Source organism: Heterodontus francisci, chromosome 27 (assembly GCF_036365525.1).
Source record: "Heterodontus francisci isolate sHetFra1 chromosome 27, sHetFra1.hap1, whole genome shotgun sequence".
Lineage (NCBI taxonomy): Eukaryota > Metazoa > Chordata > Chondrichthyes > Heterodontiformes > Heterodontidae > Heterodontus > Heterodontus francisci.
The window spans coordinates 28,879,908-28,993,090 of NC_090397.1; the positions used below are offsets into that span (position 1 = coordinate 28,879,908).

A 113,183-nucleotide genomic window follows, 5' to 3' on the forward strand; every position below is an offset into this window, starting at 1 on the left:
TCTGTCACTCTAGAATTGGCCTTTATAGCCACTCCAGGCGCTGCTCCACAAACCACTGACCACCTCCAGGCGCTTACCCATTGTCTCTCGAGACAAGGAGGCCAAAGAGAAGAGAATATAGTTACAGAAGAGTTTCCACTTCCAGCCCACTGACATGCAACTACTTCAGAGGGCTCCCATAAAGTTTCAAATGCATTGGTAAAAATCATGACACACAGATACTGAAATATGTTGATATCAACACAAGTAGATCAAAAGGATCACAGACTTCACTGGGAATTTTCTAAATTGGTAAAAGATAAGCTGTAATTGAGCAATTACTTGTGTCTGGGAATGCTTAATTCGCTAAAGCTTCTAAATGGGGTGAAGTTTCAGCAATGGGGTAGAGTAAAGTAGTAGGGGATAAAAACAGCTCAATACCTCTTGGGATAGCAAAGGAATAAATAGATTTTATGGGAAAGCAACCTGAAAGTTAAGGTTATATGGGTGCAGTGGAGAGGAAGTAAGGTGAAAGAGAAAACAGTATGAAGTAGATGATGAGGGGAACTAGCCTAAGAAAACAACTAAATCATCAGAGGGAAGAAAAAAGTGATACAAAGTACCAAATTAAAAGGGACATCAGACAAGTAAAATCAAAAGGGAACACCTGGGGTAAAAACAAAGTTAAACCAAAAGCTGGCAACAGGGGAAATGTAACAAGAAAGAGAAACAGCTGAAACAGGGAAATTTAAATTGGAGACCATGAGGTTTGTTTATTGTGGGATCTTTGCTAATGAGAAAGAAATATAACAGAGGAGCTAAGAGATGCAAAAAACTGCTTTTAAGCTTAAAAAAAATTCTGGCATTATATAGCTCGGTACAGGAACTACAAGGGCAGACAGAAGTGAAGGGATTTTTGAGGGTGAATAGATCTTATTTCAGTTAATAAGTAATATAATTCCAGGTAAGTAATATGCTGAAATTAACGGCAAGCCTTGAGAATGAACATTCAGGGATTGGAGATTCTTACAATCAGTTTATATGACCAAGGCATGCCTGCTGAAAGAAGCCATGATAGTGGAGATATTGGATAGATTAAGACTGGTGAAAGGTGGGAAACCCTGTGTTGCGATCCAAACAAATTACACTCATGAACAGATAGCAGGTACTGTCCAACATTGCAAAACCAAACATTGTCCTAGAAGTAAAATAGATTAACAAAAGAATACAGCCTGGACAAAGATGCACTTTCCAGTTCAGAGAGATTGTAGGCATAGGCAATTCTTTGCTCATGAAAGTGTATCGCCATGTGTGATGCAAGGACAATACCTACATGATGGTGAGCTGATTTCTCAAAGCTAGTTTAGTATAAAAGAAAGAAGAGATACTGAAGGAGACAATTAGGAATCCAGTAGCAGTAGTACACATCGGGTTAAATGACACAAGGAAAGCTAATATATAAGCTCTAAAAGCCACAAATGAGGATTGGCTCAAAACTTAAAGGGGATACTAATTGATATGCTTCCAGTATTTGGGAAATGAGGGGAGTTCACACAAAATATTGAGAAGTTAAATGAATGGCTGTGAACCTGGTATTAACACAGCAACGCCACCTTCATAAAGAGCTGGGAATCCTTCCCCAGAAGAAAAAAGACTGCCACAGGACAGATGAGGTGCATTTAATCAAGTAGGGAAGATGCAATTTGCAAGGAACATTGAGCTAGCAATAGAAAATCATTCAATGTCGACAGGGTGGAGGAGGACAGGAAGTGTACAGCATCTCAGAATAGGGTAAAAGGCAGTCAACATGTATGTATGGACACACATACCCAGGAAGACATACATAAACGAAAAGAAAAATACTGCGGATGCTAGAAATCTGAAATTAAAAACAGAAAATGCTGGAAATACTCAGCAGAGCAGGCAGCGTCTGTGGAGAGAGAAACAGAGTTAACATTTCAGGTTGATGATCTTTCATCGGAACCCCATTCTGATGAAAAGTAAGAGGTGGTATTGTCCTATATGTCACGGATTACTGGGAGAGAACTTAAGTTGCAGAAAGTTATTTGCCAGTTTTGATGAAAAGTTATAGACCTGAAACATTACCTCTTTTCTCATTGTAGAAAGCTACAACGGAACTACTCTAAGTAGACATTACTAATAATAAAAAAAATCCAAGCTAACTTTAGGTGTATGCTATTGACCATCAAGTCAACATAGTTAGGAGAGCAAGTTTCTCTAAAGAGATTGAAAGAATATGTGAGAACAGGAAGGGTATTTTAATGACAGACTTCAATTAGCCAAATATAAACCGGGAAAAGCCAAGTTTAAAGTCAAAGTTGGTAGATATAATGCATGATAGTTGCTTTGATGTATTGGATCAGGAAGCAATGACAGATAATGCTCATCTTTAAACTGGTGATAATAAATAACCCAGAAAATCTATAAGAAATGGAAGTCTTATCAGCTCTGGGAACAGCGACCAGAGATAAAGTTTAACATGATCTGGAAGCAGAAACACCTAAAATCAAGAACCAGATGCATAACTTAAAATGACTAATTTCAAGAAAATGAGGGAACAATTAAAGGAACTAAATTGGGGAGAGTTATTCTGCAATTCAGTAGAGGTCATATGGAATGTCATTAATGCAAGATATTCCCCAAACCAACAAGTTCAGACGAAACAAATATGTTTCAAAATCATAGAATCTTACAGCCCAGAAGTCAACCATTCTGTTCATCATGCCAGTGTCTGCTCGCAAACGCCCCACTTTCCACATAGCCCTGCAATTTTTTCCCTTTCAAATATAAAATGAATTAAAAATCAAAAGTGAGATAAAACAAAAAATAGCCTGTATGAATTTTGCAAAAGTGATACAAGAAAACGCAGAAACACATTGAAAAGGTGATCAAAAGGGTGACGCGAAACCTGGAAAAGAGAATAGCAGCTGACTTTGGTACTTGCATCCCATAATAATCTTATCAATGTGTTCAGAAAACCATGGGTCATTTGCATCTGAATTAAGAGTATGGGCGAAACTCGACACTTGTAGTGTGGACTTGTAAAATTATCTCTGCTCATGGGATATGAGAAGATATAGTCATACAGGATACCAGAAGCACAATGCCACTTAATTGCCATAACCTGTAATTATTGTTATGAAAGTGCTTCCATTTTGAAATATTTTTTGAGGACTCTTGTTTTAGAATTGTGGAGATAGATTCATTGGAGGACTGAAGTGATTCCATAGATGCTGGACTTTTTTTTAAAAGGGTCACTGGAAGGACTCTGTTTCAAAACATTTACTGGATGTCACATGTATTCAGCTAAGTAAAAAACAGGTGCCTTTTGACTATGGGAGTTGTTTACAAGAGAAGTGACATGTCAAGATTTATGGTGCTCAAGAGTGGGTTTCATTTTTGAATACTGGTTTGGAGGTCAACCTGCTAAAAGACGAGACCAGTTCATCTTTTCTCCACCTCTTTGAGAAACCCTGAGACTCAAGTGTAAGAAATAGAGAAACCGAAGCAGCATTTCTCCTGAGGAGCTTCTGGAAGACTTCTTCTCGACATCTCTTGAACGACCTGCTTCTGAAAAGATCCCAGTGACCCATCTACGTGTACTCGGATGCCAGACTGTATGCCATCTTAGACATAACATATCTTATCCTTTTCTTCAAGAATTAACAAGTACTTTGGCCAAAGCATCTTTATTTTTCCTTTAACTGGTGTGTGTATGTTGGGTATTTAGAAGAGAATATATATATATTTACTGTCATATTTCAAACTGTGTGTGAAAGCTTTGGATCTTTATTGACTAAGTCTTGTTTTATAATAAATTAATACTATGAAAGAAATCTGGTCTGTGGATTTTATTCTGAAACTAAAATAGAGTATATAATTAACCACATCAGTAATTGGGTACACATTTAAATATGTGTTGCGACCTGTGGAGAAGTGGAACTAGAGAAAGACAGTGCACTCCTCCCGCCTTGGTCATAACATTATGCTGTCATTTAAACCTGTTTACATAAGGAATTTCCATTATAACTGATTATAATGGCAGATTTTATTTATTTATTTAGAGATACAGCACTGAAACAGGCCCTTCGGCCCACCGAGTCTGTACCGACCAACAAACACCCATTTTATACTAACCCTACAATAATCCCATATTCCCTACCTACACTAGGGGCAATTTATAATGGCCAATTTACCTATCACCTGCAAGTCTTTTGGCTGTGGGAGGAAACCAGAGCACCCGGCAAAAACCCACACAGACACAGGGAAAACTTGCAAACTCCATGTAGGCAGTACCCAGAATCGAACCCAGATCCCTGGAGCTGTGAGGCTGCAGTGCTAACCACTGCACCACTGTGCCACCCATGTTGACATTGATATGAAAAGAATGGCCAAAATTCATGGTAAAAGCAAGTGAAATTTATGGACAGCAAATGTATGTATTCACAAGATTTTTTTATACACCATGGTTTGTACTGTGGTGGTTTTATTGCAAATACATATTCATATCATGGCAAAACAAATAAATCTTGATCCTTAGCAATGAATTTTACGAGATATGATGATTTTTTTTTTTAGTACTGATGCCGCTCAGGTTTGAATATTTTACTGTTATGTTTTCTGCTCCATACCAAACAATAATCCATTTTTCTGTGATTTATTTAGGCATTAAAGTTTTTCTTGCAGTACATCAACCATTTGCACTGTTACTAAAGTCCACACAGAATATAAGCGATAAAGCTTCATACATCACTTCACCTACATTAGTATTAGTTATCTGGAACTTCCACCCTTCTCTGCAAATGTTTCAGTCCAACGATTGGCATCACTTGCTGATCCAGAATTCATGAAATGTAATTTGGGCTCAAATTTCTCAGGGCTAGATTTACCAGGAAAATACTGGGGAGCCACATCGGAACGGCTTCCCGATACATACCCGCCTCTGAGGGACTTGCCCGGGGTGAACTGGGAACCAGGTCAGCTGCCTGCTCCATGGAGTTGGGCAGCCAAGTGGGGCCATTTTGCATATTTTACTGACATTGGAATGGCCCCCTGCCGTGTGCTGCGGCCACCAGCTCAATCGAGGCAGCTTCCCAACGTGAGATCGGGTGGCCATAGCCACGGGATGAAAGGCCACAGCCAGATCTGTCAATAGTCCATGTTGAGGTGCCCTCGTGCTTGCCTGCCTGCCTGCCTTGGCAACACAAGAACACAAGAAATAGGAGCAGGAGTAGACCATATGGCCCATCGAGCCTGCTCCACCATTCAAAACAATCACGGCTGATCTTAGGATTCAACTCCATTTTCCTCAATTCCCTGAGAAGTCAAAAATCTGTCTATCCCAGCCCTAAATGTACAAGGATGGAGCATCAACAACTGTCTGGGGTAGAGAATTCCAAAGATACACAATCCTTTGAATGAAATAATTTCTCATCATCTCAGTCCTAAATGATCGGCCCCTTATCCTGAGACTTTGCCCCCGTGTTTTAGATTCCCTGACCAGTGAAAATAATCTCTCATTGTCTACCCTATCAAGCCACTTTAAAATTTATATGTTTCAACGAGATCACCTCTCATTCTCCTCAACTCCGGAGAATACAAGCCCAATTTACTTAGTCTCTCATCATAGGCCAATCCCCTCATCCCAGGGACCAATCTAGCGAACCTTTGCTGCACTGCCTCCAATGCAAGTATATCCTTTCTTAAATATGGAGACCAAAACTGCACACAGTATTCCAGATATGGTCTCACCAAAATCTTGTACAAGTTTAGCATTACATCCTTATTCCTGTACTCCAATCCCCCTACAATAAAGGCCAACATGCCATTTGACTTCCTGATTGCTTGCTGTACCTGCATGTTAATTTTCTGCGTTCCTTGTACAAGCACACCCACGTCTCTTTGAACATCGACACTTACAAGTTTCACACCTTTTAAAAAATATTCTGCTTTTCTATTCTTACGACCAAAGCGTATAACTTTACACTTCCCTACATTATACTTAATTGGCCATCTTGTTGCCCACTCATTTAACCTGGCTATATCTGTTTGTGCCCTCTCTACAGCTTACCTTTCCACCTACCTTTGTATCATCAGCAAACTTAGATACTTTATTCTCTGTCTCTTCATCTAAGTCATTAATATAGATTCTAAATAGCTGAGGCCCCAGCACTGATCCTTGCAGCACTCCAATATTTACTGCCTGTCAACTTGAAATGCCCCATTTATGCCCACTCGTTGCTTCCTATCTGTTAACCAATCATCTATCCATACAAATATATTACCCCCAACTCCATGAGCCCTTATTGTGCCAATTAACTTGTTGTGTGGCACCTTATCGAATGCCTTTTGGAAATCCAGGCATACTACATCTACTGGTTCCCCTATATCTATTCTACTAGTTACATCCTCAAAAAACTCTTAATAAATTTGTCAAACAGGATTTCCCTTTAGTAAAATCATGTTGACTTGTTCTAATCATACTGTGCTTTTCAAAGAAGAAGATTTTCAAAGTAAGAATGAGTTCAGCCAGGCAGAGGAGGGTGGTGGTTGATGAGGACTGGTGGGGCCTCCATTTAAGGAAGAAATGAAGGGCCTGCAGGCCATCTGGGTGCAGGATGGAGGTGTTGAGGGACTGGACATCCATGGTGAAAAGGAGACAGTGAGGGCCAGGAAACTGAAAACTGTTAAAGTGGCCGAGGGTGTGAGAAGGGTCCTGGATAGTCAGAAGAGACTGAATAAGGAGAGAAAATATAGAGTCGAGCTTGGAAGACATAAGTTCTGTGTTGAACAGGCTGAAACAATTTTAAAAAAATTTGTTTATAGGATGTGAGAGTTGCTGGCAAGACCAATATTTATTGCCCATCCTTAATTTCCCTTGAGAATGTGATGGTGAGCTACCTTTTTGAACTGCTGTAGTCCATGTGGTGTAGGTACACCCACAGTGTTGTTAGGGAGAGAGTTCCATGATTTTGACCCAATGACAGTGAAGGAGTGACGATATATTTCCAAGTCAGGATGGTGTGTGACTTGGAGAAGAACTTGGATGGTGGTGTTCCTATGTGTCTGTTGCTCTTATTCTTCTAGGTGACAGAAATCATGGGTTTGGAAGGGGCTATTGAAGGAGCCTTGACAGTTTTCTCCAGGGCAGCTTGTAGATGGTACACACTGCTGCCATGATGTGCCGATGATAGAGGGAATGTTTAAGGTGGTGGATGGGGTGCCTATCAAGCAGGCTGCTTTGTCCTGGATGATGTTGAGCTTCTTGAGTGTTGTTGGAGCTGCACTCATCCAGGCAAGTGGAGCGTATTCCATCACACTCCTGACTTGTGCCTTGTACATGGTGGACTCGGGAGTCAGGAGGTGAGTTACTCGCCACAGTACACAGTGTCTGACCTGCTCTTGTAGCCAAAGTATTTATGTGGCTGGTCCAGTTAAGTTTCTGGTTAATGGTAACACCACCCCCCCCCACCCCCCCACCCTCCCAGGATGCTGACAGTGGAGGATTCTGTGATGGTAATGCCGTTGAATGTCAAGGGGAGATGATCAGATTCTTTCTTGTTTGAGATGGCCATTGCCTGGCATGTGTGTGGCATGAATGTTACTTGCCACTTATCAGCCCAAGCCTGAATGTTGTCCAGGTCTTCCTGCATGTGGGCACGGACAGCTTCAGTATCTGAGGAGTCTTGAATGGTGCTGAACACTCTGCAATCATCAGTGAACATCCCCACCTCTGACCTCATACTGGAGGGAAGGTGATTGATGAAGCAGCTGAAGATGGTTGGGCCTGGGACCGTGTCCTGAGGAACTCCTGCAGCAATGTCCTGGGACTGAGATGATTGGGCTCCAACAACCACAGTCATCTTCCTTTGCGCTAGGTATGAATCCAACCCTGGAGAGTTTTCCCCCCTATTCCCACTAACTTCAATTTTGCTAGGGCTCCTTGATACCACACTCGATCAATGCTGACTTGATGCCAAGGGCAGTCACTCTCACCTCACCTCTGGAATTCAGCTCTTTCATCCATGTTTGGACCAAGGTTGTAATGTGGTCTGGAGCCAAGTGGCCCTGGCGGAATCCAAACTGAGCATCAATGAGGAGGTTAGAGCTGAGTAAGTGCCATTTGATGGCACTGTTGATGATACCTTCCATCACTTTGCTGCTGATCGAGAGCAGACTGATGGGGTGGTAATGGCCAGATTGAATTTGATCTGCGTTTTGTGGACAGGACATATCTGGGCAATTATCCACATTCTTGGATGGATGCCAGTGTTTTAGCTATACTGGAACAGCCTGGCTTGGGGTGCAGCTAGTTCTGGAGCACAAGCCTTCATTACTACAGCTGGGATGTTGTCGGGGCAGATAACCTTTGCTGTATCCAGTGCATTCTACTGTTCCTTGATACTATGTGGAGTGAATCGAATTGGCCAAAAACTGCCATCTGAGATGCTGAGGACCTCAGGAGGAGGCTCAGATGAATCATCCACTTGGCACTTCTGGCTGAAGATGGTTGCAGATACCTCAGCCTTGTCTTTTGCACTGATGTGATGGGCTTAGTTTAGAGATACTGGGCTCTTACATCAGTGAGGATAGGGATATTTGTGGAGGCTTCTCCTCCTGTTAGTAGTTTAATTGTTCACCACCATTCATGCCTGGATGTGGCAGAACTGCAGGGCTTTGTTCTGATACATAGGTTTTGGATTACTTAGCTCTGTCTATTGCATGCTGATTCCACTGTCCTGCATGCATGTAGTTCTGTGTTGGAGCTTCAGCCTTTTGGCACCTTCACTCCTCATTGAACCAGGGTTGATCCCTGGCATGAATGGTAGAGTGAGAGATATGCCAGGCCATAAAGTTACAAATTGTGGTTGAATACAATCCTGCTGCTGCTGATGGTCCATAGTATCTCGCAGATGCCCAGTTATGAGCTGCTAGATCTGTTCTGAATCTATCCCATGTAGCATGATGGTAGTGCTACACAATACAATGAAGCGTGTCCTCAGTGTGAAGGCTGGACTTTGTTTCCACAAGGACTGTGCGGTGGTCTCTCCTAACAATACTGTCATGGACAGATGCATCTGCGAATTGATGAGTACGAGATCAAGTAGGTTTTTCCCTCTGTCAGGTCAGTCCAGTTTGTGGATCTTGAGGGGGAAGTCAAAGCAGGCAATGTGGGGTTGGAGGCCATAGGAGATGATCTCCAGGGGAGTTGGGGTCAGGTCCTCCCTGGCTTGCTGCTGAAGGGGAGGGGCTGTTGGTGAGTATGTGCGCATGCGTGTGGGGAAGTCCCGTTTGAATTGCGCCAAATTAAAGGTTGCCTTTCGCAAAAATGTAAGGATCAGTATGAAACCAGGAATTAAAAATGACACGATGGATATTTTCCAATGTAATATTTGACGGGGTTCAGTCTACGGCGCTCGACCAACGACTATGCTGCGAATGATTAACAGCCCGGCGCGCTGTGTACGGCCGTCGCCTAGCAACCGGGCGGTTCTCTCACAGGGATCCCTCCGCCGTACTGCGGAGAATTGGGGGCGGAGGCGGAGGGAGACTGGTGAACAAAGCGGAGGTGAAGAGTTCCTGTTCCACTGCCAGAGGTGAAGGATGAGGAAGAAGCGTCTACTTGCAGTTTGGATCATGGCTTAGCATTGAGAGCCAAGCCAGTGTGTTTCATCCACACCAGCTGAATCCTCAGGTGATGGGCCATTTCTTACCTTTATGTTGAGTTGCATGTGGCTGTAAGGATGGATGATAAGCAAGATGCTCCACAGTTAGTGTGTGATGATGTCCACATTACACAGTAACATAATAAATGGGGAACATTTGTGTTCACATTACAATTTTGGTTAAAAAAGTTTAATTTGGTTACTTGAAATGAACAGTTTGAGCATATTGTCACTGATGTTTGCAGTGATTTCTGTATTTTACCAGTACTGTGCTTGGAAATATATAAAGGATACTTTAAATAAATGTACTGTTTGAGTCCAAACTATGAATGGATTCCCACAGTGTCAGGCTATGGTTGTTGAGCAGATCTGACTTTGCACTTCCTAGAATTCCAGAAACATACTTTACGCATCTATGCTTTGCAAAATAAACACTGATTTTGAAAAGCTGCTAATAATAAAGCAACTAACAACCAGCCTCGTGGCACAGAACATTGTTGGATAGTATCTTTCATGGCTTGTTTTGCAGGTTCTTGAGCTCATTTTGTAGGAAAAATTGGAGGGATAGTTGTCACAAATAATATGTTTGTATATTTTACTGATCAGCTAGGTTGACATTGCAGAGGAAGAGGAGCAGGTAGATTAACCAGGGATTACACTCCTACTGATGTATGATTGTGGTTTGAAAAAACAAGGTGGAAAGTGTCCAATAATTTCCAATTTTTCCTGACTCCCAACTATATCAGCCTGCATTTATATAGCACTTTTGATGTAGTAAATATGAAAAGGCACTTCACAGAAGTGGAAACAGACACTGAGCAGCAGTAGAAGATTTAGTGGTGATTGAAGGCTGAGGAGGTAGGTTTTAAGGAGAGGGGAGAATAGTAGCAAGACTGAGGGATTTAGGAACTAAGTTTCATAGGTTAGGAAGTGTGGTTCCAATAGCTGAAGACTCTGCCACCAGAGCTAGAATGGGGGCAGGGATTCTACAAAGGAAGCCAGAGTTGTAAAAATGGAGGGCATGATCTGGAAGAGGTTGGAGAGATAGTGTGGGGCAAAGCCACAGAGGGATTTGTAAATGGGAAGAAATATTTAAAATTTAATACATTGGGGCTAGGAGTTGACAAGGAGAGGAGTGATAAATGAGTAGGACTTTATTTTCAATAGGATGCAGGCAGTTGGGTTTTGAAAGAGAGAGTGTTTCTGGTGGATCATGAGAGGCTGCTGCAGTAAATGTTATAGAAGTTGAAACTGGAGGTGATGAAGGATAAGGGTTTTAGCAGTAGTGAAAATAAGTTAAGAGCACAAGTGGAAGTGGAAAGGGGCAGTTTTTGTAATGAATAGGACATAGGATTTAAACCTGAACTCAGGAACATTCCAAGATTGCACACCAATGTATTCAACCCGACTAAGCAGTCAGGGTGGGGTAATGGAATTGGAGCTACAATACAGAGCTTTTGGTGGGAGCTGAAAGAAAGAAAGAACTTGCATTTATATAGTACCTTAATGTAGAAAACATCCCAAAGTGCTGCACAGAGGCATAATCGGACAAAATTGAATGCTTTTTTAAAAAATTCATTCATGGGCTGTGGATGTTGCTGGCTGGGCCAGCATTTATTGCCCATTCCTAATTGCCCTTGACCTGAGTGGCCTGCTAGGCCATTTCAGAGGACATTTTTAAGAGTCAACCACATTGCTGTGGGTCTGGAGTCACATGTAGGCCAGACCAGGTAATGACAGCAGATTTCCTTTCCTTTAGGACATTAGTGAACCAGATGGGTTTTTACAACAATCGACAATGGTTTCATGGTCACCATTAGATGAATTTTTCAGTTCCAGATATATTAATTGAATTCAAATTTCACCATTTGCTGTGGTGAGATTCAAGCCCACGTCCCCAAAGCATTAGCCTGGGCTTTAGATTATTAGTCCAATGACATTGCCACTATGCCACTGCCTTCTCAAGGGCAACTGGGGGTTGGCAACAAATGCTGGCCTTGCAAGCGTTTGCATCCCAGGAAAGAATTTTTAAAAAATTAGGAGGTGACTAAAAGCTTGGCCAAAGAGGTGGGTTTTAAAGAGGGTCTTAAAAGGGAAGGAGGGGGAGAGGTTTAGGACCTCATGATGTCTCAAAACATTTTAAAATGTAATCACTGTTCTTTTGTAGGCAAGCACAGCAACTAGTTTGAACACAGCAAGGTCCCACAGGCAGCAATGAGATAAATGAGCAGCTAATCTGTTTTGATTGTGTAGGTTGAGAAATAGATGTTGGCCATTGCACTGGCAGATGTCCCTTGCCCTTCTGAAGTAGTGTCATGGGATTTATTGTATCCACATGAGCAGGAAGATGGCTCTCAACTTAATGTCTCTTCCAAACAACAGCATCTCAGACATTGCACCGTGCTGTCAGTGCTGCACTAAAGTGTCAACCTAAAGTATGTACTCAAGCCCTGAAATAGGGCTTGCAGTATTAGTCTTGCTCATGTTAAGTTGGGTAAAGTTCAGACAATAGTCCAACAGTGCAGTTGAACTTGAGGATGGTGAAGCTAGAGCTGAGTGTCGCCAATATACATGTGGAAGCTGACCTGACCCTTACAAATGGTGTTAACAAGAGGCAGGATATAAATGAGGAATCAGAGGAGTTTCAGAATGGAATTTTGGGGAACACCTAAGATGATTGTGGAGAGGTGGGAGGAGAACTATTACAGGGGCTGTGCTGGCTCCAATGGGAAAGGTAGAGTGAAGCCATGAGTTGGAGTATAGATAGTTGGTGGAAGAGGCTAGAATCGTTGGCTATGTCAAGCAAAGTAAAGAGGGTCAAGGAGAACAAAGAGGAGTAGCATGCCATGGTTGCACACAAAAGATGGCATTGCTGACTTTGACCAGAATGATGTAGGTGGAATGAAAAAGCTGACTAAAGGAATTCAAATAGTGGTTGATGGGAGGCAAAGCATGCTTGAGGACTTTAGAATGGAAAAGAAATTAAAGATGGCAGTTGAAGGTTAGCTTTATTAAGGAGGGGTCAGATGATTTGAGTAAATATGCACAGTATTTAGGAATGTAATTTGTAATGTTGAGCTTTTAGTAACTTTATGGTTTTGGGTACAACAAGACCTTTAAGGAACCAATTTGTCAGAGAGTGAGCCTCAGGGCAAACCGTGCGAGAGGACAACAGGTAAAAGTGGGAGAAACTGAGCCAGAGAGTCAGTGAGAATGATCAGTCAGATTCAGAGCAGAAGCTGAATGTGGAAATCTGAGATCAAATTGGTGAAGGGAATGGATTGGTGGGTCACAGGCAAATGTTTTTTTTCATTAAATTGTTAGTTTTCACTGTTGAATTCAGTATATGGTAGTTTCCATTGTGTTTTAGATTGATAGACATCATCTCCAGTGTTTTTAGTTAGCTTCTTACTATTTCAGTATCTCAGTCTTTCAGAGGATAGCTTCTTAGTGTTTTATAGGTTAGTGTCTGAGTGCCTTAGATGCCAGTGTCTTAGATTTTTAGAGTTCAGTGTCAAGTGTTTTAGTGCTCAGGGTTTCAGTGATTTAGAAATCAGTGGATTGACTACCATGGCAGGCTAGAGGGGACCCCATTGCATGGGCATCCTGTTCTGTGCACGTCATGCGTCCGGAATAACCATGAGTGCATTAAGTGCTGCCAGTTGCTCAAGTTCAAGCTCTGAGTTTAGGAGCAGCTGGACTCACTGCAGTGCACCTGGGACTCTGAATTTTATTGAATGTATGTTCCATGAGGTGGTCACCCCACTGCTATAGAAGGTACAGGAGGTGATGAAATGGGTGACTGCTGGGCAAGGTAGGAGGAAGACACAGGTAGTGCAGGAATTCCTCAAGTCAGTGGCACTTGCTAATGGTTTTCAGTTTTGAATACTGGGGAGGGTGACAACTCTGGAAGAATACAGTAAGTATCAAACCCCTGTCACCAAAGGAGATTTGACTGCACACATGGGGAAAAAGGAAGAATAGAAATGCCGTAGTCATATGTTATACGATAGTTAGGGGCATTGACATCCGTTTCTGTAACCACAAATATGATTCCCAAATGGTATGTTGTTTCCCTGGAGCCAAGGTAAAGGATATCACCGAACAGATGCAGGATATTCTGCAAGGAGGACGGGAACAGCCAGAAGTGATGTTCCATATTTGAATTATTGACATACATAGATGGTGTTGAGTTAACTCAGGTAGAGTTTCAGGAGCTAGAAAAAAGATTGCAAAAAAGGACTTCTAAAGTAGTAATCTCAGATTACTCACAGTGCCACATGCCAGTGAGTATAGAAACAGGAACATAGTACCAGTGAATGCATGGCTGGAGAAGTAATACAAGAGGGAGGATTTCCAATTCTTGGGGCATTGGAACTGGCTCTGGGAGATGGGCGCACCTCTACAAGGTGGACAGGTTGCACCTGAACAAAGCTGCGATCAATATTCTCGCTGAGAGTTTAACTAGTACTTTTGGGGATAGTTTAAACTAAATTGGCAGTTGGCAGGACCCAGAAAGGAGTAGAAGAAATGAGATCAAAGGACAGATATAAACAGCAGTAAATTTAGAAATATCCCCAAAATTACAGGGACCAGATTGAGGAGAATAAGCAAAAGTGATGAAGGAGGTATTAAGTTATATGTACGTTAGTGTCAGTGGTATAACTAATAAGGTTGGTGAGCTGCAGGCACAAATTGCTACGTGGGATTATGATGTGATTGCATTAACAGAGACATGGCTCAAATAAATATTCCCAGTTACCAAGTTTTCAGAAATGATTGAGATGGAACGAGGAGGGGGCATGGCAGTATTTGATAATGTTACAGTTCTAAATAGGATATACTAGATGACCCTAGGACTGAATCTATTGGCTTGATTTGAAAAACAGAGGGAGAGCTGTTACATTGCTGGCAGATTTTTTTAATAGGATTCCAAACAGTCAGAAGGTGATAGATGGAAGGATATGCCATTTAGATAATCTAGCTAACAGTGACCACAGCATAATTCAGGTTAATGTAACTATGCAGAGAGAAGAGAAATTATGAAAGATACATTGTTCAACTGGGGAAGAGTTTGTTTCAATGATTTAAGAAGGGACCTCGCACAGGTAGATTGGAAAAGACATTTGCGGGGTAAAGCAGTAACAGAGCAAAGGAAGGTCACCTGGTCCAAATAGAATGCTTCCTAAGTTGCGGGAAGAAGCAAAGGTAAAAATAGCTGAAGCATTGGTCGCAATCTTTCATTTGTCATTGGATATAAGAGTAACACTGAAGGACTAGAGGGTAGCTAATATTATACCACTATTCAAGAAATTAGAGAGAGAAACCAGCAAACTGCAGGCCAGTCAGCCTAAAATCAATGCTGGGAAGTTAGTGGAAACCATTATCAGGGACAAAATAAACTTTCAATCAAGTTAATAAGGAAAGCCAGTCTGGATTTGTTGAAGTCAAATCATGTCTAACTAACTTGATTGAATTCTTTGATGGATAAGAGAGAAGGTTGATCAAGGTAGTGCAGTAGATGTATATATGGACTTTTGGAAGGCATTCAACAAAATGTCACACAGGAGGCTTATTAAGAAGATGGAAATCCATGATATTAAGGGGAAAGGGCAGTAAAGTACAAAATTGGTTCAGTGACAGAAAGATAGGGGTGGTTCGATGTTTCAGGACTGAGAGGTGTTTTGCAGTAGTGTTCCCCAAGGGTCAATTTTGGATACATTACTCTTTACAGTTTTTATTCATGACCTATACTCGGGTGCAGGGAGCAGCATTATAAAGTTTGCATATTACATGAAACTTGGCTAATAATAGTAGATCATGAGGAGGATAGTTATAGACTTTCGGATGACTTAGACAGGATGGTGAAATCAGCACATGCATGGCAGATGGAGTTCAATGCAAAGAGGTGTACAGTGATGCACTTTGGGAGGACTAATATGGAAAGCCAGTATACAATAAATGGCATGATTTTGAAAATTGTACATGAGCAGAGTGACCTTGGTGTCCACATATTGTTACAACCACAGCGGGAGCAACACACTGACAATTCAGTCCCATCACTCCACAGGTCGCAGCATATTATTAAGCTTTTACACCCAAACGGAAATCTTAAACACTACTAAGATAAACCTATGTCTAAAGACCTAATAATTTCTTATTTCAACCTAGCTCCCACATTCACACTAATACACTCAAAAACTAACAGTTAACTGGTTTTAAAAATTGAATTTTTAAAGCATTAACTGTCTCTTCAGAATAAATAATACAAGAACGTCTTTGCAGGTTACGTTCCTGATGGATGAGGAATTCCAATGTGGAAATAATCAAAGGCCACTTGAAGTCTTCATGTCGATCTGATGAAAATAGTCCTTCAGTAGATAGGCATTCAACTCTTTGGCTGCAGCAAGCATTAAATAGTTCTTTGAATGATGAGCATGGCAATACAAACAGTTTCTTGAAAAAAAGGCTTTTCTTCTTTACTCGGAATTAACTTGGCTTGCAGCTCATTGTAGAATTTTTGCTGAGAGAGAATAAAACAGCTCCTTTTTTCTTCAGTACGTCTCGCTGGAAAGTTCCTCAAAACTAACGAGTTTCAGCTGGTTTCTGCCAGTTCCCCATACAGCCAAGTGGAAACCTGTTGACCAGGGTAACAAAAATGCAGCTGCTGCACACCGTGTCTCAGGAATTCCAGAACCTTTTCTCCCTTAAAGGTGCACTGTTTTTAACAGAGACTTAAAGATACACACACTGTTTTTAATCAGAGGAGAAAAATAATTACAGATCTGTGACACTTCCGCCCTTGGTGAAATGAAACGCCATTCCTGAAATGCGTTTCATTTACAGTGCAAATAAAAAATACAAACTGGGAAAAAACAATAAAATTTTCCACATTCACACCATTTACCCTACTAATAATTTACAGTATTTTCTTTATATCTTGGCCATCCTTATAACTTAACAAGGTTATATTTGTGACAAAGTGTTGGCAATAACATTATTTTCCCCGAAATATGTACAATTTTTAGATCATAAGGTTGTAACAACAAACTCCATCTAAATATTCTAACATTTCAGTTTTAAAATTTTTCCACATACATTAATGGTTTATGGTCAGTGTATATTAGTATTTCTTTATAGTCCTGGCAGACATATACTTCAAAATGTTTGAGAGCCAGCAAAAGTCCTAATGTTTCTTTTTCTACAATGGAATACTTTTTTTGATGGCAATTTAGTTTTGTTGAAAAGTACCCTACTGGCCTCTCTATGCTTGATTCATCATCCTACAATAGGACTGCACTAACCCCCAGGTCGCTAGCATCAATTGCTATTTTAAAGGGTTTAGCAAAATTTGGAGCAGCCAATACTGGTTCATTAGTTAAGATTGCCTTTAGCTTTTCAGAAGCATCCTGGCATTCATCGGACCATACCACTTTGTTTTTCTTTTTTTGTAGCAAATTGCTTAATGGAGCAGCCACAGTACTAAAATTCCGTACTGATATCCTGTAAAAATCGCACATTGCTAAAAACCTCATTATTTCCCGTTTAGATTTAGGGATAGGGAACTCTACTAAGAGTTGTACCTTTGTCGTTTTTGGCAATATGTGTCCGAGGTAAGTTACTCTTGCTTTTTCGAATTCGCTTTTTGCCAAATTTATCACTAAGTCCACGGCTTGTAACTTTTTAAACAGAATTTTTAGCTGGTTTAAGTGTTCTTGCCAAGTGTTACTGTATATTAGCACATCATCAAGATACACTACACAGTTGGGAACACTGGATACCACCTGATTCATTAATCTTTGAAAAATGGCTGGGGCATTTTTTAGCCTGAATGGCATCTCCCAGCACTGATAAAGACCGTCAGGTGTTACAAAAGCTGATATCTCTTTGGCTCAAGGAGTCAAAGGAACTTGCCAGTATCCTTGAACAAGTCGATCTTGGTAAGAAACCTAGCACTGCCCACTCTGTAGATAGTCTTCCAAACACTGAATTGGGTAGGAGTCTGCCTTTGTTACAGCATTGACTTTTCCATAGCCTATACAAAACCGGGTTGACCCATCAGGTTTAGGTACTAGAACTATCAGTGAACTCCAGCTACTTTGACTAGATTCGATCAAACTGTTTTCCAGCATGTACTGGATTTCTGCTTTCACTTGGGCCTGTTTGTCCAGTCTCAAGCGGTAAGGATGTTTTAAAGGTTCGGTTCCCCCCTATATTTTGCATTCTTGTCTGCCCATTTTTTCAAATTGGCTTGGGATGCTTAACCATGTGTGGCTAAGGTTGCACATCCCAGATTAACCCTACAAACTCCTTTTAATGTTGTGAAAAGCCTGGTTAGGTTTTCACATTGTTTTGCCTCTCGATGCAAAAGCATGTTGTCCAATATTCCTAGCCATTCTGTATTCGCTAATCTGTTAGTTGGAGGTTCAATCTGAGAATTTTCTAGACCTCCTTCTGCCTCATCCTCATGATCCTTTTCCTTCTCAACTGTCCCGACTACCTGACGTGCCTGTACTGGCTTATTCTCCTCCCTGTGATAATATTGCTTTAACATATTGATGTGACACAACTGACTCTTCCAGTGATCAGGGGTGTCAATCAAGTAATCTACCTTACCCACTCTTTTGATCACTCTATATGGGCCACTGAACCGCACTTTTAATGGTTCTCCCTGTGACGGTAACAACACCAGTACTTCATCCCCCTCTGTTGAAAATCGCAGGCTTTTGCATTCTTGTCTGCCCATTTTTTCATATTGGCTTGGGATGCTTTAAGGTGTTCCTGAGCCACACTGCCAGCTTTCATGAGCCTTTCCTGGAACACAGATACATAGTCCAGTATCGAAGATTCATTCTTTTGTTCCAAGAATCTGTCTTTTATGAGTTTTAGAGGACCTCTTACTTCATGTCTGTAAGCCAATACAAAAGGACTGAAGCCTGTAGACTCATTCAGTGAGTCTCTGGTGGCAAATAAAAGAAAGTCTAGTCCTTTATCATGCGGATATTCGTGGCAGTATGTTCTAATCATTGTTTTGAGAGTTTGGTGGTATCTTTGTAAAGCTCCCTATGACTGTGGGTGATATCCTGAAGATTTCAACTGTCTAATCCCCAAATTGCCCATGATTTCTTGAAATATCTTAGACATGAAATTAGAACCTTGATCCGACTGAACTTCAAGTGGTAATCTATATCTAGTAAAGAATTTGGTTAACTTTTCTACTACTATTTTACAAGTAATTGTCCTCAAAGGAATGGCCTCTGTAAATTGAATAGCCATATCCATGATTGTAAGTATGTATTGATATCCCACTTTTGGTTTTGGCAAGGATCCTACACAGTCTACCAATACCCTGCAAAATGGTTCCTCAATCACTGAATGGAGATTAAGATGTTGAGAGGTTTTGATAGAGTAAATAGGGAAAAAAACTATTCCCTCTGGTGAGTGGGTCAATAACCTGAGGTCATAAATTTAAAATCATTAGCAAGAAATTTAGAGGGGAGATGAGAAGAAATTTCTTCACTCAGAGTTGTCAGAATTTGGAATGGTCTAACCGAAAAGGTGGTGGATGCTAATTCCATAAATAATTTTGAAAGGGAGTTGGACAGGTACTTGAGGATGAGGAACTTACAGAATTTCAGACAAAAATCAGGGATGTATTACTAAGTATGACTGCTCTTTTAAAGAGCCAGCACAGGCACAACAGGCTGAATGGTCTCCTTATGTGTTGCAATTTCCTATGATTTTATGATTCTCTGCCAACAGATCTCTGTACTCAGCATGCATAAAAATAAGACAGCACCTGCCCATTCTAATATTTTTGATTATGTCAGTTATTCCATTTTTTTAAGAGCCCAGATATATTTTTGTGCAAACTATTTCCTCTGTGTCTGCTTCTGCCATTTCAAAATGCAGAGCTTTTGATTAGGTTTCAAACTGCAAGTAGCTTACTTTCCTATTTTAAGGGTCACTGTTTTGCCCTCTTTTCCTTTTCTTGCCTGTAGTAGAAAGGAATAAAAAGTGGAAAAACATGATTTAGACAGCAACTTAAATTCATTCACCGTACTGCAGTTTCTATGATCTATTGGTTAGTTCTTAGCAATCTGAATTTATTTGAACTGTTACTTAATTTTTAAAGAAACATTTTACTTTTTTTTTTGAAATTTGGACTATATGTAAAATATATTTTGGTTATTTTTCCTTTCTACAGTGATTTCCTATGATGAAAACTGAAGGTCTTGGTGTAACAGTTATGGAAAATAAAAGCAATAAACTACCGAATAGAAATGGTTTAGATTATATGGTGCGAAGCACAGCTACAGCTAAGGAACTGCACCAGCGGTACAAAGACATACTGGAACCTCTAAGTCTGTTCACATCTAGCACTACTGAAGGCATAAAACCTCCAGGTACTCCTACATGATATCACAGCTCAATGGATGTTATTTTCTGCAAGTGCTTGATTAAAATACATCAAGCAAATTGTTTAAAATTATGTTCATGATGGAAATATATTTTGGCAGTAAGAGAAATATCTCTCCCTTCCCTTTTCTCCTGGAATGTACTGTGGAAGAGAGGGTGAGGTTAGAGACAAGCAAAGAATAAACTTGTATTTATAAAGCACCTTTCATGAACTCAGGATGTTCCAAAGCACTTTACAGCTAATGAAGTATGGATGAAGTGCAGTCACCAACGCTCCCTCTAAGTTGTGTGTGTATGAGGCTGTGCAGCAGTCCAGAACTTACCGTGCAGGGGACAAACAGACAGCGCACAAGTAACGGTCCTTTTAAGATGTGCGCATGTGCGACCACACGGCAATCTATAAGGGACTGTGTAGTGCAACAAATGGGCCGCATACAACAAAGGAAAATTAGAGCGAACATTGGTAGTCAGTGTTGTAATGTTGGAAACGTGCAGCCAATTTGCACATAGCAATGTCCCTTAAAGAGAAATGAGATAATGACCAGATCATCCATTTTAATGAAGCTGTTTGAGGGATAAATATTGGGCAGAACATTTCAGATAACTCCCCAGTCCTTAAGTCCCCATTACTTGTACCATGCACGTTTGTATGAAAGCAATTTGCATGCTTTGCCTGATGGCCAGTATAATGCAGTTGTGTGAAAAGATGTAAAAAACATTTGTTAGTTGCCCTTGAGTGGCTGCTGAGCAGAATTTATAATTTAGGACTAAGACTAAAGTGTTCTGGGAATATAATCCACCTACTACCAGGCAGCTTCAGGACTGGAGTTATACTGGAGTGCAGTATGCATTTAGCAGACTATCCTTGAATGCATGCACAGAACTCTATTCCCCAGAAAATATTTATTCATTTCATGTTATAAAAGCACAGACCAAGTCTGCTTTCTTACAGCATTCAGTAATACCAGTACAATTTTATTAAAAAATAGTGTACCCATAACTGTCATAGAAGAAAACTGCATTGTTCAGTGCTCAGCAAGATATTAACTAGAGAATCACTACAATCATGATTGGAAAGGTTATTCAATTGTGGAAGACACCACAGCCGAGCCCAATCCTGAGCTCGCCTGACAATTCAGACAGTATAGGGTTCACTATTATGAATAGAAGCGGGAAATCTGGATGATTATTTTGTTGATTGCTTTAACATTTGGTCATTTGCAACACCTCTTACTGCTGCTAAGATCAGCTAACTCAGCACAGGACGAGAATTGAGGCTAATACCTTCCCAGGATATTTTACCTCTGAACCATCAAGACCACTCCTTTCCCTTTCTAAATACTAAATCAAGCAACACTGACTAAATGAATCAATTATATCAACAAATAAATACCATCTTTTGAAATGGATCAGGTCATTGAAAGTGTAAATCTAAAAATGCCCACTAGAATGAAAGTTGTCTGGAGTTGTGTAAGGATGTTTTTAATTAAGTCATCTCTTTTTTTTACTCTTAATTATTTAGGATGCTTTTGAGAGCAGTTCATTAGCTCACCAAATATTAGGACCAAAAGTGTGAGTTTTCAGATTACAGTCTTTGTCAACAGAATCACTGTAAACTTAGCAACTAGAATGTATTATGAAACATGATGGTAGGTGAATTATGGTACTTAAACTCCTATTAACAAATTTGTACAATAAATTCCTACGACTACTCGGGGTCGAGGCCTAATGGTGTTTGACACTGAAATGCAGCAACCATAGAGATACTGAGAATAGATCTAACTAGCTTGGGAAAACTGGTAACATATTACTCCAGAACAAAAGATGCTTCACTTAAAAAATTAAGACTTAGGGCTGAGATTTACGCCGCCGCAGTGGGTCAGTTGGTGGCATGGGGGCGGTGTGAAATTGAGCGGGAGGCTCCAGGAGGCCTACCTGCCCCGCTCCCGTCTCCAGTTGACTTTACGGGGGGGGGGGGGGGTTGGTGTGTGTGGTGGGAAACAACCCGCCCGTCCGAGCCCAATCAAGGCTCTTGAGTGGCCACTTAATGACCAATTAAAGGCCCTCGTCCACCTCCACTGGTATTTTACCCATGGCAAGTGGGTGTGCTGGGGATTTGAAAGGCTGCCTAGCTGCCGGCCTTTCCGTGCCCCGGGGGGGGGGGCATGGGAGTCGGGCACAGGGTGCCCGATTGAGGGCCGCCCCCGCCTCCCAACCTACCCCTGGGACCCAAGACGCTCCCCTCCCCGCCCCCCCCCCCCCCCCAACCCCAAACGACCACCCTAGCCTCACCAGGGCACGACCGATCCCCCGATGCGGCATGCCCAATTTTCCTACTCTCTCGGGTCCATGGCATTGGCTGGGCTGCAGTCCCAGCAGTGGCCACCGCTACTGGTGGCGCTGCTGGGACTAAGAGCTGCCCGCCCACTGATTGGCCGGCAGCTCACTGAGGTGGGACCTCCTCCCCCAAACTGGTGGAAGTCCCGCCTCGAGACAATTAAAGCCTGGGGACCCATAAAATACGGGATGGATCCCCAGGCTAGGCAGAAGTGGGTTCACCACCAACTTTCACATCGGTAATGAATTCCCGTCCGCCTAAGGTAAAATCCGGCCCTTACATTTATATAGTGCCCTCAGGACATCCCAAAGCACTTTACAACCAATGAACTTACCAATCAGTAATGAAGAGTGTATTCACTTTGCAATTGGCATGGGAAGGCGGTGCACCATGAGGATGACCAATGGCAAAAGCGTTGGGCGTGCATGGGTTAAAGGCAGGAGGTCAGGTGATGAAACCTCCAGGAATATGTCCAACCAGAGTTAGCAACCCCAGAAGAGTATTTAAATAGAGCATTAATAAGAATCCTAAAAGCTGCAGGCCAAGTATACTGAAGATTTTGCATCAATTTGAAAAGAATTTTGCATCATATTGATGTATAAGCTGTTTGTTCAAGGCAGCTGATTTATCAAAAGTGGTGTGAGACCACCACCTGCGACCAGTGTGAATCAGATCCTCCTTTAATGTTTTGAATGTTAGTCAAGAGAGAAACAGTACATCATAAACTTAATCTGCATTCTCACATGTGAGCCATGTTCTGTGTATGCGTGCAGAGACCTCCACTTTGCTTTAGCACAGAACAATGCATGTTATTGTCTAAAACCACTCTCAAAACAGGTACCAATATCAAACTAGTACTCATGATACAAATGCAGCATTCGGATATCTTAAAAGCAGTATCTCTGTAGAACTTAGGCAGTGTGATTTGGTGTATTGGTTGTATGCATTTTTGATTATGTCCTTGAAGTGTTTCAGCTAAAACGTCCAGTAACTCCTATTGATCAAAGTGTGAAGTGGACCCCGGCCACCCTCGCTGATCTCTGTCAATTGATTCAAAGAAGGATTGCTGCAAAATCAGATGTTATATCTGTCTCTATAGCAACCCAACAGGCATTGGTAGGTAGATCATTTTAAAGAGATGCTTTATATAATATGTGGAGAGATCAGACATCAACACCAGTTGATGTTTTGGGCTGCTAGCTTCCATTATAACCCTGATAAAGGTTGTGAGCCTGAAATGTTAACTGTCTGATCTCCCTACCGGTGCTGATTTTCTGTTTTATGTTTTTGTTTTAGATTTCCAGCTTTTGCAGAATTTTGCACTTTTCATACTTTTTTAATGTTTGATATTGTCTGTTAAATTTCTTTATCAGTGGATTTTTTTTTTAGCTCCTTTATTCAGCCCCTCTCCTCCTCTGAACAAAAGTAGTACTGGTAGCCCATCTACAGCCACCTAACCCGGCATTTGTGAACCAGGATTGCGAGTGCTGGTAGACTGTTGGACTATGAGTGCCATCACAGCTGAGCCTGTCTTTGTCTACCCTTAATTTCTGGTGAGATTGCTGGATAGTGATTAGGAGAGGAAACCCTAGCTGTCCCTGTGCCAACAATGCAGTGACTCTGAAGCCAGTCATGTAGCCTCTGCTATTGTGCATGGCTGAGATCTGCATATACATTACAAACCAAGGATCGAATATTGGATCTTCTTGGCTTATCCGTCAGCATATCACACCAGAGGTTGCATTTATTCACTAAGTAAACATAATTTGAGAGAGGAATAAATTTTAATATCACCCACTGAAGATACTCGAATTTGAGTTATAACTTTCCATGATGTGTGGCAGCTTAAAATATACTTGCTATTTATGAACTATAGAGGATAGAAGCAAACAAATAAGGAAGAATCAAGAAGTGCAGGGAAGAAAAAAACATTACTGTAATTCACAAAGTATGCAACTTACCTTGATGAGTAAGACATGTTTTATATAATATAAAAACAAGAAATGCTGAAAATACTCAGCAGGTCTGGCAGCATCTGTGGAGAGAGAAGCAGGGCTAATGTTTCAGGTCAGTGACCCTTCTTCAGAACTCCAGCATCTGCAGTATTTTTCTTTTATTAAAGAAATGTTTTATCTTTGGTCTTGGAACATGGGTGATGGTTGCATTAATTGCTTAACCCTATTTGTTCTCCTTCAACCAGTTCTGACGATGATGGTGCTTCCCCTAATGATGCTTTTGCTGTACAACTGAATAGCAAGGCTTCTTCAGAGAGTGTTAAATGTCAATTAGATAGTGTAGGACTGGCATCACTTGTAGGTCAGACCAGGTAGGGGCAGCAGCATTCATTCCCTGAAAGACATTAATAAACCGATTGGATTTTTGCACCAATCTAGCAACTTTGATTACCTTTCCTGGTGCTACTTCCAAATATTACCGTGTGTATTGAATTCAATTTCACAGTTTATTATGGTGGGTTTTGAACTTCTATCTCTGGATTGGTAATCCAGTAACAAGTACCTCTTTTGAACTGATTATGCTATACGATTTTTGGAAAGATACTGTGTTTCTGAACATATTAATTTCAAGCTGGCATTGCTATTCTTAGGGAGGAATGATTATAGAAGACGTAAAGCTGCTTTGGGAGGAGTTTGTGCACTGTTCTCATGACATTACTCTGACAAACATGGAAAACAAAGAACTCAGCCGACGAATTACTACACATATCATTACAGTATGTGAACAACTCTTCCTTCACTATCTTCATATGGTGGACGTAGTGAGACGGCGCTCTGTATTCACTGATGAGGCTAACCTTAGTAGGCTAAAGGCTCAGCTGACTCTTGACTGCATTAAGTTGTAAGTTTGTCAACATAAATGATCATGGCTTTACTGTTTTAATGTACCTTTGTGTATTCATTCCTGTTGTTTAATTTTATTACACAAAATCAGTCTATATAAAATAATTTGTGAACACATAATGCAATAAATGTTTACATAACTACTTGATTTGTAGTAAGTATGGAAATTGAAAAACATTTTTTCCACTACATTTAAAATATTTGGTTGTCAGTAATTATTTACATTCAGTTTGCTACAAATCAAAAAGAAGTTGAGCCAGCGTTACAATTTATGGAAGAAGACCATCATTTGGCTCATCTTAATTCATCCATCTCCCTTGCTGCTGCATCTAGTTGTTTCTTGAATGATTCCAGTGTTATTAGCTTGATGACCCTCTCTGAATTTCCATTCCAAGTGCTGATATTTTTTGTGTGAAGAACTTCCTGATATCAGTGCTAAATTTACCATTTACTAGTCTGAATTTGTGTTCCCTTCTGCTCTATTCACAATTTAAGTATTATTTGGGATTTACCTTTTACATTTCTTTAATTATCTTAAATACATCTATCATCCCTCAGGTGCTTCCTCACCAAGAAGAGAAGCCCAAGTTTCTCGAGCCTTTCCTCATAACTTAATTTGTTGTCACTAGGGATCAGTCTTGTGGCTCTTCTCAACACTAGCCTCCAAGTGCATAAATATCTCCCTTGGTTCTTGGTGACCAGAATGTGTTTAAAGAAATTAATTTAATTCAGAACTTATTTGCAGATCCTGTTGGTTAGCTGCTTATTATTAATATAAAGCATTTTCCCATTTATTCCTTTATCTTTTTGCAAGTAATGGAGCCACATGTAAGGTAAATATGCACAAGGTTTCTGTGTGTTATTTCACTGTGTTACTAGTGAGAAGCTAACTTTCCTGAAAGTGGATAAGATAAAAATATTGCTCATTTGTCTTCCTTCCCTTGCCTCCTCCCCTCCATTTTTGAATTCATATCTGCATGGCAGCTGTGTGGTAACTGTGTAGCCTTTGGCATTACCCACTGAAGATACTAGAATGCACAGTTTGAGTTATAACTTTGCATGATGTATGGCAGCTTAAAATATACTTGCTATTTATGAACTATCGAGGATAGAAGCAAACAAATAGGGAAGAATCACGAAGTGCAGGGAAGAAAAAACATTGCTATAATTCACAAAGTATGCAACTTACCTTGATGAGTAAGAAGTGTTTTATCTTTGGTCTTGGAACATGGGTGATGGTTGCATTACTTGCTTAACCCTATTTGTTCTCCTTCAACCAGTTCTGATGATGGTGGTGCTTCCCCCAATGATGTTTTTGCTGCACAACTGAATAGCTTGCAAAGCTACTTCAGAGAGTGTTAAGAGTCAATTAGATTGTGTAGGACTGGCATCACTTGTAGGACAGACCAGGTAGGGGCAGCAGCATTCATTCCCTGAAAGACATTCATAAACCGATTGGATTTTTGCACCAATCTAGCAAGTTTGATTACCTTTCCTGGTGCAACTTCCATATAATACTGTGTGTATTGAATTCAATTTCACAGCATATTATGGTGGGTTTTGTACTTATATCTCTGGATTGGTATTCCATTAACATGACTACTATCCCAATTGGTAGAGCTTTCCAGCATTCTGAATACCTTAGCGATCTATATATGAAGTATGCAATCTGTAGTCAATTTTTAAATATACTCATTGTTACTCAAAATAATACTGTAGGCAGAGTAAATCCCAGGGGTGATGGAATTACAGAAGTATTCTCTCAGAAATTACAAGGAATTTCAAGTTGTTTTATGCCATTCGCCCACGTGGATTAGCTGTTGTACTAAGTCAGAAGGTATGGACACATGGACCCATATTTCTAGGACCTGAGGAATGAGAAAAAGCAATTAACTGGAGAAAAGAATGAATATAACATAATAAAAGGAATGAATTAATTATTGGAGTTTAGTTCTGTATTCAGCTGTATTTTTCTGATATTTTTTAAAAGTTTGAATATACCATCTATAAAACGTCGGATTTCTAGAGAAATCAAGGCTTTGCGCAAATCATCAGATGATGAAGAAGCTTTGGACATGGAATATTTTGGCAACTATAAACATATGGTCAGCAAATCAATGTCTCCTGAAGCCCACTTTACATTAAATCACCTCTTCAACCTCAGCCGACCCAAGAAAGCACGAGAACCAAAACAACAAACAATAGAAACAGATCTTCAAGAGGTTAGTCAGATATTAGAATATAAACTGTACATTTTTGTTGAAAAATGCTGGGTGAATTAACTATTTTCTTCATGCAATTGGGCAATATTTCTTTACAGATCAATGAAAATATGCCACATTTGGACCTAGCGCAAGTCTATAATGTGTTATCTCATAAAGGTGAATCAGCTGGAGATCACAGACAAATGGAAAGTAAGTATTTAACAATGGCCTGTATTTTGTTCTGGTAATAATGGTGAAATCTGACATCATTACTTCACTGAAACTGACTACAACTGCAGGTGTCTGCACATGCACAGAATAATGCAGAAATCTAGAAGTTGCTGTCAGTGAATCTGCAGTTCTCCAGAGGGTGCATTGCTGAGGTCCCCCAAGACTGTAATCTCTGTTGCAATTATGATTGAAAGAAAGTTTCCACTCTAAGGCTGACAGTCTCACTATAAAAAACCTAGAAAAAGTTAAACCTTGTTTGAATGAGGTGTAACTTGGTTTTAAATGGCATAGTAACTTCAAAATTACTACTAAACATTATAATGGCCCTGAAAAACTAATTTTATATTTGTGGATTTTCAAATTGCTCCATAATAAAATTCTTCTGTTTTTAAATGTTTTTTTTAAAAGTTTGTTTATTTTAGCACCTATCTTAGTCCAAACATAATTCTATATTTCACTGAAAATTTAAATTATAAGTGAAGTAAATTAAGTGCTTTTAACTTACTGATTTGTTGTGTGTGAATACTTCAATGTGATTGGTTCCTTACCTGCTTGCTGTCATCACTGCTGCTGTATGCCACGACATCCCCTTGACTTGGCACCAAATTTAAACTGCTGTTGAGAAAGGGTAAAATCACACCACAAAGATCGCTAAATTTTTGCAGCCAGCTCTCTTCGAGGTCAGCAGCAAGCACCCTTGCTTCAACAATGAATGCAAAATCTGGACCATTGCTTTATCTAAACATTTTATAAATTATAAATTACATGCTGTATTCTGCTTCTGCTCTAACAGCTATACTATGGATCAGTAGCATAATGATTGTACACAGAGTGGGTTCTCAATATTGAGCATGCCATCAAGGGAAACTGCCAAGTGGAGAAGGTGTAATTTTTCATAGAAATTGGAGGAAAGTTTTAAGGTTTGTCACCCTGGGAAGTTTGTGTGTGCTACCTAGTGGCTGCCTCAAGTGTAACACGTCAAGTCTTAGAAACTGATGTCGTTCCCACAATCTCGGCTGTGGCATGGCAGAAAGCTCAGGGAAACGTAGAAAAGGGGAAATGGGAAGAAAATGCATTACAGAAAAACCTGTAAAATGACATAAACACAGTTTAGCAAACTCATTCGTACAAGGAGAACATACAGGTTTCAAAGTGGGGTAGAGGGTGGTGTTAATGCATGACAATTCTTACCACTTTAAAATATGTATTAGTTAGGAGCTCCTGATATTTGAATTTGAGCTGGAGACTCCAATTGTAGAAAATGAATTTGAAAGATCCAAGTTATGGGAGATGAAGTAAAGCCTGGAGGGATTAAGAATAACTTTGTTCAGTAAACTGGGCAAATCTGTTAATGGGTAAAACGTCAGAAGATCAATGGGAGGTGTTCGAAAAAGAATTTAATGAGATATGAAATCAGTTAATCCCCCTAAGAGGCACGAGTTCTACTTGCCAAAAAAACAGTCATAGGCAACTAAAGAGTTAAGAGACAACATAAAGTGAAAAGAAAAAGCATACAAACATGCAAAAGATAGCACAGATCATAGTGAATGGGTGAAATACGAAAAAAAATAAGGAGGGACAAAACAGAGTTACGAAAAGGGAGTTCAAAATCAACAGAAACTTTTTTTTACAATTATATTCGAGAAAAGAGGATTGTCTGGAGCAATGTGAGCCTGTTGAAAACTGATAATGATGATATTGTCAGTGAAAATAAGGAAATGGCAGACATGTCAAATAATTACTTTGTATCAGAATTTACAGTAGAGGAAGAGAATAGGATGTTGGACATCCTAAGGAAACTAATATTGAATCAGGGCAGGGATGTCGGCAAAATAACAGTAATGAAGAAAATAATGGCACTAAAGAGTGACAAATCCCCAGGACCAAGTGGTTTCCATCCCAGGGTTTTAAAGGAAGTAGGTGAGAACATCCTGCGACTGTGTCCCCGTGTTCTAGATTCCCGAGAAAGGGGAAACAACCTCTCAATATCTACCCTGTCAAGTCCCTTCAGAATCTTGTATGTTTCAATGAGATCACCTCTCATTCCTCTAAACTCCAGAGAATATAGGCCGCATATATTCAGCCTCTCTTCATAGGACAGCCCTCTCATCCCAGGAACCTTTGCTGTACCGCCTCAAATTTCTTTGATATGGAGACCAAAACTGCACACAGTACTCCAGATGTGGTCTCAACAAAGCCCTGTACAACTGTAGCAAGACTTCCTTATTCTTGTACTCCGATCCCCTTGCAATAAAGGTCAACATGCCATTTACCTTCCTAATTGCTTGCTGTACTGCAAGCTAACTTTCTGTATTCCTTATACGAACACAACCAAGTCTCTCTGAGCATCAACCTTTACAAGTTTTACGCCTTTTAAAAATATCCTGCTTTTCTGTGTGAGGTTATTCACTTTGGTAGTAAGAACAAGGTGGCAGATGGAGTATAATCACATATTAGTCTTTTGTGTGGCACAGTGGCGCAGTGGTTAGCACTGCAGCCTCACAGCTCCAGCGACCTGGGTTCAATTCTGGGTACTGCCTGTGTGGAGTTTGCAAGTTCTCCCTGTGTCTGCGTGGGTTTCCTCCGGGTGCTTCGGTTTCCTCCCACAGCCAAAAGACTTGCAGGTTGATAGGTAAATTGGCCATTAGCAATTGCCCCTAGTATAGGTAGGTGGTAGGGAAATATAGGGACAGGTGGGGATGTGGTAGGAATATGGAATTAGTGTAGGATTAGTATAAATAGGTGGTTGATGGTCGGCACAGACTCGGTGGGCCGAAGGGCCTGTTTCAGTGCTGTATCTCTAAACTAAACTTATCGAAATCTTTGGAAATCCAAGTATACTACATCTACTGGTTCCCCTTTAGCTATCCTACTCATTACATCCTCAAAAAACTAATAAATTTGTCAAACACAATTTCCCTTTTGTAAAACCATGTTAACTTTGTCTGATCATACTCCGATTTACTAAGTGCATTGTTAAAACTTCCTTAATGATAGATTCCAGCATTTTCCTAATGACTGATGTCAGACTAACTCATCTGTAATTCCCTATTTTCTCTCTCCCTCCTTTCTTGTATAGCGGTGTTATATTTCTTCCAATTCACTGATTGTTCTAGAATCTAGGGAATTTTGGAAAATCATAAACAGTGGATCCACTATCTCTGCAGGTACCTCTTTTAGAACCCTAGGATGTAGGCCATTAGATCCTGGGGAGTTGTCGGTTTTTGGTTCTTTAAGTTTCTCCAGCACTTTTTCTTTGCTGATATTAATTACCTTAAGTTCCTCACTCTTATTAGTCCCTTGGTTACCCTCTATTTCTGGTATGTAATTTGTGTCTTTTACTGTGAAGACAGATAATGAATATTTGTTCAATGTCTCCTCGTTCCCCATGATAATTTCTCCTGTCTCTGCCTCTAAAAAGAAAAGAAAGACTTGCATTTATATAGCGCCTTTCATGACCACCAGGTGTCTCAGAATGCTTTACAGCCAATGAAGTACTTTTTGAAGTGTACTCACTGTTGTAATGCTGGAAACACGGCAGTTCGTATGCGCACAGCAAACCCCCACAAACAGCAATGTGATAATGACCAGATAATTTGTTTTTTTGTGATGTTGGTTGAGGGATAAATATTGGCCAGGGCACCAGAGATAAGTCCCATGGGATCTTTTACACCCACTCAAGAAAGAAGATGGGGCCTCTGTTTAGCATCTCACTCGAAAATTGGCGTCTCTGACCGAGCAGTGCTCCCTCAGTACTGCATTGGAGTGTTAGCCTTGTGACTCAAGAGGTGAGAGTGCTGCCCAACTGAGCCACAGCTGACACATTCGCTAAGGGCTCGATGTTTACTTTAGCTACTCTCTGTTATATATACTTGTAAAAGCTCTTGCAATCTGTTATATTCCTGGCTAGTTTACTCCTATATTCCATTTAGTTTTCCTTTTTATCAACTTTTTGGTGGTCCTTTTGTGGTTCCTAAAACATTTCCAATCCTCAGGCTTACCTCAGTTCTTTGCAACATTATAAGCCTCTTTTCGTCATCATCATCATTTTAGGCTGTGTTCACTCACTGTAGGATGTAGCCCTCCTCATGCCTTTCCATTGCATGAGGGATTTCTGCTGTATACTGATGTGCTAGCAAGGCGTATTGTGACCAGAGATTTTCTGTTGGGGTTGCCTCACCCTTAATGCTGCACTGGAGTGTCATCCTTGATTTTTGTGCTCCAGCCCTCGCATGAGACTTGAACACAGGACCTTGTGATTCAAAGGCAAAAGTGCTACCAATGGCACCACTCTCTCCCACCTAGTAAGCTACAAATGGATCTTTCTTTCTGAGTTTTATTTTAATGGAATATATTTTTGTTAAAGATTTTGAATTGTTTCTTTAAATGTTTCGTACTGTTTATTTACTGCCATACCTTTTAGTTTATTTACCCAATCAACTTTAGCCAGCTCTCCCCTCATACCTATGTAATTAGCTTTGTTTAAGTTCAAGATTCTTCTTTGGGACTGGAGTATGTTGCTTTCAAACTTAATATGGAATTCAATTGTGTTTTACTATGAGATTACTAATTAAACCTACCTCATTGCACAATAAGACAAAAGCTAAATACAACGGATGCTGGAAATCTAAAATTAAAACAAAATATGCTGGAAACACTCAGCAGGTCTGGCTGCGTCTGTGGAGCGTGAAACAGGGTTAATGTTTTAGGTTGATCACCCTTCATCAGAACTGGGAAAAGTTAGAAATGTAATAGGTAATTCAGACACTTGAAGGGTTTAAAATTGATAAGGAAGAGGTATTGGATAAGTTGCCTATGCTTGAAGTTGATAAGGTACCAGGACCAGATGAGATGCATCTAAGAATACTGAGGGAAGTGAGAGTGGAAATTGCGGAGGCACTGGCCATAACTTTCCAGTCTTCTTTAAATTCAGGGTGGTGCCAGAGGACTGGAGAACTGCAATTGTTACACCCTTGTTCAAAAAAGGTGTAAAGATAAGCCCAGCAACTACAGGCCAGTCAGTTTAACCCCAGTGGTGGGGAAGCTTCTTGAAACGATAATTCGGAGCAAAATTAATAGTCACTTGGGCAAATGTGGGTTAATTAAGGATAGCCAGCATGGATTTGTTAAGGGCGAATTGTGTTTAACTAACTTGCTGGAGTTTTTTTGATGAGGTAACAGAGGGTTGATGAGGGTGATGCTGTTGACGTAGTGTATGTGGACTTGCAAAAGGCATTTGATAAAGTGCCACACAACAGACTTGTGAGCAAAGTTATAACTCATGGAATAAAAGGGAAAGTAGCAACATACGAAATTGACTTAGTGACGGGAAATAGAGAGTATTGGTTAATGGATGTTTTTCAGACTGGAGGAAGGTTTGTAATGGAGTTCCCTCGGGATCAGTGTTGGGGCCTTTGCTCTTCCTGACATATTAATGACCTAGACCTTGGTGTACAGGGCACAATTGGTGGATGTTACAAAACTTAGAAGCATTGTGAACACTGAGAAGGATAGTTAAGAACGACAAAAGGACATAGACAGGTTGGTGGAATGGGTAGACAAGTGGCAGATGAAATTTAATGCAGAGAAATGATTCAATTTGGTAGGAAGAATGCAGAGAGACAATATAAAATAAAGGGTACAGTTCTAAAGGGGGTGCAGGAGCAGAGGGACATGGGTGTATATGTCCATTAGTCATTGAAGGTGGCAGGACAGGTTGAAAGAGTGCTTAATAAAGCATACAGCATCCCAGGTTTTATTAATAGGGGCATAGAGTACAAAAGCAAGCAACTTATGTTAAACCTGTATAGAACACTGGTTGGGCCTCAACTGGAGTATGTTAAAGAAATTTCCAAGCCTGTTTGTAAAGAAGACACTGAGATTAGGATGCTTTGGTGGAGATTGTTGATTGCTTGCCACAGAGCTTACTTCTGCACTCCTAACAACACCCACACCAGTTCTGGCTGGCTCTTCCTTATATAGACACACTTGAATACAATTAACTAATTGACACCCAACACCTGTTCACCCTATTGTCTTGAACTACCAGGTATTTATCATTCATTAACAGAACTTCAGACCCCAACAGAGTATTGGATTCAGTTCTGGCAGCCACACTTTAGGAAAGATGTGAAAGCATTACAGGGAGTGCAGATAAGATTCATGAGAGTAATTTCAGGGATGAGGAACTTCAGTTACGTGGATAGATTGGAGAAGTTGGGACTGTTTTCCTTGGACAAGAGAAGATTGAGAGAAGATTTGATGGAGGTATTCAAAATCATGAAGGGTCTAGACAAAGTAGAAAGGGAATAACTGTTCCCATTGGTGACAGGATCGAGAACAAAAGGGCACAGATTTAGGGCAGATGAAATTTAAGGCAGAGAAGTGTGAAATGATTCAATTTGGTAGGAAGAATGCAGAGAGACAATATAAAATAAAGGGTACAGTTCTAAAGGGGATGCAGGAGCAAATGAAGATCGTTTCAGAAGGAGTCTGCTCTGGAGATGTCGAGAATTATTCTAGTAAGCTTTCTAGGAGAAATGTGGCATCAAGGTTTTTCTGCCAGCACACGCTTGAATCGCAAGATTTTATTTACAGCTCCTCAGGAGCTATGTGGCACCAGGGACTTTTTTTCCCTCCCTGGATCTTGGCAGGATTTCTTTAAAAAGGTGGAGAAGGAGATGAGTTGGGTGATTTCTTTTTTCCCTGGCAGGAAAACACCAGCTGTCTTCAAACAGTTCACACCACAACTATCTGAAAAACAACGTTCAAACCCCAAACTGAGAATCGACCTCCTGACCTCCACAAACCTTGACATGTGGCTTCTCTGTAACCATTTTTTCCTCAGGTCACCAAGGGTTCTGTTATTACTGAGCCCAAATCACAGATGGTTTCCAGCACAGGTGGCTTTCAAACAACATCTTGTCCTGTCGGTGAATTTGGTTAAAAAAAAAACACATCCATGAAATATTTTCAGTTTTAACACAACTCCTTAAAAAAAATTAAGAAAAATGGAAGCATTTTCGTAACAATATCTAGAGGACCAGAATACAAGGTGTAAAGGTTATGCTCCAGCTATACAAAGCCCTGGTTAGACCACACCTGGAGTACTGTGAGCAGCTAAGGGCAAACCTTAGGAAGGATCTATAGACCTTGGAGGAAATACAACATAGATTTACCAGAATGATAACTGGACTCCAAGGGTTAAATTACAAGGAGAGATTATGCAAAGTAGGGTTTTATTAACTGGAATTTAGAAGGTTTTAAGGGATGATTTGATTGAAGTTTTCAAGGTACTAAGGGGAACAGATAGGATAGATAGAGAGAAAACATTTCTATAATAAAAGCAAAATACTGCGGAAGCTGGAAATCTGAAACAAAAACAAGAAATGCTGGATTCACTCAGCAGGTCTGGCAGCATCTGTGGAAAGAGAAGCAGAGTTAACGTTTCGGGTCAGTGACCCTTCTTCGGAACTGACAAATATTATAAAAGTCACAGATTATAAACAAGTGAGGTGGGGGTTGGGCAAGAGATAACAAAGGAGAAGGTGCAGATTGGACCAGGCCACATAGCTGACCAAAAGGTCACAGAGCAAAGGCAAACAATATGTTAATGGTGTGTTGAAAGACAAAGCATTAGTACAGATTAGGTGTGAATATACTGAATATTGAACATCAGCAAGTGCAAACCTGAAGAAAAACAACCTGAAAAAAACAGTGGGTAAGCAAACTGAACAAACTAAGATGAAATGAAATAAATGCAAAAAAAGATTGTAAAAAATGTAAAAAGGAATGCAAAAAAAAGGGAAGAAAAAATAACTAAAAATGACTAAAAATGAAAGTAAAGTGGGGGGCTGTCATGCTCTGAAATTATTGAACTCAATGTTCAGTCCGGCAGGCTGTAGTGTGCCTAATCGGTAGATGAGATGCTGTTCCTCGAGCTTGCGTTGATGTTCACTGGAACACTGCAGCAATCCCAGGACAGAGATGTGAGCATGAGAGCAGGGGGGAGTGTTGAAATGGCAAGCAACCGGAAGCTCAGGGTCCTGCTTGCGGACTGAGCGGAGATGTTCCGCAAAGCGGTCACCCAGTCTGCGCTTGGTCTCCCCAATGTAGAGGAGACCACACTGTGAGCAGCGAATACAGTATACTACATTGAAAGAAGTACAAGTAAATCGCTGCTTCACCTGAAAGGAGTGTTTGGGGCCTGGGATAGTGAGGAGAGAGGAGGTAAATGGGCAGGTATTACACCTCCTGCGATTGCAAGGGAAGGTGCCCTGGGACGGGGACGAGGTGGTGGGGGTAATGGAGGAGTGGACCAGGGTGTCGCGGAGGGAACGATCCCTTCGGAATGCTGACGGGAAGGGAGGGGAAGATGCGACTGGTAGTGGCATCACGCTGGAGGTGGCGAAAATGGCGGAGGATGATCCTTTGGATATGGAGGCTGGTGGGATGAAAAGTGAGGACAAGGGGAACCCTGTCACGGTTCTGGGAGGGAGGGGAAGGGGTGAGGGTAGAGGTGCGGGGAATGGGTCGGACACGGTTGAGGGCCCTGTCAACCACAGTGGGGGGAAATCCTCGGTTGAGGAAAAAGGTCATATCAGAAGCACCGTCATGGAAGGTAGCATCATCAGAGCAGATGCGTCGGAGACGGAGAAATTGGGAGAATGGAATGGAGTCCTTACAGGAGGTAGGGTGTGAAGAAGTGTAGTCGAGGTAGCTGTGGGAGTCAGTGGGCTTATAATGGATATTGGTAGACAACCTATCCCCAGAGATGGAGACAGAGAAGTCGAGGAAGGGAAGGGAAGTGTCAGAGATGGACCATGTAAAGGTGAGAGAAGGGTGGAAATTGGAAGCAAAGTTGATAAAGTTTTCTAGTTCGGGGCGGGAGCAGGAAACGGCACCGATACAGTCATCAATGTACCGGAAAAAGAGTTGGGGGAGGGGGCCTGAGTAGGACTGGAACAAAGAATGCTCGACATATCCCACAAAAAGACAGGCATAACTAGGACCCATGCGGGTACCCATAGCGACACCTTTTACTTGAAGGAAATGCATGGAGTTGAAGGAGAAGTTGTTCAATGTGAGAACAAGTTCAGCCAGGCGGAGGAGGGTGTTGGTGGATGGGGACTGGTTGGGCCTCTGTTCCAGGAAGAAGCGGAGAGCCCTCAAACCATCCTGGTGGGGGATGGAGGTGTAGAGCGATTGGACGTCCATAGTGAAGAGGAGGCGGTTGGGACCAGGAAACTGGAAATTGTCAAAATGACGTAGGGCGTCAGAAGAGTCACGGATGTAGGTGGGAAGAGACTGGACCAGTGGAGAAAACATTTCTGTTGGCTGGGGACTCTAGGATGAGGGGACATAATCTAAAAATTAGAGGCAGACCTTTCGGGAGTTAATTTAAGAAACACCTCTTCACAGAAAGGGTGGTCGAAGTTTGGAATTCTCCTCCGCAAACAGCAATTGTGAGATCAGTTGTAAATTTTCAATCTGAGATTGATGGATTTTTGTTAACTAAAGGCATTAAGTGATATGGGGCAAAGATGGATACATGGAATTAGGTTGCAGATTAGTCATGATCTCATTGAATGGTATAACAGGCTCGAGGGGTTAAGTAGCCTATTCCTGTTTCTATGCTCCTGTGAAAGTAGATATACCATTACTCAGTGCCTGGCTAATCTAACTTCAGACTGAATGTTTAATATTTTTCAAGCCAAATCTTTACAAATGTTTAACCAAGTTTAACATTGTCTCTTCTGTTTACAGTTGTTGCTGTACGAGCTGCTATTTTTCCAAAAGAACAAAATGAAGAACAACTTTTAACCAAAAATATGCAGCCACAGCACCATACAATATATCGAATGGTAATATTAATAATGGGTAACTCTATTTAAAACCATATTCACAGCCCTTTTTAGTTCTGGATTTATTACCTCTAGATGAGATGAGACATTAGAGGGGCTTAAGGCTGAAACACAATTGACTTGTTTTTACTTGTTGAGCATTTTAATGCGCTGACACGGAACACAAAAGTCCGAGTGTATCAAGCCTGTGTCCTCAGTACCTTGCTCTACGGCAGCGAGGCCTGGACAACGTATGTCAGCCAAGAGCGACGTCTCAATTCATTCCATCTTCGCTGCCTCCGGAGAATTCTTGGTATCAGGTGGCAGGGCTGCATCTCCAACACAGAAGTCCTCGAGGCAGCCAACATCCCCAGCTTATACACACTACTGAGTCAGCGGCACTTAAGATGGCTTGGCCATGTGAGCCGCATGGAAGATGGCAGGATCCCCAAAGACACATTAAACAGTGAGCTTGCCACTGGTATCAGACCCACTGGCCGTCCATGTCTCCGCTTTAAAGACGTCTGCAAACGCGACATGAAGTCCTGGAACAAGTCGTGGGAGTCAGTTGCCAGTGATCGCCAGAGCTGGCGGGCAGCCATAAAGGCGGGGCTAAAGTGTGGCGAGTCGAAGAGACTTCGCAGTTGGCAGGAAAAAAGAAAAAAGAAGCGCAAGGGGAGAGCCAACTGTGTAACAGCCCCGACAACCAATTTTTTCTGCAGCACCTGTGGAAGAGTCTGTCACTCTAGTATTGGCCTTTTATAGCCACTCCAGGCGCTGCTCCACAAACCACTGACCACCTCCAGGCGCTTACCCATTGTTTCCCGAGACAAGGAGGCCAAAGAAGAAAGATTTTAATGAAGCGCTTTGAGTGTTGTTGCTGCTGGGACTTGGAAGTTATGATTTAGCAGTGTAAATATGTCTAATTAGTGTCTCATAGTGAGATGTTCATCACTTTTGTTAATTTGAACATACACAGTAAGAAAATGTAAGTAAATGGGAAAAATTAGGATTAGAATGTTTAACTGCGTACTCTCTATTTTCATTTCAGAATTTTCAATCCAATCCAAACCTGAGTGTACGAAAAGCTTTTTCAAAGGAAATGGGTATTTTTAGCTATACTTCAGGTTCCCAAAACGCAATCTTGCAGAGTTTCTACAAAGAGGCAAAAGCTCAAGGAAATGATCAAAAATGTTTGTCAGTTGCTGATGATCTCCAGAAGTAAGCACCACAATATTGACTGAATTAAGCTATAGCATATTGATATCACAACCTTTCTGATTTATCATTTTAAAAGAATTCCTAAAAATTTAAATTTGTATAGATGAATCATGTTTTTGTAATTTGGTGTTTAGATATTAACCTTCTTTGCTGACATTTAACCAGTAGGCTAGAGGATATATTGAGGTTGCTGCAGTTGTCTGGGGAAGACATAAAGAAAACCCTGCCTATAATGCAGTTCAGCGTTGAATACCCTGACATTTGTTTACTCTCCTGCATGAAGAATTGTCACTTAGATGAGATACTTACTTGAACGGCTTCTGGCACTCAAGAAATTGTAGGCAGGGCCTATTCACTGCCTTTGGGGAGAAGTGTAACTTGGCAAAAACAAACTGCATATATCAAAATGTTATTTTTCTTTTATGCATACTAAGAATTGGGGACGGAATTTGCACTGCCCGGCAGGAAGCCAGTAGGATACACCAGCTCTTCACCCACCCCCACCCCGGCACGCCTCCTATTCGTCCCTCACCTACTCCTCACTCTCCTATCCCCCTCCCCCCCCGCCCCCCCCCAGGGCCTCCATGGAAGGCCTGGCTGTGATTGACTTTATTTACATCCTGCTGGCCTGCTGCCCATCCAAAATGAGCATCAAGAGGAGGACGACTGGTTGCTGGCAGACAAAGATCAGAGGCTAAGAAAAACAGAAAATACTTGAAATACACAGCAAGTTTGTGGAGAGAGAAACAGAGTTAACATTTCAGGTCAATGACATTTCATCAGAACCTCCTCCGATCTAATGAAATGTCATTGACCTGAAACGCTTACACTGTTTCACACTCCACAGATGCTGCCACGCCTGCTGAGTATTTCCAGCATTTTATGTTTTAATTTCAGATTTCCAGCATCTGCAGTATTTTGCTTTTGGATTAAAGATCAGAAGCTGCCTGGAGGCTGCATGCCAGCGTATGGAAAAGTTCGGGGGTAGCTGGATGTGGGACTCCAGTATCGAGTTGTGCCTGGAAGAGCACAGGACCAGAATTTCCCCTTTGAGTTGCGAGTATTACTCTCCTGCTCTTCTTGTCCCACAAAGATTAGTTTAAAATTTAACTTTTAGAGCCTGTAGTTCTTCCATAGCAGGTTTTACCCTGCTCAGCAGGTCATTAAGATCACATTAGGGCTGAATTTTGTGATCACACAGCCAGGAGCAGCAGCGGGTGCGCAAAATGGCGGCGTTCCCACTTGTCCTGTGATTGGTTGCGCCGCCGCGATTACGTGGCAGGCAGTCATTTTGCGTAATGGAGGTGGTTGACCCTCCCACAATCCCATGTCATGGGTGGAAATGGAGACGTCATTCACGGCGTCACCTGATGTAGGACCAGGTGCTGGTGCCATCTTTAAAAGCCTGCCAGCCCTGTATTCGCTGTCTCCCTGCATTCCATGGAAGCTCACTGAAGCAACATTTCTTTGCTGTTCCAAAAAGTTAAAACGCAGCAAGCCACCCCACTGGGCATCCTTCTGTTCATGTGACAGGTCTGAGCAAGGTTTGCCCCACAGTTCAATGATGCCTCTCTGCTTATGCTCCTGCAGTCTGCAAGGGAACGGCGGGAGGACCTTTTCCCCAGCAATGGTAAGAAGAGGCCCTCCCGCCTGACTAAGCAAGCCTGAATGGAGATCGCAGAGGAGGTTAGCAGCTGTGGGGTCACCCGACGAAACTGGGTCCAGTGTAGAAAGAGGGTCAATGACCTCCTGCATTCAGGGGAGGTGGTGGCGTAGTGGTATTATCACTAGAATAGTAAACCAGAGACATGGGTTCGAATCCCACCAGAGCAGAAGGTGGAATTTAAATTTAATTAATAAATCTGGAATTAAAAAGCTAGTCTGATGATGGCCATGAAACCATTGTCAATTGTTGTAAAAACCCATCTGGTTCACTAATGTCCTTTAGGGAAGGAAATCTGCTGTCCTTACCTGGTCTGGCCTACATGTGACTCCAGACCCACAGCAATGTGGTTAACTCTTACATGCCCTCTGAAATGGCCGAGCAAGCCACTCAGTTGTACCTAACCGCTACGAAGTCAATAAAAAGGAATGAAACCGGACGCACCACCCGGCATCGACCGAGGCACCAGAAACGACAACAGCAAACCCAGCCCTCTTGACCCTGCAAAGTCCTACTTACTAACATCTGGGGGCTTGTGCCAAAGTTGGGAGAGCTGTCCCACAGACTAGTCAAGCAACAGCCTGACATAGTCATACTCACAGAATCATACCTGACAAACAATGGCCCAAACACTGGAATCACTATCCCTGGGTATGTCCTGTCCCACTGGCAGGACAGACCCAGCAGAGGTGGTGGAACAGTGGTCTACAGTAGGGAGGGAGTTGCGTTTGGAGTCCTCAACATCGATTCTGGACCCCATGAAGTCTCATGGCATCAGGTCAAACATGGGCAAGATAACTTCCTACTGATTACCACCTACCACCCTCCCTCAGCTGATGAGTCAGTACTCCTCCATGTTAAACACCACTTGGAGGAAGCACTGAGGGTGGCAAGGGCACAAAATGTACTCTGGGTGGGGGACTTCAATGTCCTTCATCAAGAGTGGCTCGGTAGCACCACTACTGACCGAGCTGGTCAGGTTTTAAAGGACATAGCTGCTAGACTGGGTCTGCGGCAGGTGGTGAGAGAACCAACAAGAGGGAAAAACATACTTGACCTCATTCTCACCAATCTGCCTGCCGCAGATGCTTCTGTCCGTGACTGTATTGGTAGGAGTGACCGCTGCACAGTCCTTGTGGAGACGAAGTCCCACCTTCTTATTGAGGGTACTGTCCATCGTGTTGTGTGGCACTACCACCGTGCTAAACGGGATAGATTTCGAACAGGTCTAGCAATGCAAAACTGGGCATTCATGAGGCGCTGTGGGCCATCAGCAGCAGCAGAATTGTACTCAACCACAATCTGTAACCTCATGGCCTGACATATCCCCCACTCGACCATTACAATCAAGCCAGGAGACCAACCCTGGTACAATGAATAGTGCAGGAGAGCATGCCAGGAGCAGCAGCTGGCATTCCTCAAAATGAGGTGTCAACCTGGTGAAGCTGCAACCCAGGACTACTTGCATGCCAAACTGCATAAGCAGCATGCAATAGACAGAGCTAAGCGATCCCGTAACCAACGGATCAGATCTAAGCTCTGCAGTCCTGCCACATCCACCCATGAATGATGGTGGACAATTAAATAACTAACTGGAGGAGGTGGCTCCACAAATATCCCCATCCTCAATGATGGGGGAGTCCAGCACATCAGTGCGAAAGATAAGGCTGAAGCATTTGCAACAATCTTCAGCCACAAGTGCCGAGTTGATGATCCATCTCGGCCCCCTCCTGAAGTCCCCAGCATTACAGATGCCAGACTTCAGCCAATTCGATTCGCTCCGCGTGATATCAAGAAACGACCAAAGGCACTGGATATGGCAAAGGCTATGGGTCCTGACAATATTCCAGCAATAGTACTGAAGACCTGTGCTCCAGAACTTGCCACTCCCCTAGCCAAGCTGTTCCAGTATAGCTACAGCACTGGCATCTACCCGGCAATGTGGAAAATTGATCAGGTATGTCCTGTACACAAAAAGCAGGACAGGTCCAACCTGGCCAATTACTGCCCCATCAGTCTACTCTCAATCATCAGCAAAGTGATGGAAGGTGTCATCAACAGTGCCATGAAGCAGCACTTGCTTAGCAATAATCTGCTCAGTGATACCCAGTTTGGGTTCCGACAGGGCCACTCAGCACCTGACCTCATTACAGCCTTGGTTCAAACATGGACAAAAGAGCTGAACTCAAGAGGTGAGGTGAGAGTGACTGCCCTTGACATCAAGGCAGCATTTGACCGAGTATGGCATCAAGGATATGGGATTAGTGTAGGATTAGTATAAATGGGAGGTTGATGGTCGGCACAGACTCGGTGGGCCGAAGGGCCTGTTTCAGTGCTGTATCTCTAAATAAATAAATAAAGGAACCCTAGCAAAATTGGAGTCAATGGGAATCAGGGGGAAAACTCTCTGCTGGTTAGAGTCATACCTAGCGCAAAGAAAGATGGTTGTGGTTGTTGGGGTCAATCATCTGAGCTCCAGGACATCACTGCAGGAGTTTCTCAGGGTAGTGTCCCAGGCCCAACCATCTTCAGCTGCTTCATCAATGACCTTCCTTCAGTTTAAAGGTCAGAAGTGGGGATGTTCGCTGATGATTGCACAGTGTTCAGCACCATTCGCGACTCCTCAAATACTGAAGCAGTCTGTGTAGAAATGCAACAAGACCTGGACAATATCCAGGCTTGGGCTGATAAGTGGAAAGTGCCATTTGCGCCAGACAAGTGCCAGGGAATGACCATCTCCAACAAGAGAGAATCTAACCATCTCCCCTTGACATTCAATGGCATTACCATCGCTGAATCCCCCACTATCAACATCCTAGGGGCTACCATTGACCAGAAACTGAACTGGAGTAGCCATATAAATACCGTGGCTACAAGAGCAGGTCAGAGGCTAGGAATCCTGCGGCGAGTAACTCACCACCTGACTCCCCAAACCCTGTCCACCATCTACAAGGCACAAGTCAGGAGTGTGATGGAATACCCTCCACTTGCCTGGATGGGTGCAGCTCCAACAACACTCAAGAAGCTTGACACCATCCAGGACAAAGCAGCCCGCTTGATTGGTACCCCATCTACAAACATTCATTCCCTCCACCACTGACGCACATTGGCAGCAGTGTGTACCATCTACAAGATGCACTGCAGCAACTCACCAAGGCTCCTTAGACAGCACCTTCCAAACCCGCGACCTCTACCACCTCGAAGGACAAGAGCAGCAGATGCATGGGAACATGACCACCTGCAAGTTCCCATCCAAGTCACACACTATCCTGACTTGGAACTATATCGTTGTTCCTTCATTCTCGCTGGGCCAAAATCCTGGAACTCCCTTCCTAACAGCACCGTGGGTGTACCAACCTCACATGGACTGCAGCGGTTCAAGAAGGCAGCTCATCACCACCTTCTCAAGGGTAATTAGGGATGGGCAATAAATGCTGACATAGCCAGCAACGCCCACATCCCTTGAATGAATAAAAAAAAAAAAAATTGCTTGGTGTGATCTGGTTGTCACTACATGATATGCCACATGGGTGCCACTGCCATTTCAAAGACAGGGAGGCCATAGCAGATTGCTGGCAGATGACTGGCTGCATAAGTGAATTAAGTCTCCCTCGTTTATACCTCGGAACAAGTTTGACCCATGACAGGTTGAGTCAGTATGCCAGACAAAGCACCCCCAGGTGTTGATGAAGTGCCCATGTTAGTAGAACTGTGATGTTGAAGTTTGGCAATGTTCAATATCTGCATCCTTGCTCTTTCAGGAAAAGAGGTCCCATAACAAGGAGGGAGACAATCAGGACTGGTGGTGGAGTGCCCGACCTGCGTCCTTTAAGTCAGGCTGAAGAGGAGGCACTCCAACTAGGCAGGAGCCAAAGAGGGCGCGCCATCTCAGACATGGATCTCGGGGTGCCAGCGCAAGAGATTGATTTGTTGTCGATCAGTTAAATGTCATGGTGAATTAGCTCTGGCATGTTGTCCTTAATGGGATATGTGTAGCCTAACCCACACATATGTTGTTTGCATTGTATCTTGCAGGTCACCATTTGCAGGAAACCACTGACCCTGAGAAACTGACGACAACCTCTGAGGACGAGGATCACTCAGTGGATGCATCATCCCATGACTCACCTACACCTTCCACCAGCGCAGATACTTTCACCTCGTTTTTACAATCAGGGTCACAATCTAGTGAAAGCACAACACACGCACCCGAGCAGCAAGCTGAGGCTGAGATGTGCAATGACCTGCAAACCCTCACTTGGCCATGAGGTCCACTCAGCAGTGGCAGGGCGAGAGAAGGACCAGGAGGCCGGAGAATATTCGAGCTCCTAGTCCTTCTCCAGTGAGCAGAGAGGTTCCAAGGAGCCTTGAGAGGGAGGAGGAGGATGTGCCCTGCATCCTGGGTCTCCCCTCGGGGTGATTCAAGTGTGCACACGGGCTCCTCATCCTCTCCGCCAGTGAGCCAAGCTCCAGCAGTCCTGACACCTGAGTGCACTCCTGCACCAGTGCAGGAATCCTACAGGCAGCCGCGGCCCTTCAGGTATCAGACACCCAGAGGATGCCCGCTGAAGTCATTCAAGCCAAGAGGCATCGTGATCATCAGCCTGCCTCTAGTCCAGCTGCTGTCGCAGGGGATGTACCACACAGGAGCACACGCAAATATGTAAAATAGACACCTTGTACACGGGTGAAATAGATATCTCATGTTTAGTGTAATTAAAAGTTAATTGGTGCAATCTTCAGCCTTCATTGATGGATAACCGCATTCCACCATGGCGTGAGTATAACTACTGCAATTCCCTCAAACGCCTTACTACATTAGCAAAGTGCCCTCTGACATCATTAACATGCCAATGAACATGATTGTTTTATTACTCGAATGATGTTACATGGGCACTGGCTGAATTGGATGTTGCCATTCATGCTGGAGGGCAAGATGTATGGAGGCAGAAAACTTGATACGACATGCGTGAGGATGATTTGTTATCAGGAGTATATTTATTGCAAGTCATGAATTTTGGAAACACTCCATTATAAGGCTCTGTCTTGCCTCGCTTGCGTGCTGCTCAAGATGTCTGCCCTCCATCACTCTGCTAGGATCTTCCATAGCTGCTTTGCCTTGTATGCCCTCTGTGTCCTCTTCATCAGAGGAAGTTTCATACTTCCACGTGTCTTCCTCTGGCAATGCCTCCCCCCTCTGTAGTGCTCTGTTATGTAGAACGCAGTAGACCACAACGATGCATCCAACTTTCTGTGTGGCATACTGGAGGGCTCCACCAGATCTATTGAGGCAGCGGAACCACATCTTCAGCATACCAATGGCCTGCTCGATGGTCGCTCTGATGGAGCCGTGAGAGGCCTTGTAACACTCTTCCACATCATTGCTGGGGTTCCTTACAGGCGTTAGAAGCCATGTCCTCAATGGGTAGCCCTTATCCCTGAAAATCCACCTTTGAAGGCGAGAGGGGGGAGTGAAAAGATCTGGCACCTATGACTGCCGAAGTATGAGTCATGGCAGCTTCCCGGGAAGTGGGCCCACACTTGTAGGAAGCGCTTTCTGTGGTCGCATATCAGTTGTACATTAATGGAATGAAAACCCTTCCTGTTGATGAAGGCAACTGGTTGGTCTATGGGAGCCTTGATGGCCATATGTTTGCAGTCAATCACATTTTGCACCTATGGGAATCCTGCAACGGCCCCAAATCCAATAGCCCTCTTGTCTTAACTTGCAGGGTCTGTGCTGTAGTGCATATATTCGCCGGCCCTCCTGAACAGAACATTGATTATCTCCTTAATGCTGCGGTATGCTGAGGATTGAGAGATGCCACACGTGTCCCCGGTGGATCCCTGAAATGATCCAGAGGCATAAAAGTTTTGTGCCACAGGCATAGGCTGACCACCAAAAACCATTGGTTGCAAAATGTCATTGAGCAGTGCGCAGAGGTCTGTTATGGACTCTCTGGACAGCTGCAGTCTTTTCCGGCAGTTCTGCTCAGAGATCTGCAGGCATGTCAAGCGAATTCTATAGACTCGCTGCTGTGCTGTATCTGTGCTCTTCGTTGGGTTCTTGGCCGCTACTGGTCACGTCTGGGAGGCTCTTATTGTGTCGTAGCTGCCTATTGGGCCCACCTTCTGCGGATTCGCCTCAGCACAGCACGGGGATGGAAGAAAACGTGGTGAATCATACCCATCTCTATCCTCCTTGGTCCTTCGGCTTCCTTCAAAGGTTAAGTTTACCTAAATGTGCAAAGAGATGTTGCATTTTGGTTATGGGAAGCCTACACTAGCTCCATGGTATGAATTGATGTTGGACCCACAACATTTCCAAAGAGATGCAGTGGTTTTTGTCAAGGTTCATCCCAAGCAGCTCTGTAACACAGGAGTCTGTGCTCTACGGGCTGTTCCCAGGGACGCACACCGAGACAAACATCAACTGCTGCCTGAGGACTATCAATTCGGTGAAAGACGCCCTTTGGTCTGCCCGAAACATGCTGGTCTTCCAGCGCAAAGCGTTGTCCACGACCGAATGTTGCACATTCCAAGGTCCAGGACTACGTGCTGAGGGACGCACTAAAGCTTGGGGCAGCCGCAGCAAAGTCTCAATGGGGAAAGACCACAGTGTAAGGTCCCCCCACCAAGCTGAACAGAGGGGCTGGATCCATGGAAAACCCCTCGAACTGTATCGGGAAAATTATGTCTGCTGTAAAATGTAAAAATGTATCTGGCACGACAAATGTGAATTGGAAGGGTTGTGAGGCAACTCATGATTGTATTGAAGCAAACGGACCTCCTTTGCACTGTTTGTAATTTGACTTGGTGCTGTTTGAAACTGTTTGTTAATGTATATTTTTTACAGATTTTTATGAATAAAGTATATTTTGGAAATAAATTTTTTTTTCCAAAAGTGCGAGCCATCATGAGCAAACCAACAAAATTTCAGTGCCCTGCACTGGCCTTCTGAAAGAAAACCACCTCTACACTTGCTGAGTTCTCCCAACCACCACCCCCCCTTCACAGACACACCTCCCCCTCACAGACAATGCAGTCGCAGAGTTCTTCCAACCAACCACTTCTGTTAGATAACAGTGCTAAAGTAAATTACCCTTTTGAGTCACCGAGGTCTCTCGCCTCGGTGCCGCCAACCTTTTAAAGACTCAAATCTGAAGGTACGAGTGCCGCATGCTCAACACGATTGCGAATGCCTGGTAAGATTGCTATTAATTATATTCAGATGTATGCTAAAGAGTTTTTAGCATATGTAAATGCCAATGCCGTCACAGCAGTGCGGACATGCTGCCTTCGACAGAATCGGAACACAGCATTGCGGCATCGAGTTCCGTGGCAGATGAATCCACGCCAATTCTCTGCCGTGCACCAAAAAACCCACCTCACAGAGGAGCATAAAATTCAGCCCTGTGTGTGTCATAGGGCTCTGATTTGTTTATATTAACGAAGCTGCTGTCCGAATATGATAGCTGCTGGCAAAAACAAGCACAGTTATAAATGCTGCAGAATGGGGCTGGAGCGGCAGATCGGCACCATCAATTTTAACATTCTTTTGCCCAGTTTCATTACTGAATAACATTCAATACTGTAGTATATTTGATAATATATGCTTATTTAAAAGTTTTTTTTATATAATGAAACTGTCATACTGTTCTGTGAATAATCCTGTGAAGCACAACGAAAAACCAACTTGTATGTACTTCTGCCTGTCGTGTTCTGTTATGGCAACCCAACAATAGACCCGATGGTGAATCATTTGTTTTGTTTAAATTTAAAATTGCTTTCTTCAACTTCCCCTGCCAAGATATCATTTACAGCCTATTGTAGCCTCAGATGCTGGACATAAACTGTGGGAAATGTTATCAAGACATGTCCTTTGAAGTTTGTAGGGATGGGATAAAATTTGCCAAGTTCTGTCTGAGAAGCTCAGGGGCTCCGAGTCAGGCCCAGGCCCCGGGGGGTGGGGGGTGCGGTTCTGAGTCAGGCCTAGGCCCCAGCCTTGGGGCATCATTCTCATCAGTACTGGTAACTTTTGTTTTACAATAATGACTCAGGATGTTGGGGTGGTGGAGGGGGAGGCTCTCCCATTGTCACAGCCTCTGGATGAATCTGGCAGGATGTGGCACAGTTGTATTATTCTTCGGCAGGATTTCTAGGGGGCTAAGGAGGAGTTTGAGTGCTTCACTTTCAGCTCCACAAAGGAATCCTTGAACCACCTCAACACACCCCTGCCCCAGCTATCTCCCTCTTTTCCCCAGTTCCAGCTCTAGAGCCCTCCCTCTCCACCCTCTTTCCTTTCTCTCCTCCCCCTCCCTCTCTTCCCCCTCCCTCTCTTCCCTCTCCCTCCTTCCTCTTCCCTTCTCCTTTTCCATCCCTTATCTTCCTCCTCCCTCCTCTTCCCTCCCTCTCCTTCCCCCTCGCTCCCTCCCTTCCCCCTCTACCCTTCGTCCCTTTTCCTCTTTCCACCCTCTCTCTCCTCTATATGCCCCTTTTCACTGGTACTAAGTTTGAGTTGGGTTGACTCTACTCCAGATCTCATTACTACTTTGATCCAAACATGGACACAAGCTGAATACCATAGGAGGCTCTATGGGAAACATTAAAATAAAAGCAAAATACTGCGGATTCTGGAAATCTGAAACAAAAACAAGAAATGCTGGAATCACTCAGCAGGTCTGGCAGCATCTGTGGAAAGAGAAGCAGAGTTAATGTTTCGGGTCAGTTCCGAAGAAGGGTCACTGACCCGAAACGTTAACTCTGCTTCTCTTTCCACAGATGATGCCAGACCTGCTGAGTGATTCCAGCATTTCTTGTTTTTGTCTATGGGAAACATGCCTGTTTCTTAAGGTACATTAAGTGTTTTTTTTAATTCTTTCATGGGATGTGGGTATCGCTGGCAAAGCCAGCATTTGTTGCCCATCCCTAATTGTCCTTGATAAAGATGGTGGTGAGCTGCCTTCTTGAACTGTTGCAGTCCATCTGGTGCGGCTACTCCCACAGTGCTGTTAGGAAGGGATTTCCAGGATTTTGATCCAGCAACAGTGAAGGAATAGTGGTATAGTTCCAAGTCAGGATGGTGTTTGACTTGGAGGGGAACTTGCAGATGGTGGCGCTGCCTGCCATGAGAGTCTTTGTGTTATCTTAAGCAACACAATGAAGTATGTGAATTCCAGTTCCTTGAAATCTCAAGAAGGTTTATTATCAGCTAAACTAGTATATACAATACAGAGCAAACTATACACAGAACCTTCTTCCAGGATGTTATAGTGCAGAGTGACCATGACTTCGAGCCACCTGACTACATCCTGGTACTTGGCTCATTAGCATACTGAGTTCTTAAAGGGACATCACTCTTGAAACGATCATACAATAACCCCTTTCCAAAGATAAGTCTTGTACGCTACAAGCAAAAACACAAAATTGGATATCAAAATTTACAAGTATGAAGATAAGGATTGTAAAATTTATAAGTGCAGAAGCTTAAGCATCCATATATCATTTCAATGGTTTGACAACTCTTCCAGATCTTGTTACAGTATAACCTTCTGGGGACGTGGATTTCATCCTTGGCTGTTTTTGGTTTTCAGATGTGTTGTCAATGTGTTAGTGGTTGTCCTGTTGTTCTGTCACACCTCATCGTCAAAGTGTGTTCTTACGAGTCCACTGTGTGCAATTGGAGTATTGCACACTTCTCTTATTGGCTTTGGTTCCTCCCCAACACTGCTCCGTTAAATGTTGTAACCTTGTAAGTCCTAGGTTCACTGCATATTTTGGATACCTCTGCGGGTAACCATGTTCTCATTGTGGCATGTATGACCCAGACCTTTTTTATGTGTAGTTGAGGTCATTCCACCCCTGCAAGTCGATCATACACCATCTCCATTCTCCCTTGTTTTTTGAGCAGTATCTCCTGCATCTCAGAGAATTTGGACAGATGATGGCTTCGCAGAATTGTTCTCACTTGCCTGCCAGACATGATCTCTGCTGGTGACAGTAAGCCTACATCCATAGGTGTAGCTCTGAGGTGTAACATGGCAACACAAAAGTCTTGTTTTGTTGTCCTACACTTCAGGATAAGCAATTTAACTGTGCAAACCATTCGCTCGGAAAGACCGTTAGATCTAGGGTAATGTGGTGAGGGCGTCACATGGTTTACACCCCATTTGGCAAGCATATCCCTGAAAGATCTGCCAATATACTGGCCCATTGTCAGTAATAATTTCTTCAGGTGCACCAAACAGACTGAATATGGCACTCAACGGGCTGAATTTTACTGGCCCATCGATGCCGTGGATCGCGGCGCGGGGGTTGGTAAAATACTGCGGGCAGAGGCCCGCCTCGACCCACGACGTCAAGAAGGGCCCGCCGCATATTACCGGCAGAGGTGGGACCTCTGTGCGGCCCCCTCCCCCGCCACCTGGCAGCGGGCCCTTCATCAGCATATGTAGATGAACATGTAAAATATGTGAATAAACTTACCTGCAGGCGGCAGCCATCCCACTCCGATATTACGGCTGCCGTTCGTGCTCTGCGTGCCTTTGGAACTCCATACAGAGGACCGGGTGAGAACCTGGTGGGGAGGGGGGGGAAATAAAATTTTCAGGGTGGGTGGGGTGGAGGAGCAGGGAAATCAATATTTATTCGATGTGGGGTTGGTGGGAAGGGGTTGGAGGGCAAAAGATCGGAGGTTGTGGGGGGGAAGTTCAGGTATTTGTACAAGCAGTTGATGGTCATTTCATTGCCTGAAATGACCATTGCAGGGGGCGGGGAAGGGCCTCCATCACTTATTTTTTCTGTAATAAAAGTCATGTCTATTATCCCTTTAAAACTTACACTTATTGGTAAGGGCTTAAAACCCTTTAAAAATGTTGCCGGTGCCTGTGCGGTGGTGCCGGACGCCGTTGCTGGGGATGCGGAGGCCACCACCTTACGTCATCGGGGGTGGACGCTCCACCCCCACTATTGAAGTGAGCCCCAGCGCGAAATATCACGGGGGCTCCTCGGCAGCTGCTGAATGCAGGTGCCATGCTAAGTTTAAAGGGCGCTGCTGCGAAGCGTGGTACCCGAATAAAATTCAGCCCAATGTGTCTGAGACAACCATGCTTGACATATCTTTCACCTGTCTGACAATTAGAAATTTGGAGAAATAATCAGTCACTAAGATAAAGTCATCTCCATTCAGTGGTGATTTTGGACCAAGGAACTGACGGAATCTTGTGAGGGTGTAGAGGTTCTTTACATTGTTGTGGCTGGTGGCTTTTGCATGCCTCGCATATCCTCACTAACTTTTCGATGTCACCGTTGATCCCTGGCCAATAAACAGTGCCTCGTGCCAGTCATCTTGTTCGCTCTGTGCCCATATAGAATCATAGAGTGATACAGCACTGAACCAGGCCCTTCGGCCCATCGAGTCTGTGCCGACCCATTTATACTAATCCTACATTAATCCCATATTCCCTGCCACCTTCCCTCAATTCTCCTACCACCTATGGCCTCGTGAAGTTGTGACCAAGATGTACTGTTGGAGCACTTTGGGTACAATCACTTGATTTCCTTTGAAGGTTACGCCTCTTGAGATACCGAGTTCATCTCTATAAGACCAAAAGCTTCTGAGGGTTTCTGGCATCTCTTTTATCATATCAGACCATCCTTCTATGATGACTCTCTACAGTGTCTTCAGTTGTGGATTATTGGCTGTTTCTAATTGTAGTTGGTCACATTTGTGCTGACCAAAATGCAATAAATCTGTTTTGAGCACATCTTCCACCTTGATGTATGTGCTGTTAACTTGTAGATCCAGTGGGACGTCTTTATTCTTGTGCAGATTTGGCAATCCGCTCAGCGTATCCGAGGTGACCATTTTGGTACCTGGTTTGTAGCAGACGTCGAAGTCCTACTTCTGTACTTTCACTAGAAGTCGCTGTAGTTGAGGTGGTGCGCTTGTCAATGGTTTGTGCCAGATCATCTCCAGTGCTTTGTGGTTAGTTTCCACAGAGGACTGTTTACCAAACAGGTAGGTTTAGAACCTTGTGATCCCAAACATCAGAGCAAGTGTTTCATGCTCTATGTTTGAGTAATTGGACTATGTTGAGGATAAACATTTGGACCCGAATGCAATTGGTTTGCCATCCTGCAGGATGCATGCTTCTAGCCCTTTCTGTGTGGCATCGACTTCCAGGATTGTCTTCTTCCATGGATCATCATCTTACTGCAGGGTACAGGTTTCTGCTGACAATGCTTTTTTGAGAGACTCAAACATATGCTGATGGTCTTCCTGCCATACATATGGTATGTTTTTCTTTAAGAGCTCTCTCAGTGATGCTGCTTTGCCAGAAAAATTTGGAATATATGGTGCCAAGAAGTTGAAAAATCCAAGACATCTCTGTAGATCTTCTTTGTCTTGTGGAGTAGGCATATGCTTTACTTCTTTGTCTTTGCCTCGGTCACCACGGATTCCACAACCTGAATAGATGCAGCCAAAGAAATTGAGGTGACGTATATTCACATGGCACTTCTTGCTGTTAAAAACAAGACCTTCATGATGAGCTACTGCCATCAGTGAGTGAAGATTTCAATCATGCTCTTCTTTAGTTTAGTCCATTACTGCAATATCATTGGCAATGCATATACATCCAGGTGTGTTTTCTATAATTCTGTCCATATGCTGCTGAAACAGATCTTGACTGACAGATAAGCTGAAGGGTAGTCTTTGGAAGCAATATCTCCAAATGGTGTTCTAAAGGTGGTGACCTCCTGAGATTCCTTAGCTAGGCGTACTGACCAATACCCATGTTTAGCATCCAACTTGGAGAAGAATTTGGCTCCTGTGAACTTGGGATTCAATTCCTCTAGTGTTGGAATCTTGTGGGGGGCATCTCTTTAGGGAGAGGTTTAGATGCCTTGGATCCATCCTTCTTGTTGTTCCATCCTTCTTCAGTATGCATGTAATTGAGCTGCACCAGTCTATGTGATGATGCACATGATGGATGATGCCATTGCGTTCCATGTCATCCAACTTGCACTTAAACTTTTCTTGTACACGCACACTGTACTTTCTTGGAGGGTCAATTGACAGAATTGCATCTTCTCTGAGGTGCAGTACGACATCGCCTTTGAAATCTCCTACGGTATCGAACCTGTCAGGATACATTTGTTGTAAGTCCTGTACTGACTGCATGAGGGTTACCCTTGGTCTCTTCTGCTGTAATGCGTACCTTGGTGATCTTGTGGATAGTCACAATGTTGAGGTCCTTACACGCTGGTAGTCCTGCCACTGCTGGTCCACTCATGTCCACCAGGTAAAATATTTGTGGTTTCCATGCCGACTTGCCATAACTGCACTGCACTGTCAGTGTGCCACTGCAAGGAATGGATGACCCTTTGTATGCAGTTAACTTTGCAGTTGTCGGTTGTACCATTAGTTTCTAACGACCCCAATACATATCCTGCAGGCTTCAGATTGGTAGGATATTTGTACTAGCTCCCGCGTCGGTCTTAGTCCTGAATGTGTGTTTGCCAACTTTCTTCAGGTGCATAATCCTAATAGTAGCAAAAGTTTCCAGTCGTTTGACTTCATCAACACAATATGTCAGGTTCACAATGTGAAACGCCTGCTTGTCTTCTGGCTGAGAATTGCTCCACTCTGAATCTTGTCTCCGGTCTATTTCACTGTGGACTTCGTGGCCGGAATTTTACGCTGGGTGGGTCGGATGGTGGCGTGGGGGCAGCGTAAAATTGAGCGGCAGGCTCTGGGAGGCCTACCCGCCCCGATTCCGCCTTCGAACAAGTTTATGGAGGTCCGGCGGGGGTTGGGAAACGGCCCGCCCGCCCGTGGCCAATCAAGACCCTTAAGTGGCCACTTAACGGCCACTTAAGGGCCCTCGCCTGCCTCCACAGGTATTTTACCCATGGCAAGTGGGTGTGTCGGGGACGTGAAAGGCTGCCCAGCGATAGCTGCCAGCCGTTCAGTGCCCGAGGGGGCATGGCAGTCGGGCACCACGTGCCCAATTGAGGGCCACCCCTGCCTCCCAACCCAACACCAGGATCCAAGACGCCCCCCCCCCCCCCCCCCCCCCAAACAACCACCCTAGCCTCACCAGGGCACGACCAATCCCCCTGATGAGGCAACCCAAACTTACCCACTCTCTCAGCTCCATCAGGTCAGCTGGGCTGCAGTCCCAGCAGTGGCCACCGCTCTCGGCAGCTCACTGAGGCAGGACCTCCTCCCACAAGTGGGCTGCAGTCCCAGCAGTGGCCACCGCTCTCGGCAGCTCACTGAGGCAGGACCTCCTCCCACAAGTGGGCGAAAGTCCCACCTTGGGGCAATTAAAGCCTGGGGATCTGTAAAATACAGGACGGATCCCCAGGCTGGGCGGAAGCGGGGTCGTCACCGACATTTACATCGGAGTCCGGCTCCCGTCCACCCACTGTAAAATTCCGGCCTGTGTATCAGCTTGCGTTTACACAGGTCTCTGGCACTCTCTTTGCTGCTGCTGCCATGTTGCTGCGCCTGTCTTGTGTTTGTGTCCTATTGAGACTTCTCGCTGTGTCTTTGGAGCCAGATTTCTTGCATAGGAGGGCCCAGTGTCCTTTTGTACCACAAGCCTTGCACAGATCTTGAAAGGCAGGACAACTTTGCAGTGAGTGGAACAAACCACACTTACCACACAGCTTGCTTGCCTTTTGTGACCTGGTTACCCTGCCAATACTGTTCGCTGCACCTAGTGCTTGCAGATGCTGTTGTCCAGCTACAATGGCTTCGTATTTCCTGCCATCTTCTAGCAGTGCATCAGTGTTGTGACGTTTCTTTTTCCCCAAGAGGTCTTTTTGAAATGCTTCAATAGGGGTTGAGATAATCACCAGTTCCATTATTCGCTCCGACAGCTCAGTTTATGAAAAATCACATTTGGTGCCCTTACTACGGCATCTACTGATGAATTGAGCTATTGATTCCTTTAGCTGTTGCCTGTAGGCCATCAGTTCCAGGCAATAAATTCTAAAATTCACTCTTAACCGAAGCTGATCTTCTAGTGCTTTCCATATCTTTGTGTGAAATCTCTGCTCCTCTCCAGATAAGCCAGAGGTATTGATTCTGTATAACCCCTCATTTCCGACTGCTATCAGTATTTTCACAGCCTGCTTCTTTGGTTCTATAATTGCTTGGTCTATGAAGCATAACTGCATTATTTGTTTAAAAAGTTTGAACTCGGATAGGATATCAATGGCCTTCCAGTTCATGCTGGGAAATATATCCGTCCTTCTGCTGTTCCTTTGCTTTCTGTTGCTATTTAACTTGGTTCAGCTCTGTGTGTGCCTTCAGCACTGTACTTATTATGACTTTTTTATGCTTAATTAACTCTGCGCTGTCCCCCCTTTAAAAAATTATTTTTTTTAAAGGCAAGCTGCTTTGATGGAGTGTAACAGATACTTGACAGTATTCTCTGTTTTTTCTGTTTCTGCCTTTGCTTGTATGTTGACACAGCTGTTCAATAGGCAGTTCAAGGACTTACCCCATTGCTTTTTTTTTTGCTTTTTTTTTTGCTAGAGCTTGTTTATCTTCACGCTTGACTGGTTGAATGATTTTTTTTCTGCTTAACTGCTTCAATGGAGATTCTGCAGTGTTCGGGGTTTCCCTTGCTTTTGTTTGGACACCTCTTGTTTGGTAATGATGCCGACCTTGATCAGTCTGAGAGAGGAATTGGGTTTTCCCTGTTTTTTTTCTCTTTCCCATGGAGCCTTTAAACATAAATTTTTTCAGCACTGCAAAGCTTTTTTTAAAATCAGGATTCCTCGACCATCGGCACGATGACTCACACGATCACAGGAATTTATTTGCAGCCTGTCATTCAGTGCTGTCTCCCACAGCTGGAGGTAAGTGTTTTCTTCTTTCCACTGTTCGGGCCAGTATTTATTTTCAATTCTCTCTCTTGACTGTAGGAAGGGTCGCTTTCACAGCTGTTTTACTCATGGTCTTCAAGGTTATAGCTTGTCTTTTCACCTCCGCTGCCACCATGCCATGAGATTCTTTGGGTTATCTTAAGCAACACAATAAAGTACGTGAATTCCAGTTCCTTGAAGATCTCAAGAAGGTTTATTAACAGCTAAACTAGTATATGCAATACAGAGCAAACTATATACAGAACCTTTGTCCAGGGTGTTACAGTGCTGAGTGACCATGGCTTCTAGCTACCTGACTACAGCCTGGAACTTGGCCCATTAGCATACTGAGTTCTTAAAGGGACATCACTCTTGAAGCGATCATATAACATTCCCATGCATCTGCTGCCCTCGGCCTTCTAGATGGTACAGGTACAGGTTTGGAAGTGCTGTCGAAGAAGCCTTGGTGAGTTACTGCCTACATCTTGTATATGTGACACACTGCTGCCACTGTGCGTGGGTGGTGCTTTGGGGAGTCAGAAGATGAGTCCCTCGCCTCAGAATTCCCAGTCTGTGACCTCTTCTTGTAGCCACTGTATTTATATAGCTGGTCCAGTTCAGTTTCTGGTCAATGACAACCCCCACATTCATATCCACTAGGTCTGCAAACTCTATGATGGCCAAGAAAGCCTGATGACATGGGGTTACCATGGTATTGCCACATTTAGCAGGTGCAATAGCCTGCAGACCTATGATGCTAAATATCTGTGCACCTTGAAGAGGGATAAGCTTGAGCACATATGTAGACAGATCATTAGAAGCTGCTGGCAGAAATTTTTCAAGAATTTTTCAAGAAAAACATTACAAAATTGATAATGTGTGTAGAAGTGACTCTTGCAACTGAACATCAGTCGTGATGTGGCACAGCTTGATCTGCATTGAGCAGGCTCCTCCTTCACTTTGAATCTGAAAACCATGTCAGGCCAATCAAGCAAGCAAATGTCTTGTGTGCTCCTCCAACTATGTGACTCCATGAATGTGCACCCCAAGCTCATGCAGGGTGATGTAGCCATTTCCCAGAGGCTGAATTTGACAAATTCACATTATTTGAGCTCAAAAGTTGGTTTAGTGGAGTGAATTTCAGAACTGCAGTGAGAACGAGTGAGGGTGACATCATCAGAAGTGACGCCAACGTCTGAGCTAATCATTTAGCACATGCATTGCGAGTGATGTCATTGTGTCACCTGGCGCATGTGGAGAAGGTTGATTTTCTTGGGTCAACTCAAAACCAGAAGTATCAACGCTGTCGCTAATCACTTTGTAAAACTAAACACTCTGGGGAAGAGCACTGATGACTAATGAGATGTGTGTGTGTGGGTCATGGATTGGCCTGGATTTTGTGGTTGTAATGATAGTATCTGCACAGGCACAGTTAAACATGGAAATCTGTCAGTGATTCCCTATTCCTCTACAGGATCAGCTGCTGAGGTCCCTACAGATGGAAATCTTCTGAAATCACTTGAATTGATGTGAACTTCCACCTTTATGCAATTAGTCTTGCTGTAAAAACTGTTGAAGTTACACCATGTTGAATGAGGAGTTGCTGAGTTCTTAACAGCATACTAAGTTGATGATTATTTCTGAATAACCACTCTGACTCTGAAAAACTAATATATTTGTAAATATTAGATTTCTCTTTTATGATAAAAAAATTCAGAGATTTTTAAAATAATAAAAAAGCATATTTTATGATATTTCAGTTTATAACATAATCCCATGTCTATGTCCTTTTTAAAAAAAAATTGTTTATGGGATCTGCATGTCGCTGGCAACGCCAGCATTTATTGCCCTTCAGAAGGTGGTGGTGAGCTGCTTTCTTGAACTGCTGTAGCCCATTTGGTATAGGTACATTGACAGTGCTATTAGGGAGGAAGTTCCAGGATTTTGACTCAGCCGCAGTGAATGAACAGCGATATAGTTCCAAGTCAGGATGGTGTATGATAGGAGGGCAGCTTGCAGGTGGTGGTGTTCCCATGAGCCTATTGCCCATGTTCTTGAAGGTGACAAAGGTCGCGAGTTTGGAAGGTCCTGTCTTAAGAAACCTTGGCAAGTTACTGCAGTGCATTTCGTAGATGGTACACGCTGCTGCCACTGTGCGCCTGTGGTGAAGGAAGTACATGCCTAAGGTGGTGGATGAGTTGTCAATTAAGTGGATGGTGTCGAGCTTCTTCATTGTTGGAGCTGCACTCATTCAGCCAAGTGGCGAGTATTCCATCACACTTCTGACTTGTGGCTTGTGGATGGTGGAAAGGCTTTGGGGAATCAAGAGAAATCACCACAGAATTCCCAGGTTCTGACCTGTTTGTGTAGCCACAGTATTTATGTGGTTCATCCAGTTATGTTTCTGGTCAATGGTGACCCCCAGGATGTTGATGGTGGAGGATTTGGCGAAGTTCAAGGGGAGGTAGTTAGATTCTCTCTTGTTGGAGATGGTTATTGCCTGGCACTTGTGTGGTGTGAACGTTGTTCAGATCTTGCTGCATGTGGGCATGAACTGCTTCATTATCTGAGGAGTCACGAATGGAACAGAACCCTTGCAATCATCAGTGAGCATTCCCTCTTCTGAACTAATGGAGGGAAGAGCATTGATGAAGCAGCTGAAAATGGTTGGCCCTGAGGAACTCCTGTAGTGATGTCCTGGGACTGAAATGATTGGCCTCCAACAACCACAACTATCTTCCTTTGTGCTGGATATGGCTCCAGCAGCTGGAGAGTTTTCCCCCTATATCCATTGACTTCAATTTTACTAGGACTCTTTGATGCCCCACTCAGTCAAATACTGCCTTCATGTCAAGGGCAGTCACTGTCACCTCACCTGTGGAATTCAACTCTTTTGCCCATGTTTGGACTAAGATTGCAATGAATTCTCGAGCCAATTGGTCCTGGTGGATCCCAAACTGAGCATCAGTAAGCACATTATTGGCGAGGAAGTGCAGCTTGATAGCACTGTTGATGACACCTTACCATCGTTCTGCTGATGATTAAGAGTAGACTGATGGGTGGTATTTGGCCGGATTGGATTTGTCCTTCTTGTTTGAACAGGACATACCTGGGCAATTTTTGATTTTGTCTGTGTTGTAGCTGTAGTGGAACAGCTTGGCTAGAGACAGGACTAATTCTGGACCACATTTCTTCAGTACTACAGCTGTGAAGTTGTCAGGGCTCATAGTCTTCGCTTCACCGCTGACCATGAAATCCATGCCATTGTTTTCTGGTTTATTAGATAGAAAGTGGTGGGGTTCAGGGTGTTACCTTTTACATTAATATATATGCTATATCAAGGTAGCCTAACCAGAATCAGAACCCAAACCCCACCACCACCCCCTAGCACCAAAACAGCTAAGTTGTATGCCCTTCTAAACATTATTGATGCGCTCCCCACCTTAGAACTGGATCATGCTCGCTTTTCAACAAAAGCCTGATTCGTGTTACTGTCCCCACCCTGTAGATGTGGATCATGTTCGCTCTTTCCCTTCCACCATCCTCACCTTTGCTTAGACCAGAATCAAGTACTTTCTCTCCTTCTCCCACCTTAGACCTGCATCACATTCTTCCTTGCTCCCCCCTTTAGACCTGGATCATGGTTTTTGTTTTGCGAGACTAATTTCATCGAGCAGTGAGAATGGGTGACCTGATGTCAACAGAAGCCCTTTTGCACACTCACAGAGAAAGATGTCCTTGAGTCACCCAAAAACCCAGAGATCCTAGACTGTCCCTAGTCACAGTGTTTAATTTTTATAATCAATGAATATAACTTGTATTATAAAATATAACTTATTTATTTTGCGTCTACAGGTTGCTGCAAATTTCCACTGTAGATGAGGGAGACAATACTGATCCCGAAACAACTCTTCCTCCTCTGATTCAAGCACTCACATATGATGACACGTATGAAATTAAAAAACAGAGGCGAGAGAAAATACTGATGGTACATAACTACAACTTATATGGTAGAAATAAACATTGTGTTAGTTGTATTTCAGGAAGGATCATTCTGCCAGTTGCAGATAAATCTTTTAAATGGTATGTTTTTGCTGAGGTACTTAGTTTATGAACACCTTTGTGAACATACAAAAATGATGAGCAGGAAAAGACCAGTTGATCCATCGAGCCTGCCCCATTCACTTATGCTGACAAAGAACATTGTGATTCCTAAAGCTCCCCTACCTACCACCAACATCAGGTGTAGCATGGCCTGATTCACAATGAAGCTTCCACTACTCTGTTTCAATACACCTTGACTGTTATCTCAAAAGAACATTTGTTATTTTGTTAGTTGTGCACAGCAGACATCCCTGCTGCCTCCCTGAGGTAGATTGACGGTTTGTGCCAGATTAGGGCATGTATTGTGCCATAGGAAAATGACAAGGATAGTTGCCGTGGAAAGTAGAGGTAGGGGTTTTTTAAAAGTTGATTTTGAAGTACAATAGTAGGACAGAGTAAAAGCTTTACCCTGTTTCTGGCTGTACCTAGCTCTATGTTTGATCCTGATAATTATAAAATTCTTCCTGGTACTTATATCCTTCAGTTGGTTACCTCATCCCCAATGCACATGCACAAAAAAAACACATTGCATTAATTAAATTTATATCTTCATGATTTAAGCCTTGCCAAATGCATTGTACACTTTTAATGATCTTAGCAGCACAAACATTATGCTTTGTGAAGTACTTAATCATCGCTATCAATAACTATCCTCATAATATCCAAGATGTGTCCATTACTGTTGAAAAATAAAGTTGTTTTTCATAAAGTACATTATGTACATGACTTGGACACCATCCATAAAGTAATCAGAGTGTTTTTACAAAAATAATATTTAAAAATGAGGATTAAAACTGTTGTAAAATTATACAATATGCTTCTGATTAGGTCATCTTCAATAAATTACTCTGCTGAAACTTTGGAGGAGTATGTTGTACAGAAGCTGTTTATCAGTCCTCAGTTGGCCAAGACTTATTTATAATCTACTTCCGAATAAAAAAAACAAATTAATTAAAATAAATAACCTGGCTACAAGGGTGGAGAAAATAAAAATAATTCATATGCATTTTATGAATGCATAGATGAGTTTGCATCTCAATGAATGTAAGGAAGAAATTTCTGCTCTTTTTTAGGAACTTGTAGAAGAAGAGAGAAAAGAAAAACTAAAGCGGAGAATTCAACAAAAGCAGCCGGAGCATGCACAACCTGCCACTGTCAACATCAAGGTGTCGAAAAAGATGATCGCACGAACAGCGGATGTTCGATTATCTGACAGAATGTTTATTGACTCAGTTTATCTCCAGATATACCCAACTATATACAATCACTTTGTGGGAGAGGTATTTGAACATTTTAAGAAGATTATTGTTTTTGATTAAAACATGGGCCAGCTGTTACTGGAAAAATAATGGTGAGTTAGCAATGCACATGGTAATTAATGGTCAGATCATCCAGCAAATTCAGGGGTTGAAGAGAAATGATACGCATTGTGAATCTCCACACTTGCTGGATGGTTTGTGTCGCTCCATCATTTGCACAAACAACATTTTGCCCTTCGTCTCACTGTTCTTTTTAAGAACTTGCTGGATTTGCATATTAATTGCCCATTAAACTCTCCACAAAGATAGGTCTGGTAATTAACAGTGTTTTTTTAACAATGTGATAATTGTTAATGCAATGCCAATCAACCTCTCTGACCCAAAAAGGAAATAATTGAAATTGTGGAATCTTATTCCTTCAGGTGCTAAATTGTTCTTGGAGATTTTAAAAATATCAATTTTCAATTTTTTTCTTTTCCTCTGTGTCTCTTTTTTCCCCTCTCTCTCAATCCAATTTTTCTTGCCCTCTTTATTTATCTTTCTGCACCTGATTTGGTTGTAATTTACCCTCTTTCTCTGTCTTTTCTGTTTCTTTTTCAATTTTCAAACCTCATCTGTTAAGGAGAGACACTACTGGTCCTGCCCTGCACTGAGGTTCCAGATTCTTAATTGCACTTGCCACACCATTATTGAGCTTGCATTTCCAGCAAGTTACAGCACAAAAGTTTTTGAGCTGAAGGGTGCAGAGAAAGATCTAAATAACAGTGCATGCTGTGGGATATCCCGTTCCAGCAAGATCTGGCCCAGTCTAGTTCCCTCAATACTGCATTGAAATATCAACCTAAATTTTGTACTCAAGTCTCTAGAGTACGACTTGAATCCATGACCTTCTGACTCAGGCGAGAGTGCTGCCGCTGAGTAAATGATGGCATCTAATTATGCATATATAATATATGCACAACCTAGTCCTGTCAATTTCTGGATTAAAAAGTATATAAACAATATTTTTCACAATTTCAGCCAAGAATATTTTTTACATCATTATAACAGTACCTGAAATGCTGCAAACATTTTGATCTTTCGAACCAATAACCTTGAAAGTCAATGCAAAGTTCCATGTTAATACTGGTTGTTTTGTTAAAGTAAAGAAATGAGAGTAAAGTGACACAAGTATGTTTTTTGTAATTTTCTTAAAGATTGACTCAGAAATGGTAAAACTATTGGACAGTAACTTGTCCCATGGTGAAGAACTCCAAGAAATTTACAAGGAGCTTTTGAATGTTACTCCAGATGACTATCTGTTATTTGACCAGGTAGGGAATATTCATTCTCATATGTGGATCCATTAGCAAATATTATCCAATATGGAAGTTTTTAAGAAGGACTGTTTTCTAAAACTTGTGATGGTTTTCTCTACTAGAAATGCTGATACATAAAATTTTCCTTGCTCAATGAACAGGTTTTTTTACTGTAAGCTTTTTTTTAACGGTTCATTTATACATGTAAATAAATTGTAAGTCTGTCTTATAACACAAGCAGCAATTTGAGTGACAATATACCAGACAAAATGACGTACCTATCATAAATAATGGCCAGTAGGCAATTTGATGGAAGAAGATGCCACACTACATAAACAACCGTGACATTTGTCACACAAACTAAAGGATTTATTAAAAAATGGTGGTGAAGAAGGCCCCAGCCAATCCCACCCTGAGAGTGCAAAGAAAGTACCATGAACAACCAAAACAGAAGTGAAAGTGGTGAAACAGAGCACAACCCAATTCTTATCCAGGTTAAGGACTACTGAAAAGCGCTGTTAACATTTAAGACTTTTTGATTGTTTTAGAACCGATTATCACATAAATGAAGTATTCCTAGGTAATATCTTGTTGTATTTCTATGCTTCTGTGTAATTGCTTGCAAGTAAATCTGACTGTTCTAGCCTGAAATTACATTCTAATCATGTTCACTTGTTCACTACAAAGGTTCACATGCTGGGTGGCCTACGAGGCCTCGGTATATAACCCCATGGTTAAAGAATAATAGAATGCTAGTGCATTCACAGCATGTATAACAGTGAAAGTTTCAGTTCACATGGACCTCAGAGCATTTGTGGAAACAATATTAATTTTGCAGTTCCAAATTTCAAGTTCTGGGAGAGAGCCCAGGTTGTGACCAGCATGTTCTATAATTCACCATGATCAACACCATGGGAGTTCCACTAATAATTTATAATATTTATTGATTTGTTTGTTTTATGATTTCAATATTATAAATTTTGGAATAGCCTATTGGGTGTTTAATACTTTTGAATTATTAATCAGGGTATTTTAAATACACAATAGATGTTTATATATTAATCATTTATAATTTTCATCAATTGTGCACTTAGGTAACAATTTAGACAATTGGTATAATTTATCTGTTTGGCATCATAAGATTTTGTTCATAGTTATCTATCAAAGCTCACAGATCTTATTTAGCTCATCTAAACTATGTGACTGTTCCATACATTATTACTCATTGGATTAATAGAAACCAGTCCCCTTTTTCTCAGCCAGCTGATCATTGCAGCCATGTCTCACCTCCTTGTTCCTTCCCTTCCCAGACTGGTATCCCTCTTCCTTCCTAGTTCCACTCTTCTCTAATTCACATCCCAGCCCCTCATTTCTTCACTTCAAATAGAGAAGATGGCACAAGTTCCCTGCTCCTAGAGGGAGAAACAAGACCATGTCTGCCTTCCTTCTTGTCTTTGTAACAGGTGAAAAGAAATGGAGATTGTGAGACATAAAGAGAAAAAGAGACAATAATACAGAAAGGAAGGGATTAGGTCTCATGCAGTCAACTCAAAGAATCATAGACATTTATTGCACAGAAGGAAGCCATTCAACCTATCGGGCAGTATTTTCAGCCCCATCTGGGGATGAATATGGAGGCAGGCAGGCGCGAAAATTCGCACCACCAGCTGGCATACTGGTTTCCCAGCACCATCCTGCTGCCGGTCCATTTTCCTGGAGGCAGGATGGGGGTCAGAAGGGCTATCCACTTGCAAGTGGCAGGTAACCAATTATGGGAATTAAATGGTCTATTAAGGCCTATTATCAGGGGTCGACTGGAATTTTCCAGTTGGCCTGCAGGCCCTCAAGGGTGTCATTGACTAGGCCAACTGTCTGGAGACGACCTCCTGGTGCCAGACTGTGGGTCAGCACTCGAGGTAGGCTTGAGGCCCTTCCTGCCTGCTTGATTACAGCTGAGGCCGCAGGCTGCCTTGTGGAGGGGTTTTCCCTCCATAATGGTGGCCTGGCTCATGAGGGCATTTTTTAATTTAAAAGTTGGAGAGAGTGCACCGGAAGATGGACGTGCCCTCCCTCTCTCGTATTTCAACTTTAGGCTGCTGCTCCTTCCAAGCTGGAGGGCCTCCAATTGGCCCTACAGCTTCAAGAGCCCGCCCATATCTAGGCCCCTCATAATTTTATACACCTCAATTACATCTCCCCTCCGCTTCCTTTGTTCCAAAGAAAACAACTCCAGCCGATCCACTCTTTCTTCATAGCTAAAATTCCCCAGTATTAGCAACATCCTCATAAATCCTCTGTATCCTCTCTAGTGCGATCGCATCCTTCCTGTCATGTGGTGACCAGAACGATGGGCTCTACTTCTAACTGTGGCCTAACTAGTGTTTTATGCAATTCTAGAATAACCTCTGGACTCTGACATTCTATGCCTCTGCTAATAAAGGAAAGTATCTCGTATGCCTTCTTAACCACCTTATCTATCTGAACTGCTACCTTAAGGGATCTGTGGACATACGCTCTAAGCTCTCTCAGTTCCTCTATACTTCTCAGTATCCTACCATTTATTGTGTAATCCCTTGCTTTGTTTGGTCTTCCCAAATGCTCTTCTCTGAATTGAATTCCATTTGTCGCTTTTCTGCCCACCTGACCAGTCCATTGATATCTTTCTGCAGTTACGGCTTTCTTCCTCACTATAAACAACATGGCCAATTTTTGTATCATCTGCAAACTTCTTAATCATTCCCCCTATGTTTAAGTCTAAATCATTGATACAAGCCATGAAAAGCAAGGGACCCAGTACTGAGCCCTGTGGAATCCCACTGGAAACAGCCTTCTAATTATGAAAGCACGCATCAACCATTACCCTTCCTGCCACTGAGCCAATTTTGGATCCAACTTGCCACTTTCCCTTGGATCCCATGAGCTTTTACTTTTGTGACCAGTCTATCATGTGGGGCTTGGTCAAAAGCCTTGCTAAAATCCATACAGTATACACCAAATGCACTACCATCATCAACCCTCCTTGATACCTCTTCAAAAAATGCAGTCATTAGTCAGACACAACTGTCCCTTACCAAATCTATGCTGATTGACCTTGATTAATTCATGCCTTTCTAAATGTCAATTAATACTCTCCCTCAGAATTTTTTCCAATAATTTGCCTGTCACCAAGTTTACACTGATTGGTTTGTAATTACTTCATCTATCTCTTCCTCCCTAGACCTCTGGCACCACACCAGAGAGGATTGGAAAATGATGGTCAGAGCCTCAGCTATTTCCTACCTTGCTTCTCTTAACAGCATAGGATACAGTTCTTCCAGGCCTAGCAATTTATTTAATTTCAAAGATGCAAAATCCCTTAATATTTTCTTTCTCACTATGTTTATCCCATGCAATATTTCACACTCCTTGTTCTTAACTACAATGGCCCAGAGTTTTGAGATCAGTGGCAAAGCAAGGGCATTCTCTGCAGTCCTGTAGAAAATCCTTGCAGATCGATCTAGCGATCTCTGTGACGAGAACTTTAACTGTCTCGCCTTGCAGTGGATTGTAGCATTCTATAATGGGGTTTTCTAATGTGGAGCTACAGTGATGGCATCAAGCTGACCAAGCAGCCAATCACATAAAAGAATTCTTACAGCCAGCCTACCAACCAGGAAATGAAAAGCACTAAAATCAAATCAATTTTTAAAAATTTTACACAGAAAAATCAAGATTGGGACATACACATGGGATGAAGGTAGAAGCTGAAATATTCTGAAAATACTTTTTAAAAAAAAATTTAAAAATGTAATTTAAAATATCTAACAAGTAATCATAATGGAAACATTTCACAGCATTTTACAAATATCTAATTATGTTTTTCAGAGCTAAAATATTCAGCAATAGTTATCATTCACATCTCCATTAAACATCTAGTTACACCTGATTGAACAAGATACAACATTTTGTGGGATTTCTGCCGCACTGAGTTCTGTGATTCCTGCCTCTAGGGTGAGGAGGGGTTTGCGGGGATCACAGTCTGTAGTGGACTGCAACTTCAGGATTTCCACGTTAATCTACCCAGCCGCTAAATTCTGAAGTTGCAGTCGTTTTCAGAGGGCAAATGATGGTGATTACTGATAGTTCGCCATCAAACCACACAACTCCCCAACCCACAAAATCCGGGCCATTGTCTGCATTGTCCCCCTCTTTTGTGAAGACAGATGCAAAGTATTCATTAAAGACCATGCGCACATCTTCCGCCTCCACACGCAGGTCTCTTATAGATCCTACTTTGTCTTTGCTCTTTATGTATTTATAAAACATCTTTAGGTTTTGCTTAATTTTACTTGCCAATATTTTTTCATGCAAGCCAAATGTCAAACTGCTTGGATTCACTAAGACCAGCTGGCAGGAAGTTCCATTTTAGATGATCTTCCAGGGAAGCAATTTGTGAGTCCCTGTAGTTTTACATTTGGCTCAGTGCTTGCCTTTCAAGAGTTGCACTTTGGGAATTCACTGGCACCAGGTCAAAGTAAAAGCTCTTCAAGTGAATCAGTGTTACAAAATGGATTCAAATGTCTGAAAGTACTTTGTCAAAGCAATGCAGACATATATTAACCATGTTTGAGCTCTGTTCTTAAGGATCCAATGATAGCTCCTCCAGCAGTGGAAGTAGATCTTTCCAAGTGTTTCATATCTTCCACTTTGTTCAGGAGGAAAAAGGAACGTGCCATTAACCCTGAGCTGAAATTATTGGAGCCTGGGTATGGGACTGAAAGGTAAGACTTGGGTGTCATTTATGTTTGCTTTGAAAATTTATGGTACTATTGTGGGAATTCATAATTATTTTAAACTTGTATTGTCAGCAAGTTGCAGGAGAGTTCTTTTACAAGAAAATAATTTTCATTTACAATACATAAATCTACCTGAGATGATATAAGTGCATATCTCTAGGTTTACTTTGCACAGTTTATCATACTAAGTTTGTATGAAACATTGGTTAGGTTACGGTTGGATATTGTGTACAATTGATGACTCAGTAATGAGAGGAATAGACTGAGGGTAATCACTGGAGGAACAAAGATGTTGCGGGGGTGTTGTGGAGAGTGGGTGGAGGCAGTCATTTCACCCAGAAGAATATCGGAGTGTGGGATGCTATATCCCACCTGGCCAATAAAGCAGAGACTACAACATCATTCAAAAGGGAATTGGATAAGTATTTGAAAAGGAAGAATATAGTTGGAAATGAGTTTTGAGTATCTTCAGTTAAAGAACTAGTCATGGTACAGGTATGATGTGCTGTATTTTTTATGATTCTGGAGCTCAGATTTTCTGACAGGCCATAAGGCTGATTGAAACCTGGATAGTGTGTGAAGAGCACCCACCTGATTAGTTTGTTGATGCTGTGCATGTTTCCAGAAAAGAATTATTGTATAAACTCAGGGGGCTCCTTGGCATCTTGCAATTGGGAACCTGTCACTTGCCAGGCTGGAAATTGCATGCTACTTCAGGAATTAAAAGTCTGCGGCATGTAAGAACATAAGAAATAGGAGCAGGAGTTGACGATTTGGCTCGTCGAGCTTGCTGCGCCATTCAATATGATCATAGCTGATCCTTAGCCTCAACTCCACTTTCCCACCCAATTACTATAATCCCTTGATTCCCTGAGATCAAAAATCTATCTATCCTAGCCTGGAATTTACTCAACGATGGAGCATCCACAACCTGCTGGGGCAAAGAATTGCAAATATTGACAACGCTTTGAGTGAAGAAATTTCTCCTCTTCTCAGTCCTAAATGATGGTCTCCTTATCCTGAGGCTGTACCTCTGTGTTTCATGTAAATAGTGTTTCTGTTGCACCTCCAGCGAAGTTACAGCAGCAGAGTCAGAACAACTCTGAGGAAATTTCTGGCCCATCTATCATCTGATGGTAGGATTGTGATACTTTTGAGTTGTTTGGAAGATTTATGGCAGTAAGAGCGAAGACATATTTGCAGAGGGCATGGAAAGATGTGCACAGGACTATTATTACAGTGGGCACATTTCAAAGGTAAAAGGAAGTTTCTGTTATGAAGACTTGCAGAATGGTGCCACACCTTATTTAGGTTCCTGTTCCAATGACTTGGGACCTTCCTCTCCTGCAGTCGCCATGATTGTGTATCTTTTCGTGGCGAAGTTGTGTAGCATGTATGATATGGCCATGATTACTATCTCTTGTAAGTGCACCCCTCCCCACAACAGACATGTGGTTGACACACGTGTAACATGTGCCAATCAGAGCAACTGATGTTGAAAATTTGCTTGGAATTGGAGGGAAAAGAAACTGAGCAGTTTGGGGCCTATTCTCAATCAGTACAAGCTGCAGCAGAGAAGCCCACCCACTGACCATTAAAAGCAAGACTCAAATCAATATCTGCTGCATTCTCATGGTTGTTTCACCTAGTCCCTCAACTGCCTGGGATTTTGCTTAAGATGAACAATACTCTATATGTGTCCTAGTTGTTGTTCATGCTTCAGTACAATGTAATGGCCTGATGTGTGGTTATTAATAAATACAAACCAAAAAAATACAGACACTTGGCAGCAACAATTTTTTAAGGAGAATCGAGTAGTTCATGTGTTTGTTTACATCATCTGTTTGAATGTTTTACAGATATTTATTAATAAAGAAAGAAGTTAAAAACTCTGCATTTGAATCTGAGGATCAATCCAAAAAGGCTGCTTCAAAGCAGGATTATCTAAACCACATTTTCACACAGGTATGTTAATGGATTAAAAACAAGAAATGCTGGAACCACTCAGCAGGTCTGGCAGCATCTGTGGAAAGAGAACCAGAGTTAACGTTTCGGGTCAGTGAGAAGGGTCACTGACCCGAAACGTTAACTCTGGTTCTCTTTCCACAGATGCTGCCAGACCTGCTGAGTGGTTCCAGCATTTCTTGTTTTTATTTCATATTTCCAGCATCTGCAGTATTTTGCTTTTATGTTAATGGATTGTTGACTTCGAGTTGTCCAAAGATCTCAGCGAAGCACTGAATGATTTTAATCCTATTTGTAAGAATCTTTTGCCACGTTTGCAACCCTTCCCAAAATTAAATGTAAAATAGCTTGACCTTTTAATCATGATCTACTTTTTATATGAAAAGAAAACTCTGCTCTGTTTGTGTGTTGGAAATACAGCCGAGTGCCATGGTAGAACTGTTTGTGTGACTTCCGAACTTCTCAGTTTTCTGATGGCCCAATCAAACACCTTTCCTTTAAGTAGCAGCATTTCAAGAATTGCATTAAATATTAATTAAGGATTAATATTAACTTTAATCAGGGTGTGCAACATGTTTTTAAAAATTTCTTTTCAGCAGTACTTTAGAGAGCAAATTCAGTACAAGTGCATCCTCAGTATTGAGCCTTACTAGATGTGAGCACCAGTTGGAAAATTGGGGCTATATTGTCGCAGTCTTATTTCTGACTTGTGGTCCCATGCAGTGAGTTTGCCCTTGAATGTTATGGACTACTCGTTCATCCAAATGAATTAAAATGTTCCTAAATATTTTGGATAAATGATTTATTTTACTCATACCAACATATTACACATTGGGCTGAATTTTATTTGGGCGCTGCGCTGTGCGGCAACTCTCTAACTCAGCGGGCTGCCCGCATTCAGCGGCCGTTGAGGAGCCCCCGCGATATTTCACGTGGGGACTCATTTAAATAGTGGGGGTGGAGTGCCCACCCCGATGACGTGGTGTGGGGGTGGCCGTCGCATCCCCGGCAATGGCGACTGGCACCACCGCGCAAGCATCATCGCCATTTTTAAATGGCTTTAAGCCCTTGCAAATAATTATAATTCTTAAACGGAAAATATAATTGATTTTTATTAATTATAAAATTAAGTGATGGAGGCCCTTCCCCAACCCCCCCCAATGGTCATTTCATTACCTGAAATGACCATCAATTGATTTTTCAAATACCCAAACTTTGCCCCCCAACCTTCAATCTTTTGCCCTTCAACCCCTTTCCGCCATCCCCACATCAAATAAGAATTGATTTCCCACTCCTTCACTCCTCCTGCCTTGAAAATTTCATTTCTCCCCCCGCCCTCCCCCTCCTGAGCAAGTTCTCGCCTCAGAACCCAATGTGGCGAACTAAAGGTGCACGAAGACCGAACAGAGGCCATAAACTCGGTGTGGGACTGCAGTTAAGTTAATTTGCATACATTTATTGGCAATCTGCATATGGAGATGAAGGGCCAGCCACCAGGCAGCGGGGGGCGGGGGTGGGGGGACACACACCGAGGTCCCCCCACCGCCTGTAATATAGCGGGCCCTTCTCAACGTTGCGGGTCGAGACGGGCCTCCCTGCAGAATTTTATCGGTCCCCATGCCGTGACCCGCGGTGTCGAGGTTCCGATAATATTCAGCCCATTGTGCCCAAAAATGAAAAAAAATGCTCTTTTTCAGATTTGGTGTCCAAGCTTCACTTACTTACCTTGATTTTAAATGTTAACATTTATTAAATTAAATTATGTCGTAAATCTTTACATTCAGAGTTTCATCTTATTTTATCCTGGTGTTAAATACAAGGCTGTATTTACATGAGAAATGCAGCATTGTAGCAAAGCTGCTATTACGGCCACCTGCTGAGATGTGGGTGGTTGCCACTGTTCAACTCCCCACCTGACCACAGCAAGTGTGTTTTTGTTATTGGGGTTTAACCACTTGGTGTTTTATTTGTCAAATAAGCAGACAGCGACAGGTTTTCTTGCGTTTAAAAACAGAAAATCAATTGTTTATTGATCGATACGCTTTTTCCCGAAATTGTCGCAACCGTATCCACTCACGCATTCATTCGTGTACACATACATAAGAAGAGACAGATAGAGAGGGAAAAAGGGGAAAATGATTATAAGTTGGTGGGGGGTGGGGGGAGGTCCACAGTAAACCTGTTGAATTCTCTTGGAAATCGTGTTCTCATTGTGTGCAGGCCTGAGGTCATTTGTAGATTCTCTATTGGTTGAAAGTTCAGTTGAAGTCAGTGGATCACTTCTAGTTCACTGCTATACAGTGTAAATGTAGGACTCTACAGCAGGGCATATGCCTTCTGGTTTGTTGGAAGCAAGCTTCTTGATGCTGCTTTTCTTCTTTCTCTTTCTCTTTGGAGTGTCTCTCTCTAGGCTGTTTTTTAAGGTAAAACTGTGTTACTTCTCACCTCCTGGTAGGAGCTACTTTGGGTTCTTTCCCTATGGTGATCGCACAATGGCCCAGGACATGGCTACTTCACACCTTCTTTGTTTCAGAAGAAGACATTCAATTCTGGAATGTTTTAGGATTGGTGTAGGATGGGTGCAGTTGACACCTCTTAGTTTTGAAGATTTTACTTTGTCCCTGTCAGACAGTTTGAATATGCAAAGGGCCAAGCCTCTTTTTTTTTCTTTTGGAACATTGTTCACTTTTTAAAAGAAAGGTTCATTTTTAAAAGATAAAGTCAGTTTTTATAACTCTTCAGATTTCGTCCATAATTTGTGTCATCACACTTTTTGTGTGCGTGACACTACAGCTTTAGGATAAATGTAGTCTGAGACTGGAACAAAATGAAATGAGACTACACTTTGCTTTGGAGTCAGTTTAGGCCGTAGTACCTGATTTACACAATGTAATGCACAGTGCCTATGCAAAGCTTTAACTGCTTCACAGTAACACTAAACATTTAGTGTTAATTCACTCTTTATTATGCAAAAACTTATTAATCTGCCTAATCTGAGAATTAGGAGCAAGTAGCAAAACATTGCTTAGTATTTGTCTTCATACTGGTTTTAATTAAAATTAATCCATCTCCTGAATGCTGCCCATTTATTTCCACTAATATGTATCTTGAAATAAAGAACTTTTATTTATCTCTATCACCTTTCAAGTCCTCAGGTCATGCCACATTTCTTCACAGCCAATAAATGACTTCAGAAGTTCAGTTACAGTTGTTACGTAGAAAAATCTGGCAGCCAGTTTGCAGACAATAAGGTCCCAGGTGTAATACTCCAGAAAGCCAGTTGGTGAAGGATAGCACTGGAGCCACTCTTTGCACTCTTTTAAAAGCATTTATTTACAGAGTTACACATTACACACATGCATCTCCTAACTGTAGTTACAGTTTCAATCTGTGTCTACTTATAGGGATCTCAAGTGAATCCCCAGTTAATGCCCACCACCTGTATACAATTAAACATAATTAACACCACAAACAACAATGAGGTACATGACCAGTAAATCTATTTTGTGGTTTTGGTTGAAGGATAAATATTGGCCAGGAACGGAGAGTCACCTTCACCTCTCTTTGCATAATGCCATGGAATCGTTAACGTCCACCTGCGAAAGCAGACAGGGCTTCAGTCTACTCTCTTATCTAACAGATGACGACTGAAAAATTTAGCTGTTTAGTGCCTGTATTTTATAAACTTCTGGCCCCATTTCAGTTCCAAAATGGCATCTGTGACATGCACACAGATTTCGGGTGCTGGCCGCACCAGATACCATTTTGGGTAGATCAGTAGCCCGGGTGTTGGGACCGTGCCCTGGAAGTATGCAGAGTAGGCAAATTGTGACGTCAGAAGGGTGTAATGCTCATTTAACTCTGACAGTTGCATTTTCAATCTCATCTCTCCAACCAACACCCTCTCTTATCCTCACACAGCTGAGTATGTCGTCAGCAGCAGGCAGAACCCCGCTTCCCCAGTATTTCAAGCCATCATCAACCACAAAATAGTTTTAGTTTAGTTTCTGTTTAATTTCTCCTGGCTGTTTCTGAGTTAGTAGAAGTTTTTGAAGGTTTGTACTGCTACTTAAAAATTGGTAGTCTACAGGGAGTGGTGTGGCATGTGTCCTTGGTTCTGACTTCGAGTTCTGCTCATGCTACTTGCTGCCCGTCGTGGGGGCTGCAGTTTCTATCCACCTTGGCCTAGTGTATGACAGGGATAACAAGCAGAGGTGACACGAAGGAGGACAAGCTGGTTGTAGAGGTTGGAGGAGGAGGGGGAGAAGGGCTCTAACAGGAGGTTATATCCACCCAGTGTCTTCAGGGAGAAATACTCCTATCTCAGCATGTTCTTCACACAAACTTACCAGTCACACACTGATGAATGGTGTATGACATCACTTCCTGTAGTAGTGATGCATGCTCACTATTTTCTTCTTCCATTAAAGTAGTATCAGAATATCCTCTTTTTCCTTAAGTAGAACATTATTGCCATGCAGGCCCCCACCTGCCAAGAATGATGCATATTAACTTTGTCAGATGAACATTGATTTTAAACTTGCTGGGAAGAAGAGAAGGCCTGTTACAAGGGCTGCCAGACACTTAGCTAAAAAACATTTGCATACTAACAGACAGTGCTTGTGGAGATTAAAGGACCATTCCCTGACATATTCAACCCACAATGGATTTTGATTATCCGAAATTGAAGGTGTAAGGAAGAGCATTCCAGAGACTGCTAAGGTGATACAATCCACAAAAGCCGGTCACATGACTAACTGTTTGCTCCTGGATTGAGAAGACTGCTGCTGTCTGCTCCCATCACTTTCTCTCAAGCCTCTGGACCCACTGAAGACACATGAACTTCATGAGAGAAAAGTCTCCTACATCGAACAAGGTTTAAGAAGAATATTGGGCCCCAACGATAAGCAAAACCTACCTACAATCAAGGACTTTACAGCGAGCTTGAAGAACAGTAACCAAAACCATTTTCAGGTACTGCCTCAAACTTTTCCACTTTATTTCTTCTGCTATTTTCTGTCTCTATCTGCATGTGTGTATCGCGTATGCATGCTAGCGTGGGCGTGTCGTGTATCCGTAGGCGTTAACTGAATTAGAGTTTAAGTTTAATAAAGATCAACCTTTTTTCTTTAAACCTAAGAAAACCTGTTTGGCTAGTTTCTTTGCCTTACAATTGGAAGTTAGTGAACAAGAATTTACTAAGGGGGAGCTAAAAGAAAAAAACGTTGTTTTAAAAATTAAACCCTGTTACGGTAAGACCAGGTGAAGCCTGAAAGGGAACCCTAGACCCCTTTCTCACTTGGTCGTAACAGTTACACAATGAGAATAAATCACATAACATAACAGGATTGCTGTGAACATTACTTACGTAAAAGTTAGACCTCTATCCACCATTTCAGAGTCCCTAATCTGCCCGGACCTCCTAATAGTATAACTCTTCTGAGATCTAGAATCATCACCATAGTGTTCATGACTCGTCGGCGTAGACGTATGGGTATCTTGCACATTAGCATTGAGCTGGTTGTTTTCACAGTGATCTTCCACAATGTCATTCTCAGACCTCACCCATGAACATGTTCTTGCCACTATCGGAATATTAGATCTGATGCAGTTGGGCAATTCCCTTAGCTAACATCTGTGTTTCACACTGTATGTTCGAGTAATTGGCTTGCATTAGTGAGAGAGTGTTTGGCTCAAACGGTCTATCAGTTTCCCTTCCTGCATAAGGCAAGCTCCTGGCCCTTTCTGTGATGTATTGACTTCCAACACTTTCCTTTCTTGGGTCGGAGTATAGAAGAAGACTTGTCTTCTCTGACAATGACTGTTCAAGTGATTCAAATACGTGTTGGTGGTCCTCTTGCCACACAAATGGAACCCCTTTTCTTAGCAGTTCTCTCAGTGATGATGCTCTCTCAGCAAAGTTGGATATATATAGGATGCTAAGAAATTGAATAACCCTATACATCATTGCAAATCTTCTTGGTCTTGGGGTGTAGGTATAGATTGTATCAGGACATACCCCAGTGTTAGAATAGATTGAACCAAAGAAATTGATGTCGCTTACATTTGTTTTGCACTTTTTGCTGTTAAAAGCAAGACCTTCTCTTCTAGCCGTTTCCATCAACACATGAAGATTTCGATCATGTTCTTCCTTAGTGGTACCCATCACTGCAATATCATCCACTTTACATACATAACCTGGAACACTTTCGGTAATCCTGTGCATATGTTGCTGGAATAGATCTTGATTTACAGATAAGCTAAATGGTAATCTCTGGAAACAATGCCTTCCAAATGGTGTTCTTAGCGTGGTTAGTTCCTGTGATCCTTCTGATAAATGCACGGAGCAATAACCTTGTTTCGCGTCTAATTGGAGAAAAACTTTGCTCCAGCAAATCTAGAGTTTAATTCTTCTAATGTCATATTTTTACATGAATACCTTTTAAGTGCACGAATCAAATGTCTTGGGTCCAAACACACCCAAACTGTACCATCTTTCTTCAGTAGACAAGTGACACCAGTTAGTATGTTGTTGCACATGATGAATAATGCCACTTCATTCCATATCATCTAATTCAGTCTTCAGCTTTTCCTGGATGTGTACACTGCACTTCATAGGTGGGTCAATTGAAGGAATTGCATCTTCTTTTAAGTGCAATACAAGATCACCTTTGAAACTCTCCACATGTCTGGGTACTTCAGCTGTAAGTCATGGACTGACTCAATAGGGTCATTTTTTAACATTTTCTTCCACCAACAGTGCATTGTTGATCCTGTGTATGGTCACAATTTTGAGCTTCCTACATGCCGGTTGTCCTGCTATTGCCACATCATTCATGTCTATCAAGTAGAAAATTTGCGATGACCAAGCAAACTGCATTTTAATATCAGTGTACTGATACAATGGATTGTTACCTGTTGTAAGCTGTCAACCTGGTTACCATTGACACCCATCAGTCAAGAGCTGGCGGGCAGCCATAAAGACAGGGCTAAAATGTGGCGAGTCGAAGAGACCTAGTAGTTGGCAGGAAAAAAGACAGAGGCGCAAGGGGAGAGCCAACTGTGCAACAGCCCCGACAAACAAATTTCTCTGCAGCACCTGTGGAAGAGCCTGTCACTCTAGAATTGGCCTTTATAGCCACTCCAGGTGCTGCTTCTCAAACCACTGACCACCTCCAGGCGCGTATCCATTGTCTCTCGAGATGAGGAGGCCCAAAAGAAAAAAAAGAAAGTCAAGATACATGTCATTTGTGATTCAAAGTGGTAGAATGTTGGCACTAGCTCCGGTGTCTGTCTTAGCTTTGAGCATGTGTTTGCCATCCTTGTTCGGACATATAATGGTTTTCCAATCTTGTTCGGACATATAATGTTGATTGTACCAAAAGCTTCTAGCTGTGTGATTGCATCCACACAACATGCTTCATTAATAGTGTGGAAAGCCTGCTCGCTTTCAAGTTGAAGATTTTTCTTCACTGCATCTTCCACCTGGTCTGTCCTGTTACCAACCTCATGTGTTTGTGTTTGCACTGACTTTTGGCATACTCCTTATTGCTGCTGCCAGTATGCTACGCACACTTTTTATTTGACTGTGGCTTATTGTAGCCTCTGACCACACCGCCATAGCCAGATTTCGTGCACTGACGCGCCCAATGTCCTTTCAAGCTGCAAGCCTTGCAGAGAGAGGTCCTGAAACGCCGGTAGATTTTGCAGCTGGAGTAGGAGACAGCACTGCCAACAGGATTTATTCACTTTGGTGCCTTGGCCACTATGCCGATTAGTCGCAGCCATACCCAATGCTTGTAAATATTGGCTTCCTGCCACAATGGCTTCATATTTCCTACCGTCTTTCAACATGATGTTGATATCATGCCCTTTCTTTTTTTTCCAGTAGATCTCTCTGGAAGGCTTTGATTTGCGTTGAAGCAATGACGAGTTCGGCCATTCTCTCTGACAACTCGGCTTCAGAGAAATCAGTCTTTGCCCTTATCACGGCATCAGTTTACAACCTGATCAATTGACTCCTTAGGCTGTTGTCTGAATGCCATTATCTCTAAATGGTGGATCCTGAAATTCACCTTTAGATGGAGTTGATTTTCCAGTGTATTCCAGAGCTTCACCGGGTCTTTTTGCTCCCATCAGATCGACCTGATTAATTAATTTGATGGAGTCCCTCATTCCCAATGGCTATTATAATCTTCACTACCCCGTCCATCAGGTTCAGCGACAGATAAATTCAAGAAACATAATTTCATTCTCTGATGAAAAAGCTTAAACTTGGAAGGCCACAGATGTATTATCCAATTCATGATGAGAAATGTAGTAGTCATCATTCCGATGCTCTTTGCTTCTCATAGATCCTTCTGGTTTACTGTGGGTTGGGTTTCCTTCAATGGAAATACTAAACAGCATTGCAGAACTGCTGTGTCTGCAGCTTGAGGCTTTGCCACCCCCAGCCCCGGGCACTGTCCTGTATTGCGTGCTTTTTCTTTGGCCCTGCCGGGAACCACACCATGATGTCCCAATGGCTTCGTAACCTTTCAGCCCGATTCCAAACTGACTTTATATTCTTACCGACCACTGATATGGTTATCCTCCTCGTCAGTTACTCACTGTTTTTCTGAGCACTGATTCTCGAGGGTACTTCTACCTCCCGGTGTCTCACTGTATTGTTTCTGCTTCTGTAGCAGAATGCTTGTATTGCCCTGCTCTGTGATCTTTGCACTGAAGCAAATCCCCAGGATTCTGACCTTCACACTTGTGCTTCGACTTTACTTCTGCAACGTGGGCTTCAAAAACACACAGCTGCCTCCATATTCTGTTACTGGGTTCTTCACACAAATAAAACAATCACACATTGAGAAATGGTAACAAATACTTTGGGTTCTTTTCATTGAAGACTCATAATTATATACAAGTTATAGGAGAGCTATACATACACATCTTACTAGGGATCAACACAACTCCTACCACTGTGTCACATGCTGTATGGCATCACATCCTGAAGTGATGATGCATGCTCCCTAGTTACTTACTCCATTAAAGCAATTCACAAACCTCCGTGAGGAACATGTATGCAATGTCTCTGTTTCACTAAGAAGGTGCTCACAGAAATCTGCCACCTGTGGCAGGCAGATTTGCAGCTTCAGAATAGGATGAGGACGACATTCAATGCCTGTAAAAGTGACCGTGGCCTTCAAATGTCTTTGCATCGGTCTCCTTCCAAGCTGGAGCAGGCAATATCTCCAGCATCTCACAGTTTTCTGTTGTATAAAGGAGATGAGAGTCATATATGCAAAGAGAGGGGAATACATTGCATTCTCTCTTTGCAGAGAGGCGGTAGAGCAAGCACATGACTGCCAGAAAAGCAGGCTTCCCCACGGTGCAGGGTACCATTAATTGCACACACATCGCTTTGCGGGTGCTGTATGTAAATTCAAACCATACTGCAATTGCAAAGCATTCCATTTCCTTAATCTACAGTTGGTGTGCGACTATACTCAGTGCATCATGCAGGTCAATGCCCGGTATCCTGGCAGCATTAATGATGCCGTTATTCTGCGCCAGACAGCTGTATCATCAGCATTTGAGCCACTACGAGAAACCCAGAGGGTGGCTACTCGGCGACGAGGGCTATCCACTAACCACCTGGCTCATGACTCAGGTGTGCACTCCACACACACATGGGCAGCATGTGTATAAAGAGCCATGCTGCTGCATGGAATGTCATTGAGCAGACTATTGTGATGCCTGTGCAACAGTTCCAATGCCTGGACCGCTCTGAAGGAGCCTTGTAATGCTCTCCAGAGCGCATGACATCATTTGTCGTGGTCTACTGTATTCTACACAATCTCGCCATCATGAGGGCACAGCCCTTGCCACCAGGTAGCTATATGGCAAGTAGCTGAGGAGGAGAAGAAGGAAGGGAGGCGGCAAACAACAGAGGCTCTTTCCTGCCAGGCTATCTGTGATCGACTCATCCAACTGTAGTACTAGTGAACGCAGCCCAATTCCCCAGTCCCATGCCTTACCTTCCTTTTATTTTGGACCATCACGGCATCCACTTGGCCACAATACTGACCTAAAAGCCACCTTAAAACATTTCAGAGCACCTTTACCAATCAAATCTGCTACAGACAGGTGATCAGGGGTGTTGGTCGTTCCCACTGCTCACCCTCACAACTGACCACAATTATGTTTTGTTTAAAATAATGAGTTAGTCCCTGACTGTTTGTTTTTTAGGGTCCAATCAATAGACAAATGACAGGTTTTCTCGTAGGTTTAAAAATGACTATCTTTACATAATTCCTGAAATGGTCACAACTTCATCCATACATGTGTTCACTCAAACACAATTACAAAAAAAGGATAGAAAGAGAGGAAAAGGGAAAGTGCTTTAAGTGAGGTAGATGTTCGTGGTTTATGGTAAACCTGTTAAACTTTCTCAGGACGACTGTCTCTTTTAAAGGTGCAGGCTTGGGTGTTTATAGCCTTGAACTTGTTGAGGTGTTGTAGATTTTCGGGTGGTTAAAATGTCAAGCTGAATGTGGTGGTTACTTTATGTTCTCTGCTGCATCAATTTGAAATGTAGAATTAGCAGCAGGGCTTCTTCCTTGTTCTGGTCCGATTTCACAGCCTTTGGCTGGACTACTTCTGTGATGTTGCTTGATCTCTCGCTCCCTCTCTCTCCATAGGGCGACCTTTTTAAGCTAAAAATTAATCACATTCGAGTTTCTGTTAGGAGAGACATGGCCTTCTCCGCTGGTGTGACCACCCAATGGACCAGGATGTGGAATCCAATCTGTTATGATGTGCCTACTTCACACATATTCATCGTAGTTTTGTTGTAAAACATTCATCCTGAGGGGGAAGGTTTAAGACAATCATCTTCTTTGTCTTGGAAGAAACCCATTCAATTTAGGAATGTATCTTTATGGTTTCAGGATGGGTGTAGTTGACACCTCTTAGTCTGGAATGTATTCTATTTTCCTTTCGAGGCAGTGATGCAGTTTTTGAATATACAGGCCAGGTCAGCTGACTTTTGGTGGCCATCTTTGCAGCACATTGCCCATTTCTTTAAAGGAAAAATAAATTTCAAAGTGTCCACATTGAATAAAGTTTATATCTTAAAAGTTATGAATATGATATGCCTTCACTGGACATAACAAACCATCCAATATTCCAATATACAAAAATTAACTAGTCATCCTTTTGCATTCCTTGGTATCTATCCTCCATGTACCTTTACCTGTCCTAGCACTCCTATACTGTGATACCTCAGTGGCTGCAGCATGGCTGGTGGAAGCCTACTGACTTTGAGGGCGGGACTTTATGGGCCCTGCAAGAGTGGCTTTGGTGGCGTCTGGGGTGATTTAATCAGGCATGAGTTGTTTTTTTCGGATTTCCGACGGTGGGATTTATTTTGCAATTAGGTCAGTGGCATGTTTGCGGTGGTCTGGGGTTTCCCCCGCACGGTGATAGATTACTGCATTGCATTCATTTCCATAACATGAATACTCATTACCCTACACTTAGTTCAAATTAAGTCCTACCTGCCAGATTAGGTTAGCGGCCAGCGATATTCCCGTGTCACTGTGCAACATTCGTTTAAACGTGGCGTGCACCAATCGGCTTTGTGCAGTTGTTTCCAAGGTCAGTAGTTTACTTTCTTGAACACATTGGCACAAGGAACGGCAACATTGGAGTGGATGTTTGAATCTAGTCACGGCACTAGCAAGGGCAATTCTTCACAGGGAATGGCAGCGAAGGCATGAGGTGTGTACATGAAGGAACAGGGGAGGATAGTTGGGAGGATGGGTGGAGTTACCGTGTGCATGGAGGAGCAGGGGAGGGTACTTGAGGACAACAGGGTGGGGTTATCGGGTGCATGGAGAAGAGGAGGGAGCAGGGGAGCATCCAGCTTGTGTAGTGATCATTATTGTTGCTGAAGCTGGATGTGGGCAGCTGTGGGGGTGGTGGGTTGATTTGAGCATTACAGTCAACAGATGGTCATGAGGGGTCTAAAGGGAGGGATGAGTGCTGTCAATGTCAGGACCTGTGGTGCAGGCTGGAAGGTAGCAGGAGGAGGAGGTTGGAAGGTAGGGAAACTTGTCTTAAATTCACACACACCATTTTCTCAAATGATAACTCAAGGATTGCAAGTCAGGTGGGTGGAGACAAATAATGATGGCAGAGGAAACAATCACAGTCAATGGGGGAAAATAGATTCAGTAAGTGGGGGGAAACTCGAGACTTAGAGTTGTGTACTCTACGGCATCATAGGGAGGGGAACGAGACTCGGCAATAACATTAAGGTGGATGTGAGGACGATCAAAGGTCAGAGTCAGGATTTGGATGGTAACAGGAGCAAGAACAGGGGGAGGGATGACATGAATAAATTGATTGTGACACTGTCCAAGGTAATGGGGGAAGGTTCAATGGTAACAGAAGAAATGTTTAAGGTTACATTGAGTGGGTCAAGGGTGATGGTGAAGGCTGGAAGGTAGCAGGAGGAGGAGGTTGGAAGGGGGGAAACTTGTCTTAAATTTACACACACCATTTTCTCAAATGATAACTCAAGGATTGCAAGTCAGGTGGGTGGAGACAAATAATGGTAGGTGAAATTTCATGCTGGCTGCAATTTTAAGGCACATAGAAGTTCATTGCCTCGATGGTTCAGCTAACCGGCAGCAGAAGGCTGAATTAGAATGCTCTGTTATTTCATTATTTACAAAGCTGCAGCGACATGGGTTTCATACACCAAATCTGTCTACTAGCACGGGAAGAACAGAGGGAGCAACTAAGGAGGGCTCTTTTCCCTCAATGCGTGATGCCTGAATGCCAGCAACAGGTAGAACAAGAAGGTGAGGATGCTCCAAATGATAACATCCAGGAATGGCATTATTGAAGACAGATGCTGGCACGTCATCGCATCCTCAGGACAAGGAAAAATCACCTTCAAATGTCAGAGAGGCAATGCCAGAGATGCCGAAGAATGTCACGTGAAATGGTCACAAAAATTTGTAGGATCCTGCAGCATGACCTACAACCACTTGGGTTTGGTCGGAATCCATGTCAGTTGCCCTCAAGGTGACTGCTGCACTTAATTGTTTTACTGGTGGTGCCTTCCAGGGATCAATGGGGGACATATGTGGCATACCACAGTCTGCGACCCATAGGTGTATTAAAGAAGTAACCAATGCCCTATTTCGTCGTGCCAATGATTTCATCTTCTTACCTGCAGATGAGCACAGTGAGGCAGCAAAGTCTGCGGCTTTTGGTGCCTTCACTCGGTTCCCTTGAGTGCAAGGGGTGATTGACTGCCCTCGTGGCCATTAGAACTCCCTGGGACGAGCCTGCTGCATTTGTGAATCGCAAAGGCTTCCACTCTTTGAATGTAAAAGTGCTTTGCGACCACAGGAGAAGAATAATGCATGTTTGCGCACGTTTCTCAGGGAACTGTCACGACTCATACATTTTGAGGAACTCATAACTGCCAGGAGTTTTTGACAAACGAGCAAAATAGATGGCTGGATCCTGGGTGACACTTGGAGGCCCCTTTGTACATGGTGATGACAACAGTGTGGTATCCCCAAAGTGCAGCTGAAGAGAGGTACAATGCTGCTCACGCATCCACCAGAGCAATCATTGAACATACCATTGGCAAGCTGAAAATGCACTTTCACTGCCTTGACCAGTTTGGAGGGGCTCTTCAGTACGCCACAGAGGGTCTCACAAATAATCATTGTCTGCTGTGCATTTCCCAACCTGACGTGGCAACATTCTGCAGGCAGAGGAACAGGAAGAACACCAGTCCTCCTCAGATTAGGGTAACTATGAAGAGGATGAGGAGGACAACAATGCAAATGATGCAGTTATAGATATAAGGGCCATGGAGAGACATGCAAGGGACATCAGGGAGAACCTCATATTTGCACATTTCAGCCAACATTAAGCCACTTCATAAAGCAACGTAGGGCAGAGAAAAAAACATTCTCCAAATATATTCACATATGCCTGAGGTCTTAGTCATTGCTGTAATCAAAAAGAAGGGCTCTTCTGACAAACTGCAGTGGGGATGTGCCTAATGGCCTGTATGCTATGAACTTCTTTAAAAGCGACCTGCGTCTCCATGGAAATATTGTCCTGCATCAAGGCATTAATCCACACACGTAGGAAGCTACAACATTGCAACACTTTGATGTGACTGGCATAACAAATCTTCTCTGGGCTACGATGGAACCAAGAACACACCTATGCAAGGAAAGTAAGGGGGTGACCACAGAACTATAAATGTAAGGCATATTGGCAGTAAAACATGAGCAAAATCTTCAAACGATGAACAGGCATCATTGAAGACCGAAATCTCAAATATCAGTGATAAATTGTCACTGGACACTTCCAGAAATGCATTGCAAGCATCAATGCGTTCCTGCTGTAGGACTCCAATAAACATTTTCCTTTACAACTGAAACAAAGAAAATGATTTATGGGAGTGTATAAAATATTAGAATTGATAAATATGTATTTAAACTTCAAAGTGTACACAATATTTTCAGCACCCATGCCACCTTCGTGTTCAAAACTATTTATTTTTATGTTTTGTACCATTACGTCTAGGTGCAACCCTGACATTAGCAGCTGAGGTGGAGGCAGTCTGCTCAGTGCACTGCCCCGTTGCTGTGGGGTCAGTGATGGGGAATGGGGCCTTGATGGCTTCATCCTTCTGGGGGTCTACAGCTCTGGTGCTTGAGTATCCACCGTGTGCTCGCCTGCTAGAGGTACGGGTGTCAATGTTGGGGGGGTGGGGGGAAGGATGAGACATTGCTTATACTGGGGGTGTCTTGAAAGGAAGGCCCTGCGGCAGCTGGAATGCGCTCATCCTCCATCCGGGTGCATGATGGCACCTGCTTGTCTCCCTGAGGGGAAGGAGCACCCGCAGGGAGGTCCAGGTTCCTTGTACCCCTCTCGTTTAGACTGTTCTGCATGGAGTCCTTGGCAGCAGCATGGAATGCAAGTCACATATGGCTCGAGTGTTCAACCAGACTCACCAAGGAATTTGCCAAACTCTTAACTGAGGAAGCTGTACACTCATAGGCCTGGGACATGACAGACATCATGGCTTGCAAGAACTCCTTCATGGCATTTGCAAAGCCATGCATGATTTCAGGCATCTCCAACATATTTTCCACATGGCTTTGCTGCACGTCCAGCAGACTTCTTGTAGCAACAAACAGAGGATCATCATGAGCGTGGAGCTGAGCAGGGGCCTGGTCGCCAGGAGTGCTCTGATCATCAGCGGACCTGGCTGGCGCATGCTCCGTCAGCTGCTGGGACGTGTCTGTGTCGTGACCACCAGTTTGTGACCCAGATTCTAATCTTAAACCCCCGCGGATCATGTGGATGTATGTGCATTGGCCAAGGTAGAAAAGGCGGCAGATGACGGTGCACCCTCTGGGGCATTGGCAGCTTCCTGCCCAGACAGGTAGTCTTGTGCCTTGCAATGCTCTGTGACTTGAGTGCGGGCACCTGCAGTGGAGACACAAACAAAGGCACATTAAGCATCAGGTGAACATGAGGTCACACACTTTCCTTTGGTGTGCACCCTATGGCTGCAAGACTGAAGATGACACTTCATCCGTGCCGCCCTCCTCTCTCGCTAATTCTGAAGCCTCCTCCTCAGCCATTGCCAGCACCTCACGCTGGTTGTGGGTGTGTTTATTCTGCAGGGGACAGTGCGGGTTTAATGACATGTCAAAGGATGCATAACACCTTTTGTATACATCCATCGACATCACTCATTCCAGACTGGCTTTTGCACAACATATCTAAGTATATAAAAAACGCCAATCATTAAGTGTACGGCACCAAGGCGGCTCACGCATTCCGCTGCATGCCTTGTCTGCCCTATGTCTTAAAGATATGGAGCCAGGGAGAAAAACAAAGGAATAGCTTCGCCAAAATCACTCACCCTCGTTGATTTGAGCAAGTCATTGATACGTTTGCGACACTGAACCCAGGTTCACCATGTCACCCCACAGTTCGAGACCTCCTCTACTACCTCCATCCAGGCTGCCTTGGTCAGGCGGGAAGGTCTTCTGACTCCACCTACAGGGAAGACGACCTCCCACCTTTCCTTGACAGCCTGGAAGAAAACCCACAGGGAGGCATCACTGATCCGTAGGGCAGGACACTGACTGCTGGCTGACATTTTCTTTGCTGTTGCTGCAGTGAAAAGTGGAGTTGGTGCTGGGTTTGAAAAATTAAAGGAAAAGGCATTTAAAAATAAGTAAAAGATTTAATTTCGGTATCTCTGAAGACACTTACATAACACGAAGGCTGCTGCTCCTTGAGGCTTGAAACACAGAATGCTTTATAGCCGTGGCACTCATGGTGCTCGACCAAGTGACAGCGGGTTCCACCAATGAAAGGCCGTCCCGTTTGATCACACATGTCCCCCATGCCCATCGCTGCACTGTTCATTTACATATAGAATTGCATGGGATACAGGAAAAATTCCGGAAACAGCCTCATAAAATCCCAGCCTGAGTGAGGGAGAACTGCAGATGGCCTTGCAGGACGATTTTGTGCAGCTCTGGCTTTGGACTGCACCACTTCAGCATGTGCAGATGGTCTGGGCTGGCTGGCTGATGGGCAACAGCAAAGGTGCTGATCAAGTGCGAGTGGTGGGAGTACAGATTGCTGGACTTCTGTGAGACCCTGCAAACCCCTTCGATCACTGGTACCAGCAGCCATGATGGCAGGGCTCTGAGTGCTTGGGGCTGAGCGTGCACAACTTCAGTGTGAGCTTCTACTGCAGCACTCAGATGCTGGGTGGTTTCTGCTTGTACTGCAACGGAAGTTATGTTGGCCACCAATTCCATGCTGGAAATGATGGACTCCAACCTCTGAACAAAGCCATGTGTAAGCTTAGTGCTGGACTAGTCCATGCTCCTTGATAGTGGCTGCAGGCTTTCTGGCAGGGCTGACAATATGCCAAGCATTTCTTTGTGCCTTTTTCTGTAGATAGTCCTATCGAAGTCCTCATCTGAGTCCTTTGCAGCTGAACTCGTGTGTGACCTTGCCTTCCATAAAGTTGGCACCTGCGCTACCCTTTTCCCCCTTAGTCCACGTGCTTGGCGTTTCACCACATACAGATCCCACCTCTAAGCTAGCCTCTAATGCACACTAAGTGTCAGTATCTGAGTTGGTGGCTGAGAACGTGTGTCAGTGTTTTATCTCCATCCATTGTCTTCCTTTGACTTCTTCCTCTTTCATCACTGCCTATAAAGGTGACAGTTCTAGGGTATCGAAAGGAGAAAGGCACAAGGGTAGGCTTGCGATGATGGAGGTGAGGAAGGCAAGAGGTGCATGCATGCATCATCAGCTTGTATACCATAAGAGATTGTGGGATGAGGGGGAATTGGGATGTGAGAAGGAGGATTAGGTATGAGGATCCTGTTGTTTTCAATGTTTTCAGCCTTGCTACTGGCCACAGACTCAGTCATGGCCACTCCAATGATGGCCAGGACTGTCTTCTCCATTGGTGTTAGAAGATGCAGCTATACCTTTTCCCCACCGGTTATTTCCTACTGGCTCCAGTTATGTGCCACCTTGTCCTGCAAGAGAGAGGAAAGTGTGTCAGAGAATCTGCTGCAATGTGTTTGGTTGATGTGCGTGCCATGGTTGAGTAGCTGGCAGGGTGTGCAAGCTGTGAGATGTGGGTGTGAGGCTTGTGGCAGTGTTAAGTGTGTGAAGGTGAGGTTAAACTACGGATGTGACGTATGAGTTTTGATTGATGGAGATTGTTGGTTGGTGAGTGATGCTGATGTGGTGCTTTGAGCAAAGTCTGAGGCTAATAGTGCAGTTGGTGAAATATGGCATTTAAAGACGCATTCACTGACCTGACCCACTTGTGAGGTCATTGAACTTCTTGCAGCACTGCATGCAGGCCCTTGGCCTTGATCGCTTTCACAGTGTCTGTCTGGAGAGCCTCCTGATCCCCTATAGATAGAAGACCTCTCTCACTCTGTCCACTCCTGCACAAACATCTCCAGTGCTGCATTTGAGAACCTTGGCGCCTGCTGTCTCACCTGTTGCGCCATAGTCACTCTTTTTGCATGTCAGATATTATTTCCCAGCCACTTCCAGCACCTGTTTAAGTCAAATGCATCTCCCCTTTCGAAGGTGCAGGCTGGCTTTAAGTAGTGCAGGCCAGCTTGAATTCATGCTGTGTGTGTTGAGCGCTGACTGCACGCTGTAATCATGTAAATGAACAGGTAGTGCAAAATTTGCTTGCTGCCTGCATCAGAAGGAATGGGTGGGGGTTAATTATGCATCACGATCCCTGTGCCAGTTATTAGGCCTTATCGAATTTTGCGGCCGATATCTTTCATAGTACAGCACTCACTCAATACTGTACTGTATCTACTAGGTTCAACTTTAAACTTTGGTGCCTTTTTTAAATTATACAATTTGTGTCTCCTTTGAAAAATAGCTTGTATACTACATACAAGCGTATTGGTAGTCAGACTGACAGTGCTGTACTTGTAAAAAGCTTTCTACTTCATATCTAGTAATGGTACTGAGACATCCTATAAAATAATAAGGGAAAAGACTGTACTTTAATTCAAATGGTAAAAACAGTCTCTTTTGTTCAACACATATTGCTTCTTCGAACTGTGACAACTCTTGAGCATTGACGATTCTCAATTTTCTTTTCCGCACCAAGGCTGGAATTTTACGCCCCCAAACGAGCGGGCTGGTGGCAGGGGGGGGTGGGTGTAAAATTGAGTGGGAGGTGGAGGTGCAGGGGGTTCGGGGGTGGGGGGCTGTTCCTGACCCCCTCCCGCCCCCGTTGCCAATTTACGCGAGGTGGCGACAGTGAGAAACAGCCCGCTTGCCCCAGGCTAATCAAGGCCCTTAAGTGGCCAATTAACTGGCATTTAAGGGCCTCTGCCCGCCGCCACGGGTATTTTACCCTTGGCTGATGGGCAGCTGAAGCCTCAAAAAGCCCACCTGATGAAACTAGGTGGCCTTCTTGCCACCCCCGGGCTGAGGTGTGCGACCTCCTGATCGGGCACCCCGTGACCCACGGAGGGCCGCCCCGAAGCCGCTACCGCCCCTAATGCCCAACAGCACCACCCACCCCCCCACCGTCCCCCTAACTGACCCTCCTTGCCTCACCGGGGCCCGATCGATTGACCCCGGCGAGGCTCTAAAAACTTACATTGGTTCCGGGGGCCATCCTTCATCATCTTCCAATGGCTGGGTGTAGTCCCAGCAGTGGCCACCACTCCTGGTGGCATTGCTGGGACTAAGAGCTGCCGGCCTGCTGATTGGCTGGCAGCTCCATTAGGCGGGACACCTGCCTCAATGAGGTGAAAGTCTCACCCAAGACCAATTAAGGGCCCGGTCATCGTAAAATTCGGTCTGGCTCTCCAGGCCCGGTGGAGGCAGGCTCGCCACCGACTTTTCGGCTCCCCCCGCCCAATTGAAAGATTTCGGCCTATGTAATTGCATGGGATAGGCAAAAAACAGAGAAGAAAACAATACAATGTTTATAGGTCAGCAGCTAGGATTTTAAGGATTAATCAGAGCTTTCTTACCTTTTGCTTCCACAGGAAAATGACTACTTAGGAGTTGTGTTTCATTTATATGATAGTGAGAATGAAGAAGATGAGGCAAAAAAAATGCTTATTGTTCAAGAAACAGAACTGAAACGGTAAACCTCTTCTGTACAGAATTTGTTTCACAGATATAGAGCTTTTTAAGTTAGAATTAACAATCATGATTTAAAATACTGATCAAATTGGGCTAGATTATGCAGTAAGCAACAAATCACTGTAATTTGGCACTGATCTCAAAGCAAGCAGGCCATAAAGATTTAGCAATCTCTTTTGCATGGACTTCCCCTTTCCTGAATTCAGTTTAAATCTGGTGCTAAATCAAGGGGATTAAAGGCCTGCTCGGGTATAAAATTAAAACCCGACTTGGGCCCGACATGACCACAGCCAAACCGAGCCCGGCTGGAGCCCGAGTCCTTTAATTTTTTTCATGCCCGACCCCACCCGAATATCGCAATGCATTTAATAACATCAAACATGTTATTTAATACATTTATTTATAAAACACTGAGCCAGTACAGTCCAACCCGACCCGAGCTCGAATGCTGGACACGGAATATCAACCCGACTCCACCCAAACCCGACAAATGTAGTCGCATGTAGTTGAGTTCGTGTCGGGTAGTCAGGCTTTAAAGGGGATCTCCTGTTGTGCAGCAGCAGTGATGTCAGCAAGCAAGGTAAGCAACCAATCATATTGAAGCATTCTCACAGACAGCAAAACAGGAAGTTTAAAGCACTTTTTTAATTTACATTTTTCAGATGGCAAATTAAATGATTATAATTGGATTTAGATAGAAATAGCAACATACACAAACTTTACTTTTAGCATAATGGAGAAATTTGACATTCCACAACTATAAAATTAGCTCTTCAGGGCCAGTGAGGGTGTTTAGCAGTAATTATGAAGTTGGTACACTGTTAAAAACCCAGATACACCTCATTCAATGAGGTGTAACTTTTTTAAGGGTTTTTACAGCAAGAATAAAAATGGAAGTCTTTGTGACTTCGCTGATTGCTTAGCATTTGCTCTCCTGAGGTCCTTCACAGTGTACTCTCTGGAGGAGGTAGAATTACTGACAGCAACTTCTGGATTTCTGTGTTGTTCTGCACATGTGCAGACTCCCGAAGTTGCTGTCAGTTTCAGTGGAGTAATGACGGCAAGCACTGACAGATTTGCCCTCAATAACACTGCAAAATCTAGGCCATTATGGGGTTTTTTCAATCAGTAAGGATCTAATTTTGCTATTTCCTTTCCAAAAACAGGAAAGAAGAAACAGAAGTTGCAGAAGTGCGTTTAGTAAAAGAGGAATTCATTGCTGGATCTTGGAATATTAACTCAGTAATGCTTGGAGGCCTAGGCAAAGAACCTCTACTAGAAGGTAGCATTTTTGTTCCCAGAAAAGCTTTTTAACTTAAGAAAGGAAATTGGTAACCTATCCTTATATGAAAGAGAGCTTCCTAGAATTACTTTACAGGAGACATGGCCAAGAAATTTGATGATGCTTGAAAAAGAGTGCAAGGGGGAAGGGCATGCTGCACCGCCCTGCTTCCAGGGACCATGTGAAAATTGGGCAGAGATCAAATTAAAATAAGGCAGGGGGATAGGATGTCACAGTTGCTGGATGGCCAGAGGAAGAGATTGTGTACCTGGTCTGCTGCAGAGACTCAGATGCTGACTTCAAGGGCTCAGGCTACTGGAGGAAGGCAGATGGGCATCCACCAGAAAATGATAGGTGCACTGGCAAACCTGCATAATAGCTCAGAGCATGGAGCAGTCCTGTTCCAACTTCTATTGGGGCTTTGCACAGACCCTGGAGACCATTCTGTCCAATATAAAATGAATGATAATATTTGAGTTGATAAATTTATTTTTTGTTCTGAATTTGGTGTTGGTATTTATCTTTGTAGTTAAGTTACGATATAGCCCATGAATCTGAACTGAAGGAAGGCATCGAAAGATGCCTTTTAAGGATTGTAGGACTGTTGGTGTGTTGAGGATAGGTGGGCTTATTTAGATAACGCACTCTTTGAAGTGCCTTTCTCTGAGCGCTTTGGCATGGAAGGGCACTAGTGGTTGAAGTTGGTCCTGATCATCATCCTCTTCATGCTGCTCCTTCATCGACTGCTCCTGGACCTCCACCTGCTGCACTAGTTGCTGCCCAGTTGGACGTAAAGGTTGGTCCCTCATGATGGCAAAGTTATGCAACATGCAGCCACAAATCTGAATACCTGCTCAGGGTTGTACTGCACAGCAGATGAGTTTCTGGTAACAGCATGGTAACAGAATAAACAGTTGATTCTGTGTACAACCACACGATGTGTATGCAAAGGAAAATGACAATAGAAATATGACAACATCATATTGTTTGTGCTATTTGACAGAAGTCCTGATGAGGTCAAAATGTGTTAGAAACCATGGTTGAAGAACTCAGTGTGTGGAATATCTGAAAGCAGGTGGTTAGGAGGGTGATTTTGAACAGATGCATTTTGTAGAGCAAAAAATCACGGATGAGTTAAAAATTGATGCGCAACTAATATTGCAGTGATGGCAGTACGAATTCTGATAATTTTATAGCTTGAGAACTGTATATTTACAAGACATTCTATAGTGCCAAACCAAACCCATTGGCATCAGTAAAGGTTGATCTTTGGTTGAACTCCAGAAGTTACATGAATAATATTAGAGGTGAAATTGGGAAATCAGATTTCTGAAATCCAGTGCCACTGGGTGCTTTATTTCAAGTAAATGCTTTTCTCCAGTGTGTATTATTCTCCTCTTGTATTTTTGTGTTTAAGATGTTCTGAATATTAGAATTCAATTCTTTACAACTGTTAATGCAGTAAAAGTTATTACTGCAGAGTTTAAATAAGCTACAGGTTGATGTGGCACAAATTCTGTTATTTCTGTTTGTAATCTCCTATAGTATATAATTTAATAGTGCTGTATTGATTTTTTATTACAAAACTGTAATATAGAATTCTGTTATTTTAATCTTTTGTTGATTTCCTTTTGGTTTGCTTTTACAGTTACCAAGGTAAGATTGTATACTGCAGGTGAAAAGGTAATGACTTTTGTGTCATATTGTTTTGTGTCCTGTTATAATGCAGATGGTCACATACCAGTAGGTCTAAGTGCGTTGAAGTAGTATATTGAGGAAGGTATTGCACAGACATTGCATACATCCTTTAGATGCATGTATATATATTGATGCCTGTGTCATAATTATGGCAAACACAAAATATTAATTAACTTTCTCATTTCAAGAAGAGCTTGATAATGTAGCAACTTCTAAGGATTCATGGTTGTTGTAAATGTGATCATGATCTTCCTGGCACTTAGTACGAAAGTCCTCATGGATTATTGTAGTTGAAGATATCATTGCCATCCTATTTGCTGCTGAGGCTATACATTTGCATTCTTTCAATTCTTCATTAATTGATCCACTTGTATCATCTAATTTATCCAGATATTTTTTCTGATTTACCAATATACGTAGAGACACATTGCTATACATAAGGGGCTTCAAACCAAACTGCTGAAAAATCCACATGAATAGGACAGAACAGAATTTGGGTAAGCCTCATGGGATGTGCATATCCTTTCCCCATCGGGCTGCACTCTGCTGAGAAAACTTAGGCACAGTTTGCTAAAGATCAAGGCTTAAAGACTTGAGTTGAAAGGCAGTTGTCCACTTGCTGTAATTGTATACTGTCAATTGTATAGACAATTGCTCAAAGCTATTGTTTGCACCCAGAGATAATTGCCATTGACAGTTATTACTTATTGTTTTTGCTGAATAAATTTAATAATGGTTGCCTTAGATTTTATTAGCGCTTAATTTTAGTAGCAGTGACTGTTCATCTTTTTTAAAGGATCAGGAACGCTGGAAAGTATTCTGGTTATACTTTGTAATGGAGGAAGTTACTGATGCAATAGACCTATTTGGCGCCACATCCTGAGTTGCTGCATGCTGGGAGTTCTAGTTCTCATAGAATTACATAGAAATTACACCATAGTAACAGGCCATTTGGCTCAACCAGTCCATGCTGCTGTCTTTCTCCATGTGAGCAATAGGCCTAATGCCATGGCCCTACTCTGTTTCCCAAACCCCTGTAAACGTACAGCCTATATACCTAGCATCACACTGGCATTGAAATTCATATACCATATTACTCATTTGTGTGATAGGCAGAACGTCTTTTTGGCTTGATGGCAGAATCCTGTTAGTATAGGCCGTATGTCCCAAAGACTGGCGGATCGTATCAAACAGCATCCTTTCCGCCGTTCACAACAGGCAAGGTGCAGACTGTACCCAACCAGCCCATGCTTGCAAAACTCAAAACACAATGTCCAACATTAGATGTGATTCCGCGATTGAACAACCTTTGCTAAATAATCCTCAGAGTGCTAAGAATTACGTTGACAACCAATTTAAGATTGTCAGTCGGGCTCACAGTTTGGCGAGGCAGTGGTGTAGTGGTATTGTCACTGGACTAGAAATCCAGAGACCCAAGGAATTGCTCTGGGGACTTGGGTTCGAATCCCACCACAGCAGAAGGTGGAATTTGAATTCAATTAATAAATCTGGAATTAAAAAGCTAGTCTAATGATGGCCATGAAACCATTGTCGATTGTTGTAAAAACCCATCTGGTTCACTAATGTCCTTTAGGGAAGGAAATCTGCTGTCCTTACCTGGTCTGGCGTACATGTGACTCCAGACCCACAGCAATGTGGCTGACTCTTTAAATGCCCTCTGAAATGGCCGAGCAAGCCACTCAGTTGTATCTAACCACTATGAAACTACGAATTCAATAAAAAGGAATGAAACTGGACGGACCACCCGGCATCGACCTAGGCACCGGTAAAGACAGCGGCAAACCCAGCCCTCTTGACCCTGCAAAGTCCTCCTTACTAACATCTGGGGGCTTGTGCCAAAGTTGGGAGAGCTGTCCCACAGATTAGTCAAGCAACAGCCTGAAATAGTCATACTCACGGAATCTTACCTTACAGATAATGTCCCAGACACCACCGGGTATGTCCTGTCCCACCGGCAGGGCAGACTCAGCAGAGATGACGGCACAGTGGTATACAGTAGGGAGGGAGTTGCCCTGGGAGTCTTCAACATCGACTCCGGACCCCATGAGGTCTCCTGTCATCAGGTCAAACATGGGCAAGGAAACCTCCTGCTGATAACCACCTATCGCCCTCCCTCAGCTGATGAGTCAGTACTCCTCCATGTTGAACACCACTTGGAAGAAGCACTGAGGGTGGAAAGGGCGCAGAATGTACTCTGGGTGGGGGACTTCAATTTCCATCACCAAGAGTGGCTCGGTAGCACCACTACTGACCGAGCTGGCCGAGTCCTAAAGGACATAGCTGCTAGACTGGGTATGCAGCAGGTGGTGAGGGAACCAACAAGAGGGAAAAACATACTTGACCTCGTCCTCACTAATTTGCCTGCCGCAGATGTATCTATCCATGACAGTATTGGTAGGAGTGACCGCTGCACAGTCCTTGTGGAGACGAAGTCCCACCTTCATATTGAGGGTACTGTCCATTGTGTTGTGTGGCACTATCACCGTGCTAAATGGGATAGATTTCGAACAGATTTCGAATGCAAAACTGGGCATCCATGAGGCGCTGTGGGCCATCAGCAGCAGCAGAATTGTACTCGACCACAATCTATAACCTCATGGCCTGGCATATCCCCCACTCTACCATTACCATCAAGCCAGGAGACCAATCCTAGTTCAATGAAGAGTACAGGAGGGCATGCCAGGAGCAGCACCAGGCATACCTCAAAATGAGGTGTCAACCTGGTGAAGCTACAACAGAGGACTACTTGCATGCCAAACTGCGTAAGCAGCATGCAATAGACAGAGCTAGCGGTCCCATAACCAATGGATCAGATCTAAGCTCTGCAGTCCTGCCACATCCAGCCGTGAATGGGGGTGGACAATTAAGCAACTAACTGGAGGAGGTGGCTGCACAAATATCCCATCAATGATGGGGGAGCCCAGCACATCAGTGCAAAAGATAAGCCTGAAGCATTTGCAACAATCTTCAGCCAGAAGTGCCGAGTTGATGATCCATCTCGGCCTCCCCTTGAAGTCCCCAGCATCACAGATGCTCGACTTCAGCCAATTCGATTAATCCCGCATGATATCAAGAAACGACTGAAGACACTGGATACTGCAAAGGCTGTGGGCCCTGACAATATTCCGGCAATGGTACTGAAGACCTGTGCTCCAGAATTAGCTGCGCCTCCAGCCAAGCTGTTCCAGTACAGCTACAACACTGGCATCTACCCTGCAATATGGAAATTGCCCAGGTATGTCCTGTACACAAAAAGAAGGACAAGTCCAACCTGACCAATTACCGCCCCATCAGTCTACTCTCAATCATCAGTAAAGTGATGGAAGGTGTCATCAACATTGCCATCAAGCAGCACTTGCTTAGCAATAACCTTCTCAGTGACGCCAAGTTTGGGTTCCACCAGGGCCATTCATCTCCTGACCTCGTCACAGCCTTGGTTCAAACATGGACAAAAGAGCTGAACTCAAGAGGTGAGGTGAGAGTGACTGCCCTTGACATCAAGGCAGCATTTGACCGAGTATGGCATCAAGGAGCCTAGCAAAACTGGAGTCAATGGGAATCGGGGAAAACTGTCTGCTGGTTGGAACCATACCTAACGCAAAGGAAGATGTTTGTGGTTGTTGGAGGTCAATCATCTGATCTCCAGGACATGACTGCAGGAGTTCCTCAGGGTAGTGTCCTAGGCCCAATCATCTTCAGCTGCTTCATCAATGACCTACCTTCAGACATAAGGTCAGAAGTGAGGATGTTCGCTGATGATTGCACAATGTTCAGCACCATTCGTGACTCCTCAGATACTGGAGCAGTCCGTGTAGAAATGCAGCAAGACTTGGACAATATCCAGGCTTGTGCTGATAAGTGGCAAGTAACATTCGTGCCAGGCAATGACCGTCTCCAACAAGAGAGAATCTAACCATCTCCTCTTGACTTTCAATGGCATTACCATCGCTGAATCCCCCACTATCAACATCCTAGGGGCTACCATTGACCAGAAGCTGAACTGGAGTAGCCTTATAAATACCATGGCTACAAGAGCAGGTCAGAGGCTAGGAATCCTGCGGCGAGTAACTCATCTCCTGACTCCCCAAAGCCTGTCTACCATCTACAAGGCGCAAATCAGGAGTGTGATGTAATACTCTCCACTTGCCTGGATGGGTGCAGCTCCAACAACACTCAAGAAGCTCGACACCATCCAAGACAAAGCGGCCCGCTTGATTAGCACCCCATCCACAATCATTCACTCCCTCCACCACCGATGCACAGTGGCAGCATGTGTACAATCTACAAGATGGACTGCAGCAACGCACCAAGGCTCCTTAGGCAGCACCTTCCAAACCTGCATCCTCTACCAACTAGAAGGACAAGGGCAGCAAATGCATGGGAACACCACCACCTGCAAGTTCCCCTCCAAGTCACAAGCCATCCTGACTTGGAACCAAATTGCTGTTCCTTCACTGTCGTTGGGTCAAAATCCTGGACCTACCTTCCTAACAGCACTGTGGGTGTACCTACCCCACATGGACTGCAGAGGTTCAAGAAGGCAGCTCACCACCACCTTTTCAAGGGCAATTAGGGATGGGCAATAAATGCTGGCCTGGCCAGCGACCCCACATCCCATGAATGAATTTAAAAAAAAATTTGCACGTTCTGGAAGCTACATATATTAATACACAGGGCACTGTTCTTTGCAGACAGAAAGAACATGTACACACATTGCGCCTGTTTCAGCTAAACAAAATAAGCGACAGCTGGTTCATTCCTCAGGGCAATGCCTTGACCAATCAGAGTCAAGATGCCTGTTTTAAATTTCAAACAAAGCTTGGCAGTTAACTGTCAGTCATCATAAACTGGTGCATTCTGCTTTCAATTTGCTTACAAAGCAGTGCCTCTACCAATCAGAGTCCACTTGCCAGCCAATGAACACTGTCTTTTCATCTGGTATACACTTGTTGCTTTCCCTTACATAGGTATTCTTCCGTATTGTCCTGATGATTGCAAGACGAAAAGCTTTGACAAAATATCTCTGTTTCAGTAATAATCTAGATATTTAGCAACTTCATCTTGAGCTCTGTCCCATATCCAGTGCTCCCGCTGCCCCCCCCCCCACCCCCCTCACCCCCACCACCGCACCCAAGAACAGCTGCTGTCTATTTCCTAGTGGCAAGCCAAGAAGCCAAGAACATTATCGATGATTCTCTGGGAGCAAACCATAGTAGCTGGTGGCTTAGGATGGGGTAAAATGGGTCCATGCTTTTTATTAGCAAGTAACATGATCTTTTTATAAAAATGTTTGAAGTATGTGTAAAAAATGAACAACATCTACCTGCTTTTGTTTATTCCCCCAACCCCCTTCCAATAATAGGAACATATAGAGATTCAGAAACAGCTTGGGAAAGTACCTGACATTGAAGATCTACACCATCTACAAAATAGACTACAACGTATTTGGACCGCGCTGCATATGCGTGATTCGGAGCGTCTTGATATGGCTATTAAATACAGTTCATATAAACACAGGGCTCATATTTCCAAGGTATATAGATATGATGGTGCTGGATTGGCTCAGAACCTTTTGCCATAACTATGGCGCACTGGCATATATATTCTTTTTGAAGGAAATTTGCATGTATCTAACGTGATAGTTTTATGGTGAAACATCACTACACATAAATTTCCTTGATCATTTTCACTGTTTCCAAGGAACATCTGCTAAAACCCTTTCCCACTCCAATACAAAGCTCTGTACTCCCTGCAAAAGACCGACTCATGTAAGTTTCCTGGATTTACGTGAGTAATGCACTGGCATAGATTTTCACCCCCAAATTTTGGTGTGGTACAGGATGAAGTCACCTGATTGTAACTGAGATTTCTGGAATTTGACAGCAAATTTTTGCATGCGTTTTTGAATATTTTTTACTGGGACCTGCATACTATTTAACCTAAGTGCTGTCAGTCTCAGTGCACCCAAAACTGTTTAGGCCCCCAAGCCTTTGTGACGTGCCTTGGGACCTTTCTCTACATTAAATGTGCTATATCAATGCTAGTTGTTGTTTATGTTATCTGAAGAGCTATTTGATGGAACAAAATGCAGGTTTATGTTAATGAAATAGTTATACAATGCTAATGACCTTATCTACATATAATATATTAGGTTTGGTGCATGGCACGCGCATTGTATTGAAAACACAAATGTCCTTCAAAGCAAAATCCATTATAAAAGTGACTGCTAGACCTGTACCTGTAGGTAGCACTGTGATTGGTATCTTCACTACTAAATGTGTCCCAGCTTTCCTGTCAAATAATCCTGGTGAGATGCAATGACTGCTATTTTATAGTGACCGTTTTAAAAAAAAATCTGCTTTGGATCTGGATGCAGTTGCAACATCTATCCACCGAATGTTGCTGTGGAGCAGTTTAAATTTCTTGGCCTCCAGTATGCTGGTTAACAGGTTAGAATTAAATATTCCTTTCAAAAGTATTATTCTTAAAAAGTTTTGCTACCTTACTGGTTTTTTTATAGCTCGCTTTTGGCCTCCTCTGTCTTGCCAGTCCTGTGATCATGAGCCATCCCAGGTCTCTGATGTGGCTGCCTCAACTGGTTTTTCTCCCCATATACCCCGGGCCTGTCCTTAGCCCTTTATGCTCCTCAATCTGCTATTGAGCCCAGCCTACCTCTCTACCACCCATTCCATTGCTGATCGATTGCTGCACTCTTACCTGCTTTTCCACCATCCCCCCACCCACATCTCCACCTTCAATCAGCTGCTCCATTCTGAGTTCATTCGACAGACATGCCAAATCTCGTGAATTGATCACAGGAGACACGATTTCTCAGCCAAACCCACCCTCACTCGCAATCTTGAAAGAGGACTGTGAAATCTTGTGATTTTTCTGTTGCTGACATTTGCTCAGGAAGCCAAGTTGGGACCACGTTGAGTCAGCCTCTCCCTGTGGTAAGGCATGAATTCAGCAACTTAGCCAAGTGTGCAGTCGTGAGACTGGATAAGATTCAGATCAGTTTATTGTGCAGTGTGCAGGTAAACCTGTTTTGATATTGCTTTAACTGCTAGAGTACCAGTTAATATACTGCTAAATATGTAAATAGTTTGGTATACATCACAGGAAGTGATGCAAGCCAATATGTAATATAGCAGTTGGAGCAGTGTTAGTCAACGGTCAGCATGTGTATCTTGGAGCACTCCTGTAATTCTGTTATTTTGTAATAAAGAGCCCTTCATACAGCTTAGCATTCATCCTCAGAGTGGTTGTATTGAGAACTTAATAACACAACTAAAGCAGCCTGTTACATTGTGGCTAAACTTTCATTTTAATCACATTTCAAAGGAATTCTATTCTTCAGTCCTGATCACTTATTCAGAGTTAGCTGTATTGAGAAAAAATTGTTTTGCTGCAGATTCTCTGGATTCACAAGCAAGTTTTGCTTATTCAGAATGCTCACTTTTTGGAGAATCCCAGAAGGGGGGAAAAATACTGTGGTTATTAGCTAAATATAATTTTTCTAACCCAGTCCCCCACCCCTTGAAATGCAATTATCTGCTCGAAATCTAGTTTGATTACTAGTACAAATTTAATCTAAGACCTGGTCAAGTTTCGCCAAAGGGCATCTTCCTCTCTACAGATATACTTTTCTTCTTCTATCAGTTGTTCTGTGCTTTCTCAATAATATTACCTTCATACATTGTACAGGGAATCCTCTACCTTTGTAAATCTGACTCATTCTATTATTTTCCTTTAGTTTAGTTAGAATCTCCTTCAAGGTCAATTTGTGTTTAAAAGGGAAAACTAAACTGTCAATTGCTGTTTCCTTTTATTACTGAATTCGAGCTCAGAGTCTGGAACTGTACCCAGTACCCAAAATACTACTGTCTATGTGAACACTGACATCAAACAATTCTGGGTTTTTATTAAAAAAACTCTGGTTAATCACCTGCTTCATAGGTCCTTTTCAACAATAATTTTAACATATTATCCACCATGTATTCCATAATTCTATGATCTCTTCAGTCTGTCCTGTTCTGAAATATTCTCAATCTCAGAAATAATTCAGACACTGCAAAAGGGGCATCCCTGAGCTGCAGATTACACATCATTTATACTGAGTACCTGCCATTATGATTCATATGTTTGTATTAACTGCCTGTCATACACAAATTTAGAGGTAATAGTAGTTACTCCACTGTAATAAATGTATTTTAATGCATTAATGCATCAAGCTGGGTTAGGTCTCACCCTATAAGGAGGCAGCTGTTACAGCCAATAGTGACTGTAGTGGGAGGGCAGCTCCTTCTTTAACATGAGCGAAGATAACAGGTTTTTTTAAAGTTTCTTCTAAAGGATTTTCAGATGCTGTAATGTAATTTTTATAAATAGCTGTGACCTGTTAGAGATTAAATAAGCCACCAATGAGGTTTATAAACCAATTGTCAATCTATATTGGTTAATGTTTAAAAATATAGGAACTTATTTTTATACCAAATCTCTTTATTCATAACAGTTTGTCTCATGATTTATGAGAGATTGGGATTGGCATTACTGTAATCCTGCTCCTGAAGATCAAAATCTTTTTGGCCCCATACTGCTCTAGCTCCTCCCCCGCTCTCTAACTGTGCTCCATTATCCTGCTTGTCCGATCCTAACTTCTAACATTTTTGCTTCTCCCTCATCCCCCCCGGTCTCTATTTTTACTCCACCTTCCTTCTCCTTTTTGCAGCCTCTTAACTCTATGCATCCTTTCCCCTTGGTCTATAACCCTCGTCTCCCCCACCCCACCATAGCCCTGGGCTTTAATACTCTGTTCGACATTTCCCTTCCAGACTCTTCTCACCTCATTGTTCTTCCTCTCACTCTAACCTCACTTGACCTACATTGTACTTGTACATGGCATGCAATGCCATGGGATATTGATTGTTTAATATTGGCATACATCTAAATCTCTTATCAGTTGCCTTTCAATTCCACACAAAATTTCACAGTATCTCTTAACAAGTTGATGAAAATACCAATGGTGCCCGGATTTAAACCTGTAGACTGTATAATCCAAAATGCCAAAGGGCGTGATTTTACTTTGGACAAATACGCAAATGTGTTTTCACAAGGGCATTTCTACGTCCATGAATGTTGTGCTGAGTGTTAATACTAATTAGTTTGCCCTCAAAATGATTTTAGTATGTGTCCCATTACTATGGATTATGTAACTTAATTCCACACAGTGCAGCTACCGAATTCTCTAATTAAAAACTATTTTTACATGGTCTGGTAACCTCATCCAAATTGCATAAATCAGTGCTGCTGTGCTGAGAGAGCATGTTTAGCATTAAGACAATCCAATTAATTCTTATTAAACTTCAGAAGGTCACAGGAGCTGCATTTTTTAAATGCCCTCAGTGAGAATAAAGAATTCATGGTAGGAAATGGTAAAAGTTGGTCATAAGGTAGCTTCAGGGATGATGGTGATCTAAAATACATTTGAACTGAAAGATGTGTTCGACTGTATTCACTCCAAGTGTTTATCTTTCTGATTATTGTGCTAACCATATGTAGATTCTGTTTATTTGGTATGATACTAAGATTATAAGAACTGCAAACTATTTCCTGTTACAGGCTCTGGAGGCCTGGGACAGTGCTGTGAAACTGATTAAAGAACGAGAGTGCATTTTGAGTAAACTTGAACAATTTGAGAGATTTGCATCTAACCCTAACCGATTCTTTTTAAAGGGTAAGTTATTAAATGAAAAGTCTCATAAAACCATTTTCTGCAGAAACGGAATTTGATCTACATGGTGAGAAAGAGGATTTGGATAACTTTGTGGAAGTATGTTCGTGGCATTCCAGGATTGAGTCATAATTGGGTGTCTTTTTCCGGAATTTCCAAGTGATTAATGGTTTTGAGTGGGGATAGATAAATATGTTTTGGCAAGAATGATTTGTTTCTTTGGACCACATTAGATTTTGCAAAGAATGAATATACACGGTGGAGCTTTATGAAGCAATTCATGTTTATAGTTCTGCTGCTTTTTGTTTGATTTCTGCTCTTTTGTCTTTATGAGCAATTTCAGTTTAAATATTAAAGACAGTGTATATGCATGACAAATTAGATAAAGCGAAGGATGAGCATTTTGTGTATTTTTGCTTAGTGATGTCAAGAACATGTCTTCAAATGCATTGGCTGCTCCATTGAAAGAAAAATTGGATATTCCACTTCAGTTGTAGCCTCAGTACTATTGTCATTAAATATCTAAACACAATTATTTTGCTGCTGTAGTAAAGAAAGGATGTGCATTTATATAGTGCCTTTAATGATTTCAGGTCATCCTCAAGTGCATTACAAGCAATTCTGAGGTACAGTCTCTGTTGTAATATAGGAAATCCGGCAATCTGCACATAGCAAGGTCCCAGGAACAGTAATGAAATAAATGACCAGATCACTTGGTTTAGACATTGGTTTAGGGATAAAGAATAGCCAGGACACTGGGATAACTCCCCTGCCCTTCTCTGAATGGTGCCATGGGATCTTACATCTACCTGAGAGGGAATCTGTCAGTTCACCATTTCATCCAAAGGACAGCACCTCCAACTGTGCAGCACTCCCTTAATGTTGCGCTGAAGTCGTCAGCTTAGTTTTTGTGCTCGAAGTTTCTGGAGTGGCGCTTCAACCCACAACCTTCTGACTCAGAGGCAACTCTGACAATGTGTAAATACTGTACTTCTAGATTGTTGCACAGAAACTGAATGATCAGACAGCTGTATATAATTTGAATATTTTATGTTGTCCAGTATCTAAAATCCTTGTGACTTCTATGCCTCAGTGTTGAAGTAGTTGAAACTGATGCAGACTCCATGGCTGAATGGCTGGTTTCTTTACAAACACATTCTGTGATTATTTGGGGTAGGGAAGCATGCCTGTAATGGTCAGCTGAAGCTTTCACTGGGATGAAGATGCAATTCTATTTGAATGTTGGTAGAACAGATTTGATTGTAATGCTGGGATAATGGAAAACCAAGGAACAGAACAGGAATTAAGTCCCAGAGCTGACTCTCTGATTACTGACTGCAGTCTTCCAATATTTCAATAAGCTGTGAGCATCTCCTGTTCCATGAGCCTAAAATTAGAGCTGAGTCTCCCAACTTAATATTCTGTTCCCAAATCTAAGTACTTAAGCTTTTAAGAGTTTCAACTGCCTGGGTCAGACAGATATCAAGTCCCATAAGCTAGATCTTTCATCAGCCCGATAGTGAAATAAATAGAATTGAAAATCAGGCGGTTTCTGTAACAAACCAGTTTTACACTTGGGCAGTGTAATGCTACTTTTATGCCCGTATGGGGTAATGCCAGTTTTATACTCGGGCAGCTTAATGCCACTTTTACGCCCGGACAGGGTTTGCCAGTTTTACACTCAGGCAGTGTGGCGTCAGTTTTACACCCTGGTAGCAAGTTGAAAATCTACCCCTATGTATTTAACAAAAATGGTTCTTCTAGCATCTGCACAATCTTAGTAATTAAGTCAATTTTTGTTAGCTGTACTTTCAGAAATCCATTTAATTTTGTTATCCATTACTCAACAAAGAAAATCTTAAAGCTAAAAGTAGAAAAAGCTGCAACATGCATGGCATTCAGCACCTGTAAAGAGGGGAAAGACGGATTATTTTAAATTAGCACTATGAAAGTAAGGGAAGAGATGAGAAGATATGTATTTACCTAGCAGGCTCTTGAGTACTTTGCTACAGGGAATAGTTGAAGCAGAATACACTGCAGCTTTTAGGGGGTTAATTCGATGAATATTTCAAGCTTTGGAAGATACACAGCTATGGGGAGAGAGCATGATGATGTGATTCAGTGGAAATTGTTCTAGCAAGGAACTAGCAGACATGATGGCTGAATGGCAGTTTACTGTTTTGTGAAAGTCTATGGTTTTATGAGATTTTGGGTATTTACTCGGATGTTGACTGATCTGTATATTTGCAGTCTTTTCTGTTCTTATTACAGATATTCAGCTTATACACTTATTATTTTACAAAAAAATTTTCCTCTTGCTCATTGCTATTAGGCTGATCAGCAGTGAAGCAACGGAGCTTACCACTGACCTCAAAGAAAGCTGCCCACAAAGATCTAATGATCTCTTTGGTGTGGCTTTCTGCTTTCTCAATGGCAGATTAAATCAGGCACAGGCATCCAGCAAGCAGGGTAAGCAGCCAGTTGAAGTATTCTCATAGTAATAAAACCAGGATGTTAAAATCACTGATTATCCTTCACTTTTAATTTAAATTTTCAGTCGTGAAATAAATGATTACGATTGGATTGAGAAAGAAGTTAAAATATCATAAACTTTATAAAATTATTATTTTTTTTATTATTTAGAGATACAGCACTGAAACAGGCCCTTTGGCCCACCGAGTCTGTGCCGACCAACAACCACCCATTTATACTAATCCTACATTAACCCCATATTCTCTACCACATCCCCACCATTCTCCTACCACCTACCCACACTAGGGACAATTTACAATGGCCAATTCACCTATCAACCTGCAAGTCTTTGGCTGTGGGAGGAAACAGGATCACCCGGCGGAAACCCACGCAGACACAGGGAGAACTTGAAAACTCCGCTCAGGCAGTACCCAGAACTGAACCTGGGTCGCTGGAGCTGTGAGGCTGCGGTGCTAACCACTGTGCCACTGTGCCGCCCAATACGCCCATATTTTGCAAATATGTGGAACTTCATAATGGTGAAATTTGACATTGCAGAAATGTAAAGTTAGCTTTTCTGGGTGAGTGAGTTTATTTTGCATTAATTGTGAACCTAGCATGCCGTTAAAAACCCAGTTACAGTGCATTCAACGAGGTGTAACTTTTCAAAGGTTTTTTCAGTGAGGTTAACAGCAAAAAAGTGGAAGTTTTCATCAATTCACTGATTGCTTAGGAATTGCTCTCTGGGGGGGACCTCAACAGCACACCCTCTGAAGGAGTGTAGAATCACTGACAGCATTTCTGGATTTCCGCGTTATTCTGCGCATGTTCAGATTCCTGAAGTTGCTGTCATTTTCAGTGGAGTAATGACGGCAAATGCTGACAGTTTCACTGTCATTGCCAGTGCTAAATCTGGGTCATTATTACAATACTGAATAGCACCGTTTTTGGAAAAAAAACTGGATAAATGCTATCCTTCTGGAGAAAATTGGTGGTAATGATGCACTATTTCTGCATTTTGTGTGTTACAGGTTACTGGGGTACGTCAGCCGCAAGATTAAAGGAGTCCAAAGAGAGGGATAAGTTTTATTCCGATATGTCGCAAATTGAAAATCAATTGTCAAAAGTTTTAAAGAAAATCAAAAACAATTTTGAGGATGTAGTTACCTTCAAGGTAGAGATGCCATTATAGAATAGCAATAACATTTTTGTTTTCTGTGTAAGAATAGGTGTATTTTTATGCTGGGAACTTGTATGTTTGCACCAGATATACCATTCAAAAGGGAAATTCAGACAATGTTATTGTACATCTCTATTTTAATGAAATGTGTTTAAACTATGTACATGCTTTTGTGCATCAGTTTTGTTTGTTCAAGGACTTGGGACTTAAACTCTGGATTGTTATCAATTAAGGCTAATACTTAGGCATTCTGATTAATAGTTAGGTTAAACTAGTTTTTTGTAAGGAGATAATAAAAAAAATAATGGCAAATTCTTTTCACTTAGTTTTCCTTTAACTTTGTAGCTCTATGCTAATTCCGGTGTACAGTGTACTTGTCTGCTATTTGCCTCTATTTGAAGTTTTCTCCAACCTTTGATTACAGGGCCGGCCATATTTAGAGAAAATGCAGCGGGACAAAGTGGAGATGCTCTTCTGGCTGCAGCAGGAGCGGCGGAAATGTATTCTTCAGAGAATCTCAGCCGACAAACCCATTGCATCTAAATATCCTTCCCTTCAGTTCTGCTCCATAGCAGATTTCTGAAGGATTCATATATTTTAGAAGAGATCCGTCCACCTCCTGCACGCTGACTGCCCCACTCCCTCCCCCACGCCCACCCAGTTCAGCTGTCCTGAAAATAATGTACAATGGAGGTGTCATGAAAAGAGTTACTGTAGTGCAGAAACAACCGTCTTGCCCCAGTATTGTTGTACTCTGTGTTTTCCCCTTCTTATTGATTCCTGGTGAGATGCATTTTTCTTAGGGCACAATTGTCAGTTTTTGTAATGAAAGTTTGTTCTTTAGCTATCTCAGTTGCCATCTGTAGGATTCTTGATTCCTCTATTCCCTTTCTTGAAAGTAGTTTTGAGGTTCACTAACCTCCTTGTTAAACTACTACAGTGCAGGTCTTCATAAGCTTTGTTAAATGGAATATATATTTTCCACATCCTGTATAATAGCCCTGAGTATATTTAATTTTCCTAATGTTCTTTTATTTTAAGTACGGTTTTCCTAGTTAATATTGCCAAGATTTTTTATCCATAGTTCCAACTGTATTTTTCCCAAATTCTCTACGATCGCATAGCTGTTTTAAGCCAAGCATCTACCTTTTTGGAATCTCTGTTTTTTGCTTAATGATATAGCTGCATGCTATTGTAACTTCTCCACCATGCTTTGTAATGCTGATAATATGCATATCAGATGAGGAATGTGGCTACTTAAACCTCCACCACCAACTTTGGATGATTTTTTAAATCCTGAGTGTGCATGCAGTTAAAACTGCAAACATTGATTTTTGGACCTCATGTATCAAATAGCTACTCTTTCTCATCCATGTCTCGGATTCAAGTTCAGAATCTGGATTTTTGAAGTGAGCGTTTTGTTTTGCTTCTGCATTACTTGCTGACAGACACTTTGAAGGAATGATCGTATTCCGAAGGTTTCTGTGCTGTCTCTGTCTGCATCATCCATTGCCATTTCAATCTTACTGCAGCCAAGTGAATATATGTGAGAAGAAAATGTTTGAACCCATGCAGTAAAATAGCAACTGGCACACAGAGAAAACTGGATGTATACATTCTGTGACGTCTATCACAGATAAAATTGTATTTAACCCATTACATGGAGAAAAAAACTGTTGTAAATATCTTGAAAAATATCCAATTAAATTTGACATTTTTGGTATGGCAGCTATACTTTCATTTAATTGTCAGTATATTCACACAATATGTACTAATTGTTATAGATTGTATAAGTTTTGCACTAAAATTTGTTTTATAAGAATGGCAAGGAATAAATTGTTTTAAAAATGTTATTCAACTTAAGGTAATTTTGGGAGCATTCTCAGAGCATCAACGAGAAAGATGATGGCACAACTTAGATGTCAGACACTGATATAATGCCTAAATGAACTGAAGCCATTGATGTTAGAAGCCATTCCACGCTGCTTCACGTTCTCAATGTCTACAATATAAATCCAGTCCAGTGGGAATCCATATTTTAACAGTGCATAAGCAGTCCATGGTAGTTCCTGGGAACTTTTAGAACATCATAAGGTATTTTTTTTAATATGTTACGATCCTATTAGAGACCAGTAACTTTTTAAAAAGAAATTTGAACTCCCAGTTATTACTGAAAGAATTATGTCCCAAGATTTCAAGTTTTAAACAAAAAAAAACTTTACAAGAGTTAAATAAAGCAAGCACTACTAACTTAATACTACAATTTTTAATCACTTATATTTTAAACTTAAAAGCTTAACAGAACATGAAGTGCTTTAAAGTCTAAATCTCAACAGAACACACCCATTTGGCTTTTACTTCCATCCCGAGAGTTCCCCTATACTTTACAGGGTCTTAAAGGTTCATTCGCTTCTCCTGGGACTAATCCAAAGCATACCACAACTCTTAGGAATTCACTTAGATTTTCCTTAGTTTCCCAGCTATCTTCCTTGGTATGAGATTTCTTGGGGATTCTCCCTCTAGCATCCAGCTAGGTGAATCCTTCAACCCACCTTCAACACCTCATGAATTTGGGTATCTCCAGCCAGAGCATGGGACTCACTCAAATCAGAAACACCCCTGGTTCCTGATAGCCCTTTGCAACTGAGTCCAGCTGCTTCCAAAGCCAACTGCTTCCAAAAACCAACTAATTTTTCTGTAAGCAATTACAAAGAGAAAACACCTGACCAACAGGCATCTCCCTGCATCATTTATCTCCATTGTAATGTGGTACATCTGGGATGTCCCAGATAGCAATTTTAAGCTAATTATCTCCAACTCCAAAACATCTCTTTGATTTCGGATACCCACATGAATAATGTATACTGCCAGCAAAGATTGGGCAATTCTTTAAAGACTTACTGGCTTCAGTTCCCCAATTAAATGAGTCCACCTGATATTTTATGGCTCTCACCCCTCTAACTTGACTCTAAGTACACATGAAAAGATCTTTGAAATGCAAATCTCTTGGGTGGTCTGGCAATCTTTTGAATTCCAGCATTTCAATTATCTTACATCCACATATTTAATTTCCCCAAAACTAAAAGTCATCTCTAAAAAATATTAATATAAACCATGAACAAAATGATCATAACAAATGTGAAGATAAAGTAGTTGCTTCCACTGCTCTGTCCATACATGAATAATGAGCTAATGGTGGAATGGAGCTTTCTGCATCAGCTGAATCACAGAGTTCCATTGTTGCAGCACCTTTTTGGAGGGCCCAGTGGCTGGCCTCGTGGATGATGAAGGTGTAGAGGGACTGGCAGCCCATGGTGAAAAGGAAATGGTTAGGGTCTGAAAACTGGAAACTGTTAAAGTGGTTAAAGGTGTCTGATTAATCGTGGATGTAATTAGGAAGAGACTGCATAAGTGGAGAAAAAAAGTCAAGATAGAAAGAAATTCTGTGGGGCAAGACCAGGCTAAAATCATGGGTCCACCGGAACAATCCTATTGGTGGATCTTGAGAAGGAGGGTTGATTGAGTTTGATTGAGGGTCTATGAAGTTGGAGGCTGTAGGGAAAGATCTCTAGAGAAGATGAGGTCACTGATGGTCTGAGAAATAATGGCTTGATGTTCAGTGGTGGGGTCGTGATCCAGGGGAGGTAGGAGGAGGTGTTGGTTAGTTGGTGCTCAGCCTCTGTAAATGCCTGTTTACCAAGAAACAACAGTACCGCTCTTGTCAGTAGGTTTAATGACAATGTCAGAGTTGAACCTGAGGAAATGGTATGCTGCAAGTTGAGAGTACGTTAGGTTACAGTGAGGGGTGCATAGAAACTGAGATGGCCAATGTCACACCGACAATTCTCAAATGAAAAGATCTAGAGAGGGGAAAAGGCCAGAAGGAGGAGTTCAGATAGAATGAAAATTCTGAAGACAGGAGAAAGAGTCTGCTCTGTGGGGGTAAGATTGATACAGTCTCCTTGTCTCTGATCCCAACTGCCTTCTATTTTCTCATTTTACATTCTGCTGCTGTGAACAGTCAGCAAAGACTACAGCTGGAATTCTACCCTAGCGGACGGGAGCCAACCACCGACTAAAAAGTCAGTGGCGAACCTGGTTCCACCTTGCCTGGAGATCCGACCCATATTTTGTGGGTCAAAGAATTATACAGCACAGAAACAGGCCCTTCGGCCCATCATGTCCGCGTCAGCCATCAAGCACCTATCTATTCGAATCCCATTTTCCAGCACTTGGCCCGTAGCCTTGTATGCTATTGTATTCCAAGTGCCCATCTAAATACTACTTAAATGTTGTGAAGGCTCCTGCCTCTAGCACCCCTTCAGGTAGTGTATTCCAGAGTCCAACCACCCTCTGGGTGAAAACATTTTTCCTCAAATCCCCTCTAAATCTCCTGCCCCTTACCTTATATCTATGCCCCCTGTTTATTGACATCTCCGCTAAAGGAAAAAGTTTCTTACTATTTACCCTTATTATGCCCCTCATAATTTTGTATACCTCAATCAGGTCCCCCTTCAGCTTTCTCTGCTCGAAGGAAAACAACCCTAGCCTATCCAGTCTCTCTTCATAGCTGAAATGCTCCAGCCCAGGCAACATCATGGTCCCGGGCTTCAATTGGCGTGAGGCGGGACTTCTACCTGCTTGAGGTAGGAAGTCCCACCTAATAGATCTGCCAGACAATCAGCGGGCCGGCAGCTCTTCGTCCCGGCAGCGCCACCGGGAGCGGTGGCCACTGCTGGGACTTCAGCCCAACATTAAGACAAGATGCCTGGGAACTGGGAAGGAAGGTAAGTTGCCTCATCGGGGGTAATTGGTCGGGCCCCGGAAAGGCAAGGGTGGTTGTTTGGGGGGAAAGGGGGCGTTTTGGGCCGTGGGGATCTCTGGGGTAGCGGGGGTGGCCCTCCATCAGGCATAGGGTGCCCGACCATGAGGGCCACCCAGGGACGCTGAGAAGCCGACTGGACACCCGCTTGCCATTCATAAAATCCACATAGAGGCTGGCGAAGGCCCTTAAATTTCTGTTAAGTGGTGATTTAAGGGCCTTGATTGGCCTGGGGCAGGTGGACCATTTTTTGCCGCCACCACCCTGCGTAAAGTGGAGGCGGGAACGGGTCCGGAAGGTCTCCCGGTGCTTCCTGCTCCATTTTACGCCACCCCCCCCCCCCCCCCACCACCACCATCCCACTCGTCGGGGTGGCGTAAAATTCCAGCCTATAATTTTGTGCTTTAAATGAAGTAAAATATAAGAACCAGTTAACAAAAAGTGACAGCAGCAACCTTCAAGCCCCAATAGCCTGAAATGGAGCTGAGCTAGAGAACACTGTTGTGGGTCGTGTTCTTGATCTCTAAAGACTGAAGGAAGTAAGAATATATTCCTTTTGGCCCCTTTCCTCATGAATTGTGCCAGATGCTTGATCTCAGGTAAAACAATCCCAATGCCTCCAGAACCAAAACCCCACACCAATTATTCCCCACACCATGATGACCCCTTCTCGAGTTTTCAATCACTGAGTTCCTCCCTAGTAATCCCTAACCCCAGGAACATCTTCCCAAAACTCACAGCTGCACCCGTCTCACTACCCAGAATTGCTCACTCATCCTAGGATCCTCCAAAACCTGGAACCTTCCCTTCCCCATTCCTATCAGATCCTCCCTTTTCAAAGACCCCACCACCTTGTTCAACACTGTTAAGAACAGGTAGGAAATGATAGGGATAGCTTCCCTTTTCGTCTCTCAACTGACGGCAGACAGAATTGTTATTAGAATTATGCTTTAACTCCTTTAGCGTTTTAATGGTCAATAAACACAAGTGACAGGTTTTCTCTTGGTGTAATGAAAAATAAATGTTTATTTAATATAAAACCCAAAAGTTTGCAACTTCACCCACACATGCACACACACAAGATTAAAAGATAGCATGCATTTAGGTCTGGTTTTATTTCAAAGAGTTCGGTTGTGAAACCTTGTTTGTTTTCCTGGAAGGCAGATTTAAACAGTGCAGACCTGTTCTTCCTTTTTCCTGGTTCACTGGAGTCTAGCTTCAGGGAGTTTCAGGTGGACAGATGCTTTACTGCAGACTTCTTTGGTTAAATCTCAGTGACAGTCCAATGGCGAAGATCCTGTTTCAATCTCTCAGATGGGGAGTTTTCTAAGGTCACCTTTTCGTCTGGCCAACGGCAGGACGATCGCAGCGGGACAAAAGATGGCGCCATAAGTATGATTAATTCGTTTATTTTATTTTATTTAAATTTGCAAATAGGGGTCCCGTCGCCGACCGGTGGGGGGGGCCACAATGAGGCAATATCGGGCTGGCCCTCCCTGCGTTGGGTTGTTTGATGGCCCTCTCCCAGAGGCATTTTCCAGCCCACCACCCCGCCCCCCCCCCCCCCCACAGCCACGAAACCCGACATCGAGGGGGGGCCTGTAAAATCCAGCCCTTAATGTCTGCAAAGGTCACTGTTAGCCCAACTGGTTGAAAAAGGTAGCCATTAACATTGAATGATGCTTTCTTCAAGACTGGTCCAGACATCATGATGGATTCAGTCTCCAGCAGTCACTATTTACGGTACAGGATAGGTCACCTGACCTCTTATTCCATTTTGTCTGGTAGCAAAAGTGTGTCCATTTTTTGGAAAGTTAATTCATCAGTTCATTTTTTTTATAGTTCATAATTGCTCCTTTCATGAGTGTGACAACACTCTTCAATGACAGAAACCCGTGCCAGCATGCCCACACCCCTCCCACTCCTACCAGACCTTGGTTTCTTAGTGTTCCCAGATCTTTTGAAACCCCTCTCCAAGACCATCATGCCCTTGAACACCATGCTTTTTATTCACAACACTACCAAACCGCATGGACCCTACTTCCCAGCTATATTCCTTCTAGCTACCAGCATTCGTGTACAATTTCCCTTGGATCTTCCTGTGAATTCTGGTCTTATTAAAAATTGCAATAAAACAAGCTACATAAATGAACATAAAATATGAAATTGTTTACAGTTTCTACACAAATGGAGACATAGTCAAGGATTTTGATCCCAAAAAATTACAACACACCTGCACTACTGTGCAATAAAAATACAATTTGACTGAAACACTAGAAGTCCATGTACTTGATAATATGTTGTATGATATCTGCGCAAATATTGTATTATGACTCTCAGTGTCTAATTTTGCTTTATAATGCTCCTGTGAAGTGCCTTGGGCTGTTTTATTCGGTTAAAGGTGCTCGATAAATATAAGTTGTTGTTGATAATATGGGATAAAACAGGGCATCCTATGACTCACAATGAGCCACGCCACAAGCGATGTACCAGTTCTCTGCAGAAGCAGATGCTTTCAGTAAAATAAGTCTA

At 42.7% G+C, this 113,183-nt stretch overlaps 1 protein-coding gene across 4 annotated transcripts; it reads left to right on the top strand.

Annotated features, from left to right (window-relative positions):
- Positions 1-9,539: 9,539 nt before the first annotated feature.
- On the top strand, positions 9,540-107,534 carry ccdc87 (coiled-coil domain containing 87). 4 transcript variants are annotated; one of them, XR_010977715.1, is made up of 17 exons: positions 9,540-9,694; positions 19,873-20,071; positions 23,390-23,538; positions 25,028-25,278; positions 27,271-27,502; positions 27,601-27,694; positions 37,481-37,578; positions 38,609-38,778; positions 60,179-60,311; positions 61,501-61,707; positions 62,883-62,999; positions 67,608-67,744; positions 69,619-69,724; positions 89,344-89,444; positions 90,610-90,725; positions 92,814-92,920; positions 97,807-97,878. XR_010977715.1 is itself a non-coding variant. In XM_068059716.1 (17 exons), the coding sequence occupies exons 2-17, from the start codon at positions 19,882-19,884 to the stop codon at positions 106,410-106,412; spliced, it is 2,403 nt and encodes an 800-aa protein (XP_067915817.1). In that variant the 5' UTR covers positions 9,540-9,694; positions 19,873-19,881; the 3' UTR covers positions 106,413-107,534. The 4 variants fall into 4 exon arrangements, 3 of the variants coding, with proteins under 3 accessions (XP_067915817.1, XP_067915818.1, XP_067915819.1); XM_068059716.1 differs by lacking the exons at positions 92,814-92,920; positions 97,807-97,878 and adding exons at positions 105,681-105,823; positions 106,254-107,534; XM_068059717.1 differs by lacking the exons at positions 89,344-89,444; positions 92,814-92,920; positions 97,807-97,878 and adding an exon at positions 105,681-105,760.
- The last annotated feature ends 5,649 nt before the right edge of the window (positions 107,535-113,183 follow it).

What these genes read in the sequence shown, in the direction of transcription:
- ccdc87 (XM_068059716.1), top strand. Translation starts at nt 19,882, where the DNA reads ATGATGAAAACTGAAGGTCTTGGTGTAACAGTTATGGAAAATAAAAGC. An exon ending in TGAAGGCATAAAACCTCCAG is followed by an intron (nt 20,072 to 23,389) that starts GTACTCCTACAT and finishes ATGTCCTTGAAG; the next exon opens with TGTTTCAGCTAAAACGTCCA. An exon ending in GGCGAGAGAAAATACTGATG is followed by an intron (nt 60,312 to 61,500) that starts GTACATAACTAC and finishes GCTCTTTTTTAG; the next exon opens with GAACTTGTAGAAGAAGAGAG.